The sequence below is a fragment of the Cucumis sativus genome, chromosome 6, assembly GCF_000004075.3.
Source record: "Cucumis sativus cultivar 9930 chromosome 6, Cucumber_9930_V3, whole genome shotgun sequence".
In the NCBI taxonomy this organism is placed as follows: Eukaryota; Viridiplantae; Streptophyta; class Magnoliopsida; order Cucurbitales; family Cucurbitaceae; genus Cucumis; species Cucumis sativus.
In genome coordinates, this window is record NC_026660.2 from 813,212 (window position 1) to 948,653 (window position 135,442).

General features: G+C 33.7%; 22 protein-coding genes and 1 non-coding gene across 33 annotated transcripts in view; 7 read left to right on the forward strand and 16 right to left on the reverse strand.

The window, feature by feature from the left end:
* Positions 1-3,796: 3,796 nt before the first annotated feature.
* On the reverse strand, positions 3,797-8,813 carry LOC101213904 (serine/threonine protein phosphatase 2A 57 kDa regulatory subunit B' theta isoform). 2 transcript variants are annotated; one of them, XM_004138416.3, is made up of 4 exons: positions 8,464-8,813; positions 8,203-8,338; positions 6,408-7,731; positions 3,797-4,578 (listed from the first exon to the last, which is right to left on the reverse strand). In XM_004138416.3, exons 3-4 carry the CDS (start codon positions 7,620-7,622, stop codon positions 4,219-4,221), a joined length of 1,575 nt encoding a protein of 524 aa, XP_004138464.2. In that variant the 5' UTR covers positions 7,623-7,731; positions 8,203-8,338; positions 8,464-8,813; the 3' UTR covers positions 3,797-4,218. The 2 variants fall into 2 exon arrangements, with proteins under 2 accessions (XP_004138464.2, XP_031743464.1); XM_031887604.1 differs by having other exon boundaries at positions 8,503-8,811.
* A 5,164-nt stretch (positions 8,814-13,977) lies between these two features.
* On the forward strand, positions 13,978-16,963 carry LOC101217187 (peptidyl-prolyl cis-trans isomerase FKBP20-1). 3 transcript variants are annotated; one of them, XM_004138431.3, is made up of 7 exons: positions 13,984-14,132; positions 14,724-14,802; positions 15,288-15,417; positions 15,865-15,998; positions 16,077-16,156; positions 16,458-16,550; positions 16,634-16,963. In XM_004138431.3, the coding sequence occupies exons 3-7, from the start codon at positions 15,309-15,311 to the stop codon at positions 16,779-16,781; spliced, it is 564 nt and encodes a 187-aa protein (XP_004138479.1). In that variant the 5' UTR covers positions 13,984-14,132; positions 14,724-14,802; positions 15,288-15,308; the 3' UTR covers positions 16,782-16,963. The 3 variants fall into 3 exon arrangements, with proteins under 3 accessions (XP_004138480.1, XP_004138479.1, XP_011656386.1); XM_011658084.2 differs by lacking the exon at positions 13,984-14,132 and adding an exon at positions 14,215-14,291; XM_004138432.3 differs by lacking the exon at positions 14,724-14,802 and having other exon boundaries at positions 13,978-14,132.
* LOC101216306 (E3 ubiquitin-protein ligase SDIR1) lies at positions 16,949-20,886 on the reverse strand. Of its 3 annotated transcripts, none has more exons than XM_011658083.2 (9): positions 20,605-20,886; positions 19,480-19,562; positions 19,310-19,364; positions 19,164-19,216; positions 18,832-19,060; positions 18,183-18,297; positions 17,977-18,022; positions 17,616-17,741; positions 16,949-17,391 (listed from the first exon to the last, which is right to left on the reverse strand). In XM_011658083.2, the coding sequence occupies exons 2-9, from the start codon at positions 19,558-19,560 to the stop codon at positions 17,269-17,271; spliced, it is 828 nt and encodes a 275-aa protein (XP_011656385.1). In that variant the 5' UTR covers positions 19,561-19,562; positions 20,605-20,886; the 3' UTR covers positions 16,949-17,268. The 3 variants fall into 3 exon arrangements, with proteins under 3 accessions (XP_011656385.1, XP_004138475.1, XP_031743514.1); XM_004138427.3 differs by having other exon boundaries at positions 19,480-19,606; positions 20,605-20,880; XM_031887654.1 differs by having other exon boundaries at positions 19,480-19,647; positions 20,605-20,739.
* A 1,283-nt stretch (positions 20,887-22,169) lies between these two features.
* Positions 22,170-24,129, reverse strand: LOC105435736 (aspartic proteinase PCS1). The gene has a single exon (XM_011658086.2). It carries the CDS (start codon positions 23,803-23,805, stop codon positions 22,525-22,527), a length of 1,281 nt encoding a protein of 426 aa, XP_011656388.1. The 5' UTR covers positions 23,806-24,129; the 3' UTR covers positions 22,170-22,524.
* An 8,651-nt stretch (positions 24,130-32,780) lies between these two features.
* LOC101215430 (glycosyltransferase family 92 protein RCOM_0530710) lies at positions 32,781-35,074 on the reverse strand. 2 transcript variants are annotated; one of them, XM_004138423.3, is made up of 2 exons: positions 34,690-35,074; positions 32,781-34,576 (listed from the first exon to the last, which is right to left on the reverse strand). In XM_004138423.3, exons 1-2 carry the CDS (start codon positions 34,802-34,804, stop codon positions 33,021-33,023), a joined length of 1,671 nt encoding a protein of 556 aa, XP_004138471.1. In that variant the 5' UTR covers positions 34,805-35,074; the 3' UTR covers positions 32,781-33,020. The 2 variants fall into 2 exon arrangements, with proteins under 2 accessions (XP_004138471.1, XP_011656389.1); XM_011658087.2 differs by having other exon boundaries at positions 32,781-34,591; positions 34,690-35,072.
* Positions 35,075-35,463: 389 nt separating this feature from the next.
* LOC105435979 (thaumatin-like protein) lies at positions 35,464-36,822 on the reverse strand. Its single transcript, XM_031887906.1, has 2 exons — positions 36,588-36,822; positions 35,464-36,498 (listed from the first exon to the last, which is right to left on the reverse strand). The coding sequence occupies exons 1-2, from the start codon at positions 36,643-36,645 to the stop codon at positions 35,816-35,818; spliced, it is 741 nt and encodes a 246-aa protein (XP_031743766.1). The 5' UTR covers positions 36,646-36,822; the 3' UTR covers positions 35,464-35,815.
* An 838-nt stretch (positions 36,823-37,660) lies between these two features.
* LOC101220029 lies at positions 37,661-41,226 on the forward strand. Of its 2 annotated transcripts, none has more exons than XM_004138444.3 (5): positions 37,661-37,816; positions 38,038-39,857; positions 40,261-40,465; positions 40,557-40,753; positions 40,833-41,226. In XM_004138444.3, exons 2-5 carry the CDS (start codon positions 38,063-38,065, stop codon positions 40,892-40,894), a joined length of 2,259 nt encoding a protein of 752 aa, XP_004138492.2. In that variant the 5' UTR covers positions 37,661-37,816; positions 38,038-38,062; the 3' UTR covers positions 40,895-41,226. The 2 variants fall into 2 exon arrangements, with proteins under 2 accessions (XP_004138492.2, XP_031743126.1); XM_031887266.1 differs by having other exon boundaries at positions 37,667-37,816; positions 37,945-39,857.
* A 496-nt stretch (positions 41,227-41,722) lies between these two features.
* LOC101213426 (ribulose bisphosphate carboxylase/oxygenase activase, chloroplastic) lies at positions 41,723-44,181 on the reverse strand. 2 transcript variants are annotated; one of them, XM_004138414.3, is made up of 7 exons: positions 44,002-44,181; positions 43,488-43,816; positions 43,270-43,375; positions 43,075-43,160; positions 42,523-42,995; positions 42,165-42,446; positions 41,723-42,069 (listed from the first exon to the last, which is right to left on the reverse strand). In XM_004138414.3, the coding sequence occupies exons 1-7, from the start codon at positions 44,032-44,034 to the stop codon at positions 41,954-41,956; spliced, it is 1,425 nt and encodes a 474-aa protein (XP_004138462.1). In that variant the 5' UTR covers positions 44,035-44,181; the 3' UTR covers positions 41,723-41,953. The 2 variants fall into 2 exon arrangements, with proteins under 2 accessions (XP_004138462.1, XP_031743127.1); XM_031887267.1 differs by having other exon boundaries at positions 43,488-43,831; positions 44,002-44,139.
* A 1,305-nt stretch (positions 44,182-45,486) lies between these two features.
* On the reverse strand, positions 45,487-46,831 carry LOC105435980 (AT-hook motif nuclear-localized protein 15). The gene has a single exon (XM_011660079.2). The coding sequence runs from the start codon at positions 46,452-46,454 to the stop codon at positions 45,714-45,716; it is 741 nt and encodes a 246-aa protein (XP_011658381.1). The 5' UTR covers positions 46,455-46,831; the 3' UTR covers positions 45,487-45,713.
* Positions 46,832-48,245: 1,414 nt separating this feature from the next.
* On the forward strand, positions 48,246-50,559 carry LOC101217576 (thylakoid lumenal 15 kDa protein 1, chloroplastic). Its single transcript, XM_004138433.3, has 8 exons — positions 48,246-48,438; positions 48,519-48,635; positions 48,710-48,805; positions 48,904-48,976; positions 49,075-49,136; positions 49,500-49,581; positions 50,136-50,196; positions 50,284-50,559. The coding sequence occupies exons 1-8, from the start codon at positions 48,256-48,258 to the stop codon at positions 50,333-50,335; spliced, it is 726 nt and encodes a 241-aa protein (XP_004138481.2). The 5' UTR covers positions 48,246-48,255; the 3' UTR covers positions 50,336-50,559.
* Positions 50,560-50,752: 193 nt separating this feature from the next.
* On the reverse strand, positions 50,753-54,062 carry LOC105435737. Its single transcript, XM_011658089.2, has 3 exons — positions 52,886-54,062; positions 51,272-51,817; positions 50,753-51,175 (listed from the first exon to the last, which is right to left on the reverse strand). Exons 1-3 carry the CDS (start codon positions 53,723-53,725, stop codon positions 51,071-51,073), a joined length of 1,491 nt encoding a protein of 496 aa, XP_011656391.1. The 5' UTR covers positions 53,726-54,062; the 3' UTR covers positions 50,753-51,070.
* Positions 54,063-64,563: 10,501 nt separating this feature from the next.
* Positions 64,564-66,393, forward strand: LOC101220425 (probable protein phosphatase 2C 24). The gene is made up of 3 exons (XM_011660080.2): positions 64,564-65,192; positions 65,302-65,682; positions 65,783-66,393. Exons 1-3 carry the CDS (start codon positions 64,836-64,838, stop codon positions 66,251-66,253), a joined length of 1,209 nt encoding a protein of 402 aa, XP_011658382.1. The 5' UTR covers positions 64,564-64,835; the 3' UTR covers positions 66,254-66,393.
* A 1,368-nt stretch (positions 66,394-67,761) lies between these two features.
* On the reverse strand, positions 67,762-71,895 carry LOC101211741 (probable methyltransferase PMT11). The gene is made up of 9 exons (XM_004138407.3): positions 71,075-71,895; positions 70,804-70,953; positions 70,443-70,713; positions 69,825-69,935; positions 69,359-69,518; positions 68,975-69,232; positions 68,764-68,886; positions 68,574-68,651; positions 67,762-68,478 (listed from the first exon to the last, which is right to left on the reverse strand). The coding sequence occupies exons 1-9, from the start codon at positions 71,753-71,755 to the stop codon at positions 68,271-68,273; spliced, it is 2,040 nt and encodes a 679-aa protein (XP_004138455.2). The 5' UTR covers positions 71,756-71,895; the 3' UTR covers positions 67,762-68,270.
* Positions 71,896-77,121: 5,226 nt separating this feature from the next.
* Positions 77,122-80,780, forward strand: LOC101220186 (wall-associated receptor kinase-like 20). The gene is made up of 4 exons (XM_011658090.2): positions 77,122-78,101; positions 78,182-78,235; positions 78,640-79,095; positions 79,930-80,780. The coding sequence occupies exons 1-4, from the start codon at positions 77,327-77,329 to the stop codon at positions 80,523-80,525; spliced, it is 1,881 nt and encodes a 626-aa protein (XP_011656392.2). The 5' UTR covers positions 77,122-77,326; the 3' UTR covers positions 80,526-80,780.
* Positions 80,781-88,438: 7,658 nt separating this feature from the next.
* LOC101211496 (mannose-1-phosphate guanylyltransferase 1) lies at positions 88,439-92,075 on the forward strand. Its single transcript, XM_004138406.3, has 5 exons — positions 88,439-88,647; positions 90,174-90,307; positions 90,607-90,669; positions 90,752-90,991; positions 91,111-92,075. The coding sequence occupies exons 2-5, from the start codon at positions 90,197-90,199 to the stop codon at positions 91,780-91,782; spliced, it is 1,086 nt and encodes a 361-aa protein (XP_004138454.1). The 5' UTR covers positions 88,439-88,647; positions 90,174-90,196; the 3' UTR covers positions 91,783-92,075.
* A 267-nt stretch (positions 92,076-92,342) lies between these two features.
* LOC101211077 (CASP-like protein 5B1) lies at positions 92,343-96,060 on the reverse strand. 2 transcript variants are annotated; one of them, XM_031887101.1, is made up of 4 exons: positions 95,296-96,060; positions 94,936-95,089; positions 93,510-93,642; positions 92,343-92,755 (listed from the first exon to the last, which is right to left on the reverse strand). In XM_031887101.1, the coding sequence occupies exons 2-4, from the start codon at positions 95,055-95,057 to the stop codon at positions 92,555-92,557; spliced, it is 456 nt and encodes a 151-aa protein (XP_031742961.1). In that variant the 5' UTR covers positions 95,058-95,089; positions 95,296-96,060; the 3' UTR covers positions 92,343-92,554. The 2 variants fall into 2 exon arrangements, with proteins under 2 accessions (XP_031742961.1, XP_011656393.1); XM_011658091.2 differs by having other exon boundaries at positions 94,936-95,159; positions 95,296-96,058.
* Positions 96,061-97,436: 1,376 nt separating this feature from the next.
* On the forward strand, positions 97,437-99,174 carry LOC101210829 (uncharacterized protein At2g39795, mitochondrial). The gene is made up of 3 exons (XM_004138403.3): positions 97,437-97,759; positions 98,242-98,591; positions 98,771-99,174. The coding sequence occupies exons 1-3, from the start codon at positions 97,508-97,510 to the stop codon at positions 98,928-98,930; spliced, it is 762 nt and encodes a 253-aa protein (XP_004138451.1). The 5' UTR covers positions 97,437-97,507; the 3' UTR covers positions 98,931-99,174.
* A 356-nt stretch (positions 99,175-99,530) lies between these two features.
* LOC101210588 (delta-1-pyrroline-5-carboxylate synthase) lies at positions 99,531-105,699 on the reverse strand. Its single transcript, XM_004138402.3, has 20 exons — positions 105,535-105,699; positions 105,119-105,190; positions 104,861-104,964; positions 104,659-104,761; positions 104,332-104,493; positions 103,852-104,129; positions 103,354-103,504; positions 103,124-103,288; positions 102,877-102,954; positions 102,567-102,656; positions 102,378-102,464; positions 102,216-102,302; positions 101,669-101,765; positions 101,455-101,558; positions 101,233-101,308; positions 100,715-100,865; positions 100,499-100,567; positions 100,266-100,332; positions 100,105-100,175; positions 99,531-99,973 (listed from the first exon to the last, which is right to left on the reverse strand). Exons 1-20 carry the CDS (start codon positions 105,592-105,594, stop codon positions 99,892-99,894), a joined length of 2,154 nt encoding a protein of 717 aa, XP_004138450.1. The 5' UTR covers positions 105,595-105,699; the 3' UTR covers positions 99,531-99,891.
* A 7,967-nt stretch (positions 105,700-113,666) lies between these two features.
* Positions 113,667-117,899, reverse strand: LOC101210343 (protein YIPF1 homolog). Its single transcript, XM_004138401.3, has 6 exons — positions 117,621-117,899; positions 116,717-116,762; positions 116,475-116,558; positions 115,216-115,378; positions 114,724-114,997; positions 113,667-114,376 (listed from the first exon to the last, which is right to left on the reverse strand). Exons 1-6 carry the CDS (start codon positions 117,672-117,674, stop codon positions 114,185-114,187), a joined length of 813 nt encoding a protein of 270 aa, XP_004138449.1. The 5' UTR covers positions 117,675-117,899; the 3' UTR covers positions 113,667-114,184.
* A 200-nt stretch (positions 117,900-118,099) lies between these two features.
* On the reverse strand, positions 118,100-118,173 carry TRNAV-CAC. The gene has a single exon. It is a non-coding gene; the product is annotated as a tRNA-Val (tRNA).
* A 1,205-nt stretch (positions 118,174-119,378) lies between these two features.
* Positions 119,379-125,001, reverse strand: LOC101210091 (protein NEDD1). Its single transcript, XM_004138400.3, has 10 exons — positions 124,517-125,001; positions 124,141-124,253; positions 123,674-123,934; positions 123,468-123,572; positions 122,862-122,927; positions 122,499-122,720; positions 121,609-122,160; positions 120,346-120,969; positions 119,988-120,164; positions 119,379-119,892 (listed from the first exon to the last, which is right to left on the reverse strand). The coding sequence occupies exons 1-10, from the start codon at positions 124,680-124,682 to the stop codon at positions 119,779-119,781; spliced, it is 2,400 nt and encodes a 799-aa protein (XP_004138448.1). The 5' UTR covers positions 124,683-125,001; the 3' UTR covers positions 119,379-119,778.
* Positions 125,002-126,187: 1,186 nt separating this feature from the next.
* On the reverse strand, positions 126,188-129,765 carry LOC101209848 (GRF1-interacting factor 3). The gene is made up of 5 exons (XM_004138399.3): positions 129,401-129,765; positions 128,775-128,882; positions 128,057-128,133; positions 127,085-127,169; positions 126,188-127,005 (listed from the first exon to the last, which is right to left on the reverse strand). The coding sequence occupies exons 2-5, from the start codon at positions 128,850-128,852 to the stop codon at positions 126,592-126,594; spliced, it is 654 nt and encodes a 217-aa protein (XP_004138447.1). The 5' UTR covers positions 128,853-128,882; positions 129,401-129,765; the 3' UTR covers positions 126,188-126,591.
* Positions 129,766-132,255: 2,490 nt separating this feature from the next.
* The window catches only part of LOC101209602 (serine/threonine-protein phosphatase PP1 isozyme 4), a 3,690-nt gene continuing 503 nt past the window's right edge, over positions 132,256-135,442 (reverse strand). Inside the window, exons 2-4 of one of the 2 annotated variants that reach the window (XM_011658093.2) lie at positions 134,224-134,783; positions 133,922-134,116; positions 132,256-132,910 (exon numbers count right to left, since the gene is read on the reverse strand). In XM_011658093.2, coding sequence (XP_011656395.1) covers positions 133,958-134,116; positions 134,224-134,783 — 719 coding nt within the window. In that variant the 3' untranslated portion in view covers positions 132,256-132,910; positions 133,922-133,957. The remainder of the gene's footprint in view (positions 132,911-133,921; positions 134,117-134,223; positions 134,784-135,442) is intronic. The other variant, XM_004138398.3, reaches the window with a different exon arrangement.

Sequence of the window (135,442 nt, forward strand, 5' to 3'; positions counted from 1 at the left end):
CTTAGGATTAGAAAAGTGTGTACATTCAATGTTTTGAGCTTAAGGTTTATCTAAGCATCAACTTTCATGATGTATTGGTATTGAGTTTGCTTGTGTTCTTTGTTGAGGTTCCCTACTAACCAATGTTGTTGTACTTGAGAGGTTTGAGAGGTTGTTCTTTTTTTCTATAGTATCTAGGGAGAGTCTAAATATAGTGAATGTCAGAAGATCTTTCTTTTAGGAGAGCCTAAGTGTATTGTATTGAAAAATCTTATACAAAGCTTGAAGAAGGATACCGTGGAAGTGAGGGGAACTCAAACTTAGGGGAACCTAACTTGAAACGTTGAAGAGCAAATTATACAGAAGTTACTGTATACTAAGTCGTCAAATAAATATTTTCATTCCACTTGGCACATTGCCTCCTAGTTGACCTAGCTGTGCATTGCTTTATAAATTAAAATTTTTATCTTTAGGTCAATAATCTATCATTTAGCCTTTGTGCTTCATAGTGTTCTTTACTATTTTTAGTCTATTTCCATGTCATGGAGACCAATCTCTATCGATGGTGAAGAGTTATCTCGATGTTTAGTCGCTAAGGCAAATACTTTTTAGCTTAGGTTAAGGGAAAAAAAAATTGAACCATATTGTATTAAGGCGTGAGGATTTGCAATTCTAACATTTCATATTATGAATGGTTGAGAGCTTGAGATTGATAGATGTGTATTTGAATCTTTATGTCTTGACTCTTGGATTATGCTTGAATTGATCACCATTCTCTAGTTTGGGTTAAGGAAGAAGATCATTTTATTAAGTTCTAAGGATTTATAATTATGATATTGATCACCTTATAGAATGTTTGATCACCCAAACACGATCATTTGAAATTTTTAGGGATCATAACCTCATCCAATAAATCCATAAACATTTAATTCCTACACATTTGATTCCAAACTTGAACATCAAACGTCCATATATCTATCAATTGAGCATTTTTAATCCCATGAGTTTACCTCTTCGATTTCTTTTTTTCTCATTTATTAATTTTCTCCTCTTATTTTTACATTCATTATTTAAATTTTAATCATTTTTCATGTTTCTTCTATAGTTTTTACATTTAATCTTACTCTATTTTTTCTTAACATATTGTTTTCTTATACTTTCTATTATTTAATCATCTTTCAATTTTTGTCCTTTTATTTATATTTTATCATTATTACAATATTGTTCATCTTGTTTCTTTATTCTATGAATGGAAATTAAATTATGTTGTCTAAAATTATTTTAAAATATCAACTTAAAATAATAAATTGACTAACAACTAATTTTTTAAAAAAATTAACTATAGAGTAAATTAATTGTAGATTTAATTTGGTTGAATTTAATCCTTAATTATTGCATAAAATTATTAAAAGTAATCACACAATTTAAACAAAAATATCATTTATGTATGTCAAATATAATAATACTATTCTAAAAAAGTTGATAACATTTTTTTACAACTAAACACAAATACAGTTATCTTTTAACCTTCCAGCATCTCATTTTCAGACGTTGTTTAATCAATTGATTCCTAAAATGTAATTAAATTCCTATACCTTGGATTATGTTTGCATTTATCATCCAAACATATTTTTGTTGTTTTTCTAGTAGTACATCGATTCATAATAGACAACATTTGCTTATGCGTTAATCCTTGATAACACAAATCAATCAAGACATGCTTACGTATAAATTGATTTGTTATTTACAATATTGGATGATGGGTTAGTTCAAGAATAAAATCAATTAGACTACTTAAGCACTACTTGGTGACTAATTGTCTTAACTTTCTCCTTAATCGTAATGGAGTATGAGATCTATGTTTAAAAACTGTGGTTCTGCCCAATTCATTTAGCACTTAGTCTAACTTAACGTCCTAATTAATGACTAAGTACTGATTTTGATAGTTGTGCTTTTAGTGCATGTCCCAATAAACAACTGAACAAGTGGGTGGATGGATATAAATGTATAAGTTAGACATTTCTCATTCATACAACAACTCACTTTTATTTTTCATGTTATTTACATCAATCTTGCAAAGCAAACACACAACCCCCTTCCTAATTAATTACCTTAACTTTGATAATTAATTAGAGTAAAACACGATATTTCATGTAGATCCCATTCAACCCTACTAATACTATAGATTTGGTTACATTTGGAGACAATTATAAATTTATTTGGTGGTTGAAAAGGATTCGGCATTTACTCCTTCTTCATTATTATTATTAATGACATAAACACCCAACCTACTAACACTATACAATGTTAATTATAAATTTATTTGACCCTTATTTACTCAATTTTAGATATTAAGATTCTTGCTAATCTAACTTAGTAGTTACGAACGTTACCAACTTAATTTAGTCATTACAAATAATCTTATTTCTCTTGAAATGACTCACTAAGTCCAAGAGTAGACACTTGGCTATACTTTTACCCATAACAACATATATCACATAACTCAGAGTTGGTTTTTTAGCATTATTACTTGGGAGTTTGAAATTTAGTACACAAGCATTTTAAACAAATGGATGTCATTTTAAAATAGTTAAATAAGATATATAAGATGACTTTGCAAAAACAAGTTGGTTTGAATGTTTTTTTTTTTTTTTTTTGAGTGTTTAAAGAGTGTTTAGGATGTTGATTTCGTTATTATAGCGAATTATTATTATAGTAGGTAGGTTATAATAATTTGTGTTTATGGTGTAAATCTAAGTAGGAAATAATAAACACAATGATGAGAAAAAATGGAGAATTAATAGAAAATAGTAAACATTGTAATAAAAGAAAAGAGATTTGAATTAATAATATCATGGACAAGCATAGGTTAGAACAGTTCATAAACAACAAAAATAATTTAATTGGAACCTCAAGTAAATAATATCATAGACAGCTTGTAGTTGGGGCCGATCACGATTTAAGTGAATCTCTTGTAACTTTCATTAGTATATGAAGAATTATCAAAATACCTTGTGCTACTCCATGGTTGTTGCACAACCAATTCTAACAACTATTGCTGATGACTAGCTTCATTGGCAAAGCATTTTTTATGACAATGTGACCATGGACGAGTTCCTCCCGCAACCTACTCCAATGAAAATCATCGTCAACTACCAATTTGTGAGTCTGTGACCATCAACTTTGTCAACCATTTCTAACATACCTCCCGTTAATCAAAGTGACATATAGTTACAAATGTTTAATTGTTGTCTTAAATTTGACATAAGCACAAAACAAACTTGTACGACTAAAGAATTCAAATCCCCTTATCATAGTGTTGTTAACTAAACTATATTTATAAAAACAAATAAAAATATAAAAGGTTCAAAATTTTAAAATAAATAGATAAACCCAATAATTCCAGCTAGGTTAGATGGTGCAAACAGTAAACTATAATTATGTTCCAAATACATTTGTAACATTTATAATAACTTGAACATTTTGATGTACAAAACCCAGATGGCCTAAAAGAAGGAAAAGGAAAAAGGAACTGAATCATGGGTTATCACCTCCCCTAATCATCATCAAGAATCTCACAACCAGATCTGACATAGGTGTCTTTTAAGCAAAGGGATAAAAAAAGCTTTCTTCTGTGTTTTTGCAAACATAGTCCAAACTCCAAACTCCAAACTAAAACATAAAGGAGGCAGATGATAAATATATTATATTTATAATATATATACCTCCCACTTGAATATCCTTTAGATTCTAAGAGTATATATCCTTTGCTCAAACAAATTGAAAGCCAAAGATACCAGAAAGAGACACAAAAACAAAAAAAGAAAGAAAGAAAGAAACTTCAATTACAGAAGCAGGAAACTACAAGGGACCATCATCCAGATACTGATGAGCACAATTATGAAAAAATTGAACTTCGTTCTTGCTTTTCACCCATTCAACAACAAAACAGGAATTTCCCAAGGATACCCGGCTCGGCAAACCCGAATCCTTCTCTCCCAATCACATATACACAGAAAATGCATGCAAAATAGAAAATTTGAGCTTTTATCATGAAATGCATTGCAGCAGCAATGTCAACTTTCTTGACTGCACCTCAATCCAATTTTGTCCAAAATGAGACCACGAATTTAATTGCTGCTGCTGTTGCTTTTGATCATATGGTGAGGTGATTTATGCCCACATACCCAATTTGGAATATCAAATCTGCTCAACACCCATTTGAAGATCTCTTGTTAGCTAGCCAGATGGTGCTCGTAAGGCTACTTTGGGAGTGACAAGGACTGCTTCATTACTCGCAGCTTTCAGGGCAGCTATCTCTTCTAAACGTTTCCACTTTGCCTCACGCTTTGATTTCATATCCTTCTCTTGTGTCTCCTCTTCTTGAAATTTGAGCAAACACTCCTCAAACAGCTCAGGGTCAGCGTCAGAGAAGATCTTTCGGACATTTTGTGTCAAGTTTTGTACGGCCTGGTTCCAGTGATTTCTTGAATTTCTCTCCAGCGCAGGAAATATAATCGGCAAAATGACTTTGCGGTTCTGCTTGATTAGGTTCTCAATGTGATTATTGTTCCACAAAAACAGAGTTCTTTCAGCTACCTGAAAACAAACAACATAAACATGGTGCAGTTTAAGACAAGGAATCTAGAATATTGATCTCTTTCTACTTGGAATCAAAATAATCCTCGGACTATTTTTTGACAATCAGCTCCAATAATAGCTATCTTTAAATGGTATTGGTGAATCCACAAGAATAATCTCACTAATCTAACAAGGAGGAATCTCTAGATTCACAGGATATCAAAATATTTGCCAGCAACATTCGCTGTTTCAGAAAGTGCACCTAGGCAACCACAAGGTGAAGCAAGCTTTGTGCACACTGAGAACCTTTCTACCTAAGTTTTAGCCATTTAGAAGGAAGCAAAAAAACCAAGGGAGAAAAGTTAGAAAACTCAACTGTTATGTATATATAATAACTCTGTTACTAAAACTAAAGCCTTAAACACAGCCTTCATTTCTTTTGGTCCTTTAGCCATAATACTTCTTCCATTTTTATCCATAACTTTCAAATTTTTTAGCCCCTACATTTGAGTAAAAAATTATTTTAAGCACTTTTTTGTTTACCAAAATGATATGTAGATGTCCAAGTAAACATTTCAAACTATACGTACTAAGCCTTATGTGGAATAAGGCTTACTTTATGATCTCAATTCTCATGCTTCATAATATAAAATTTTTATGATTTTCAGTCTACATCATCTTATTTAAAGCTCACATTTTTCCCATTCACACCTTGCAGCTACGCTCGAGCTATTGTTCCCTAGAGTACCTTGTGCTTTAGAAGAGATTACCAGGATGAAGAAAATAAACAAGAGTGCAGCTGTGAGCTGGGAGGTACCCCATCGTTTTCATTAGTTGATCAAGTATGAAATAAATATTCAAGTCATATATAAATTCAAAACTTGGATCCTGAAGTTCTAAAATATGATCTTACAGGTCAACTAGCAAACCAAAAAACCTATCCATATCACAATTTAGTTAATTTCTGTAAAGCCACAACAAACATTCTGTTTCTAAAATAATTTCAATTTGAAAATTAGGATAACAATTAAGTAATAATTTGGCCAAGCATATGGAAACATTGTTCTAATCAGCCCAAAAGAAAAGTGCATATTGCACTGTAGAAAGTTCTCTCAACTTTTTATATCCATTCATTTATGTATAATAAACACAAATCGATTTTCTGATTTCTTTTAAGAATTTTCAGAACATTGGGCATAAACAAATCTGAAACATTATTTAACGGGCACACTCAAAGGAAGTCTAATGCTGACTTTAATTTCCAGCAAAACCATGCCATTCTAGGGAAAAATAAATAAATCATCAGAATTCAAGGAAAAAGGCACTATTGAAGTAGACCTTAAACAGCCTGTCATGGATTTAGTCCAAGAACATATGGAATGATTTAGTGCATTAATTTGTACTTTGAAAAACAGTTTTAATTACCATTATAGCACACTGATTAAAAAAAACTGCTATAGAATATGCATGAATTTATATAAAGACCTTTTGACTCAAAAGCATAAATCCATCACAGGACAGGAGACCATACAATAACTGAAACAGCATAAAGTTTTTTCGACCTTATCAACTTTAATAGTCAAGACCATTGATCTTACACTCAGATCCCAGATATTGATTAAAAACAAAAAAGCATGCAAGTAAAATCGTTTGTGGACTAACTACCAAATTTTATATGTGCAAAAAATTGATAGAACAAAATAATAAGCATCAAATTTTGACTATTTAATACCTATTCTACTACTTCCTAGGGTAGAAACATGTTTGGAATTAAAAACCATCATAAGGCTAAAAAGGAGTGGAAGCTAGGAAACCGAGCAAAAACAAAAAGGATCCACATGGTCTACCTGAAAATGTGAACTGCTCAAGCAACGTCCAATCTGACGAAACAAGGGTACCATGCAACGCTGAAACTCAGCAGGTTGAGTTGCTTCCAACACTTCTTCAAGTTCACCTAAGAACATCACCTCCTTAGAACTATTTGTAATTGGCCAATATTTCAGTAAGCCCCTTATGATTGTATCAGCAAGCTTGCAATCTTTCTCCACAAATTGTGTTATACAGTAAGATAACTGCTGATGATACATGGGAATGCATTTAGGTTTGTGGAGAGGAATAAGTGCTCGAACCAGAAAAAGCTTATGCTCTTCTTTTAGAGGAAGAGCAAATCCATTGATTATACTTCCCAGAATCTCTAAAAGCTCTGCAATCCCATTATGCTTCTCAGTTTCAAAAACAAATCGATAGAAAATGTTGTTAATTGATTTCCTGATGAATGGTCTATGCACCATAAATTTCCCATAGATGCGGTGCAGAACTGTTTTCAAGTAATCCCTCTCTCTGGGGTCCTCAGAATCAAAAAGATCTAACAGCCTAAGAACAAATGAGTGATCAATGTACCTCTTTGCCAACTTTGCATCTGTTTCAGGTGATGCCACAAACCTGAGCAGGAACTCATAGACAACTTGTAAATGTGGCCATGCAGGGTCCATTGAGGGTTCCTCTTCTTCAAGATCAAAGGCTTCTAAAGCTTTGTTATCTCGTGATGGAATGGTAGGTGTTCTAAATAAATTTGAGGACACCATCTTTACAATTTCTTGTATGACATTTTCTGACAGCTTTCCATTGGCAGATGCAACATAATCAACAAGTTCTATTAGTGTTTGTCGTTTGATATCTTTTTCCTTTAGATTCTTTGATGGGTCGGTGAAATCAAACACCACACAACACATGTTCAGCTTTTTAATGAACAAACTCTGCTTCTCAGAATTTGGAACATCTTTGAAACCTGGCAGTGCCTCATAAGAAACTTGCGAGTTACCATTTGACTTTGAATTGAGGCCTTGAGATGGCTTACTTCCATGATTTAGTCCAACACTCAAAGTAGAATTGGGGCCAGAAAAAGACCCAGTTCCAGTGTTAGCGTGATGGTTAGCTGCTAAATCATTACTCCTCAAACTTGTAGAGGCATTCGAAGAAGAGATGGTCGTGCCTGCTCCTTCACGATGCTCAGTTGACTTGGAAGGTTTTCGTGGAAGCCTATTAAGTATTTGTTTAATCATGACTTCAATGGAAAAACAAAAGATTTTCCTTGTTCACTTCAAAACACTCACTAATTCTCACGTTGCTTCAAACCAGATACAGCTTCTTTTACATGGAACAATGAACAACCTACGACAAAACAAGAAACTCCCAAATGTAGTCAACCAAATTCCATCTTCAAAAAGATAGAAAGAGAGAATAGCCATAAGATTTAACATCATTTCAATAATAATAACAGTGACGCTCAGCCCTACAGGAAATGGTGCAATAAAATGAGGAAAACCTCCTAATTGAGAAACAAAATCTATTCAACACTTCAGTTATAAAATCTTTAAAATTTCATTTCCTTATTGTCATTGACTTCAGAAAGGAAAAGAAGTAAACAAAAAATGCCTACTCTACCATCGATAATATAACAGCAAATTTTCTCCTCTGGAGTTATACCAACAGGCCCAGATGACCAGATGCATAGGAAAATCAAATCAAATCAAAGAAAAATATTCAAAGATCGTTTTAAGCAGAATCACAAGACCAAACGCCATAAACATTGACTTCCATCTCTTGAACCACATAAAGAAGAGAAGGGCAGTAGGTAATCACCTCGCTCTCTTTGTCTCTCTCCTCCTCCTCTATTCTCCTTCACTTTATTAAGGTGGAGAAGATAAGCAAGTGGATCAAGATAGAACAAGATCTGGGCATGATCTATTGACCCACATAAATCTGCAGCAAAAGCAACCTGCAAAATTCCCAAAAAGCAAAGGGATGAGAAAAGTAAGGCACATTCAAAATAGATTCAAAATAAAAAACTGGAAGATGGGGTTGGGGAGAAAAACGGAAAAAGTGGGGTGCTAGGGAACTTACATATGAGGAAGTAAGATTAAAGAAGAAATTGTGAATTACATATTTAAAGAAGACATGGATGTGGATTTAGGCTGTGAAAGGGAAAACCCAGCTGCGCCTGTAATTAGAAGAAAGAAACAGAGAGACGAAGAAGGATAAAGAAGATGAGAAAACGAAGGAGATTGGAACCCAACCCAGTCAGTAGCAAAAAGGTTAGGTTAGAGAGAACAGCAATCCATGGCTGCTCTTCTGATCGTTGTTCCAATGCTTTGTTTAGCAAAAGAACAGTTTTTTGATAATGCCCTTTTCCATTTTCTTCCTTACTTTCCCTTCCTACTATCTTTGGAATTTCAACCTCAATCTTTTTTTTCTTTTCTTTTCTTTCTTTTTTTTTTTCTTTTTTTCTTTTTTTTTTTCTTTGTCAAATTTAGTTAATGTATTTATTTAATGACATATTTCATTTGGGTTTAATTAAACCTTTGGAAGAATTTCTTTGTTGAGTTTGAGATTATTACCTTAGCAAAACATATTGGCAGATAGTTGCTTTGCTTCCCTCTATTTTTGACTAATATCTCTATTCCTCATCAAAGTTTCGTAGAGATGGGGCAAAATGGACACCAAATACAAACATTGATGACATAAATTAAGCTCTCCAAATTTAATAAATTAGCCTTACCTTAATAGGTTTATTTGAAAATGTATTAATATTAAACAATATATGATTAACCTACTCATTTATAATTAGAAGAATGATAGTTTTTCCAACTTTGATGGATATCTTTATCACAAAATTTGCTTAAAGAAAATTTATTTAACTTCCATGTGTGAGTATTGTTAGGGAAAGAATATTGATGTAGTGTTTGTCATAAAAACCCGATGTAAGCTAGAATTAAAACAAGCTTTTGAGAAAGAAAATTTTCGTATAAAGGGATCAACATCAATCCTATGATTCCTCCTAACTTGTTCTAATTGAGGTTGGTTCAGGTTTCCTCGTGTGAAATAAGGTTGTTGTTCCCGATGGAAAGGATTGGCCTCGACCTTGCCTTCGAGGCGGAGGTGAGCCTGTCAACCCAACCGTCATTCCTCTTCACTTGTCTCCTTTTCTCTTAGCTGGTTCACTCCAATCTTTTAATCTTGGCTTGATTGTTGGATTTCATGTTTACTCCTTGGGTTTGGTACCCTTTTAAGGCCAGTAACTATTGATCCAAATTAACCCATAAACATAGTTATTTAATTAAAAAAAAACAATATAGTTCAATTCCTTTTATTTATGTGTTGAATAAGTTTATTTTTGAAAAAAAATTAATTTAAATTTTGAATTGTTGTTGCAAATCGGCTGGAATGCGTTGAGAAGCCTTAATGCATAGACTGACTGCTTAGACAACACGAGTGCTTCTTTCCCTGGTGAAATTTATATTTCGCCTTGTCTGGACACTTGATATCTCTCCTTGTGAATAACGCATAAGGATCAACTTACAAGAACTTGTCACGTACTAACCAATTCGCTAATGATTAGCTCGTCTTGTCAACACACCTATGACAAAATAGAAAGTAGTTAAGAAAAAAGGTTGAGTTGCGGATCTTCATTTCTTTAAAACGTTCTGCTGCTCTGCTCCTTTACGCAAACATATTTATAATTCTCGTCGTCCCTAGGATAAAACAATCAGGTTCTTCAATCAATTTTGCACTAGAAACTAATTGGAATCTCCACACTCAGCTAGACATTGTTTGCTCGAAAATCTCACAGATAAAGTTTTAAAGAAAGCTTTTCTTATTCTTCTCACATACACAAAATGAATAATGAAATGTGTTTTATAGGATGAGAACTAAGAGGGACGTTGGGAATTAATTGAAAAAATTAATTATGGAAACGTTGGTAATGAAGAAAATTAAAAATTGAGACGTTAGAGATTAAATGTACAATAGAATTCAAACTTTTGATTCTTGTATTAAAGATACAAATATAGTGTGTCATTATTACATCATATCATCGAACCATCTCACCTAGGATGGTGGCATGTACGTGAAGATTAAAACAAATCTTGTAGTCATCTCACCTAGGATGGCATATTGCTTGTTGAGATTAGTGAATCTAATCGCCTAACCATCTGACATCTAAGATGGCATCATGCAACTTATTTGCTTATCTTCACTCCTCTTCAAAATCACATTTAGATGAATATTTTGTAATAAGGACATCTTCAAAAAAAAATTCATCAACAATCTCCTACTTGAAAAAAATTTACTATCATGAACATTAGAAGTTGTATCGATTTTAGACCATGGACTAAACATTATATCGATTTAAATCATGACTTTCATAATTTTATCAATTAAAACTCTCATATAGACTTGGTATAAAAAATATATATATATTGTGTGAAACATATGATAGTTTCAAATCAAACTTCTAAGAAACAATTTTGATGTCTTATTAAGATTACATTTACGTAGGTGGACTTATTCAAATGGTAGATTAATAAAACTCAGAAGCAATAAGGACAATTCTAAGTAAATTAATAATTGATCAAAGGTTATATTGATTCACACAAAAAGTTTAGAAGCATAATTAATTTAGTTATTAGTCTTACATTATATAATCGTAAAAGAACATAATAGAGTATATAAATTAATACATTTTCCAAAGTTACAAATTTAAATTGATACAATTGTTAGTTCATGGTTTAAATTGACAACTCCAACCTTTTAATGATGTAAATCGACATTATTCCATTCTTATTTCTTTCGACTGTTGAATTCAAGAAGGGAAGCACGTGGGAGATTAAGAACTTGATTTGAATGGACTAAGAAAGGAAGTATTTTTCTCAAAAAAAAAAAAAGACATTTTTATGGAAACAAAACCTATTTAAAATAAAAATATCATGTGTTTGGTTACATGTTCTGAGAAGTGTTTACATTACTCTAAAGAATGACTACTAAACACTAGCTATGAATTAAAATTTTAAAAACACTTGTATTGGTTGAAGTTGGCCACAAGTTGTGGTTGCTAGAGTTGGTGGTTGGAGATGGCTGCAACCATAATTGCAAGTGGTGGTTGTCATGGTAGGTTGGCAATGGTGATCACTAGAGGTGTTAAGTGTAGGGTGGTGGTAACTAGTTGTAACCAATGGTAACCATTGTGAAATGGAAGAGAAGACCGGTAAGAATAGGGAGGAATTAACTATTAGACAATCAAACATTATTTTTCTAAAAATTGTTATCAAGTGTTATCTTTGGCTTCTAGACTTAGGTTGCAATGGTAATATCAAAAATGATAAAATAATAATCGAAGGAGAAAAGGGAACGAGTAAGCAATGTAAAATGAAGAAAAATGGTTTGGGTCCCACATAATCGTAATTACGGATATTACATATCTTGGAATCAATCATAACTGAGTACGATAAAAATGGTAGTCTCACTTTTGATTCTCATTACAAATTTAGATAAACAACTCCAAACATAATTCGTTGAGAGCCACATTTGTTTGATTACGATTGCTATGTATAAGATACACTCTTAGTTTAATAAACTTACTTGAAGTGTTATTCAATTCTATTCACCCAAACATTTTTGTTTCTTGTCAATACAATAACACGAGTAGCACATAATTCATATCTCTGACTCGTTAGCCAATGACATACGTCTTAATCAATTAAGTGATACTCAAATTGATCATAAACTTATATTGAACGAACTAATTTAAGAATAATGTGACACACTTACAAATTATGATTTATATGATCAATTTAAAAAATACCATAACCTAAAAAGTCAGTGTTTGCATTTAATCATACTATTTAGTCACATGGGCATCCAATTAGATATGGTTAAAATATTTGACTCAAAATTATCAAAGATATGTTCGGACAGTAGTAGTTGAATGTTAAAGTTGATAATTACATAATCACTATATCAGTTAAACTGTGTTGTGTTGTGTTTTGTTATATCTGGTCGAGTTGATTTATAGTCACATGTTAACTACTTTATTGTTTTTTTTATTTTTGAAATAATAATAATAATAATTGGATAAGGAGAAACAAAAACCCTAAAAAGAAAAAGAGGGTTGAAATAGTGAATTGTATGATGTTGGCAAAGTGTAATGATTCTCCATAACCCTCATTGATGGAAATTTAGATTTACAAATCTCTTCCTCTTTTAAACCCATAAATATTCACTCCCACTTTTCAACCCTCTAATTATATAATCTATTTTCTCTTCAAGTTTGACACTCTAATTAATGCCAAAAATCAAGCAAAATCAAACGGCTTACCATTTTATCAACATGTCTAGGGCATTTTTTTTAATGGTTAATAAAACTATTTTTGTTTGTATTTAAAATTATTCACATCGTCACATGTCCGAATTGATGTAGAGCCACCAATGTTTTTTAAAAAAAGTTAATTATAAAATAAATTTTAAAAAATAGCCACCAATCTTTTTTATGGTGTGATTGAGGGTTGAGTTCGTACACCATAACATCGATTTAAACAATGATTACCAACTTTTACATCTTTGAGTTGAATTCATTGTTTAAATAAAATTCATTGAAAAAATAATTTTTTTTAAAACATCTTATTTAATCACTCATCAATCCAATCTTCCTCGACGAATTCATAAAATAAATAGAAAGTATTCTGTTACTTAGAAAATTTATGAAATCATTATAATATTTGAATAAAGGATTTTTTTAAAAGAAAATATTGATTAAACAGTGTACCCTAACATACTTCTAAATTCTATAGTAGGATTTACTTCGAAAAATTGTATGATAAGATGTCATGAAATCGTAAATTTAATTATCAATGTTTGAAAACATAAAAGTTACACAAGCAAAAAAAATTCTATTAAAAGAGTTTTTCTAATTAGAATTTAAATAAAAAATATATACGAAAAAAACATAATCAAATATGCAATATAACAAATTAAAAAGATAAAATTCTTTTTTAAAAATTTTTTGGAGATGGAATTAGAATTCCAAACAATTGACCTTCTCACTCTAACAATGAAAATGGTAAAGTATGATAAATTTTTAAATTTCGAATTTTTTATTGAAAAAAACAATAAGAAAAAATCATGTTACATCTTACAATTACAACATATTGAAAAAAAAAAAAAAGGAAGCATGCATACATATGCTTATGTAGATAAAACATAAATTTGAGATGACATGGGTTAGATGGAATAATAATAAAAATAAAAATGTATTGTTAATTAAAATAAAATGAAATATGATTTAAAGTAAATAAGGAAGAGAACAAAAAAAGAAAATTATAAGTATAAAGTTGTCAATAATAATAATAAATACAATGAAGTAAGAATTATTGTTATTGCTTAGAAATTGAAAATAAGTAAAGTAAGTACCAATAAAACTTTTGTTTATCTCTATGTGAAAAAATGGCTGAAGGTTGAGATCGAACCTTTTTCTTTTGTGGAGACTTAGGCTTTATTATATATATATATATATATATTTAATTTGTTTGAAAGTACTTAAACTGCGTCGTATTAAAGCAAAAGGTTACACGTACGTCCACACGTGCGGTGTGACATTGGGGTTAAACCATAGGCATCGCAATTCTTCCAAACGAGCGCTGAATCCCGCCGCTTATGGCCAACAGCAGCCGCTACGATCCGACCCGCACCCGATATTTCGTCTCACAATCGCCCCGATTTTTCCCCATTTCCCCTTCTGGGTTCGTGCTTTTCAATCTTTTTCTCCGCTCAGAACTCCATCTTTTCAATCTACATTTCTGGGTGGTTGCAAGTTTTTTTTTTTTTTTTTTTTTTTTGTATTATATAAAGTAGTAAGATTATCGAAATGAATGGAGTGGAGTATAGAGCTTTGAAGTTTGGTAAAGGGAAAATTCTCTCAATTTATTTCTTCAACTTGTTTCTTTTCTTGCTCTTGCATCGTTCTTTGTACTACTATCTTGCTTTTGCTTCTGTTATTTGATGCAGCTTCTTTTGCATTTATTTTTATCAAATTACTGTTTCTTTCCCTTCTTTTGATGTTAGGGTTCGATTTTATGAATTATGCTCTCGTTTATATATATCAAATTTCCCTCCTTTTGTTTTTCTGATGTACACCTTCTGGTTCTGGCACATTGGTTTTCTTTTTCTTTTTTCGTTCTTTTGTTTTTCGTTTTTTTTTTCAAAGAACAAGAATTAATTAGGAAAAGTATTTGATTTCTTTCCCTTCTTTCTTGATTTAAGGATCGTTTATGTAGACTCATTTGGTTTTCTTTCTGTTGGAGACTGATCTTTTTTCACAATTTCAACCGTAGGTAAGACAAAGAAGAAACTCATAGGTGGAAGTAATTCTTGGATCTCAATTTTCAAAAGTAAAGAACCAAAAACTCTAAGGTACGTTTAAGAACCATTTTGTTTTTGGTTTTGTTCTTTTGAAAATTATGTTCGTTTCCATACAGTTTTTTGGTATATGTTTCCCACCTTCCTTGGACACACATTTGAATTTTAAGCAAAATTTCAATTACAAAGTCTTTAAGTTTTCAAATTTTACTTATTATTTGTCTTTAAAATTTGACTGGGTTTTTTATTACATGATTTTAAAAGTAGGTAATAAATCAAGAAAACTAGAGGCAGAGAAGTAATGATGATAAGCTTTGGTTATCAAATAAAGCTTAAGGTTTTGGGTGTCCGTTTTGAGGTTAATATTTAAACAGTTTAGAGTATCAAACACCGAACTTTGTATGTGTATGGTTTGGACTGCTTTCCTTGATTGTGTTTGATCTGATAAACTTGAAATGGTTCAAAACAAATGGAGTCTTGCATTCTTGCTTGAAACGTTGCCTAGTTCTGATAAATTTATGTTTATTTATTTGATCCAGTATATTCACACCTGGTGAGCAATGAGCGAAACGATAGACTTAACAGGGAATGGAGGTGTTCTGAAGACGATTGTAAAGCATGCCAAAGCCAACGCTGATGCTCCAACCGATGACCTTCCTCTTGTTGATGGTACTGTTTCATTGACATAACATTTACCAACTGATGAGACTGATAGTGTATATCAATAAAATTCAAGAGGAAGACTTGAAGAAGTTACCTTTGAGCTTTGGTCACATAGTGTATTTCTACATGTCTTGCAAGTAGTCAATGGATAGATAGAAGCTTCCCTTTTTGTCATTTAATTTGAGGTTCTTCCTGCGGGGATACAAGTTATAATTACCTGATTGTTTAGTTATGCTTTCGTTCACACTACTACTTTTTGGTTGATTTGTGATTGACATATTCATGAGTTCAGATATAGAACTGGTTACCCCTGCCTCTCAGTCTTTCTATCAATCTCCATTCATTCCGTCCTGTCCTCTTCACACTTGTTCTGATCCCTTTTTATAAATTCTTAAAACTTCTTGTTCCTCCAAAAAGTTTTAATGAACTTTTGTCAAATGTTGAATCGAGCAGTTCATTATGAAGGAACTCTAGCAGAATCTGGCGAAGTGTTTGATTCAACTCGTGAGGATAATACTGTCTTCTCTTTTGAGCTTGGAAAAGGATCCGTGATCCAAGCATGGGAAATTGCCGTCAAGACAATGAAGGTAAAAAGAAACTTGCTTTCCAAAGTGTTTTGGGCTGTTTTGTTTTCTTATGACTACTGTTCTGTATCGTTCCAACAGGTTGGAGAGGTCGCAAAAATCACCTGCAAGCCAGAATATGCTTACGGAGTTGCTGGTTCTCCACCGGACATCCCACCAGAGTAACGTCCTTAACCCTTTGTTATAAACGAGACATGGGAGTTGGTAGTGGCTTTATGATAATGTCTTGAATTCATTTCAAGTATACTAATGGTTACTGTATTTAAAATAGTATTCTGCTTTGGCTTGGACTGGACCTTATTTCTCTTGGAAATTTTCCTCATGAAGTATTTTGGACATTGCAATAGCTATGGATTCCTCCTTTATTCATTCCTTTATTCAAATGGCTTTTTGTAGTTTGTATATGTGCTTCTCAATTTTTAGGTGATAAATTCATAACCCACTGTCTCACTCTCATTGCAGTGCAACTCTTATCTTTGAGGTGGAATTAGTGGCCTGCAAGCCCCGTAAAGGTTCAAGTTTAGGCAGTGTTTCTGAGGAAAGAGCTAGGCTCGAGTAAGTAATCCAATTCTTCAGCTATCCACTCTCTTAAAAAATTGTCCATAACAATTTATTTTTTTACAATATCATTGAATCAGAGAATTGAAAAGGCAAAGGGAGGCTACTGCTGCATTAAAAGAAGAGGAGAAGAAAAAGAGAGATGAAGCCAAAGCAGCAGCAGCTGCTCGGATTCAAGCCAAGTTAGAGTCCAAAAAGGGTGGAAAGGGGAAGGGTAAAGCAAAATAATGTCATGCTACAATGTTAAAAAACAAAATAAATGAGATGAAACTTTAGAGCCATGGGTTTGTAATAGTCATACAGTGAAATTGAGTCACGTTGCTTAGTGTTTTCATTGTATGCCGAATATTAACTAAGCAAAAAATTTCTCCGATTAGCTCAGAATAAAAAGACCCTTTTTTACTGTCAAATGATCTTCTTTTTAGTGTTTAGTTATTGAGATAACAAATACTTTAGTAAGGGTTGGAATAATACATTGAAGACAGTGAAAGAACAAAAATCTTCTCACTCACAATGGTCAGAGACTCTATATCACAAATGATCAACTTAAGAATACAATTAAATGGCTCGTCATAAGTTCATAGAGATACAAAACGACAACTCCAATTCCTGTAATGCCTACCCTAACCCTAATTACACCATGTCTGTCCATATCCTTTGCTTTTAATAAAGGCTCGATGCGAGCGTTGTTTGATAACTTGCTTTGCATCCACAACTAAACCATATAAGCATCGGTTTCGCCTTGTTCCTGTTCTGACCATCCGGATACTGCTCTGAATTTACAGACTGGGCATGTTCCCTGCTGTCGCAACCACGGATCTATGCAGTTGGCATGGAACTACAAGATTGAATTCAAATTAAAAGAACTCTTGGAATACCAACAGGAAGAAGATGTATCAAAATTTGAAGGTAAAGGGACCTCAACTCCAAAGAAGACAAACAAAGCGAAACAACCACTAAACGTAATAATAGCAAGAAACAAAATTCCTGAATTTTCAAAATGAAATAATAGTAACCATTTGTTTGGAAGGAAAGGAGACTGGCATAGAGATGGAGATTAACCTGATGTAAACATGGCAAACTACGTATGAGTTCACCAACATTTACTTGCTCCAAGCAAACACTGCATGTGAGTTCATCCTCAGAGGTTTTGGTACTGCCAACTGCATTAACTGAATCTTGTCTCTTCTGCAATCAAAATTAAAAAACAGTACGAACTCAAAAATTGATAACTGATGAGAAGAGTGTGTGGTATACAAATAATAAGGCTAAAAAACAGGAAAGTTTTGGCCTTCTGTCTCCTTTCAGAACTATATTTCCTTCTAAAACGAGCAATTATTGTATTTGTAATTTTGTACACGCCATTTAAGGCAAAAAAGGAATCAAACATGTAACGAAAAAAAATGTGAACCTATTTAGGTACCTCAATAGATTCTGAAGATGAAGCCTGCTGATTCACAGAGGAGTCGCTGCAGATAATTTAATGAAAAATGAAAACTCAATTTTAGTTTTGGTAATAAGCTGGAGTACACATATTTCATCGTTGAAAAGTCTCAGCAAAGACTATGTATTCTTAAATTAAAACAACAGAAGTCATTCTGGAATGTAGACGAATATTACATTGATTACCTTTGAGGACCAGAAACCTTGTATTTATGAACGGGAAGAGCATTTATTTGTTCCTCACTCATAGAAGGTGTTGTCGGAGCATTGTCAGAATCCAAAGCTCTCAAGGTTTCATAATCTGAAGACAAATGATATGTTTAACATAGCATAATCAACCATATATGTAGATATAAAATTTAAAACATATAATGACAGGGTTTAAAAAAAGTTAGAAATCAGAAAAAGATACCCAACAAATTTGAAGTTTCATGAAGGTACTGTCCATCCCAACCATACTATCAGAAGCAAGTTCAGGACACTTTCTTTTCAACACTTGACGACTACTTCAGCAAGTTTAAAGTTCCATAAAAATCACTACTTCTATCCTATTTGACTTCATGCATTTACCGCTAGCTTATCATGTCAGAACAATGCCAAAGAAGTCTTATCAACAAAAAAAAAAATTGCCCGAATAAGTGAATTTCTTGCTTTTTCAGAAACCCACATCAAAATGATTAATTTCAGAATCTTGTCAAAGAAATCCAATTGATAAAGTTTCCCCCCACATATGCACACACACGAGAGTTTGTGCCACTGAGAATGTAAAAGAACGGTGGCCATATTTGACAAAATTTGAAGCTACGAACTTGCACTTATTAAATTTGAACCATACCTAGATCGTCAAATTCCCGATCTAGCAGAGCAAGTTGAAGCCTTAGCCCTTGTAAACGCCCTCTAGTTGCAAGTGCTATTGATGGTGGCATATGTAACCTTAATTCAGTGTGACCAAGAAGACCACTGGCTGCCATAGCTCTAGCTTGGGCTTGAGCCTGAAGTTGTTGACAAGTTGCGTACATCCTTAATGTTGTAGCCATCAAAAAGACACCAAGCACAAGCCAGAGCTAAATATGCACGTTCAAAGCAAGAAAATGTAAAGATTCATGTCAAGGGTGAGAGAGTAAAATCAAAATACTACTTATTCACAATGTGGAATATGAAATGTACCAGAAAGTTAGGTGACATCTGGTGAGAGTTTAATATCATGAATAGCAAAAGGACTGCAACAAAAGTCGAGGATTTAAAAAAAATGCAATAGATCAATATTATTACATGAAACAGATATCAGAGTCTGTACATAGATGAAATAGTACCTGTGACAAGAAAGGCAAGCGAGTTTGAGTTAACAGGACGTGCTGCATGAACCCGCTGATTGTGAGCAAAAAAAAAATGAATAAAAAAATTAGAATCATAACTAGTGCAATATCTAGAAATTTCCAAGCATTGGTATTAACAGGTCAATAATACAAAATATTGAGCATACCATTGCACGCCTTTCAGGTATAAATCCAGATAGACCATTTTCAATGTCTGGAACTCTCGTTCCACGGAAGACAAAACTCATGTCTGCAATAGTTGCAACAGCTAGTTGATTTCAGGGTAATGTGAATCTACAGGATGAAAGTCTTATGAATTTATAGCCATCAATAATCTGCATAACTCTTAGAGAAAGAGGCTCCATTATCTTAATAGTCAAACAACCCACATATCCTTACTACAATAACACATCATTCATCATTCTCAGCCCCGATGGATTATTCAACGAACAAGTAACATAAGAAGTGAAGTCTAAAGAATAAAAAACTCATGATAGCCTAAACTATAACGTTCCTTTAACCATATAAATGTGTAGATGTAATGTACATGGCTACACAATGACCACCTATACAACACAAATATAATCATAAAGAATTTCAAAGAGTTTGAAGTTCTTTTAAGTATTGACATGTTCATATATGGTACATCCATCACATGTGTAATTCAACAAGAAGAGCATGGAATTCCCAATTAATCATTCCTTAGTTATCAAATTCAATGCCTAAGCCTCACTCATGAGCTGATCATCTGCGTCATATAGATTAGATAACTCAAAGTCATTGATTCCTTAAGACAACATAAAAAAATATATATATCTAAACCTGAAAACCCTCAAAGAAAGGAAGAGCATTGTCTGAAAAGTGAAAATATATCCAGAAGTACACAAGACATTTCCCCATCATTTGGGCATCCAAAGGAACCAAAGGACTGTAAGATGAATGCACTCAAACTCCAAGTGCATACAGACACCCAATATTTAAAAGATTGAGGTCTTCACTAAAATGCAAATTGTCAACTTCGAAATCAGAACTACTGGGTACCAGATCAGCTTCGAAATCAAATGTAGCAAAAACATCAATCGATAAACAGATTCAGACAAAACAACAATTCTACAGCCGTATAACTATAAGGTTCGATGACAGTTAAACAAGTGAAATCCAAAGGATAAAACAATCAGACACAATTAAAGAACCCCAGAAACGAATTACGAAGAAACAGAAGGTATAAGAGAACAGGGATCAGCAAATAATCTAACAAGAATGATCATTGTTAAGGGAAATCCGAGACTTACAGAACAAAATCGAGTAAATGGGGTTAATTGTGTAGGTCCAAAAGCGACAAGGTTTGCTTCGAATCGAAAAGTTTCGACGATGGGGTCTGTTAAAATTGTGTGAAGAAGGAAAAGAAAAATGAAAAAGAAAAGGTGGGCTTCGGTGTGGCGACGGAGAAGATGAGGGAGCGAGTCGAGTGAAGGGAGGTGACTCGGACGCGTTGAGTTGCTCTAAGACCCGTCTTGGGCTTGGCTTCCAACTACGGCAGACTTTGGTAAAAGGACTTGAATCATTAAAACGACGTAGTATTGTCTCGGTTTGGTCAAATTCTAACGCCTCCCTCTTCTTTTTGCTATTCTCTACACATTTCCCAAACGTTACCCAACCATCCATTCCTATTTCCTCATATCATTTATACCTAACTTACTATCATTTTCTCAATCTAATTATTCATCTTTATAAACTTTCATTATTAAAAAATATATATATGCCTTATAACTCCACAAATTTAACATTTTTGTATATGTTGAATAGATAAATTGAAGAAATAAAGATGATGTTAATTACCATTAAGTTGAACTTATTTTGCTACAAGTGGTTAATTATTAGTTAGCAAGTTGTGTCTATTGTTGCCACCGTATGATTAGACTAATGATATGGAAAAGAGATTGTGATTTGGTTGGAAGGCATATTATAAGTGGTGTGCTTTGAATGTATTGTTTGTTGATTCTCACTCACAACTTGTTGACATTTATAGGAAGAAAAAAAGAAGTTATTAAGTGGGGGGAGTAAATAGAAATTATGAAGTTGATTGGAAGACATAAATCCTTGCGTCGTGGCTTCGTGTTTGTTGGGGATGAACCCAATAAAGTACAAAAGAATTCCCTCAACTATGGGGTCCCATGAGAGAGACTCAACACAACGATAATAAAATCATCAATTTTTATAAAATTTATTGGAAAACATACAAACACATATATGTTTAATTCACACCCATTTAATTAATTCCCATCTTTCTAGATTTCATTTCATTTGAATTTAATAAATAAAAAAAAGTTTGTGAATAAAGAAAGATTTAATAAAAAGAAAAACATTTTTTTTTTTTTGAAGGATTGAGTAATGAGAAATAAGTATTTAAAAATGGATATATAATTAGTGATCCAAACTTGAAGGCTTATTAAAATGACACGTGTGAAATTGATTGGTTGAGAAGTTGCATGTTTTGCTTTAAAAGCAAACCACACGTGTGTGTGCTGCCTCCTCGTGATTTTCATCTCACGTGATCACCATACTAGTTCTACCCTTCACTACACCCACCAACTTTTTCCCTCTTCACCTCAATTAAATATTTGATTCTAAATGCCAAACCAACTATGACGAATTTAGTAATTCTAAATATTTGATTAATAAAAAGAAACGTAAGACTCAGATTCAAATAGAGTTGAAAAGGATGAAATTAAAAAGGTTAGAGTGACATAAAGTTATGTATAAATTGACTTAGATTTAAACTCATTATTTGCCTCAAAATTTAACTCCACCTCTCCTTCCTTCCCATGGCGACAAAATGAATAAACAATAACAAAGATGAGCTGGCAAAATTAGCAACTTTATCTTTACAAAAAAAGTCAGAACATAACTTGTCTTTTCTTTTAATATTAATAAAAAATAGCCACTAAATTATATATATATATATATATATTATTCTATACAATTCAAAATTGTACTAACTCACTGACCCAACACCAAACCCAATAAAAAATATATATATTAAAAAATATTTATAAGAAAAGAAAAAAAGTCTGACATGTCCACAATGTTGTTCAGAGAATCTCACAGAGCAATAAAAAAGGCCTTTCCCTGTCCGATCAATGGGCCACCCCCTCCCTTAAGGTGGGCCATGGATTGGACAGTCTTTTTGTTTTCTTAATTGGGCCTAATTTTCAAAGGCCCACTCCTAATCTTTGACTTGCTAAGTCACACCTCGTCTCTACAAATCCAACCCTTGATTTTACCAAGTCAAATTCCATCCACACGTTTTGTTGATGATGATGACCTATCACAAAAGCTTCTATTCCTAACAAATCCGAATTCCCAAATGTTAAGCAATAAACCCATTCGTTTCCTTTCATCATTTCCGGTACTCTGTACAGCAAAACCTCTCCACCCACCACCATCTCCGCCCCACGGAACATCAAACTCACTGATGGCAACGTTGGTAGTTTCCCTCCCGCTGCTACACTATAGCACAAGTCCATCGCTCCTTGGAAAACAAAGTTTGGATCACCCAGTGGAGCCAAAACCCCTTTTGTTTGCTCTAGAAACTCGTTTCTTAAAGCTGTGTACACTGGTCCCAGAAGAAACGTGAACTGGGTCCCTGAATCTACCATCGTTTGCCCGGCGCCGGTGTGATCCGGTGCGAATATTGATTTCGGGAGTGGCAGGATTTTGTTTCCTACCCTGATTCCGTCGAGTTGGACTGTGTAGGCGACTCGGTCGAAATACGGTAATGGGGTTGAGATTTGAACTAAAGGTGTGTAGGTTAAATTCCCAAGCCATGAAAGATGTAAGTCGCCGAAGAGAAGAACCCCAGAAGAATCACGACCGGATATGCAATAAGAGAATTTGGGTAAACCCAATTGGGTAACAAACGACAGTGATCCTCTGTTCATGCCCATCAATCCAGTGGTTTTCGCGTCCTCCTCCGAATTGGAACTGAAACCCGAATCCATACACCCGAATAAAGTTCCGGGTAGAGCCGATGATCCGATTCGAAAATTGTCTGATGCGAGATTTCCCTCGAGTGAGGACGCATCGGCGTAAGAGACAATGGCGTGGCAGAGCTTTTTCGGGTCGCAGGTAACCGGGTTGGGTAAATCTCGGGTCCGGGTACGGCAAATGGGGGAAGAACAGGGTATTGGTGAGTAAGAAGAAGAAGAAAGTGGGTTAAAAACAGAGGTCAAATTTGGGGATTTCTTGCAGTGAAGCCATGAGAGTTCACTGCCTGTATCAAGAACCATGGTGACTTGTTGAGGAGGTGAACCAACGGTTAAAGAAACAGTCAAAGTGACATTATGGTGAAAACTAAGCTTGTTGGAAGGCTGAGAAATCAAACCCATCTGAGTGTTGAGAGGCAAAACCATGGAGGTCGGAGTTGCAGAAAAACAGAGACTCTGTTTCAAAGAGAGACAGACGAGGAGGAAGAAGAAGAAAAAGAAGGCCATGATTTAGGAAATGGAATGAAATCTAAAAATCAAAGAGAAAAGCAAAGAAAAAAGGATTTGGAATGGTATGGTATGGGATTTGTTTGTTCATTGGGTTTGGGAATGAAGTAATAAGAGAGGGAAAAACAGTGGGGATTTTGTGCGTCGTTGTTAAATAGTGGGTTTTGAATACGAAAACGTGCAATAAGGAGAAGGCAAAAATATTGTACGATTAATGTAAATTTGGTATTTAAGGTATGTAATTGAGATAATGCAATTATATTTATTTCTTTTACACGAATCACGAGGGATAAAGACTCGTGTGGGTTTCAAGGCTGTTGGATTCGATTTTTGGGTTTCCTAATAATTATGAAAAAGGAATGCTTTGTTTGTTTTATTATTTTCTTTCCTTTTTTAAAAAAAAATTAATTTAATTTTTATTTTGGAAACCTTTTACCAAAATTAACAAATATTTACAAAACTCACTGTTTATAAATATTTTATAGACATAAATATAAATAAAGAAAATAAATTGGTGCTCATCATAATTGACTCAACTAAGGAAGAAATATATGAATTTAGAGATTAGATATTTTAATTGAATTCACACGAAAATAAACAAGTTATTGAGTATGATCTTGACATCTAATATGTAGTTAAAGATAAGATTATGACTTAAATGACATTAAATAACTAATTAATACAATTATTTAAATCTTTTAAATTTGTAATCTTATATAGATAACAATAAAATCAAATAAATAATTAAAATGAATTTAGTTTTATGATAATTTGACATGGTCTTCCCACCTTCCTAATAGAAATACAAAGTTTGATATAAAAATTATAATAAAGTATGATTAGAAAGAAGAGAAAAAAAAAATTAGAAGTACAATTAGAGTAGAAGTAAAGAAAGAAAAGCAAAGAAAAAGAGAAGGTACATCATGAAGAGTAGGGCAACCAAATGTGGCAAAAAAAAAACTTTATTCCAACCATTATTTCCAGCATGGATGATAGAGAACATAAATGTTAAATTTAAGAGTGAAGACATTTTATCATAAAAATCAAAATAACTTTATAAAATTACAAATTAATGTATAATATACATCAATTAATTTTTTTAAATCATTAATTTTTTATTGATATATTAAATAGACGTCATCCTAAAATTTATGGATATAATATTAAATTTACGTTAACATGTCACAATTTTTGTCAATATTTTTATGCTGGAGTTGATATCAATATAAGAGACGAGTCGATATTTTAATTATATGATAGGAAAATCTTATAAACATCCAAGAAAATAAACAAAAGAATTTGAGTGATGTAAAAGTGTAGACATGTTAATTTGTTCAAAAAATCATAAAATGTTTATTTGCTAATTTTTTGTTTTTAAATTTTTTCTAGCAAAAAATGTCATTGAATTTCGCCTTTAATTAAAATTAAGCACAGCACTCTTATATTCATTGCTATTAAATTAAACTAATCATTACATTTAGATATTATTTAAACTCAATTAACTCAACGAATTTCAATTAATGCCATCATAACGAATATTTTATTTTATACTATTTTAACCATTTCTTCGACATTATTGTTATTAATTATTTTATAAAACTTAAATAATTTATTTTATTTCTATTCTTAAAAAAGACCTTTAGAATACAATATAAAATATTTTAAATAGTTTTATTTTTTCCTGTCCACGTTGATTTTTAATTAATATAACATTAAAGTGTAAAATGCCATGGGATGAAGTGATTTTATATAAAAAAAAATTGGTAAAGTCAAACTTTTACAAATTTTAACTAATTTTGTTTTTGCTACTTTGGCCAATTTTTTCAACTATTTTTGGTAAATTACTTTTTTTTTTCTTTTCATAATTCCTTCTCTTTTCTTTATAAATTCATTTATCTTATCATAACTTCAAACTGAAATAGAATATGGGAGAGAGGAAACAATAAAAAAAAAAAAAAAGTAGGAGAAACAATACCTATGAGAGGTGGAAGAACTGATGGAGCATAAGCAAGAGAGAAAGGGAGTGCCAACTGCCAAGGTCTCCTATGGTTGAGTAATTTGAAAGAAGGTTTTAGGTTGAGGAATAGAGGAATTAGGAAAATAAAATTTGTAATTTACAAAACAATAATAATAATAGTTGGGAAATTTGATAAAAAAGTAATAAAAATTAGTTAAGGTTGGGTAGAAAATTGTTTGAATAATTTTTTGAAAAGACAAAAAAAAATTGAAGAAGATTTCATAAATGGTAAAATCTGGTTTGAATTGTGTAAGGAGATGCACCAAAAAAATTCAAAAGAATTGATAGGTTGAATTCCTTTAATATTGAATGAAAATATAGATGGTGGATATCAGAAAATAAGTAAAAAGATGGTATTTTTTAAAATGTTGTGTATGGTTTGGGTGGGGAGTTGAGGTTGATGAGTGATTGGCGGATGCAGCCTACACACATATACCTCTCCTCTTAATTATATCTTGTCTTTTCTAAACCAATTTTACATCATTTTCAACTTCTTCTATTTTCCTTTTCCTTTTTTACAAAAGAAAATTAATAAAAGAGTTTCTAATTTCCCCTCCAAATTGGGATCCAACTGTTCATTTATTTTAATTTCCAAATTGGTGTTTTTCGATGACCAAACTTGTCCTTTACTATTTCAACTTACAGCTGGGTCTCTCTCATTTTTTTCTTTTTTTTTTCTCTATTTATTATCATAAATATATTACCCCCCATCAATTAATTAAGAAAAATATATTTTCATATCTCACTTTCAACTATTTTTATCTTTTCTCTCGATGTTTCACAAACACTTAGTCTACTACTAGTTAGACATTGATTTTCTTTTATTAATGATTTGTCATAAATGTACTCTAAATTTAATATTTAACCCCATTATATTTAAATCCTTATTACCTTTTTAATAATAATAATAAAAGAAAAAAGAAATTGACACCATCCCTATCTTAAACTTAAAAATGGTGATTAATTAAGTTGAAAAGTAAATGGGGATTCTTTAGTGTTCCCAAATAAGAGCTGCATTTGAATTTTGGAGGTGAGGAATAAGATAGAAAGGCTACTAACTCCCCCATCAATTCACTCAAATCCCATTACAACTTTTTTTTAACTCTGCCCCCCTTTCCTCTTTTCTTTTACTTTATTTCAACTCATCCTTCCACATCTTTCCTATTCCAAAATGAATTCAAGTATTTACAAAATATACAAAAATAAATTGATAATCATAAATATACTATTTAGTTTAGTAATAATGAGGGAGGGAGCTGGAGATGGAGATGGAGAAAGGATAATGATGTTTTATCTCCAAACTACATTGAAATTGATGTATTAAGTAATCAATTGAGACTTGAGATGTTGTTAAAATATCACAATTTAATTAAATTAAGGAAAGAGTTTGGTCAAATTTGATTTTGTCATTTTTAACGATAAATTCAAAGCATCTACAACATGATTGATTTTGATATATACTCATTTATATATATATATATATATATATATATATATATATATATATATATATATATATATATGTCAAAAATTAAAGAGGAAAATTGAGGAAGTATCCTCCAACCAAAATTCAAGAACAACAACAATTTTCAAAACCATAATTATTAAACCTAAATTACTTAATATAAAAGAATTTGTAAGCAATAATATCAATCCATATAAAAAGTGAATTGATATCTTCATTTGATATCCAAATAAATTTGTACATCTCAACTAATTAGAAAAGAGAAGAAAAATGTGAAAGTGGAATGAATGGAAAAGAAAGAAAAGTGGTGTGTTTGAGTTTTGTTTTTGGTGGTGCCTTCCGATTACAACATTACCAAATAAGTTCGTATGCCGCCTGACAAAGTTGAAACTCTTTTTTGAATTAAAAGTGTTGTTCTCACCTTCTAATTTATTTTATTATTCTTCTTCTTCTTTTTTCAATTTCAAAGCTATTGTCGGTTTAATGTATTTTTCTTTTTCTTTTCCTTTTTGTCTTGTATAAAATAATATGTATCTCTATAACCTTTTTTTTTTATATATAATTTACTCATCTAATTATTATTATTATATTATTTTCAAAACTTTATGTCTGTGTATGTATAATCAAACATTGGACAGCCTATAAATGTAACTTCTTCTTTAAATTTAAATATTACAAAAATTCTACACCTTTTTAGTATCACCTTTTTTACTTAGTTGGAACTTTCCTAAAAAAGAAGCCAAAAAGAAAATTATTTAGGTGCTGCTTAAATTAAACATAGGTGTGAATTGTGATCTACGCTATGATATGAGAAAAATTAATTTAGAAGTTCAAAGAAGTTTGATATCGACTTAAAAGATAGTTGTGGTCTATATTATGAATTAAAAAATTAGTTCTATTAGTACGAGAGTCTTTTGCATTGCATCAATACATTTATCTTAAGTTTATAATTGTTAATTAGTGCTTTTAAATTTGGTTAAATATATTTTGTTACTTCTCCAGAAGGTGGTTGTTGTCAAGCTATTTTCATATTTCAGATGCTGTGGATTTTGCATAGTGTTTTCTTTTTTCAGAGGTGTGTCGATTTTTTATATAGACTGTTTTCTTGCTAGGGTTGTTGCATATGTTTTGAATTGCTCTTCATTGTTAACTAGCTATTCAAAACATTCATCTATCATGTATGTAACTATGGATAGTTTTGTTGAATACTACATTGAAAATTATCATATTTTGCTGCTTTAGGGGGAGCCCTAAAGCCTAGGAGGGAGTTCTCATTAACTTAGAAAAATCTAATTAAGTTTCACATGTGAAAGAAAGTTCACAAGTGAAGAAGGAGGATAACTTCAAGTGAGAGGGAGTCCACTCACACATTTAAGGGGAGCTTAAGCGATCTACTAGTACTCTAATAGCAACATACTTAAGGGAGCCTAATTAGAACTAAAGAGAGAAGGTCGATATCACATCTAGGGAGAGTCGAGTTTTATGATTGTCACTGTAATTTCAAGAATATACAAATAAATACAACGATGTAATTGCTTGACTCTATCATATTAGTGAATTATCTTTTTTTGACACTTTGTCGTAGATATAGAAGGTGTTATATTCACTATTCAATTGAGTTATCCAACTAATGTGTGTTTCCTAAATTGTTTCCCTCTCTATTGTTTTTTACCACTATCATTCTACTTGATAGGACGTGTTGTGTCTATGAATACATATGGAATAAGAAAGAAAAATATAGTTTTGTAAAATTAAACACAAAAAGGGTCATTGTTGGATATATTAACAACAAAAGAATTTGTGTACACACATTAGTATACAATAGGACAACATGAATATTTCCTTTCCACACCTACTTTTCTCTTACAGCTCTTTTAATACTAATAAACATATGTGTCTTCATACCAATTAATTAATTTTGTCCCCTTTTCTTTTCTACACTTCATTAGAACACATCATATATTCAAATCCAAATAATTTCCCCAAATAATTACACTTTAGGAGGATAGAAAAAAAAATGACTGGTTGCATATATAACACTAGTTTAATTTTGAAAATAAAGTTTATAAGCTATCTTAGTTTTCCTCCAAGTTTCTTAATTTGTTATCTATTTTTTACCAAATCATGTCAGGTTTTGGGAAAAAAAAAAAAGTAGCTTTTAGAAACTTGAAAACTATAATTAACATATAGATTGTCACAAGATACACAACGTTAGAACAAAACATATAACAATGAATATAGAAACAAACATTAAATATTATAATAGAAAGTGACAGTAAGGGTCTAATAGCCAAGTTGGGTGCAATAAAGTTAGACAACTACAACTTTATACTTATTTGCTAGTAGAGAAGACATCTACATGAAAAAAAACAAACAATAGAACAATCTTATGAATATAACTTAGTCTCCCTCTAATTAAGTTTCCCTTTTTTACTTCAGATGATTGCTCCACTCTAAGATAGTCTAGAAGAAAACTCTTGACTAGCAAATACAGAAGCTTTCTTAAACAATTCAAACAAAATTGAGTAGAAACAACCAATTCAAACAAAAAAGATCGATTGTACCGAGTGACGTAAAAAAAACCTTTGTTTATACTAATAACACGTAAGTATAATCAAATCAACTTTTTTAAAAAGTGACTAACTCTAATAAAAACAAACCTTTATATTCTCATAGCTCTTAGAAAAGTAGCATCAAACATCCTAAACCTATACAGAGCCAAAGACATATAGCCAATATTATTTGATCAAAACACTAACACCTTGTTCTTGTTTTTGTTTTTGTTTTTAGAATTTGACTAAAATTTTATCTCTTTCGTAACTTTAAGAAAGAAATGCGTAAGAGAACGTAAAGTAAAATAACAAACAAAATTGATAGAGAATTGAATTAAGAATTTGAAAGCGTGTGTTGAAGTAGATATGGATGGGTAGTTGAAGTTTGATAATTTGATAAATGATCTGTGTTTGTTATTTTATGGGTTATATCCATGTACCCCAAATAATGGTATATATTTTGGATGAGATATATAGGGTCGGTTCAAAATTAGGCCAACACAGTGAGCTTAAAGTTAAAGGCACAATGAAGAAGATAAGCAGAAGGGGGGTTGGGGTTTTTGCTTTAAAAAGTGGCAATTTTTTTTCATAAAGTTGGAAAACAAAGCAAGGACAAGCACTTTGGTTGAGCTTTCACCATCAAAGTCCCTTCATACATATTGTTGCATCCCCATGCAAAAATCTTTCATTCAATCTCTCTCTCTCTTTTATTTTATTTCTTCATATATATATATATATATATTCTATCTTCTTTTTAAATCATTTACACTTAGATAAATCATTTGGGTTTTTATTTTTGGTTTCTCCAACTCTATATTTTTTCTCACAATTTATTTGTCTTTAAATATAATATTATTATCAATGTAGCCTAGAAGCATTCTATAATCATAAAAGTAAAGTAGCTCATTTTTAAAAACAGATACATACCTTCAAGTTTAAACTATTTTTTTAAAAAATTATTATGTTTAAAATTAAGAAAACAAACAAACATGAAGGAGAGAAGAATAATTAAAATTTGTAAAATATATAATAGTTTATAGAGAAGTGAAGAATAGTGACAAAAAAGAAATGAGGGAGTGAGGAATAGCTATAGAGAAGAAACAAGAAAATAAGTAGAATAGTCTTAATCTTAATCCTAATGTTATAATAATTCTTGGATCAAATATAGAGTGAGCTAAAATAGCTCACTTCACTCTTTCATAATATGAAGGTCAAACAATGTCTAAATTTTCAAAAACCAAGTCAAAATTTAAAAACTGAAAAAAGAAAAGAAAAACGAAAAAAATTTAGTATTGGAATAAGAATCCAAGTGTTTCTAAAAATGATAGTAGGAATTTGAGAAGAAAGTAAACATAAAAATGAAAACAAAATTGTTACAAAGTAAACATAAAGTAATTCTATGTACAGAGATAAAATGACAAATGATAATCAAAATATGCATAGTTGAATATATACAAAATTTGTATCGTATCATTTATGTTAACATTAGATGTTCATACTCTAGAACGTTACAAAGAAAATTCTAAAAAAAATGAATATGATTGGTGTATGGTGATCAACGTGATCATAAATATCTTTTATATTATACAAAACAAACACGTAACTAAAAAGGAAAAAAGAAAATGAAGTTGAGCAATTGAGAAATGATGATTCCCCAATCATTGTTTTTGTTTTCCTTTTCACATATTTATATATATGGTGGAGTTGTTAAATTGGATAACCCTTTCCCTACCCTACATAACTATTTTCATATTAACTTTTCCATTATATATACTACTTAGGTGTTTCTTTACATTAATGTCTTTTCAATGAAACATAAAGTCATACTAGTTTGGTTTCACCAATTTGGTTCTTTAATTGATTATAAATTCTTTTAAATTAGTATCTCTTCCCTCGTTTTAATCATCAAATATTTTAAAACTTAATTATTATCGTAGGACAGTGACAAGTACGTACATATATATCAATGGCACACCTCTTAAAAGTATACACTAATTATCATAACGTGTTTACGTCGGTTTACTCAAATTGTAGAATTGAAAACATGTGTTTAACCTAATTTTAAAGATGGTTTTGGATAATCAAATTCACATTTTTTTTAAATCAATATATCTTTTTTATTAATAAGTTAGACGTAGGATTTAAAGGAACCTAATAATTAATTAGCTTAATTATAATTATTTTAAAATAAAGCCATTAAAATTTTTTAATTCAAAGCTGGGTTGTACCTTTTTATGCATTAGTTGCAAAAAAAAAAAAAAAAAAATGTCTACTACATATGCATATTGATTATTGATTATTGATAAATTTAGAAAAAATTTCCTTTATTATTACAACACGTTTTTTTTGGAAGGTTTGATTTGGATCATATTACTAAGGGATCATATTATAAATAGTAGTCTATCACGGATAGAAGACTTAGATCGATAAATTTGGTTATATTTACTATTTTTTTAAAATATTGATTATGTATATAAATGTATAATTATAATTATGGTAGAGATAAGTGTAGAGATAGCAAAATTGTAAAGCTGAAATGGTGAATGAAGGGGGGGAGACTAAGACATGCTACAACCCACGATTTCACTCAATAACGAACTGTGGGCTTTACCATTTCATTGGGCTTCTAACTTCATAACAGTTTTCTTAATCTTTTAGTCCCTAACTCGTGGAAATGATTTCAATTTTGTTCTTTTTCTTCTGTATTATGTTTGTTAATGTTTTGAGTGTACATGTTATATTTGCAACTGTTCCAATTTTATTATTAGCAATTAACGTAATTTTCACCTATTGATCGAATGTGTATGCTTTAAGTTAGTTGACATGAGTTACTATTTGTTCCACATTTTTAACTCTTTAAGATCATACATGACTCTTTTAGAGTACGGCATATTTGAATTTTACTAATGCGTAGTCAGTCAATCAATTTGTGATATCAAAATAAATCAAAAGTGATTCTTTAACACAAATGTTATTGAGTTACAAGTTAGAAAAGTATATGCAAGGTATGGTAGAACAAATTGCACAATCTGTTGTATAAAAACTCATCAACTTCGTTATTAGTTAAAGTAAACTATACCGCTACTGAAAGAATTTGTCATCTATGGATTATCATCCCCTAAGAAAAAATACATTGTATCATATCAAACAGAGAGACAAAGAAGAGATGAAAAGAAAATCACTATCCTTTGTGCTTACCCTTTTTCTTCCTAGACCTCCTCCTTCCTCGTCTATGCTCTTCTTGCCATGGCAAAAGATGGGTTCTTCGGTTAGTCAAATTCTGCAGCACCACATCTCGTAGCCCAGTGTCGTTGACCTCGCAGAAACGGCTCGACCAGTCCTCTGGCTCCACTGCCTTAGTCCCTAACCCGGGTGCTCTGTCCTTTGACCCCGCATTCTGGTCCTCCTGCCAATCCGCAACGTATGTGGCTACTCGCCTGTAAAACTTCTCCTTAAACACTTCCCAAACTTGGTACTTGTAATGGTTTATAACCATCTCAGACCTCTCCAAATTCATATAATGAAACCCATCTCTCAAGTGGAAATGATGCACCACATTGATCAATGTGGAGTTCAAAACCTCCGGGTTCACGATACTCTTGTGCCTCTCGGCCGTTGCTTTCCTGCAAGTATAACCGACCGTCACTCCCTGCGGTGGCATCTGTGTTAGCCCGGATGGGCCGAAGCTGTGGCAGGACACACGTATCTCCCCAACAGAGACGTTTTTGGCTTGGTTTCTAAGCACATCGAGTAGAGACAAGCCAGATGGTAGGTAGAAGAACTCATCGACATCAATGAATCCAACCCACTTGCAAGAATCCCGAGCTCGTAATGCACAATGTGCAAAACCGGCTTCTTGTGTCTTAATCCAGGGCCAAATATGTCGAGAAATGTTGTGTTTGACACTGAATATTGATGCAATTACGTCTTCTATGTCATCGTCGCTGTTGTTGTCGTAGACAAACCAACGGCGAACACCGATATGGGCATGGTAAATGACCCATTCCTTAAGAAATTGCGCTTGGTTTCGAAGCATTGTGCATATGCACATCTCGTGAGGCTTCCGGTCAGGTGTTCTGAGTCCTGGCGAGAGCAACGGTCGGGCTATAGAATTCAAAGTTCCTCCGCCTTTGACTCTGATAGAAACTTTAACTGAATCATGAGTTCTATTGGGATTGCTGAGTACACTCCGAGGCGTTGTACAACGCGCAATTTCTTGAGCAATCGACATGACATTAGATCTTAGCACATACTTAATCTTCCGAAAATCCCAGCCATAGACACACTCAAATTTGGATGCGTTTGAGACCCGTTCAGGGCGGAGACCAAGGCCTTTGACAAAGACGACGGTGGAATTGTCTCGGTCGACTAATGCTTCATACACAAGCAAATCCCACCGGTGCGAGTGCCCACCTTGGAGCTGAGCGTTAGATCTCACTCTAATGGAAACAGTAAATCCAGGAGGTGGGAGTGGGCACCGAACCATTTGCTTGCGTAGATGTTCCTCACCATCCACGTCGATTGGAGGGCGCCAGCTGTGGGGTACCGAGGAGTTAGCAGGGAAATAAAGACAGTTGATGTCCTCTTTGGCAAAGGGTCGAACAGTTTGAGGGTGGTTGAGAAAAACAAGAGCTTGATCGGGAAGGGTCACCGTTTCTTGAAGGGAAGAGCGAAAATGAAGAGAGGAATCATCGGAAAGAGCTTTATTCAGAGGAGTTGGGAGCGTGTGAACCAACTCTGGATGAAACGTATCTGTTTAGAGATGTTATTTATGTATACATGGAATAAAATGACAGAAAATCCAAAAAAATGGGGAAATGGAAAATGAAGAGAGAAAAAGAAAAACATACCAGGAGAGAAGAAGCGAGAAGATGTGAAAAGAAGATAAGAGAGAAGGAGGAGGAAGAAGGTGCACCAGAAGAGGGCGCTCCAAGAAACGACATTGCGTTTCCTACGATCTCTCATGACGGGGCAGGGGACATAAAGGGGGAAAGGTGAAAGGGTACATTCATGCGAGTGGGGGAAAAGGCAGTTGTTCAGATATTGGGTTATGCATTGGGAATGGACAAAAGAGAAAGTGGGAAAGAGAGAGAGAAAGAAGAAGAAAGAGTTTTTGTTTTGTGTCCGTTAATAGTTTGATGGGACAGAGAAAGGGCTGCCGCTTTTCTTGGCTTCTAACCAACCCAATCTTCTTCCACAAAACTTCGAAAAATAGTAAACAAATTTCCTGGTTGTCATCCTGAGAGTACTGTTAGGGACTGTGATTTTGGGGGGAGACAAATCCATAAACTTGTTTTTTTTTTTAATCAAACTTCCAAATTTGTTGAATCCCCAAGTTTAAGGGGAAGAATGACAATAATGGAAGGGCCCAACCAAATGAATTTGATGCACAAAACACAACATAACCAACAAGTGCTTTACACTATTTTCGCACCAATTTTTCTAAAGTTTATTGTAACATACATCTCTTTTTTTTTTTTTTTTTATTAATAATTATATAGCTATTTCTTTTATAAAAAAACAAATTATAAATAGTATCAAATTGTCTATCTTTAGTATATTTTGCTATTTTTGCCTCTTTTTTTTTTTTAAGTATTTTATTTTTGTTATTATATTTATAACTGTTTTTTTAATTACGTACAAATTTGAATCCAAAATCCTCCTACTTTTTTTAGAATAGGTGTATTTGAGTTAAATTTGTGATGTCATGCCAAATTTTAACATTATTCTCTTTCAAAATTTTCTCTCTTCTACTTTTATATAAAATGTAATTCCATCCAGTAATTTAATGACTTTAAACCTAAAACTACATTTGAAGAAAAAAAAATTAATTATTAAAAAAAAGAAGAATTAAATTCAAATAATCTCTATTAGTAACCAACTAAAAATTATCACTTCTAAAAGTGTGGAATCAAACATTGAAATAATAGTATAAAAGTCTGTCCTTAGTTTATTTATATATATATATATATATATTCAAATAGAAGTAGGAGGACAAAATGTAATATGATATGAAGGTGCCCTACACATTTTAAGCCCCGTAATTTCATCATACGCATAACTATATGCCATAGGACATATTGCCTTAAACAAATGCCCAAATATCGACGGCTTACACTTCTTCGCCTCCGCATATTCCCCTCTACAGCAATACTTAGCCGATTTCGCTGCCAAGCAACCGCTCTTGCAACCTACGATTTTCCCCTCTCTCTTCACCTCCAACGCCGACGGGCAACACCGGTTCAGATCCGCCGCACATGCCGCCACCCCACACCCAACCCCTCCGCCCATCGGGGCCATCTCCACTGGGACATTGAATCCGTCCACCAGACTCACGTCGTAGTAATGCATTGACGATTTTGAAGTCCCTAGTGTCATTTCCACCACCGTCGCCGGCGGGACCCCACCGGTTCCTCTGCATTGGAGGAGACCGGCGCAGTCGCCGGTCTGGCAGGAGCCCAACCCGGTTTTTTGGTCGAAATGACAGCCCTGTCTTGGCCACACTCTGCCGGACCATCTCTCCGGCATTTCAATTACTGTCTGTTCTCCAGTGCAGAGATGGAATCCGCCGTCTCTGGGAATTGGGTGGCCGGCGTTTCCTAAAATTCCGGGCCAGATGCTGTGTTTGCAGTTGTTGACGATGATCAATTGAACCCCATCTGGAAATCAAAACAATAGAATGTATAAATCATAAGGAAGTGTAGAAATATAATTCCCCTGTTAACAGAATGAAATGAAGAACGCGAACCTGCAAAAGGAAACAAAAACAGAGTGAAAAAGAAGAAGAAGAATGAGGAATTCGACATTTTTTGTGTGGGGGAAAGTGGGAAGAGGGGAGTACTGTGAATGAAGAAAGTTGAAAGTGGGTTCCTGATTTAAAGGTGTCATGATTTTGAATTTGTGGAACTGTAATTGTTGAAACGGTTTATGAAGGAAGAAGGAGAAAGCGGATTTCATGTCAAAGTAAAACTAATAATTTCTGCTACATTTTAATATAATGTTTATGGGAATATATAATATGGCATAAGATTATTATCATCTTATGGCTAACAGCCAATGATGATGATATGATATACATATTAAAGGAGTTGATGTAAATTATTAACAATTGAGACATGGAAGTGAAACATAACATTATATCTATTAAATATTAAACTCGTTATGATTACTATTATTATTATTATTTTGAAATTTTATGATGGAATAATTTGTAAAGTTAGATGTTATTCTTATTTGTAAATCAATAGTAAAGGTAATTTGTTCTAATAAATTTGTCATTCACTTATTTATACTATTGACTAAGGCATATAAACTTGAAAATAATGCACTTAACTAAGTTGATATATTTTATAACGATACACAACCAACACTCATCCACCACTCTATCTCTTCGTTGTTTACCTCTCTCACATGCTACACATACCGTCGTTGATTGTCGGTCAACTAAATTTAAGATTTATTGAAAGTGAAATATAAGTAAAAATAAAATTGGACCATTAAAATTAACCTTTTTTCATTTATAAAAGAAATAAAAAAGAGTGACTTTAACCAAAAACAAATGAGCAATGTTTGATAGTTGAAATGTAAAAAAAAGTTATGAAAAGTGTGAAAACATAATTGGGGGAGGAGGAAAGGGGTGCAGCATCCAATTAAATCACTCACCAGTCATCGGTCATCAGTGGTTGGGCGTCCGGTCTAGTGTCTTCCGGTTGCGTTTTCAACAAATCCGGTTCGGAAAAAAGAGATGCCACCTAATAACCGGATCATCCGGTGGGCCAGAGCTAAATCAAGTAAACTTAACCGGATGTTATTGCCCTAACCGGCCCATCCGGTTGCGATAAGAAAACCACCATTTTCCTTCCCATCAACTCTAACAACTCATAACTTCATAACTCAAACCCTAAAACCCAACTCGGTTTCTTTTCTTTTTCACCAAAGCCGAACCCGCCTTCCTTCTACAAACTTTTCAACTTTCCAGTAAGCTTCTTTCAATCTCTTTGCTCTCCTATACTCTTCAATTTCATTGATTTATTAGCATTCGATTTATAGCATTCATGCTTTCTAATTTTTTGTTTTTATTTTTTATTTTTATGAACAACCTTGAGATTGAACGTCTTCGTTTGAAAAAAATTGCGGTTTCATTTCTTGATTTTCTGGCAACGGAAATTTATTCAACCCGTGTTTTAAATTTCTGGAAGGTGTCTGTCTGTTGAGATTGCAAAAATGAGTTCTGGGTTGCAACCAGTTCCTATAACGCCCCAAAAACATGACCCTGCGTGGAAGCACTGTCAAATGTTTAAGAATGGGGATAGAGTACAGCTTAAATGTCTATACTGCCACAAACTTTTTAAGGGTGGTGGGATTCATAGAATAAAAGAACATCTCGCTGGTCAAAAGGGTAATGCTTCTACTTGTCATAGTGTTCCTCCTGAGGTTCAGAATATAATGCAAGAGAGTTTAGATGGGGTAATGATGAAGAAGAGGAAAAGACAGAAGCTTGATGAAGAGATGACTAATGTGAATACTATGACTGGTGAGGTAGATGGAATTTCTAATCATATGGATATGGATTCTAGTATTCATTTGATTGAAGTTGCTGAGCCACTTGAGACCAATTCAGTTTTGTTACTAACTCATGAGGAAGGAACAAGTAATAAAGTGGGAAGGAAAAAGGGTAGTAAAGGTAAGAGTTCTTCTTGCCTGGAAAGAGAGATGATTGTTATTCCAAATGGTGGTGGTATATTAGATTCTAATAGGGATCGTAACCAAGTGCATATGGCAGTTGGGCGATTTTTGTATGACATTGGAGCATCTCTAGAAGCAGTAAACTCAGCCTATTTCCAACCTATGATAGAATCAATTGCTTTAGCAGGCACTGGGATCATACCACCTTCATACCATGATATTCGGGGTTGGATATTGAAGAACTCAATGGAAGAAGTGAGGAGCGATTTTGACAGATGCAAAGCCACATGGGGAATAACTGGTTGTTCTGTCATGGTTGATCAGTGGTGTACTGAAGCAGGTCGGACCATGCTCAACTTTTTGGTATATTGCCCTAAGGGAACAGTGTTTTTGGAATCTGTGGATGCATCTGGGATTATGGATTCCCCAGATTTGCTTTACGAATTACTCAAAAAGGTGGTTGAACAAGTAGGGGTGAAGCATGTAGTGCAGGTGATTACTAGGTTTGAAGAAAATTTTGCTATTGCTGGTAGAAAGCTTTCGGATACATATCCAACCCTCTATTGGACCCCATGTGCAGCTAGTTGTGTGGATTTGATTCTCGGGGATATTGGAAACATAGAGGGTGTAAATACTGTAATTGAGCAGGCTCGATCAATTACAAGATTTGTCTATAACAATAGTATGGTTTTAAACATGGTCAGGAAATGTACATTTGGAAACGATATTGTAGAACCTTGTCTGACAAGATCTGCCACAAACTTCGCCACATTGAATCGGATGGTTGATCTGAAACGATGTCTGCAGAACATGGTTACTTCTCAAGAATGGATGGACAGTCCATATTCAAAGAGGCCAGGGGGACTGGAAATGTTGGATTTAATCAGCAGTGAATCATTTTGGTCCTCATGCAATTCAATTATTAGTTTGACAAACCCTCTCTTGAGAGTTTTAAGGATAGTAGGTAGTGGGAAGAGACCTGCGATGGGATACGTTTATGCAGCAATGTATAATGCTAAACTAGCAATTAAGACAGAACTTATTAACAGAGATCGTTACATGGTGTACTGGAACATCATAGATCAGAGATGGGAACACCATTGGCGTCATCCTCTTTATGCTGCTGGATTCTACCTGAACCCCAAGTACTTTTATAGCATTGAAGGAGATATGCATGGTGAAATCCTATCAGGGATGTTTGATTGCATTGAAAGACTGGTTTCTGATACAAATGTTCAAGATAAAATAATTAAAGAAATAACCTCGTACAAGAATGCTAGTGGAGATTTTGCAAGGAAGACGGCTATTAGAGCAAGAGGGACACTGCTTCCAGGTGAGGGTCTAATCTACTACTGATTTTTAGCTTCCATTATGCACCTTTGCACTTCATCAACTTGTTTATATGGACTGACTTGCGTTTCTGAAAAGTGCTTCGAACCTAGAACAAGGCAGTGGCAGATACATGGCCCATTGCACATTCTAAGATTGTTAATACAACTTGCATGCTAGGGACTTGTGAAGCATCTATGTTTAGATAATGTGTGTGTGTGTGTTTTAAATTATACTGACCATTAAATTTTCTTCTGCATGACTCTCATGTCCCACTCAAATAAACTTTTAATTTGGAGCATATTTGTTTCTTAGTTATCTTCGACGCATGTCTAGAGCAAGACTTTATCTTCACAAATATATTCTTTTTGGTTTCTTAGTTGAGTGATCTTTTTGGTTTCTTGTAGCTGAGTGGTGGTCAACATGTGGAGAAGGAGGCTGCCCAAATTTAACTCGCTTGGCCACTCGAATTCTGAGTCAGACCTGCTCCTCAGTGGGGTTCAAGCAAAATGATGCCCTTTTTGATAAGTTACATGACACTAGGAATCACATTGAACATCAACGTCTTAGTGACCTTGTATTTGTGCGCTCCAACTTGCAACTTAAACAAATGTAAGTCAAATTAAAAAGTCATTACACCATGAGTCTCATGTTTGAAAGTGGGGGACATTCCTGAAGTTTTTTCCAATTAATTTATTGGCAGGGCCACTAACGTCAACGAACATTATCCAACTGACCCTCTTTCCTTTGATGAGCTCGGTATTGTTGACGACTGGGTTTGGAAAAAGGATTTAAGTGCAGAGGATTGTGGGAATCTGGAATGGACAGTACTTGATAATCCTCCCTTCAGTCCCCCTATGCGTTTACCTCAGAGTGATGGCTATGATGACTTGGTTGCAGGTATTACTCTAGAATAGCTTTGTTGGTTACCTGACCGTGATACCACAATCCCTACTAAAGTTGTCTCTCAAATGTGCAGGGTTTGATGATTTGGAGGTTTTTAAAAGGCAAAGGGAGAGTGAAGATGACAATATTTCATAAGACGAAGCTAGCAATGCCTGCAAGCAAGTCACACAATTTCTATTGGTGGGTGGTCTTACTTGTGTCTATTTACCTTGTAGATGGTATGAATTTTTCAAGCTCTTCAAGAGCAGATTGAGTGTTGTATGCCTCTAGTAGAATAGATCACCAGGTCCGTGTATCTTATAATTAGGCAAATTAGTTTTGTAGATTACAAGGCTTTTAGGTCACTTACGATTTAGATTATTCAAATTAAAGCTGTATATGCTAACGATGGAGGGAGACACCCCTCAATTAAATTTTAACGATATCTTAGTTGAGCTTTTTATGCTGAAAAGTTCTTTGCATCCCTTCGAGATTGCCATCACATGAACTCTATGACTGAAACTATCAAATCAACCATTTATTTTTAAACCTTTTCCCATTGCTTTTAATTGCAAGATCAACGGATTGTTCTTGCCTTCTGTCACATCCTAGGTCTATTCTACGGGTAAAAATGGATACAAAATGTGCTGCTGTGCTTTTGTTCTAATGGAACAGTTTCATCATCTCTATTGTGATACTTTTCTTGGAAATCCCTTGTATTTTAACGGGGCGTTTAAGCCAAGATGTGAAGTTACGAAGTCTAGAAAGTTGTGAACTCTTAAGATTCACATTGATAGAAGTCAGTAAGGTTTAAAATTGATTTTTTTTTTTTTTTTTTTTTTTTTTGTTGTAGTGTGGGGTTCATAACTCCACACTTCCCAACTCCATACCTTCCAACTTCTTGACACCGTGAGGTTTTCGACCTTGAATGATTTTGCATTCATTCCCTGGATGAATGGTATAACCAACAAGATTGAGAAAGGATTTGAATATCACAAAAACTTTGACACTAGTTTGTTATTTACCAACATGAACAAAATATCTCAATATTGTGGCAACAGGTAAAAAACAAAGAAATGAGAACTGAAACCCCACACCAACTTTAAAGCATAGAGTAGAGCAAACCAGTGGATATTTTCATACAAACAGGAGACAGTATTTTCCTAATTAAGTATGAGTGGAAAATGACCATCCACTTCACGACTAAAAAGGAACTTATAATACATAATTGCAGCTTCCATCATCACTCCTGGCTGTTGGGTCGAAGTTATCTGCATTTGGGTCTGTACATCCTTCAGGAATAGGCAAACTCACCTGCTGTGCGGCTTTGCCTGCAACCAAAAACAACAGTTTAGGAGAAGCTGTTTTTGTTTTTTCTTTTATACTTATTAATTAAACACCTATAGAAGACCAAAAGAGAGCTAACCATAGAATGTGCCACTTTTTATGGCATCTTCATTGGCATCTCCAAGAGCAGCCTCGCTCAAGTACTTGTCAGCCAATTGGACTCTCTTCACATTCTCTTGTTCCTGAACAAGCATGTTTCCATACTCAAGGAGCTTCTCTAGGGTCATCTTTGGCTGCTCGAATGTTGGTGGTCCTTCCTTTGAGTTGACAAGTTTCTTAGCGATATTCTCTACTCCGACCGAACAAACCCAGTTCCTCACTTCATCGTCGTATACTCTTGCCCTTAGGGCACCAAAGAAATCTGTATGATCATGGTTTAGTTTAATAGGAGAGAAATGAATCAAAATATTGACTTATAGTTTACACTTGAAGCTTACCAATGGATTGGCCAGGGAAGGTATCTACAAGCTTGACGATGTCTTCTTTAGGAATGTTGTCGCTCCTAAAGATTCCTGAACAGACACCAATTCGATCTTCCCGAGTAGGTGCCCAATAGAATTTTTCCATACGACCATCACGGATGAGAGGAGCATACAACGTCGAGAAGTCATTACCCGTGACAATGATGGGAACACGAGGGTTCTCCTCTTTGTTGTACATACCAGGTAGCTGGACATTGGTTGGGTTATCGGCTATGTTCATGAGGGTAGCATTTACCATCTGGTTGTTGACAGTGTATTGGGTAGTGCCACCGAGACGACCAGCTCCTGCATCGAGATCATTGATGAAGAGGGCACACATTTTCCCCTTCTTGATTATGTCTGCTGCTTCACGGTACCTCTGTCGAATCAGTTTCGCCGGTTCTCCTGCATTACCACTCTCCAATTCTCCTGCACTCATCATAATGGGGCTGAAATAATGAAACGAAATGTTAGCATACAACAGTTGAAGTGGCTAAAACAAAAAGGACGGGGATGGATGAAACGAACTTGATTCCCATCTTGGCAAAGACAAGCTCACATTGGAAGGACTTTCCTTGACCTTTGCCTCCCCAAATACCCAAAATCAGAGGAACCTAATGAAGAATGATTAAATCAATCAAATCAACAAACAAAAGAAATAGCCAAACCCAGCAATGAAACCACCAAACACAAACAGTAAATCAGTTTTCTGTAGAATTGAACCTTGATGTTGGGAAGTTTCATGAAATTCTTAGAGATATGAACAACTAGTTTGTCCATAAAAGCAGGAGCAATGTAAAAACCATCCACATTGTTGTCGAAATTGTACCTATATCATCATCAAAATCAACACCACAAGCATTGAAGATCGTCAGTTCTATTCATTACTAAACCATAGATAAACAAACATAAAAAAGATCTACTCTTTTTCGAACACTTACTGACGAAGTCCAGCACTTAAATATTCATAAGAACTAAGAACAGGATCATGAGTTCCTGCTCCAGAAGGAGCTTGAAAGAGTGTGTCAACCATTCCTTTTCCTCTGGTAATGTCTTGTTGATCATCAGATACATCAAAAGCAAGCCCCTTCCATTTATCCTTGCTAGTTTGTTTCTTTTCATCAATCTCCTCTGCAACAGCAACTACCTTGAAGCTACTTCCTGAGGAGACCTTTGAACTGGGAAATCTGAAGTTTGCTTTCTTCAAGCTGCTGCCTAAGAAAGCAGAGCTTTGAACTGAAGGCCCAGCAATGGCACCATTTAAACTCAGCTGCAATATACCCAACTAAACATAATCACAAATTCTCAACATAATTTAACAAGTGAAGTAAAAAATTTGAAATCTTTCCGATGATCTAATCCATAAAACTCAAGAATTCTAATAAGAAAAAGCAGAGAAGATTGGGGTGGTTTGGGTTGTTGTAAAGTAATGTGATGGTGGGAAAGATTTATTACCGGAATTCTGTTGACGGCTCCGGCGGTGGCCATGGGTTTTGAGAGGAATTTGGAAGTTGTTTCACTAACTGTTTGAAAGAAGAAGTTGATGAAGGAAATGAAAGGGGAAAGAGGATACTTTTGTAGTAAGAAAGAATGAAGTTTGGTGAGTTCAAAGTTCGATGTAGGCAGTGGATAGGCTTTCAAATTGTTAACGACCACACAATTTAGTTTATTGGGGATGATACGTGGCACCTTGGAACTGTGTCGTTTTGATGTTTTTGTTTTTGTTTTTGTGGTTTTTGCTTATTCACTTAAATTATTGTTACCATATTCACCACGATTTTAATTTAATAATAACATTACGGACTTCAACTTAAGAATTGACATTTTAAATTAAGGCCAAGGATGAAGAAGGAATGGTGGGGTTGTATTCTTTGTATTTTATTACAATTCAAATACTCTTCTTTTATATTTTATATTGTTTTTCGAATTTAGTTAAATAGTAATCTACTCTATCGTGGAATATGTTATCAATATTTACTGTGAAATATGTTGACATGCCTATGTTAGTACACGATGTTTAATGTGACTAAGCACTTAAAGATCACATTACTTATGTGATGGTATGTGCATACTACTTTAAGATTTATTATTTGACATGCACATGGAGTGCATACAATATCAACAAAGTAGAGATATCGAAGTTGCAAAGTTTTGGATTAGTTACCTAGCTCGAATTGATCAACGATCTAAATAGTTCTATTTTCTATCATTTGTCAATAGAAAAAGAAAAAGGAAAAGTAAAACTAAAATATGGTAGACATTGAAAAGAAAGTGCAATAATAGAGGAAGTCCAAGAGAGTGGGATTATAATTAGGGTTTAGGCATTATTTGTGGTTGTTGAAAGAAGAGACATATGGCATTCTCCATTGCGGTTTTGTCAAATATATTCACATACTATTTTTGTTTGTATTAGTCCAATAATGAATGTATATATATATTTTTGTTATTTTGCATTTGGGAGCTTCGAGATTTATTATTATTATTAGTAGGGTAGAAGAGATTGGAGATGGGAGATTTGATGAGTATGTGTTTGGTTGGTCCCATTCACTTTTTAAATTCTACTTTTCCTTAGAACTCTCTTCAATATTCCTTCCCTTACTATATGTATTCTATATATTTACCTTATATTTTCAGATAATTCATTAATATTATTCAATCATTTCTAATATCCTAAAAACACGTTTTCAAATATGAGAACTAACAATGCAACAATACATCTTTTACTCTAAATATAATGCTTTCAACTCTTTGTTGCACTCAAATACTTAAGAAAATAAAATTGTATACGACAACTACTCGAATCTCCTCTCCAAAACTTTAAACTAATGAATGAAATGACATCAAAAACAGTAAGTCAAGGAATTAATGCACCCATCTATCCTTCTTTCTTTCAGTTTCAATGTATCATCCACATTTTCACATTCAAACCTCAAACTATAATTATTACAGTAATACAACATATATTTAATATACATATTATTGATCACTATACACAAACGATCCCATATCTTATCAGACAAAACCCATGAATTTCACAACACAAGAAAACATATTTTCTAACCATGATCAACAAATAATGACAATTCATGAGTACAAAATATTCAAAAAACCAACAAAAGGATTTGTTAATATGAAAACCCAATTTTTCATAATATATACCATTTGATTTAATAAGATGGAGGAGGAGGAGGAGCCCAAAACGTTTCTTGTGAAATTTGAGTGTTAGGAATCAAATTATGAACTCCCAAAGAACTTGCTGCTGCTAATGATGATGATTCTCCCATTGAATTCTTGTTTCCATTAATGTTTTCTTCCAATTGCTTATCCTCCTCTGTTTTCTCTTCATTTTCTTCCATCGGCAATTTTTCATACATAGCATTGGTAAATGAAGCTGCAACTACTACCACGGGGCCGGCGGCTATTATGGGGCCAGCGACAAGGCCTCCGACGACACGCCCTTGGTCGCCAGCGAGATAGACGGTCAATGCGGAAGTTCCGTGGGGGGAGGGCGTGGGAAGGAAGGCGCCAGAGAGAGACAAGATCTCGAAGCGTTGGTGGAGGGTGATGACGCCGGGGGGTTGACGGAGAGTGATGTCAGTGACGAGGCCGGTGGCGCTGAGAATGGAAACCCCACGGCGGCGGCGTTGGGTGAAGGTGAAAATGGAGTCGGCAATGTCGGTGGCGGTGGCGATTTCGAAAACGTGGGTTTGAAGGGTGTTGGGAGTGATTTTGGCGATGAGAATCGGTGGCTTCGGCTTGTTTTTGGAGCCTCGTGGCCGGCCTCGTGGCCGCCTCTTGGGTTTAACTCCATCCCCATCTTCATAATTCTTAGTACTATGTTGTTGCTCTGTTTTTTGAAATTCAAGTGGTGTGGTTGGAAGATTCCCAATTCCACCCCAATTCGCCATATCCAGAGAAACGGAGAAGTGGGTTTGGGTTAAAATGGGAGAAGGGAATTGAGAGAATCGATTGAAGAAGATGAATGAAGAGAGTGACAGGTATTGCAGAGAAACATTAAAGAATTTGCAGACATCTCCCACTTCGAAAAGTTGTTTTTGTTTTTGGGTAGGGGGAATGTTGAAGTTGGAAGCTTAATTAATTGAGGGAATAAACATGGATTTGGATATAAACAAAAGGGGGATATAGTTTGCGTTGGGTTTAATGAAAATGAAAGTAAAATAAGAATGAGAGATGTGTGTAAATGTGTTTGATGTCAGTGCAATGTACATCGAGATGGGGAGCCCCAGGGAAGTGAAGGAAGATAGCACGGGAATCTACGCTCTTCCACTTCCTTACTTCACATTATTGTTTAATGTTTGGTTTCCAAACCTTAAATTGCTTCTTTAATCTCTCAAATTTAACACTTCTTCCTATTATTACAGCATTTCAATCTGGTGCCTACGTGAATCTATTCAAGAAAACAACTCTTGAGATTGTGTGTCTAAGGGTGGTAATTTCATGAATTATGAAAATTTTAAAACTGTATTCCTCTTCTTTGGTACTTAGATCTTGTTTTTGGATGATTATTCAGTTTCTATTTTCACTTTACTTATTTTTCAGTGGTCGAGTGAGTTGGATATATGTTTTTCTTTGACATGATCATTTTAGGAGTGATTTTGGACTCAACGATATAATTGACATTTTGAAATAACAAAGTATGCGAGTCAAAAGAAACAATTAAAAATTGGTGGTAGAGACTGACCCTTTCAAGAGGATGACTTGGCCGGTCCAATCCACTGTGCGAAGCCGACCCTTGCCAATCACCTAATATCTCCCAAGGAAGGCCCTCGGTTGGTGTCGAGGCCGACATTCTCCATTAAGTAGATCCCGACCTATTCAACTTAAGAGATAACTTATCTTATCTATGATCAGAAAACTCATATCAAATTACTTATAAATAAATCTCTTATGACTCCATATGAGGTAACTTACACTTTCAACTTCCTCTATTTTATAATTCTCTTATTAGGCATCAACATGTTTTCTTCTTTAAATTACAAATTTAACTATTGGTGTTACGTGAGGGTTATGTTCGCTTTTTCTTGCCCAAAGTTTGACATCAACGCATTTGATGACATGCAATGCTGGTAGTGAGACGTTGACATTTTTCCATTGAAACGTGCATTTCCCCATGCCTTTTCTCAACACATTATTGGTTTATGTGCACTTGTAAACTTTAGGTATTGCCTTGGACAACTCTCACTTCAATTTTATGTTTAAAAGAACTATAAATTTTAGAGAAATAGTTTATAAATAGCCCAAAAGGAAAAGAAAAAAAGAAGAAGCAAGGAATGTGCTTTATATATAGCAACGGTACACTACATTGATATGAATATTGTAACTAAGAGAACAAAATGTAGGAGCACGAAAAAGGTTAATGCAAGTTTATTCGAGTAAAAAAGACTTAAACTTCTCAAATATGAAACTCATAATAGATAAGCTCGATTTTTTTATTTTTTTACTAGTGTCTCAAATATTTTGTTGTGATGAATAAATTGTGGTACTATTCTTTAGTGTTATCTAATGTTTATTAGATTACATCTTCGTTGTTAAAAGAGCATCACATCACCCGACCCGACCCATCAATTAGTGAAAAGTAGTAGTCTTCGGGTAGTACCACGTGGCAGAATGTAGGTGGAGAAAGGAAGGGAAGTAAGATACGAACAGCTGCACTCAAACAAAACTCATAATCCTTTTCCAGATTATCCAATGGGGGTTCGGTCGGTGGTGACATTATCGGTTATCCAATTCGAAAACGAAAACAAACTTTTGAATTTCAGCTTTCCGGAAATGGCTCTGCTCAATGCTTCATTATGTTGTTCCACTCCCAAAATTCCTTCAAGATCTCACCTCCTTCTTCCTCCCTCCATTTCCCTCCATTCTACTTCTCAGGTAACCTCCCCTTCTCCCTTCCCACTCCCATTTTCTTCTCCTTTATCTTCCAATGCTTTCATTTTACCCACTATATGAAGGTATTCAACCAACAACTTCAAGCTACAAGGAATTTCGTTCTTTCCCTTGGACAACCCACTTTCCTCGCTTTCGTTTCTGCCTCTTTGTTCCTCGCCGATCCTGCCCTAGCTTTTAAGGTTCATTTCCTCATTTTCATTCTCATTTCTCTATTGTATTGTACTCTACTGTATGATTGATTTTTGGCTATTAGGGCGGAGGTCCTTACGGAGCTGGGGTCACTAGAGGTCAGGATCTCTCTGGGAAAGATTTCAGTGGGAAGACCTTAATCAAGCAAGATTTCAAAACGGTTTCAACCGAAGTTTCATTATTTCTATTGTTTCTACTTGTACTACAGTAATATGTGGTTGTGACATTGCTTTTATTTTTCTGTTTCTTTTGTATTAGTCTATTTTACGGCAAGCTAATTTTAAAGGTGCCAACTTATTAGGTGCTAGCTTCTTCGATGCTGATTTAACAGGTTTAACTCATTTTAATCAACTGCATACTCTTATAATTCAGGATTTTCTATCCAGTTAATGCTGACTTCTATTATTTCTTCCATTGTCTAATTGTTAGGGGCGGATCTTTCAGATGCTGATCTCAGAGGTGCAGATTTTTCTCTTGCCAATGTTACCAAGGTGGTGATTGTTTGATATGTGTGCAATTAAATGCTTCTTTGTTTAATCTTTAGTTTGCCCCTTTTCAGATTTTCAAATTTGAATGATTGTATTATTATATACATAACAAGTTAGTTAGGACTGGAGGTCAAATTTTGCAATCTCAGTCTTGAATGTTAAAAAATTTGCTCAATTACGATAGGAAACTACTTAGCAAAAAGTATTCATGTGATACAACAACCACGAACTTTGTATGCAGTTTGAGATGCAGAGTAACCTACAGTTTTTATCTGCGGTTTTACATGCAAGCGCTGTGCTTTGATGTTAGAAAACAGTGAAGTTGTAACTTTATACTGAATGGTTGTTTTTTTCTGCTTTGAGCAGGCAAATTTAAGCAATGCCAACCTTGAAGGTGCACTGGCCACGGGAAATACCTCTTTCCGTGGTTCAACAATAAACGGCGCTGGTATGGAAACCCAACATCTATTTTGCTTTTAGTATCTCATCGGGGATCCTCTTTTTTTTTTTATCCGTTTACTCTCTCTCCCCCCACGTTCAATTAATACTTTATATATTTTCCAAAGGTACTCTATACATATTTGAAAGCTTCTATTAGTTCATTATAAGACCTAAAAGTCGAGTTTAGGAGATTTGAAAGGCGAGAATGGCCAAGATTGATCTTAGATACACAAATAGAATCTGATTCTCTTTTTCATAGTATATTTCTTGTAAACCCAACATTTATGTGCTTTTAGTATCTCATTGGGGATTCTCTCATATCCATAATTATTTTAGATGCCATGAGGCATTAACATAGGTTATTATTCCAACCTCTCTATGCTTCAAAAGAAATTTGACTTTTAGGCATTTAGCTGAAACTAATTTTTGTCAGCAATGTTCTTAGACGAAAGAGTAATAGGAAAATGCAATTCAACTAACAATGAATATAATTTTCTGAAAACTAACAATGGGGTGGTTGTACGAAGAAATACTTGTGCATAATTTACCTCATAATGGCAGACTTCACTGACGTGCCATTGAGAGAGGATCAGCGGGAATACCTTTGCAAAGTTGCAGATGGGTAAAAACAAATTCTTGTGTTTATTAGGTTTGACTGTAAATGGTTCATGATAAATAGAACAGGATACTTATTCATTTTTGTCTACAGGGTAAACCCAACTACTGGAAATGCAACCCGAGAGACCTTGCTCTGTGATTGAGACTCAAATTAGATGGCAAGCTATTGAACTACAAGAATCGTACAGATCAACTTAAAAATGTATAAAGTTTTCAATAACAATATCAGTATATCCAATCCAATGAGTTCAATTTTGTCATTCATCTGATCATGTCTTATTATTTGGTTTGTCTTTGTCTGATTCATAAAGCTTAACGTAAGTAACATGTTCAATAACACATTGGATTTCTTTGTTATTGAATTCAACACCCAGATCTTTACAAACATAGCCCTGTTAAAATTAAATTCAGATTTTACGAGGCGTAGGATTTGTTGTACAGAAACCATAACTAGAAACCGCTAGAATCCATAATTTGCCCAGTTGGTAATTATTACTTCAACCCACTAATGGTAGGAGCAAAAGTTGCAAAGCTCCATCACAAACTACAAAGTGCACACATGTTTAAAACGATTGGCTTCCTCCCTCCAATTCTTTATTGTTTATTCCACTGCAGAAAAATTGTGGCTTTTACCAACTTTAATAATGCAGCTGTTTTTGTCTTACACCACTAAGCATGTGTTCATTATAATATGACTATACTATATTAATCTCTATTACAGTTTTACGAACCAGATTAATATTGTTCTCAAAAACTAGTTCTAGTGGAAATGCTGATTTTTCTTTTTTTTTTTTTGTATTTAGAACTGTGATATTTACAAGAGGGCAAATTAGCCATCGTTATTCTAGACCTAAAACAATTCTTCCAAAAATGAGAATCTATGTGGTTATTGTTTCACTCTTTTTGCATTTCCTAAGCCTAACCCAGATATGGTCATTGTCTCCCCACTTGTCCATAATCTCGCAACACTGTCTTTGTGGTGCCTGTTCAATCAATTAAATCGAAAACGTCAATCACATGACAAAATGAGAAAACTGTAAATGAGTAAATGACTGTGAAGAGAGCTAGAGATCAATGACCTTCATCCATAGCTGATTGTCCATCTTCATTGAGGAGACAGTAACTTGTTTCACTGCCATGACCCGAGCGTAATCATTTCTCTCGCATTCTTTCTCTTCCTTCACCACAAACCTTTCGTAAGTGGTTTTGGTACCCCTTGTGTCCACCTCTTGAACTTGCTTCAAAAAATAAACAACCGGTCGCCAGCATGGGTCGGAGCTCACAGGTCGTGTATTGAAATCGAACGGTCCATCACTTGAGCTCCTCCATGTCTTGAACGTCTGAAATGGAATCTGCATATCCGTAGCTGTCACCATGAATGGATATATCTGAACAGTATAGCCCCATGCCACGGAGATAGACCATTCTTTACTCCGATCATAGCAGACAGTTTGCTGAAGGATTCGGCTCGAGTCAACTCGATATGCTTGCATAAGTAAATTTAACGAATCAACCCTGGTTTGGTTTGGAAACAACGGCTCCACATGATCAAGGTGATGAAGTGATACAAGTGGTGCCAATGGATGCGCTGCCAATATCCCATATGGATGACCTCGAATATCAAACTGCACAAATTTAACTTGAAATCAATCATATTCTAAAAAATTAAACATGTGCTACTTGAAGATTTGAGCACATTTGAACCTCTAACTCTCAAAGAAAGTTGTAGAAACCAATTATCATAATGAAATTGAACGGCTATGCATACAACTTTGCACCATGGTATATTTTGATTTTATCGAGTAGTAACAAGATAGTCCAAAAGGCTGAGTGATATAAATTTGACATTAGACTCGGAAAATAAGAAGTTCTACAGTATAACAAAGTGACGGACCAGAGAATAGTACAGCCCTCGAAAGCTTAGTAGCTTACAAAAAATCATAAAGGATGAAGACAGACAAATACAACTTCCAAGGTCCTTCAATCCCAACCTTTCCGCCGGATACAATACAGAGAAAATGGTCTATTCAATACCTTGCCATCCAGAAGGAAGTCAATTCCCAAAAAAAATTAGATTAATTAAACTTGACGTCCACTCATAAATGTGAAGACAAATCTATAATTGTACATACTTTTCTAACTTTAACCATTTCCTCCTTTATTTTCAAATTTTCAGAAAGATACCATTAGAAATATTGCAATCACATACTCAAATTATTTACCAACATAACACAATGAAAAATAATTTACAAATAAATTATAGTAAAATTAAGATTATGCACTTGGGGTCTATTATTGATCAAGTGCGCCATGCAATTATCTAACTATAAGACGTTATTGAAATTAGCTTTTATTTACTAAGAAACGTCCTGATATTTTCTTCTGATATAAATTAAAAGTATGTCCACTTGGTATGAATCCATCTCCCTTTCTAATACAACGATAACAAACATTCAAACTTTCATTGAATTGTATCGTTTAATTAATTCAACACGCAATTATAATATTCAAATGAACTTTCATTCAAATAATATGTGTCCAAAAATTTGTACAGCGCTGACCGAGTTGACCAGTCTGAGGTAGTCTCGTCCGCAACCTAACTACACGTGTCATATTGGTCATAATTTAGGTTCTTTAAACTACTCAAAATTCGCCACGTGGATTATAATTCAAAAGTAAAAAAAAAAAAATACCTGATGAAAGCCACGTTCTGTTGTGAGTGGAACACCGAGCTCCGCAATGCAAGCCCAGACCCTTTGATCAGAGCCGTAGAAGAAACTGTAGCGATGAAGACAACCGTCCATTACTTTGACCAACTGGGCGGCTAGTGGGTAACTGATCGCAAACCCTCCGCCGCCGAACGCCATCCCGTAAGAATGCATCTGATCTTGCTCAACACTCTCCGAGTTCCCACCAATGTAATACATCTGAGTATGATCATATTTCGCTAAAACCGTAACTAAATTCTCCGTGAAAAACACCGTATCATCATCTCCCATCACAAACCACCGCACGTTTTCTAAACCCAATTTATAACTCTCCACAACAATCCTAGCAATTCGAACCGCCGCCGACCTACACGAATAACCCGACCCAAAACACCACTCCGACACCTTATGTGGAACCGGGTTTCCGGTTTCCCCCGGTTTACTATCGAGCCAAGCGAACCCACGGTTCTGATTCCGGTTCCACCAGAGATTGGTGTAGAGACTTCGGTCTTTCCACGTTTGAACCGAGGCGCCGATTCCGAATACGATGTGGGATATGTTGGTGGGGGAGGTGGAGTTCTTGACGGGGTCGTGGACGGCGGTTTGAGTGCGGCTTGGGAGTATGAACCGGTGGGTTTGAGAAGTGAAAGATGAACGGAGGACGAGGGATATGGAGGCGACGAGACAGAGGAGGAGGCCGGCTCTGGCTAAAAGAAGCAAGAGATTGGAGAGTTTTTCTGGGAATGAAAGGGATTGTTTGAAAGAGTGAAAGAGAGATTGATTGGGTTTGGAACCGGTTTGAATCGGTGGATTGTGGGTTTGCATGGTGAAATGTGGAAGTGAGAGGGGAAAAGCAGAAGAACAGGGGAAGAAAGAAGAAAGAAAAAAGAAGAAAGAAGAAAGAAGAAAGAAGAAAAGAAGAAAAGAAGAAGAGAAGAAGAGAAGAAGAGAAGAAGAGAAGAGAAGAGAGAGAGAGTTGGATTGAAGGAGAGAGAAGGGTAAAGTCGTTAGCTTTTTTGTAAATTACTTTAATGGGTTGAAATTTGATCGATAAGAAGAGAGAATGGAGAGTGATTTTTTTGGGCCGGAGATTCTTAAAACTGCCAACAGGGTTTTCCACTACAAAATCAAAACACTCTGTTCTTTTTTGTTTTTTATTTGGGGGTTTAAACGAAGTTGTTTTTAGTTTTTCTTTTTTCTAAATGGATTCTTGGCCACTTTGTTTTTGGTAATCAACTTATTCCCTTTAAACACTTTCCTATTCTTCCATCTCTTTCTTCTCTTTTTTAACACTTATCTTGTCTTTGCTCTCCAGATCAATAGCATGTTCCCACAAGTTACCAATTTTTTTTTAGTACGAAATTGAAATTTATTTGGTGCCTGCATGATTGAATACTCCATATTAGTTGGCAGTCAAATTAATTCCTTTTTCGAGTTGAAAGGTGTTTAGGGGATCCTAATCAAATTGGTTTTTACTATTCGTCAAGCGTTTTAGATTCCATTTGTATCACACAACTCATTTTGTTTCTAATTTTCAGTATGCAATCCATAACTAAAAAAACAAGAAATTTGCAGACTCCTTGAACAGTTACCGTAATTCTATAAGCATCACCAGAAATCTTTCCCTATCTAAACCTAAACTAATTCCTTTCTTTTTTCTTGTTTAAACTTTAATTAAACTGAAAACAATAAAAAGCTAATTATGTAACTTAAATAGGAAAAAGTGGAATTTGTTTAAGTTTAAGAAGAAAGAAAAAGGGACTTTCCGTAAGCATTTTTAGTTGAAATCTTTCAGTAGTTTTTGCTTCTTCTTTTTTACTTAAAATAGTTCAAAATTTTACCAATTTTTTAGACGTAAGTTATATGTTTTTTTGTTTCTGTTACTTTCTTTTTGTTAGCATTCTTATTTTTTAGATTTTTGAAAAATAACATTCAGAACTAACTAAAAAAGTTGTTCTCAATCTAAAGGGAAAAGTATATAAGAGAAGGAAGATTCATCTTTATGAAAAGAAAAGAGAAAAGAGGGAGCATTCTCTTGGTTAAAGGAGCTCAAAATCAACTGTATTGAAATTATTTTTAATTAATTTGGGGGAGAAACTCTTTCCTTTTATGTTTGAAATTTGGATGAAAGGAAATTTCATTTCCTAACTATTTAAAATCGAGAAATGCAATAAGTGACAAAAATTGAGAGGAAGAGAAGAGAAAGAAGACCACATTGGTGAAGGGTTGTCAAACAAGAAAATAATGATAATAAAAACAAAGAAAGGGACAAGAAGAAATGCCCAATTCATCAACCCCTATTTTGAGAGTAACTGCTCATTACTTAACTTTTAATCTTTTATTCCTAAGATTTTGTTCAACTTTTTAACGAAAGGATGAAACAACTTTTGTATTTGACAAGATGGTAAGTTGATGTTTTATCGATAACTTGAAAAATCACTTTATCTTCAATATTTTGGTTGTCACTCTTTAAAAATATAGGAAAGTAATAAAATAAGAAACACAATGTTTTCGACTAAAATATAATTTAAACAAATTATTTACTACTATAATATAACTTAAAAATGTGTATGAAAGGGATATATACCAATATGTTTTGATAATCTTATTCTAATTTCTTTGCAATTAGTTGAAATGATTTGTGTGACAATTAAGCTTTTTATTTACACTACATCTTCAATCTTCAACCTTCCCTTATATTAGTTAACAAAATATTTAACCTCCATAAAAGTTAATAATTTATTGATAATGTAAACACTATAACTAAATATATATTATTAAAAAGAATTAATTCGATCCTTTGGTTATAAAGTGAAGACAAATAATAAATAATATATTTATTAGATAATTTTGTAAAGTAAGAAGAAGAATTAATTAGGGTAGCAGTTATTGTAATAGTTAAAAGTACATATTAAATGCTTAAATTGACCATATTGATTGTGAATGTTGTGTTAGGCAATGGTATTTGAGGGAAGGACACTTTAGGTTTGTTGTGGAAAAAAAAGGGTAAGAACATATCATCCATCAAAACATTATCTTAAACAAGAAAAAAAAATTCCATTCAATCTTTTATCAATGTGTTATATATGTGTTTATTGATATTTTCATGTTTTTATAGATTTGGTATGGAACGTGACATCCTACGAATCTAATAAATAAATAAATAAATATTTAAAGAGACATTTTTGTTATTAGAAGATAATAAAATATCTATTAATTAATTTAAATTTAGGGTTTGTTTTGGAAAGTTTTAAAAATAAAATATTAACAATAATTTTTTTTGTCTTTTACGAACTTTATGAATTTATGTTTTTTTTTTAAAATTCCCTTGTTTTTATAAGTTTTTTCCTCACAAATACTAATTTATATTTTTATAGAAATTTTGTTTCGTAGAATTTTGATTTCAATATCTTTATTGACATCTATATTTTTTAATTTGATTATAGTTTTTTATTTTGAAATATAGTTATATGTTATTTTTTTTTATAAAAATGTTTTTTCTATTTACGATATTAATTGACGTGGACAGTTCTGTCGATGTAATGTCAACAACGTAGTCAAAGTAAAAGACGACAAATTTTAGCTACGAAGTGTGTACACACAAAAAAAAGCTTACGCAAAATCTTTATCTACATTTTTTAAAAAATTTGTTCACGTTTTTTTTATTCGACAAAAATCAAAATTCTTGGAGTGAAGTTATGGATGGTTTAAAGTTATTATTTTTGAATTTATTTTTACTATAATCTTGGATATTAATTAAATTTAAGTCTATGGAAAGGTTTTTAAAAATTTATTTACACAAATATTGCATTACATATATTAAAATGATGTTTTCATTTATTTTTATCTAGAAAATGAAAAGGATGTATTTTACATACAATGACATCATTGTTGTTTGTATTATTTTATTTGAATCAACAAAGTCATATAATTAGGCTGAAGAAAAAGAAAAAAAAAAAAGAAGAAAAAGAAAGACATATAAGACATCTAAGAACATTAATTTAAGGCTCTTACTGTCATTTCATATAGATGGAGTTTAGGATTGATAGTCTAAAAACGAACATGGACATTGAATTAGGTTTAAGAAAAATAAAGAAGTAGGGCCTCTAAGTCTATGGACATTAATTGTAGGAGACTTTTCTTTTTTCATTGTGAAAATAGGACGGACCCAAATAATAAACTTTTGACAATAAGGTTGTTTATAAAGACAACTTTTATATCAATTAAATTAGCATTATGTTCATCATTTAAAAAGTTTACTTTCGTTTCTCTTTGCGTAGGATTTATGTCATGTTTATTCTACAAGACATAATATTTAAAAAGCGAGTTGCATTTCATTGCGTTTGGTGTTGCTTATCGGTGTTCTACACAACCGTACTGAGATATGAAATGCATTTCTAAATTTGTAACAAAGCCTATAACTTGAGTAAGTAGCGGAGAATGCTCAGTTGAATTATAGTTGAAAATTACGTAGGAATATTGTTACTATTATCTTATGGATTATTACAATCATAGAATTATGAAAACGTCATAATTACTAATATCGTAAACTACTAATATCGTTATTAGTTTACGCTAAAAAGGTAACGATGAAGGTAAGATAAATTACCTTTGGAAAATCTTTAAATAAAAGTAATGAAAAAACAATTCAATTTTATTGATTACACTTGATAAAAGCAATATTAGTCTTAATTGATTTATTATTATCTAAAAAAGAACATCAAACACATGAAATTAGGGTTAAGAGAAAAAAAAGAGAAAATAGGAGGTAGAAAAATAATTAGGGGTGTATATTAGTCGGATTAGAAAATAATTATGGACCAACCTAAAGTATTTGACGAGACCGACAAAAAAATGAACTCTATTGATTCAGTATGCAAGAGTCAACCCAACTTAAAAAATTCGAGTTGGGTTGGAGGGTTGGTTTTTTTTTGTTTTTCATCTCTCTATAATTTAGACAATTTTTCATATTATTTTTCAACATACAAGGTGAGCAAATTGTCATTCAAGGTGATATTTTCTAGTAGAAATGAAGATAGAAAGCTTTAGAGATTGAGCTCTTGGGCTAATTCTGGTGTTTGTTCGATCGGAATGAAAGACAGAAAGAGTTAAGAAGCCTAAAACTTGGGTCATCTCGAGGCTGACTTTGGCTGAGATTAGAAACAAAGAAGAGAATTATATAGATATATATATTTTATACTTGCACGATCTGACTAACAAGTTCAACTTTTTTTTTCTCCAATTTTCTAACCTAACCCAATTCAATCCAACACAAACTTTAATGGAGTCGGCTAATTTGAAATGGTGGCGCTATTGATTTTTTTTTACACCCCTAAAAATAATAGCATTAATTAAAGGGACCCTTATTGTCATTTCATAAGTAAAAGTAGGGCCTACTTTGTGTAAGAGCCTTTATGGTTCTTTGTAATGTATACATACCCTACTTCTCCTTGCTCCTTACTTCTTTCCACAATTATGTTCCCAAAAGTACCCCTCTCTTCAGTCTGGGCCACAATGGTCTTTTTCGTAATTTGGTTTTTTCTTCCCTTCTTTGTTTTAATATTCAAGTCAACCAATAAATTACCAAAATTAAAATCAAACACTACAACTCAATCTTATAGATTTATATACAAAATCTACAATTGATGAATACCTAAAATGATGGAAAGTTGAGTGAGATTGACATCCACTATCTTCCTTTTGAAATGGAAAGGTTAGCGTACCGTTTAGGCCTTTCTACCCATACCAAAATAAAGAGACGTGAAAATATGGATTTATGCGTACAAAAGAGTTCAAAAGACAGATAATTTTTGTGGACATGACCGGCTTCCCGTATGCTTCCGTTTGGGCTTTTTATGTACCATATAACATTGCCAATTGTCATGCCATCGTATATGAGGCCCAACCAATCATATAAATTTAGTCCATCAATGGTAATGGCAAGTATGCATTGAGACGCCATTTTTCTTTTTTTGTTTAGTAACTTTGTGGACTATAAATTTGGAAGTGCTTGTGAACTTTACCTTTCCGTTCAACATTTATATAAATCTATCATGTATAGTTTATAGAATTTAAAATTTTATAATAGTTGGTAAATATTTTACAACAACCTAACCTTTTAAACTTTTTTTTCTTTTTGTTGATTAAGGTATTATATATTTAACTACAAAACTGTCTAATACATTAATACCATTTAATAACTATTTTGTTTTTAGTTTTAGCTTCTTGAAATTAGGTCTACAAACCTCATTTACACGTTTAGTTTTGATATTTTAAAAATAGTAAAATAAATTAAAATATTTAAAAGTTATAAAAAACTTTTGGTTTGTGTGATAGAATTTAAAATTTTTGTTATAAGTTATAAAATATTTTGTAAATTTTTCTATTTTTAAAATTTCTATCTCAATTTTTTTTAATCTACTTGTAAAATTATTTTAGAAAGCCAAACCAAAAGTTAAAAAGAAAATTAAATACTTGGCATGTTTCTATTTCACAAATGAGAAGGAAAATATTACAACAATTTCTTAGAAAATATGGTTCAACTTTTAAAAACCTAAAAAATGAAATACGTATATAAATGAAATTTTACAAAAAAAAAAAAGAAATAATAACAAATGGTAAAATATTTATCATTTCCAAAACAAAAAAATGAGACTACACGTGCTTGCTTGTGAGTAATGTTTTTAAAACAATCATGTATTACCGTTTAAATGGATAATCTACAGTCGTTTAGATCATGATACACAATAGTGGAGTTCTTTTGAACGATAGAAAAATTGCCTCGGTTCTAAATGATTGTGTTGACTATGCTAAACAATTTTGTTAACTATGGTAAACGATAATTTAGATTATATCCACATGATTGTGTAATTCTTTTTAAACGATAGAAAAAGAACTCCAATTTTAGACAACTGTGTTGGCTATGATAAATGATTGTTTAGATTATATTAACACGATCCTGTAGTTCTTTTTAAACAATGGAAAAATGACTTTATCTTTAAATGATCGTGTTGACCATGTTAAAATGATATTTAAACGATATTGACATTTTTGAATATGAGGAAGATGATGTAAATTTAAAAATTGTTCTCCGAAATAACGAAAATGAAATATAATATTTAAACATAATCTATAAAAATTAAACTTAAATAAAAGGCAAAAAAAAAAAAGAAAAGAAAAAGAGGTTAGAAGGTGAGACACATAAAAAAGAAAGCTTAGTTAGAAAATGGATGAGTTTGATTCGGCGTGTGAATAGTTGGGAGTTTGGAGGTTTATGGCACGTGTGTTAGCAGAATCAACAACAACAAAGCGGTAAAAGTGGTAATGCCCCAATTATGCCACGTATTACCTTCCTTAGATATATAATATATAATTAAGAGAGTAAGCGAGAGAAATAAGAGGCGGTGGGCTTAGCAGGAGAGCCACCTCAGCATTCATACCTTCTGCCTGTTCGCCTCTCATTCTGCCACCTCGCCTTCCAACTTCCTTCCTCCTTCTTCCTAAACAAAACTTGCTTCTTCTTATTTGTATTTATCATCTATCTATTCATTCCACTTTAATTTCTTTTTATATCCTTTTATTTATCACCTCTCCATTTCTTTTTCATTGTTTTCTTAATCCCACTTATTTAATTCTTGTAATTATCAATTTAATCCCCTTAATTAACATCTTCATCATTCTCCTACTTTCATTTTTATATTAACAATTTACTCTTTTCTAATATTTAACTTATAACTCTTTATTTAATCAATATACTTTATTCATTACAAATCATTCATTAAAACCATATTAATTAATTCTTTGTTCAAAATCAGGTTTCCTCCGCTACTCTTTCAATATTGAAGAATTTGAAATAGCTTCATCTACCATCATCCACCTGTGTACAAATTAATTATACAATCTTAGTACGTAAAAAGACATTAAAAATCCTATTTACTAAACTTAATTTATATCGTATCCATATTTTCATGTTCATTTATATTTCCAGCAATGATGTTGATTCTCACCAAAGTTCTTTTGATTATTCATTTCCATCTCAATCCTAACTTTTTACCTAAATCCCTAAGGTTAGCATGAATGAAATTAGAAGAAATCACATAGAAGGGTATTGGTAGCATTTCACTTTGCCTTCTCATTTCCAAACTTGGATTAACAAGTTTAGCTACTCTCGTTTACGACGACCCATACAAATAATAGCGATGTTAATTGTATACTGAATAAAACCACACAAAACAACGTAGATTATTTTTCGTATATTATTGTATTGTTTAAGAGAATCTCCTCATTTTCATTTGATATTTAAAAATGAAAAATTACGTCGATAAAAAAAACACATTAAAAAATCGTTCATCAAGTTTATTTTTTTAAAATTTTTTTCGTATAGTGTGAATGTGGAAAAATTAAAAAATTATTATAGTATTCTAGAGACTAATAACCCTTTGTTTCATGAAAGGTAGAGATCATTCAAAATTTAATTAGATGTTTAGCATATTTACAAATAATTATATTTATCTTTTATAAGAACATTTTTAATTTTATGTTCTATATATCAGGGACTTAATTTACTTTTTAATTAGATAAGAAATTCAACCCTTAATGTGTCTTATTAAACCCAATATATGATTTAATATCTAATAAATTCACTCAATATAAAAATATTATTTAAATAACAATTTATTTTATAAATATTTACCAAAATATCACAATTTATCTATGATACAAACAATAGTCCTTTCCACCGTTAGATATACTATTCAAAATTCAATTAATCATTTACCAAACACATTTACAAATTTATGGGTTTATTAAATGAAAAATAGATATATACTTTCTCAAAGTTCAAAACCAATTCAAAGCAAGTATGAAATTTCAAAATTATTATTTTTTAATTGAACGAATATTATACAACAATAATAAACAAACTATTTGTCACACGTCACCCCACATATCCATTTGTTTGTCTCATGAGACGCTATTCGACTTGAGCATCCTTGACACGGTTAAATGCCAAAGACTCTCGTCTTAACTTCCTTAACTTCTTTTAATCGTCGAACACTTCAAAAGTACTTTAGGTGATTGAACTTAATGTTGGACAGATAAAACAAACTTTAAAATTTTATTATCAACGAGACATTTGATACAACTATATAAAGAAAAAACACTTAACCAAAATACAATAACACTTTAAACGATTGGCAACTTCTCACCTAGCAAGTCCAAACTTCCTCTCCTCTTGACCTCAACACCAAAGTGATAACATGCAGAAAAGTTGTCAAAACTTCACTTAACTTACGCGAAGACTTTCTTTTGAGAGCGTTTAGACTATAGATTCTATTGCAAACTCTTTTTTTCTCAAAACTTCATCGTAAATTAACTTCTTAATCGCAAAAACTTATAATAACCAGAAAAAAATTTATCACTTAATTATTTTCGCGGATTTATTCAAATGCCAGTTTCTTTAATACTTTTAGCCGAATATTACTTCATATACTCAAATTAAAAATGGGTTTCACAGTTTACACTTCATAGAAAATTATTCCATTTTGTATGAAGTATAAATATTATGTCTGTTTTATTATTTTTTATAATCTTCTTTTTTTTTTTAGTAAAATTCCCCTTTTATTTTACTATTTAGATTTTATTGAATTGTAAATAACATGTAAAACACATACAAACGACATCAAACCTCAATCAAGGTGCATCACCTAAGCAGTTGTACTTGATTATTTAGAGCATTAGATAATAGTTTAAGACATTTCAATGAGATTATATATGGTCTAAGCTTTTAAGTTCAATATTATAGAAGTTGTTTAATGTTACACCCCGCTCCAAGAAACTCTATGCTATGAAGTGGAGACGCAACCGACTAGGCATTCTACGTGAGGTTCTCTGGGAACAACAAACTAAACACCTAGTGAGTGAAATTAAGGACAACACAAAGAAATTCAACACCGAAGCAGACGAATGAAAAACAAAACTTCATTTATAATTTGATGACAAGATACATTATGTACGTTATACAATTTTTATTACAAACCCATTAAACACAACTTAACATAATACTTAGACTTTTTCGGCCTAGCTAACTATATGCTATGCGAGTTGATAGTGGTCACTACCAAATGATACATTTAAAGGGGCACAATAGACGAATAAGACTGCAATAGTTCAATACTATTTGTCCTTTGCTACTTGGAGAGGAAAAATAAGACAAACATTTGAATGGTTAGACACAAATATCTTATGAGTGAGATCTTTTACCAACACCTTTTGATAAATCAAATTTTGCCTTAACGCTACATAGACAATTTGTCAATCGAAAGATATAAACATTTATGTCAGTCAATCATCATATTTTAGAGATTAAGAATGTTTATTGAAAGCGTTTAACATTTTTCATCATCCTGATTTTATCATTCGTAGAATTTTTTTTATTGAAATAATTACTTTTCAAGTTCTTCACCACCATTCGACTCGCGTCGTATGCCTCTCACCTATCGTATAACTATCTTGCATAAACATTTTGCACGTTCAATTAAGTCTTTGTACCCCTTTCCTTAGCTCAAACGTTTACCACACTCTTTTGCCAAGTTGCAGATATGTGTAGTAAACTCAACGCATGCATTTAGCAAGTCCATCAAGTCCATTATGCAATAACACATCTTCCAATTTTAGATTACACAACAAGCAAAAAGCATCTCATACCAAATCACACAACAAGTATGAGGCATCCTATTCAAGATCACACAATAGGAACAATGCATTCTACTCAATATCACACAACATGAATAAAACATATTATCCCAGATCACATAACAAGGATAAAACATTATATCACATAGGGTACAAGGATCATCTTATTTCAACCTTAGGAAATTTCACGCATTCTTCATTATTTTCAACGATAACACTAACAATAATATCACTGAAATGCAACACAAGACTAAAAAAAAAATGCTTTCAAAGCATGTCTTCCACGTAAAAAAAATACTTCTCTTACATTCAAAATAAGACAAGCATTTTAAGAGTTGGAAGGCACGAGGAAAATCATATGGTCCATGGCATGGCTTAAAAAGAATATGTATATATATATATATAAAGAATTTAAATACATTTTAGAAACCGTGTTTATATTCTGGAAACATTTGGTAAGAACCACTCACAATCACAATTAGTTAGCTTCTCCACCTAGCTCCTTACCCAAGAGTTTAGTTGTATTTTCTTGCGATCTTTGTTGGATGCAATTGTGTTTTGGATCTTTAAGAACCTAAAAAATCTTCTAACTTTTCTCTTAAAGAAGCTTAGGGTAAAAACAACTCAAAAATGATCTGAATTCCTCTATTTATATGCTTTTCTAAGTGAAATATTCCAAGTTGGAATGATTACTTCTTGTGTATATATATAAATAGACTTAAAGTTATAGTTTCCAATGTACCAAAATAATAAGCACATAGATTTTCTTGTATCCCATTAAGAGAAAGATCCTATTATCGACCTGAACGATTTTAATCGAAGAAGACAATAACATTTTTATAACCATGTGACAATAGTCATTTTAGAGTTATAATCAATTACTAATGAAATCTAGTATATAACTTATTTTTCACCCTTCAACAGGAATGATCTATTATATAAATTTAAAGTATCTACAAAGGGTAAGAGGTTGTTTGTATTAGCAAGTTCAATGTACCCTCAAAATAAGTGCCTCTTCTACGTTAATAATTATTGGGTCAAATTCTAATTTTCGTTTCAAACCCCCAATATCAATATGATATGAGCTTAATGAATTGGTATTTAACTGAACGCGTGATAGTTCAATAGATTACAAAAGTGGTGTTTAATTAAACCCCCAACTTCAAAACTGGCTGATCTTTGGTTTAATTCTCCAGATGATTCCTACCCCTCTCCTCCGCCAGAATCTCGACCCCGACGGAGAATGGACTTTCTTCACCTCAAAGGCGCCTCCACCGCTGCCGCTGCCGCTGCCGATAGTACAACCAGTGCTTCGTCGTCGTCGTCGTCTGGTGGACGCAAACGCCGCAGTATGCATTCGGTTTCAAGGAGGTGTGAAAATGAAGAGCATGAAAACAGGGGACAGAGGAAAGATGATGATGATGATGAAGATAACGTTGTTGTTGATGATGATGTTAAATATGGAGTTACTTCTGTTTGTGGAAGAAGAAGAGAAATGGAGGATATGGTTTCTGTTCATCTTTATTTTACTAATGAAAAGAATCTACCCCAAATTCCCATTCACTTTTTTGGGGTCTTCGACGGCCATGGCTGCTCTCATGTAAACGGAGCATTCATTTTTCTGGTTTTAATTTGTTGAAGTGAATGATGAAATTGATGATTTTGATTAATTGGGTCTTTGAATTATTTTTAATTGTATATATTTGAAGGTTTCGATGAGCTGTATGAATCGAATGCATGAAATAGTGAAAGAAGAGATTGATGAAAACGAATTAGAAGAAACAGAGGAGTGGAAGAAAATAATGAAGAGAAGCTTTAGGCGTATGGATGAGGAAGTGATGAAGGAGTACTCAAATAATATTAAACAGAGAGATGCTGCCGTTGCCGGCTCCTCCTCCTCCTCCTCCTCCTCCCACAATATTAGTTGCAGATGCGAACTCCAAACTTCTCATCAATATGACACCGTCGGATCAACTGCTCTGATTGTGTTATTGATGCCCCATAAGCTCATCATCGCCAACTGCGGCGATTCCCGCGCCGTCCTTTCCCGGAAAACTACTGGAATCCTCCCTCTTTCCTCCGACCATAAGGTACTCTATTTTAGTGTGTTAAATTGACATTTTCTTAAATATAGAAGAACGGTGAACACAGGTGGAAGCTAAGTTAATTCATTTAAGATAAATTTTGCAGCCGGATCGACCAGATGAATTGTCGAGAATAGAATCTGGAGGTGGGCACGTGATCCATTGGGAAGGGGCGAGGGTGTTGGGAGTTTTAGCAATGTCAAGAGCGATAGGCGACAGTTCTTTAAAACCTTACGTAATATCAGAGCCGGAGGTGGTGGTAATGGATCGAAGAATGGAGGATGAGTTTATCATACTGGCTACTGATGGCTTGTGGGACGTCGTTACAAATGAAACTGCGTGCGACGCAGTTCGAACATGCATGCGAGCACAGCGAGCGTCCTCGTCGTTGTCTTTGTTAGAAGAATCATCTGGTTCTATGGGCGGCGGCTCTGACAAAACATGTTCTGACGCCTCTATCTTGCTGACAAAGTTGGCGATCGCCAAGCATAGTTCAGATAACATTAGCATTGTGGTTATAGATTTGAGAAATACACATCATCATCATCATCACCACCACCACCACCACCACTGCTAAAGCATCGAGACTAGCAACAGATTGAATTGGAATTTTGTTTTTGTTCTTCTTCCTGTTTTGTTTTGTTGGTTGTTTTTCATTATAAATTTCATTTTGGGGTTGTATTTTTAACAAATGTTTTGAAATAAAATAAAATTGAACCCATATGTTTGGATTATGGCCCTCTTAAGTACACAACCCTACCTTGAAAGTTGATACACTTCCCATTATGTCATGTGAAAAAGGAAATATTTAGATATTTGTTTGTGTTACGTTAAGTTATTCAATCAATATTTGTCGTATATCAATTTTTTCTGTTGAAACTTGTAACAACGAGTTTGGCTTAAATTGTACTTAGGTATTATTCTCTCAAAACAAAACATTTTTTTAGAAAAAATTTAAACAGTTGCTTGTAATTAATTTTGATTACCATTAATAATATTCTTTTGTTTCAACTTTTTTCTAAAATATTAATGATGACTATTTGTAAAAGAACGTAAAAGATCAAATTGATGAGTGACAGATTACTTTGTTTTTGGAGAAGGATATATGATGTAAGTTCATTCCATGGTTTAATTTGAGTAGGCGTATCACCATTTCCTTATCTCACCTTCATCTTTTAAGGAATCAAGAGTCTTGTCTTCTCCATTATTCTCTTGATCGTAAATAGTTCAATTTAGCAATGTAATGTGGTATAGTTAATTTTGAAAGAAAAAAAAAATGACGTCCACTTGGATATATCAATCAATTTCTTTGGTATGACAAAATTTTCCTTTAAAGCTTTCGAACAAAAATGTTGTTTCTGTTTTCATATAGTGGGCCTTTGAAGGGAGTGAGTTCTATGAATTAGATCGAGCTTTTCCCACTAGGCCACTAGCTCTGAAGAAAACGCAACAAAGACAGTTGAAAATCCCAAGAACATGTCACCTTTGTATGTCATTAACAAATAGCAATTTCCCAAACATCTTTCTATTTATCAATGTAAGAACCTAGAATTCATTAGAGAGTGAATTCTATTAATAATTATCAACCCTTTTTTTTTCTTTCTTCTTACGCTCTGGCTCACAACAAGACATAATGACAGACACAAGTTGAGAACTTCAAAAGTATCTGCTTCACAATTTCACCAACATTTGTTTGATCTGACCTTTGGAACTTGTGCATTTCAACCGTGTCCCTCTACACTACATAACGTTGACAACGAAACTGTATTAAAAGTAGAGAAGTAGAACAAACACAAATTTACGTAAAAACCCTAATACATACAGCAATATTATCTTTTTACGATAATAAAAGTACAAAGGAAAAAAAATATTTTTTTTGACAACACGAGCCTAGTTAAATAATAAAAAAGTAAATCTTAGCTATCTTTAAACTTTCAACATGATCCAAGCTCCAACCCCACTATTTCTAACCATCTGCGTCCATTCTCCAACTGCAAGCAAAGAGACAGAAACACAACTACAAAGCACAATCTACTTAGTTCATGTTTCCAGGAATCATTTCAAGCCCACCACTGAATTTGTTCATAAAACTGAAATCACAAGAATTGGTATTTATAGTAATGATGATAGCAATAAATGGAATTCACTTTCCAATTCCAAATTAGTTCTACAAGTTCATTCTGTTAATCAAACGCCTCGTATGCATATCTCTCACTGGACTCAACAAATGCACAGTTACACAAAACAGTGAATTGTTTACAATTGGGTGACAAATTAATATCAATACAACAAATTTGGCTCTCATTTTAAAGCCAGTTCTAAGAATTTATAACAGAATAGAATGAGCTATAAATCAACTATTGTGGTTGTTAACTATAATGGATGTATAATAGAGAGTACCCATGTGATTGATTACAAGTTGGAATTGGGACCTAGGGCATCCAGAAGTCTTCCATTTTGAGACAATGATCTCTCAGTAGACATCTTTCTTTTATTGCTTCTTAAGACAGACGGTCACCATATTCTTTGCTTTGCTAATCTGGCCTTAAATGGGGGTTAGTAATTTAGGGGCTAAAACCTTTTCACTTTCTTTTTTATGCTTTTAGGAGGATCTTATCTGCCATCATGATCTTATAACTTGCATGAGGACCTTCTGATGTATCCCGCACGTTCACATGCCAGCCCATGGCCTTCCCAATGTCTTGAAGCTCATCCATGACTGCAACAGAGTCTCGAATGTACACTCGTCCGCCCGGTCTCAGTATTCTATCCATTTCAAGCATTATGGTTGACATATTGCACCTGAAACATATCAGTTTCACAGTTGGTACACAACACAATGATTTTTACATTCACTCCATTGACCTATAACAAAAAGTTCAGTACATTCTGTATACCTTTTCCTTTCAACTGAGAACAAACCAGCTGCATGCAATAAATCGTAGGTTCTTGGATAGGTATCAAATGGTTCGCACCTGACATGTTACAATATTGTTTGTTATGTTATCAATTTATCAACATTTGTTTTATATCATTTTAGTTTAGAACATGTATCTTGCTAATCAATATAAGGAAGGTTTCGTTTACCAATCATGCATAACCCCGATGAGCCCACGATCATAAATAACAGGCAAGGTGTTGGACCCACTAACAGGAACAACATTTAACACCCAACAATCAAGTTTAAGATCGATCAATGCTGCAGCAAATCTGTTAAAGAACAAGATGTTAACCACATATATCGAGGGAGTAATGAAGAAATGGCAGATCAGTGGAGAAGTGGCTGATAAACACATACCCTCCAAATCCAGCTTTCATATCCATTACATTTCTTAGTCTAAACGACTTCCAATGAAATGCACGAACATAGCTGTCTATTATCTCATTCCAGTATTTAGATTCTGCCTTAAAGAGCTCATTTCTGGAAATGTATGCATCGTATTGAATTGTCTGAAGCCTACCAGGTGGCGTATGCAACCTTGCAGGCCAATCAGAGATATTTCCCCCGAAACCATCCTCTGGAAGACGAGAGATACATGGCTTCAGATTTACATTCCTGTGTCCCAAGAAGTAACCAAAGATTAGGAATAAAAATTGCATATCAATAAACTAACTATGCAGGAAAGGAAAACAGAAAAAAATACACAACAATTCTCTAATAACCTTAAAATTGCATTCATACCATACTCTGTCTGGGTCGTCATTTTGATCACAAAGTGGTGGTTTAGTTGCTGCCTCACGATTTAGATAACAACTATTATTTAATGGCTTCCGCCAAATTGCTATATATCCATCTTTTTTCACGAACTCCCAACATAGTCGGGTGGTCAAATTGAGCATCTCTGGCAACCAAATAGAAACAAGAACGCACATAAACCACACATGAAAGTTCAGAGACAATTAAGTTACTTTCATCCAAGCTAACGAAAAGTAGGCACAAAAACGTACTTCTTGCATCAAACAGTTCCTGTTACTTGAAGAGACAGAAAGAACTTGCAAGAGAATGGCGTTATTACTAAAACCGCAAATATAGTGAAGAGTGTAGGGTGAAAATTTTAAAACTGCTAACTAAGAATTGCCAATCCGGACCAAACTTCACAGGATAAAACATATCACCAGCAGGCAATCTTAAGAAAAATAATAGTTACCTTCCCACTGTTCCTCCAAAACTTCTTCATGCTTATAAACTGGTTGTGCTGCCCACGCGAAGTATCCACCAGCCCTGAGCATTCGGTTAACCTCAAGCAGCAAAATGCCATCTACATATGACAAGTTGGAGATTAAAAATCAACACAACACCCATAAGATGAACCTAAAGTAAATTTACTTTAGAGCAAAGTTCCACCTTGCAAATATTTAACTAAACAAGGTCTGGCTCATTGGAAACATGAGTTTCAAGAGACCTGTTTGAAATAACTGAGGACTTCATGAGCGGCAAAGTAAAAGGGTAATCGTGATGTTTATCTTTGATAACAATGATTTACAGCACGGGTAGAAAGAATAAGAAGTGTTTCACTATGGAAAAAGTATTGGGGAGTTTAAGCTATAGTCCTAAGTGGCTAAGTTCCCTGAAAAGAACATTAAATTATAAAATAGTATTCGTTTGCTCATTGGATGCTATCCATAGCCTGCGAGTGTCTAGAAGAGTTCTAGCAAAAAAATTGTCTCTCTTGAATAGTGTACCAAAGCGAATTCCACACTTACCCTTGTCCATATTTACGTGACAATTGGATATTATACTGGATGAGATAGAAGAGAAAAAGTACCATCACGAGTCCAGTTGATTCTGCATCGCGAACAATGTATTAAGTCGAAAGCTTGACTAGGATACAACAAGCGATGAGTTGCAAATGCGGAAACCATTGCAGGAACACCGCGTTCAAGAGCAAACTGAATCTGATTCTCATGGACATCCTTTGGAGCAATCGACATGGTAATGACATTCCGCGACAGCAAATAGGCGCCAAAACTTGCTACACCACACCCAATATCCAAGACAACGCGAGTATGAAGACCAAACGCAATATCAGGGATCATCTAGTCAATATAAAGAGAAACAACATCAGATTCCATGTCATCATGTGCTTAATTTCTATTCTAACCTTTCATAATTACAGTCTCATTTACCTTCGAAATATGATCCAAATATTCATCCGCACCATGTATAAACTGCGTACCACCTCCAGGAAATCTAAACTTATCTTTGTCTCTGGTAATCCAGTTTTGACCCCCTTTATCCTCAACCAGACGAGTATGAGGAACATTGCTAAACCAGACCTAAAACCAATGATAAGCCTAGGTTAGGAAGACACCAAACTGTTTTCAACAACTCCTAATTAGTTGAAGTAGTTTGAAATCGTTCAATTACTGTAATTAATAATCCTAAAGCGAGAAATACCTCGTCTCTGCTTCTTGGCCAAGGGATTGGGGTTTGATACCCATTGGGCGGTGGAATCAAGCAATCGAAAGCTCGACCGGCGTCAGGGCAATGCCTCTCAAACTTTTCCCCTCTTTCCGTTGACTCAAGCTTTGCAATTGCGTCCGCATTATCTAAACAGGGTATATACTCACTCATATTCTGAGGGCAGAGGCCAAACTTCGTAATCCGGAAACTCCGAGTACCGCCGTCGCCATCATCAACCTGAGTGGAATTCCCCCAATTGTCCACATATTCGGGATCGAAATCCCCGACCTCAAATTGATCCGACATTGTTCCATTCTCATCCACAATTCCAAATCGCTGCACGGAATCAGAGGGCGGAGGTGGAGGATTGAACGGGGATGGAGTTGGGTCGAGATTCAATGTGTGATCAGGAATGGTTTGGGTATCATTGTTATCAATCAGATTAGAGATATCGAAATGCTTGTTGTAGTTAGGTGAAAGTGAAACGGAAGAAGAAGAAGAAGAAGAAGAAGTTTGAGTGGTGGCGGTGGTGGAGAAGAAGATAAGCTGCTGGTAACCATCAGACCAATGCTTACCAAAGTAAAAGAAAGTAAGAGCAAGAAAAAGAAAGGAAAGGATCTTGAACAAGGAAGGAAACCGAAATGAATCGCCATTGCTTAAGGAATCAGATCTCATTGTCGTTCAATTGTGGCGAGTTTTCCAGATCTCAGATCTTCCTTCACTGAAGCAATTGGGAATCGGAAAGGGTATCGGAGGAGAATTTTAGGATTGAATTAATATTATTATTATTATCATTTTTAACTTTCTTTCTTTCTTTCCATCGTACGATATGGGGAGTGAAGTTCAACATTGGAACTCACTCTTACTCACCCTGAGTTGCACCGAGTTTTTTGAAACAGTCTTACTGAGAACACGCCACGTGTTAAAAATGGAGGTCGGTGAGCCACGAGATCATAGCGCTGAGGGTTATTTTTTGCTTATTACAAAATGGAGGTTTCCAACTATAGAGAGTGAAGACAGAAACCAGAGGGCTTTGGGAAAAATGCCAAAACATTGTTCCTCAAATATTCACTCACTCATTTCTCTCATTTTACCAATTCTTTTGGGCTAATTATTGCAATCTCAGTGATTGAATACTAAAAAGTAATCATTCATTCTCTAAAAAGAGATGTAATGAAAAAGCTAAGTCCACTCTACACCCTATCAAAATTGCTTATCTATATACTCTTATTAATTACACAAATTTAGTTTATTTATTTATTTATTTATTATTATTATTACACTTCATTTTTTATTTTATTATTTAGTCAATTTTAATAATATTATCTTTTGTTGCTACGTTAGTTAGCCTCATGAAATAAATATTTAATTGTTATCTTATTACCTTTCCTGTTTTTATTTGTAATTTTAGTTAGCCTCAGATATCAATCATAAGACTGTTGATTATGATTAGTATGTGATTGCTATTTGATTGAGATTTTAAACATTAAAAGTTTGATTTTTTGCCGTAAAATTGGACACCCAACTCAATGAAAGAGAAATTGAAACTGAAAAATCTACGATATTGATATGTGATTGTTATATAATTGTCATTTGATTATCTTCTATTTTTGTTCTAATTCTAGTTACTAATTGTCATTTGAGAACTATTATATATATATACACACACAGTGTCTACAATGTTATTGTCAAAACATTACAAATTTACATATTTTTCTGTTATGACCAACATGCGTTCAACGATTACTATTGAATTACCTTCTAATTGTTATCTGGTTACTTTTTATTGTTTTTATTTTCAATTTTAGATAGCTTGATTATTTGATTATCTTATGATTGTCGTTTGATTATCTTCTATTTAGCCAGAGATAGTTATCTGATTACCTCTTGATTGTCATTTGATTACTTTATTTTTTTGTCATAGTAAAATTTTTATATTGTTTGATTTTGTCATGATTAGTATATATTGATAACATTTATTGTTATGTGATTGTTGTTAATTAATATTGTATATTGATTATTATTTGATTGCTAATAATAGTTATAGTATTATATTTCACCGAAATCACGTGATTGCTATGTAAGTGTACGTCATTTTAATTATATATGAAAGATAAGTATATTGTACCATTTAAGCCCATAACAAAATCAACATAAAAACTAAAATAAAATCAGTATAACAAAACATACCTTACCCTAGAACAGTGAAACTCATAATAGCAACACATTAGTCGACATCGTTTCCTCGCGGTTATTGAGCCAATAAATAACCACAACTTCGCCACGGGGAATTCCTCATCCTCACAGCCATCATCACAGTCAATTTGCCTTAATTGCAACCATCCCTAACTAGTTTGGCTTTGCAAATATTTTCCATCTCTACACACACCATTGCTTGTCATGCGAGATGCAGTATGACTTTGAGTATCTTTTGACACGTTAAAGGCCAAAGACACTTAACTTGAGGTCCTTAAACTTTGCTTAATCATCTAGCTTCTTTTCCTTAACTTAAACTACATTCATACTTTAGGCGATAAAACAACTTAACACAAGAGAAGTAACTAAAGCTTGAACTTTTATTGATTAAATCATGAGTTCTACAACCAATTACAACCATAAACCAAAATACAAAGCACTAAAATGCTTGGCAACTCTTTTTGTGTAGCAGATTCTTAATCTTTACCTATTTGGCCTTAATGCCTTGAACCTGAAAATGAAAGCTTAAAAACATATGCCAAAATACTTAGTGAGGTTTTCAAGAAATCATTTTTGCTAAATATCTCTCATAAATATCAATTTTCACATCAAATTACTCAAATATACTTTTTACATAACCACACATCAGCCAAGTCATTCCATTCATCAATGACCTAAATCATTTTCTACACAAAGACTCATCATCTCACATTTAGACTACTAAGACGACCTTTTCATTATTAGCATCTGAGAATATTCTGATCAATTCCTTGTTACTCAAGCCGAGACGCAATACACATCTTTTATATATTGTCCCGCCTAATTTCACCATGCACATCTTTTTACATCGCTTCATTTACCATTTATGTGCACATAACAGTTAGCTCAATAATAGGAAGAAGACTAATAGTTTAAACACCATTTCACAATCATTTGCATCATCTAAAACATGCTTTAAAACATAGCATAAGTTTTTCATATAAATCTCTTTAGAAACATTTGTATTGAAATCATTATTCAATCAATAAAGACTTTAATGAAAACATTTCAAACATATTGAATACTTTTGAAGAAAACACTCACACAACTTAGAAATCCAAAATTCATATGTTTATCCTCTTCTTCTACTCGCGTAGCTATTTTGGCAGCATTTCAACTTTTTAATTTTTCTCTTTAGATTTTCATAGTAACAATACTAAATAATCTGACTTGATCCCCTATTTATACATGTCCTAAAATAGCTTAGTCATCCTTAATCTCTTGTATCACTCCAGCTCCTACTCATAGTGGTGCACGTGGAAGCTTAAGGTTAATTTGACCTAATCATGCTTAACTTAAACCTCCTAAAATGGCTTGATTTCCATGTAGCCCATTAAGTACACTTAAATTTTTTCTAAGAAGTTTCCTTACTTCTTCTCGCCTAGACTTTCTCATCTCGCAAAGAAACTAAATCACACAGTAACACAGTCTTCAAAAGTCTTGTCGCTTAACCTATCTCGCAAACTACCTTAATTATCAACTTCTTACAGAGTAGACCTCTCAAAGTGCCATTTCCTTAAACACTTAGTCAAAATTACTCCTTAACTTAAGTACGAGTCTCACAATTATTTTATTTCTATACGTAGTAGTTAGTTTTTCAAATCATAAATTAACACTATTATTTTCCTCATATATGATTTTCCTTCCCATGGTTATTTCATATTCCTCTTCTAATTACAATATAGACTTAATAGAATAGGTACTACGCACTACAAGAATTCAGGGCTCTGCCGACATCGCGACATGTCGTCAAAAAACCATTGTGCGTCGGCGCAGCCTTCGTCGACGCAGAAAAGCACATCAGCACAAGCGTCGTAAATGACGTATCATAAGAGGCAACGATGGTGCAGGAACGTAATGAGACGATGTCGACATAGAACTTTGGTCGACGCATGATTTGTCGATAAGGTCAACATGTCGGCAATACAAGGGTGTTTGCCAACATCGTCGTATATGCGTGGACAAAACTATTAAGACGAAGAAAGAAAAATGAAGAGTATGAGAAGACTATAGAAGAACTTAGGTGCAAGAATAATTTCCTTCGAATGTGTTTGGTGACCTCAAATCCAAGAGTAGGTACATGAGCAGAATGTGCAAAGAGGGATGTTGAACATAATTATGAGTTGCGTCGAAAGAAATAATATGAGGTAGCTTCAAAGAGAAGCGACCCTCAGTCTAGTGGTTCCAGAAAATTAATTGAAAAAGTAAAATAAAAAAATGACAAGATCGAGAACCGAACAGGTAAACCATAGAAAATTCCCCAGACTAATTATATATATGCCAAAGTTACTATTAGTTATATAAGCAATTTTTGTAATGTTTCATTGTGTACTTATATCTTGATCCTTTTCGAAATCTCTTTGTTTTTGTTATTCGTTAATTTTTGTTGATGTATATTTAATATGTTAAATTATTGTTGTTTCACTAATTTTAAAAGATCAGGAACATTTAGAGAAAACAATCAAGTATCAAAATTATTTAGAAAATCTATCACAATCTATCCAATTCTCTCCTAAATTAATTTAAGTTCTTTTACTATAGTTTGTAGGTTGTTGTTTATTCTTTTTCTTTCTTTTTTTTCTATTCATAACAAATTTTGAAAATTGACTAACTCTTTGTTGAAATCTCATATATATGTAAATATTTTAAAATAAAATGTAAACATATATCACGTATAAAAATGTAAATAATATTATTATGTATACATATAGACATGAGAGGAGAGGAGAGGTCAATTCTGGAAGCCCAAGATATGGGTGAAATATATATACAATGGGCGCCAAATTTAGGGCTTGACTAAGAGCTTAATTTTCCAAACAAACACTTCTCTCAATGTTTCATTACTCTCATTTACACCTTTCAATTTCATAATAATAACAATAGTTTGTGTCAAAGATATGCACAAAATCAATTTCTTGTAGGTGACGTAGTTGTTTTGATTATTGCATGGTCATGGGTATCATAATTCACAAGTCAGCAAGTGCAATACACAGTTCCCATTATATATCATATCCCAATCATTTTGATGATCTGATCAAGAAATAAAAACATAATTAAACAACTCATTTCTAAATAATCAATTTAGGTCAACTAAACACTAATTTTCTAATTAATTCAAACCCAGATTGATTGTTGAAGTGAGATTATTGGTCTGATCATTATTACCCAAACGAATTAATTGAATCTACTAAAGGTCCCCAAAATTGAAGAGATATCAAACTTTTTGTGTGCTAAATACAATATTAAGAAAAATGATGTTTTTAGTCCCAAGTTTTGTTATGAATATATGGTGAAGGATTTTTCTATTCTCCAGGCTTATAAATCTAAAAACTTACATTTTGTTTTTTCAACCTTCCATCTTCTAACCTAACTGTCATTGTTGACAATTATCAAGACTTCAACTACAAAACAGTATCATTGAATTGGATAGAGAAGATATTATATTTATATCATTGTTACCCTAAATTAGTCACCCTCTCAAAATTGATATTTATGTGAAAACAAAAGAGAAAAGGTTTTCTGGACTTTTAGAAATGAAAGTCAGCCTGTAATATGTCAGTATATTATTCAACCATCCATATGTTAGGTTTAACACATTAATAAACAACCAACCATACCTAAAGTAAATACAATAGTTTCTAAAACTTCACAGATTAAAAACCCAAATTTTTAGAACTTCATAGCAATAGTTTCTTAACAATATTTTTTTCACTAAAAAATAGTTCAAAATTAAAACTTCATCCCCTCTTTCTTCCTCTTAAAAATGAAACAAAAATCTCAAAATAATATTGAATTTATAACCATTTAGATGGTTAGATGATATTGGACACAAATTTCTGCCTAAAGAAACAGCTAGATAACCTTTTATTGACGCGCATGTCACCCAATTTACTTTGACCGTTCTTCAAACTTCAAAGAAAATAAATTAATAATATTTCTTCCATTTATTTCAACCCAACTCATTCGAATTATAAAACCCACCACCAACAATTCAGCTTCCAATCAAAATCAATGGCATCCATTTCAAAACAGCTACTCCTCATCGTGGCGGCGCTACTCGCCACCGCAGAAATGGCTACCTCCATTACCCGATGTCCGGACTGCGGCGGGGCTGCCGTCCCCTATCCTCTAAGTACAAACCCCACTTGTGGTGACCAATTGTACAAGATCCGGTGCGACGCAGGCTCACTGAAATTCGACACGCTAAACAACTCGTACCCGATCATCTCAATCAACCCGTTGACCCAACGCCTGGTGATCCGTCCCTCAAATTTCATCCCCAACACGTGCGTGACAGCGGATATCGCCCACGAAGGAATTAAACTGAACAGTACTTTACCGTTCAACGTGACGAGCGGGAACACGATCCTCTACTTCAACTGTACAGATTTGCTGCTGCGCTCGCCGTTGAACTGCTCGTCGACGAGTCTGTGCCATTCGTACATCAAGGGATCGAGAGGAGAAGCGACGGCGTGCGAGATGGCGCCGTTGTGCTGCACGTTTCGGGCGGGTGGATCGTCGAATTCGTACATGATTAGGGTGAGGGAATCAGGGTGTAGAGCGTACACGAGCTTTGTGAATTTGGACCCGAGTTTGGGAGTGGGTCAATGGCCGGAACCGGGTTTAGAGTTGCAGTGGCTTCTGCCAAGGGAACCGGTTTGTAATACGGAGGCTGATTGTGACGGGAACGCGGTTTGTGGTGGTGATCCTAACGGAACGGGGTTGAGGCGCTGTGTTTGTAATTCAGGGTTTGTGTGGGACGCTGTTGCTGGAATCTGTTCTCAAAGTGAGTATTTTCTATAGGATTCACCTTTAGTCAAACAATGAGATGGATTGATAATCGTGGTTGATTTGTTTTTATTGCAGACACGTGTCATGATCCTGATGGGTGTAATCATCACCGAACTGCACTGATTGCAGGTAATAATTTCACCCTTTGTGTTTTTCGTCTTAATTCAACAAATTAGGACAAACTTGTAGAATTAGGGGTACACATTAGGAAATCAATTGGAGGAACATATAATTTCAAATTAGGTTCCTTATAAGTAACGATAATATTAATGGTGTATTTAATGGAAAATCAAAAGTTGACATTTTATATTTAGGTAGTTTATGAACTCATTAAGTAAAAGTATCTCTAATTATTCAACATATAAATTATTGGATTAAAGTGTATATTTTTCTTCCACATGTGTCTATAGGTATGATTTTAAAATTAACTACATAATATTAATGGAGATGATTGAAAACTACATTGAAAAGGTTTTGTTAATTTTGATGTTGACTAACCCAAACAATGGTAATTAATTGATGTGTAACCATAGGCGTTGTATCCGGTGTGGGTGCGGCGGTGGTGGTCTCAATAATAGCCATGCTATTGTACAATCGGCATAGAAGAGCAAAAGAAGCTCAAGATCGTTTAACAAAGGAGCGTGAAGCAATTTTAAATTCGGGCAGTGGAGGAGGAAGAGCGGCAAAAATCTTCACCGGGAAAGAGATCAAGAGGGCCACCCACAACTTCTCCGCAGACCGCCTTCTGGGTGTGGGTGGCTACGGGGAAGTCTACAAAGGCGTTCTTGAGGATGGTACGGCCGTGGCCGTGAAGTGCGCAAAGCTCGGAAACGCAAAGGGGACGGACCAAGTCCTGAATGAGGTCAGAATCCTCTGCCAAGTTAATCACCGGAGTCTTGTTCGGCTTCTTGGTTGCTGCGTCGAATTAGAACAGCCAATTTTGGTGTACGAGTATATCCCCAACGGCACTCTTCTCGACTATTTACAAGGTATATTACATACTACTATATACACAATTTTAAATTTTAATACTAGCTTTATAAAAAAAATTAATTAGGGTTAATTTTAGATATCATGTACAACCTTCTACTTAACTATGGTAAAAAATTGATTAATTGGTAAAGAATACATTTTTCTAAAACTAAATGATCATTTTCTTGGACAATAAAATTGCAAGTGTACGTCATGCTCCTCTAGGTTTCAATTATGTGTTCAACAATACTTCATAAAATATTTATCTATTAGATCAAAATTAAGGTTACAAAATATTTTTGGTTTCTATATTTTGTTTAAAAGTGAAAGTTAAAGTCTAAATTAGGAATGATTTGGTTTATGTAATTTTAAATTTGTAACAATTTAGTACATAACTAATAATTTAGTTTTATGTAATTTTAAATTTGTAACAATTTAGTACCTAACTAATAATTTAGTTTTAGTAGCTTACCGTTTCTAATAATTTTAGAATTTAATAAATTTTAAGGACTAAAGTGTTATTTACAAAAAAAAAAAATACATATGTTATTTATTAAAATTTATATACTAAATTGTTGCTAACTAAATACAAAGACTAAATAATTGTTGCCAACAAGTTCTAAACAAACAAACTAACTTTTCATAATTCAATCGGTTCTAAACTATATATATATATATCCGAATATTTTAAATTAAAATGTAAAAAATAACAAAATAAACAAAATATTTACTAGAAAAATCATTCATATTTGTTTTCAAAAAATCTAATTTCAAATCTCATATATACTAATAATAAAGTTGTAATTTAACCCAAAATTTCACACAAAAATTGCTATCCTATATGTATATAGGTAAGAATGACACAAAGCCATTATCATGGGAGGAACGGCTCCGAATAGCGGAAGGCACAGCGGAGGGATTAGCATATCTTCATTTCTCAGCACTTCCACCCATCTACCACCGAGACGTGAAATCCAGCAACATCCTATTAGACCATAAGCTAATCCCCAAAGTTTCCGATTTCGGCCTCTCCCGATTGGCTGAAACAGATCTAAGCCATATCTCAACTTGCGCTCAAGGAACTCTGGGCTATCTAGACCCTGAGTACTATCGAAACTACCAATTGACGGACAAAAGCGATGTGTATAGCTTTGGAGTAGTTTTACTTGAATTGTTGACGTCGGAGAAGGCCATTGACTTCAGTCGGGATGCTGACGACGTGAATTTGGCGGTTTACGTGCAGCGATTGGTGGAGGAAGAGAGATTGGTGGATGGGATCGATCCGTGGTTGAAGAAAGGAGCGAGTGATGTGGAGGTTGATACAATGAAGGCCTTGGGGTTTCTTGCAGTTGGGTGTTTGGAACAGAGAAGGCAGAATCGGCCTTCTATGAAAGAAGTGGTGGAGGAGATTCAATACATCATTAGTATTGCCATTGCTAAGCCTTGAGAATATATATATATATACACACACTAGCTTTTGTTAATTATGTGTATCACTTAGTTTGGGATCTTTAACTTATGATGCAATTATGTTCTTTTTAGTTGGAAAAAAAGGGGTTTGTATCACTCATTTTTCCAATTCACATTTTATCACTTTGATAAATTATTTTTCCCCCTTTCTAAGTGTCTTTTCTTTTGTAGGTTGAGTGTAGTTCGAGTGGACTAATGAGTATAAAATTGTTCCTCAAAATTTTAGAGTTCATCGAGTTCTCTAGTTAAAGTATATTGTATTCATATAGGTATAAGTACCTATGAATACATATTTAAAATATAAGGATGGTATATTTGATGAAATTCACTCGAACAGTTTAGACTTTAAATGTTAATAACAAATTTATAAACAAAGATAAATGAACTCATCAATGAGATCTACAGTCTAATAAGTGAGTTATATTATAGTTTTAGATTATTATTACTAAGTTAATAATAGTTTATGTTTAAGGCGTAGATTATTTTAGTTTGAGTTATAATAGTATGTGTTTTTGTGGTGTAGATTATTTTAATATGAGAATGAAATAGTAAATCTTAAAGCAAATAATAGAAAAAGTGAAAAAAAATTATGAATGTCAAGCACTACAAAATGGAACAAACAACTAACAAATACTATAGCAAATTTGGAAATATTGATTAGATGTTAGTTTTGAAGAAACGTAACCTGTTTAGACAAAAGTTTTCTTCTCTTTAAAAAAAGATTATAGACGATGAATAATAGGCCAAAATTTTGTTGTAATGAATAAAATGACTATACACTATTAATTTTTAGTTCAATATGTTAGAGATGACTCCCAATATGACAAAGCAAACGAGTCAGCAACACTTTCCAATTTGAAGCTGAATCTTCAAGGTATCAATAAATTACAATGAATTTTCTGAGTAATACATTCTGTTAATAGTTTGTTTTTACCCAACTCTCTTGGTTGCTGCCATATGTACATTGAACACAAAATGGGTGCAATATTTAATTTCATTCTTTATATTTTATTATTCGAATGTGGTTTTTCATATATAAAGCAAGACTATTGGATGTCACTAATTATAGAGAAAACCAAGGGAAAAGCTTATCCCAAGACTTCCTTCTTTATGAAACCTTAACTTGGTTTAAGAGCCCCATGGCAAATGTCTCACCTAATGTTACCGTTTCGACCTCCTCTGCAACACCCACTATCACTGTTCTAACCTCCTCTGCGATAAGCTTCTCTAACCCACCTCTAAATCAAGTTCTAAATCGGCTAACCATCGTTAAGCTTCCGAAACAATTACCTCTTGTGGAAAACCCTCGCCCTCCCTATCTCCAAGGGTATAAGCTTGAAGGGAACCTAACTGGATAAACACTTTGTCCTTTGAACTTTCTATCATCCTCTACACAAGGAGGATGCACCATCGTGACTGAAGAAGGTGACCACACAACCCCAGATGCGTCATTGTCTAGCTCGGTAGCTACCATCACAGTCAATCCTTCGTTCGAGCAATGGGTCACAAGTGACCTCTTACTACTTGGTTGGCTTTACAACTCGATGACACCCTATGTGGCTATCCAACTCATGGGGTTTCACAAATGTCAAAGATCTATGGGAAGCAACACAAAATTTCTTTAGTGTCCAATCCAGAGCAAAAGAAGATTTTCTTTGTCAAATGTTTCAAACAGCACGAAAAGGTAACTCTAAAATGGAGGATTACTTACGTATTACGAAAGCTCATGCTGATAATCTTGGTCAAGCTAGTAGTCTTAAAGAAATCAACTCCTGGTAGTGTTGATGAAACTCTTTAGCAACCAAGCGAGCCTTGTACCGTTGAATTGAGACGTCGGGATTTCACCTTAGTTGGAATACCCATTTGTTTCCAATAAAAGGAGATGGACGTATCGAGTGCCAAGTTTGAGCTTTGAGTTAGCATACTCATCATCCATTATATTGCCCGTTTTCACTTAGAGTAGCTACAACGTCTTTGATTTTGGTAGGTTTAGTGAGAGTTCAGTCGATGGTGGAGGAAGAGAACAAGGCTTTGGGTTTACAAAAGCACCATAACTTTGTTCTCGATCTTGAACTAAAGGACTTGAAAAATCTTTGTTAAATCATCTATTGTAACAAATGAGAGTAGAATGACCGTACTTACCACATACTTGACATGTTGATTTGTTGCCTCATCCTCGACCACGTCCTCTGCCATTATTCGAATTTCCTCGTTCATTGAATTTGTTTCTGTTGTTGGCATAAAAATATTGGCCATTATGGGATCTATGTTTATTTGAACTAGTCTGATGTGCTACTTTGACGACGACATTCTAGACTATATTGCTAGTATTTCTTTGGAGCATTCCAACCGTTTCTCGAATATGAAGAGATCATATTGCATATCCAACCACGAAATTTCAGGTTTTACTTGAATCACAGCAATAAGAGAATTGTATATACCTCATCTAATCCCAATAATACGTGTGAAATAAGAGCACGTCGAAGGAGAGGACTACATGCTTGACCAAGATTACTAGCATTAGTTTTCATATAGTTCGTAAATAATCCTCCATTTTAGAGTTACCTTTTATTGCTGTCTAAAAGGTAAGGTTTGTTAAAGAAAGCCTTCCTCAAGTCTCGATTGTACTCCAAATAGATCTTGTGTTGCTTCTCACATATCCTTAGAATTAGTGAAACACATATGTTGAATGGCCACTTCGAGTGTCATGGAGTTATAGAGTCAACTGAGCAGTAGCAAATAAGTTGTAACTCACTGTTCAAACTGAGGATTCATGGCCACACAGTAGCAGACAAACTCGACGAAGCTCCCTGAGTTATTTCATCGACGTCTTCAATAGTAGATTCACTTGGTTGAGCGTTCAATGAAACAAACTTGGGTGACAAGGGGTTTCGCCGGAGAGATGACCGTCGAGTTTATACCCATTGAGGATGGGGAGGGCCAAAGCTTTCCATAGTAAGAGTGTGTTTGGGGTGGAGATTTTAGGGGAATTAGGAAAAGGATTATGGCCCAAACAAGATTTGGACCCAAAGTTTCCATTTTTTAAGATCAGGTTAAATAACCCTACAAAATATCCTACTTCATCTTTTCATAATCCTACAAATTTTCCTAATTCATCTTTTCATAATCCTACAAAATTTCCTATTTCATTTTATCATAATATTACACTCATAACTCTTCTCCCCAAACACACGTTGTAATAACACCACAATTATAATTCTTCCCACAAACGCATATTATCATAATACTACAACAATAATCTTTTCCTCAAACACATATTATCATACACTATCATTCATATTCCTTCCTCCAAATACATATTACCATAACATTACCAATAATAACCATAACCCCAACCACATTTTCTCATAACACTAGAATTATCATAATTCTTTTTTCCCATAACTCATTTCCTCCAAAACGCACTCTAAATAGTTATTCCAATCATGTGCTTAATGAATTTTAATTGGTCCACAACTTGATTTAATGGAGGGTTGGTAAAGCTAGTCATAAGGGAGACTATGACAGGCATAGGGACGACCTTGGCCATTTACTTTGATATCAAAATAGGGTTTCAAATCGTTGAAATTTTAGGATAAATCTTTCTCAGATTTTCTCTATCTCATTTATGAAGGCCATGGCCCATTTTATACCTACTAAATCCCACAAATTTGAGATAATAAAGAACTAAAAAATATAATAATTAAATAAAGACAGATGGTGAGATTTGATTGGTACACAAAATATTCTTGAAAATAACCAACTTTTTAACCCTAATTAGAAAGCATCATGAGGATTGTTGCGTCACTGCCAATGTAGCACAAGTTGGCTGACTTGTCTGCTTTATCATTGTTATAGTCTTCGATCTCTAACAGAGAAGATATAACAATAATGAAAAATGAGACATAATTATATGATTATATATATAACATTGTAAAAAAGAATTTCATGATTATATATATAGATAGATAGATTAGGTTATTTAATATGGTAGGTTTGAATTGTACATTAACAATGAGACATGGGAAATAGAGAAGGAGAGAGAAAAATGAGTTTAGCAATAAGTGTAGGGCATGTTGTATAAGATAATTGCTGTTGATATGAAAACGAAAATAAAAAAATAAAGTAAGATCCAAATCCATATGGGGATCAATTGGTTGATTCGAAGAAAACACGCAATGTTCTCAACATCTTTACTAAATTATGAAGAAATATGTAAAGGAAACAAGTTGCAATTATTTTTGGGTCCATCTCTGCGCCTTTGCCTTCTAATCTACTCCCCCCTTCTTCCTTTCACATATTCATACGCTAATCCTTTCTTTTTATTCAATCAAAATTATCAAAATTAACCACTTCTTTTTAAATATATCAAAATTTTATTTTCTTTTACATCACAAAATCCTAATATTTACATCCAAATTCATTTAGATAATAATATTTTATTATATTTATAAATATTTTTCAATAGTTTAAAAGAAAAACACAATCAGTTTAGTTTCTCAAATTTGCCTCATGCTTCGAAAACATTTGTTAAAGGTTAGACTCCAACAAACTAATAATATGAAATAACTAAAGTGGGCATTTACAAACATAACCTAAAAACTATATATTTAGGAAACTTTTATCAAACCATGGAACTACGTTTCCTTCCAAATTATAAAAACTAAATTGATATAGTTTTACCTAAATTATAACAACCAAAAATTTACAACACAACCAAGCAACATCCACTGGATTATAAATTTAACAATTACAACTTTAATTATTTTTTCATTTAAATTTAAAAATTAAAATATTTGAGCTTTTACTTTTATTTCTAGAACTCTTGCAAAAATAGCAAAAAAATTTATAATAATAGAACACATGTCACTATGTTTTCTAAATTACAAAAGTAGCAAATTTAAAAGCTGATAACCCTCTAATAGTCTTCCAGTACCAGTTTGATATAACTAATTTTATCATATTTTCAATATGCAAAAAATAAGTACCATTGACTGCTTTTTTCTAATTGTTTTTCTCATCAAATTTTAAAAAGTGTTAATTAATAATTGAATGAACTTCAAATTTGACATGTTTAGAAGGTTTCATTTTTATTCAATCTCTCAATATCTTACATATATTTATTAGAGACAAAAAGATTAAAGATAACAATCATCATGTTTGACTCAAATTATAATACTCAATTAATATCTTAATAAAAATTTAAATAATCAAAAGCTAAGATTTGCACATATATTTAGTTCATAAACTTTCCAATCATAAATTTGGTACCACTAAAAAACTTTAAAATTTTCTAAATAAAAAAAATGAAAAGTTTAATTAGTAATTATTAATTGAAAACAATAATGTAGTTTAAAAGACAAGTTTAATGTTTAATTTAAAATTAAGAAAGATTATTATATGAGCTGAGGAGACCTCCGCGCGTTAGACGAATTGTTTGGCGTTGAAACCATAATGAATGACTTCGTCAATTTTCGCCATATGATAAAAATATACGAAAGCAATAAAAGACTAAAGTTGGTAAGGTAATGGGTTGGGCGTCCTTCCGTCAACAATTTAATTTTCAAAAGAGTCAATAAATTGGGGTGTTAGGTTTCTGCTAATATTCCATATTCAATTGTAATAAAATATAATTGTTGATCACACTACAAAATCTATAACACATATCAAATGTAATTATTTGTTTGCTACGGTGAATGCCATCCATAATCTTAGCTTAAGTGATAATTGGTTGAGAAATAGTGAATAAGAAAACGATAGGGAATTGAGATGAGAAAACGAAAGAATAGGAAAAACTTTAACCCATAATATGTTAGGAGGAAATTGGAATAACAAAACTATCACTCTCTCCATCTCTCTTTCCATTCTAACTTATAAGAGCACGTAAACAATCTCAATTGTGTAAAATGTTTAAGTAAACGTGTTAAAAAACTATCCTATAATTTTTACGATTGAGACTTGTTACAATTCATATATTAATGGAAACTCTTTATAAATACATCAATTTTCATTACAACGGATTAGGTCACGTTGACTAATTCATAATGAAAGTTGATGTAATTGTAATGAATATTAATTAATAAACCAATATAATGACCACAATTGGATTGTTTTTTTTTTTTTTTTATCAAGTTTACCTAAAATTATAAATGTTGCCACATTTACCATTACCATTACACCTACGTATAGGGTTAAACTATAAAGTAGCAACAAAAGTATAATTTTTTCTTTGAAACAATAAAGATAAACGGATGTTACAATAACGATTATGATATGACACAATTAGACCAGACACATTTCTCTCATCAATCAATTTGCATTTTTTATTTACGAATTTGGGAGTGAATCCGTGTGTGCAGTACAAATGTATACAACTAAAAAATATCAAATATAATCAAATAAATCTTATTTTTTAAATTAATTTTAATTTACTATACACTTTGCTTGAAAAAATGGTTTTACATGCTACCATTAATATTAAATTGGTTGAAATTTTCATAAAAAGAGCTAAAATGAACATAAATCAATTGATACAGTATTTGTATTATCAATTAAAGACTAGATTCCTTTCACCTCACGCTTTAATCCACTACTTTAAAAATAATTTACTCATAAATAAATAGATTAAAACTATATAGTTTTTTTTAGGTTGAGAGAGAGAGAAAAAGCATTAATATGGTCAAATTTAGAAATGAAGTTAGTAACATTACTATAAACTAATTTTAATTTAATGTGGTATCGTCCCTAAAAGAAGTTGACATTAAGGGAAAAAAAAAGGTACAAAAGGGGAAATTTTAATAATAACAATAATAATGCGCATTTGGGGGCTACATCTACTGCCAAGTGCCAAACCTTACCTAATTCCTTTTTTACTTCATCAAAACAATTCATCCTTTATTTTCTATTTTTTGCTTCTTATTTTATCAAAGAATCATCTCAAAGTCAAACTATGATTCATATATATGTATATATAATGAAGTTTGAATAAATTTGTATCTTATGATATACACAGAATATACAATAGTTTGGTCATTCACAGCACAGTTCCCAAATGTGGAATTGGCTTTTTTAAGAATTGGACAATGTTGGGTTGCTTGCCCATGCAGTAATTCAATCTCTCTCGCCTTTAACCAAAAGTTGAACAGAACATGCATTCATTAATACACTAATTAAATATTCCTTCTTTTTCTTTCATTTTAGTTAAATTCTTTATCAATTTAGTTCTCATTTGGTTTTGAAGTTTAAATACACGTTGGAGTGAAAATGATTTTAAAATTACTTTAGCCATTTACAAATTTAATAAACACTTTCACAAAATTAGAAAAGTTAGAGCATAAAAAAGTGTATGAATTCAATAAGTATTCTTTTTTAAAATAAAAAAAAAAGTTAGTGTATATTTGAATTATTTAAAAAAGTTTTGAATGGGTAAAAAAAAAACATGGATCTCACATTTTAAAAAAGAGACTTCTAATGTAACAATGAATTTTTTAATTATAGATTATTAAAGACGAAAACGATAGTATATTAAAAGGAGAGGGGGAAATAGAAAGCATATTCCCTTTGATAAGCGAAAGTATAATAATCTAAAATCCGCAACCGACACTTTCATTTTTATCCTTCTAATTTTAACACACTGACTGTGATTCTACGAGCATGACAGCCAATCACATGTGGCCACGTATATAGGTTTGTTTCAAGGCTTTTTTACGGCATCGTCCATGCGATGAGCTGGCCGTACTTGAAAACAAGGGACGGGGGGAAAGGGGGAAAGGGGGGAAGGGGGAGGCCCTTAGCGGACGTGACCCACTTCCTTCAACCACTAAAAAGTAGAAAGAAACGTGATCCAGCCAATCAAAAAATTTGTTTAATTAAATTAATTGAAATCCGGAAGGGGCCATGGTTTGTCTTTCTTCAATTCGCATATTTATGGAGGCCGATAAGGCTGTATTTTTCCCTCGGCAGGCGTCCTGTGATCAGAACCCGACGGAAACCAGTCCTTAAGCTCTAACCGCGGGAATAACTCTTACCCAGAGCTCTCGCGGTCCTAATTCCACTTCTTTTACGTTTCACCCCGGGTTCTGATCCCCCCGCAGCTTTAGGTAATTACTTCTCTTCTTCCATTCTTCCTCCTCCTTTTCTCTAGATCCCTGCTTTCCTTGCTTCTTCCATCACTTCTTACACCGGAAACCCATTTTTATAGTGTTTATTTCAAGGTTGAATGTGACAATGTGGTTGCGGTTTCATTGGGATTTGCAATTCATAGCTACTTATTCTTTGTTTGACTCTTCTGATTTGATTTCTTTGTGCTCGAATCTTGTCGATTCGATCTTCTTCATTGACGTATTTTTGGTTCCAATGAGTGCTTTCATTATTAAGGTGTCAGATCTGATCGTGTTTTGGCTTTTTTTATATTATATGTTTGCCTTTCTGATTGTTTGTGTTGCTTATAGTTTGGAATTTTTATGAGATGAACAATGAATCATTTGGATAAGGTTTTGATCGTTTTCATGCATTCAGATCTGTACTTCATTCTAAATGCATTAAGATGGGTGCTTCAGGGCTTAACTTGTCTCTTTTATGATTGGCCTGTTAACTTCATCCTTGCAAGCCACCTGAGGAAATGATGACTAGAGTAATGGGATGTGCAACGTTTTTGCTCTAGTTTCGAACAGTAGATGTGTCAATGATGTTAAAAGGATTTTGTTGGATTATCCTATGAAATTATACTCTGCAGCATTCCAAAATGAATTGATAGGCATTTTCTTTCAATGCATCTATCGATCTGAATTTTGACGTTTATTGCATTTCAATCCTTTTGGTGGAGAAGGAAATTCTCTGAGATTGTTTTATTTGCAGAAGTGATTTTTCTGTTATTGATCTTAAAACAAAATCCTGAAGTTCAATGTTAATGTGTTTGCTGAGATTGATTAATGTGTTATTTTAATAAATGAAGGACACCCTCATTTTTCCAAAAGAAAATCAGGTGGTGGGTAGGAAGCTTTCAAAAAACAACTAGCCAAACCCGTTTGACCAAGCTTTTGTTCTGAAAACATTATATATTGAAAATAGCTTAAAAAAATCTACTGCTTTTTGTGAAATAATTTTGGTTTCGTATTCCTGAGTAAGGTTGGACAAGGTGGCACATTTGGAATTGGACTAATTAAATCTTCAACAATGTAAAAAAACCAACCATCCTTATGTGGAGACGGTTAAAATATTTGCAGTGTTTATTATGTTATATTGTTCTTCTTAGTTCTCATTGACAGCCAAATATTTTGTAGTTATTCTGGTAATCACATGGATCACTTGTCTGCCTTTGGTATTTTGTGGCTCTTTCCAACTTTTGTTGGTCAGAATAGATCTTCCTAAGTGCTTAGGTGTCTCTTATCTGTCTCTCTCTAAAGCTCCGTCTGTTGATGTACTGAATGCTATGTGTCATACTAAAATATATCTACATATTGAAGCACTTGCATTGGTTCGAAGATTTATATACATTTGTCGTTGCTTCGATATATGCACATGCATGCTTACAAGGGATAGTAGATTTTTTTTCTTTTTGTTTCGTTCTTAACATTGGATATTCTTGTCTTCTTTAACGAGTCAAAGCTATTTTCATTGTCTACAGAAAGCAGAAATTAGCACATCACAATGAAGGCACTTATTCTTGTTGGAGGATTTGGAACTCGTTTGAGGCCACTGACCCTTAGTGTCCCCAAGCCACTTGTTGACTTTGCGAATAAACCCATGATCTTGCACCAGGTTTATTTATTTTTTCTTTTTATTCTCCCCTTCCCCCCTTGACTCTTTTATTCAATAAGTTTTTAGTTACCATATGATATTTAAAATTTTACAGTTTATTTCAAAGAAATATTGATATCAAATTAGTGATTTTCTAATTCTAATTGTATTATAAATTAGAGATGGACAATGCAAATTCTTTTTCTGGCAAACTTCAAATGAATGTAAATTAGAAAATGTCCCAAAGTTAACTGCTTATAAGGATACTATTTTGTTTAATCGCACTGTTCTGAAAAGCCATTTTCTCCCTCACTGTTCAGATAGAAGCTCTCAAGGCTATTGGAGTGGAAGAAGTGGTTCTGGCAATCAATTATCAGCCAGAAGTATGGAAATAGAACTCTGTTTCATTCACCTACTTTATTTGAGGTTTGCAGTGATTAACGCAATAAATCTATATTTCTGTAGGTAATGTTGAATTTCTTGAAAGAATTTGAGAAAAAGCTTGGGATCAAGATCACATGCTCTCAGGAGACAGAACCACTTGGAACAGCTGGCCCTCTGGCCCTTGCAAGGGGCAAACTGATAGATGCTTCAGGCGAGCCATTCTTTGTCCTCAATAGTGACGTTATCAGTGAGTACCCACTTAAACAAATGATTGAATTCCACAAGAGCCATGGGGGAGAGGCTTCAATCATGGTAACCAAGGTAAAACACTTTAGTTGGGATATATTTTTCTTCTTAGGCCCTTGGTCAAGGTTCTTTTTATTATCTGACAGTTTCTTCCTTCAAGTCAGTAGTTGATTGATTATATTTTCTTCTTCAAGGTGGATGAGCCTTCCAAATACGGTGTGGTGGTCATGGATGAATCTACAGGGAAAGTTGAGAAATTTGTCGAGAAACCAAAACTATTTGTGGGCAACAAAATCAATGCGGGAATTTACCTATTAAACCCCTCTGTTCTAGATCGAATCGAACTGAGACCAACATCCATTGAGAAAGAGGTGTTCCCTAGCATTGCAGCAGAGCAAAAGCTTTATGCAATGGTACTGCCAGGGTTTTGGATGGATATTGGACAGCCAAAAGATTACATCACAGGACTAAGACTATATCTAAACTCCTTGAGAAAGAACTCTTCATCCGTGTTAGCTGTAGGATCTCACATTGTAGGGAATGTTCTGGTGGACGAGACAGCCAAGATTGGTGAAGGATGTCTGATCGGTCCTGATGTTGCCATCGGTCCTGGTTGTGTTGTTGAGTCAGGAGTCCGGCTATCTCGATGCACCGTAATGCGCGGAGTGCGCATCAAGAAGCATGCTTGCATATCAAGCAGTATCATAGGCTGGCACTCCACTGTCGGGCAATGGGCACGTGTAGAGAACATGACAATACTAGGTGAAGACGTTCATGTTGGTGATGAAATTTACAGTAATGGTGGAGTTGTCCTGCCGCACAAAGAAATAAAATCTAGCATTTTGAAGCCTGAAATAGTAATGTAAAGGTGTGTATTTTGCTTATTAGTTGAATCCCTTTTTGAGAGCAGCAGTGTCTTACTTAACGTTGTCAGTTATTGAATTTTACTAGTTCCTTTTCTTTTTTCCTCCTCTTCATGGACGCAGCATAATGTCAGTGTCTGCTAGTTCAAGTTCTATGTTGAAGGGTCAATCTCCTTTATCTAAGGACGTTTCTTGTCATGGTGTCATACATTGTAATATTTTTGTGTATATAGGGAAATAATTATCCATTAATTGTCAGTTTCTTTTCCCAAAGAAAGGTTGTTTTCTTTGCTTCAGCTTCTTGATTTCATCGTTAGTCATCAGTTCCTTGCAGTAGGAGGTACTCATTTGTTATTGTATATTGTATATTGCAATATCTATTAGATTATAATAACAAAGCAATGTCAACTCTCAAAAGTTCATTTCATTGAAGTAGGATGTTCAAATCTCTCTACCTCCATTTATGTTGCATTCAAATGTTTTGTTATTTTGCCAAATGCGAAACATTAATGTTTTCTTCGCAAGATGGTGCGATCAAGCATTAAATTGATGGAAGAATGAAGAACATAAAATATGGTATACTTCAATAGAAATATGCAAACCTAATATCATTTAAAAATGGACAAAAGGGCACGAGTCTGATGAAAATATATCATTAATTTACAAAAGAGAGGGTAAGAGGAGACCTACTATATCAAAAAAAGGAAGAGATTTCAAGACTCATTTACGTTTAAGGAGAAAGCCTCAGAGAAAATGGGGGGCGTGTTATGCTCTATTATACTGTACCCAATAGCCAAAATGTTACTAACGATGATAAACCAAGTAGGAACCAGGAAATAAAAGCAAATGCCACAGATATTTCGATCTTGCTACAAGAAATATAAGGAGGTGATCTGCAGTAGTCCAAGTCCCTTGAATACAGAATGGCCACCCCAGCAGAGGACGATGCAGCTGCAAGTGAAAGCGTTGATACGACCTGCATTTCATTTCAAGTAGATGAATTACTAGTGGATTCATAAGGTAAAATTGTAAGATATTCACTTACTGGTATTTGATATTCAATTACCAAAACAGAGCCAAAAGGCTTTACCCCCCCCCCCCCCCCCCAACTGATTAAAAAGAGTTCGTTCCCTCGACTACTCTTGACTACTTTTCTATTTCTATAGACAAAGGGCATTCCCTTTTTGCCCTTACGTGAACACTTCAGCAATATCGGAGGCCTAACATAAAACTGCTGCTAAACTATGCTTCACCACAGTACAACAAATGCTTAATCAAGGCAAATGGCAAGTACTTTACAAAATTAGAAATATAAAATACGATTAGCACTCACTACTTTAAGTACATTCTATTTTGATATTCTGTAAGGGACCTAATTAGAGATACATGAGGTTATAGTAAAATATTAGTGTAGTTATTAGAAGCGGCATGTTAGTAATTAGCTAGTAAGTTTGTTGGGACTTTTTTGTTATAAATAGAGGGAATGAGTTGAGAGAAAGAGTTGCAGAATTTTGTTAGATTTCCTTGTGAGAAAATTTGGGAGAGTCTAGCCCTCTCGAAAACCTAAGAGTTTACCACGTTACTTGTTCTTCTGATGTTATAATATATTGTCCATATATTTTCATATAATTCTATCTTTCAATGTTCTTGTTTGTTCTTAGATTGTTTCTGTTAGAAGGTGTCCTAACATATTCGTGTATTTCGTAAGTTCAAGAACAGAGGTGGCTCACCCAATCTCCAATGGCAAATAGACACAATAGAACTGAATTCCGCAGGCTTTTCTTCATACGCAAAGCATGCAAATCAAGGCATGCTAGTCCAAAGCTCCAAAGAATTTGAAGCCCCATCGAAGCGATTAAATAACTGATTGAAATAAATAGACCCAAAATTAGACAAGAACTCACTTCGCAGTAGAACTACATATAAGAGTGGTTAAAGCTAACACATAAAACCTAAGAGTCATGACACTTTATTTGGCTAGCGTGTCCACATCTGACACATGTTAGACACTCTGGCACTTGTTGAACACATGTCAGCTACTTGTTAGTGTAACAAATGTGTTACACATGCATAAAACACTTATTGATTAGACTATGCATACATGACAATAATAATAAAATTTGAGTGTGAACATCAAACTAAGTTGTTTAAGCATGTAAATGCATCAACCCATTAACTTGTAGAAGAATCATATACATTTTTTTAAAAAAATTAATAAAAACAACTATGTTATGGAGGAAAAATGAAAGAATACAAGGGCATACATAAAACAAGCCCACCAAAACACTAACTAAAGGAAGGGATTCCAATTAAGTAAAATGAAACGGTGGGTCATTCGTTGTGTCGTGTCATATCCATGTCTTGTATTTATATTTGTGCTTCTTAGCATAAAACCATGAAAACCTAAGGTAAAAATCAGAGGAGATAGTTTAATTAACATCTAAAGCGGAGAGTTCAAAATCATATATGCAGATTTCAACCCTAGAAAAGTTCTCAAGTATTCCATGTTGCAAACTACCACACATCCCTGAACATAAATGAAATGTTGGTTCACATGAAAAAGAAGGGTTTGGGGGGAATCCACTATGGAGTACAGGATGCAAACAACTATTTTTGAAATTTCAGCAAAAAACAGAGACCGCCGGTATCTGCATTATTCTTCCCAAATCACAGAACCAGGGTGCCCAAACATTATGACAAAACAAAAAGGCAACTTAAATGCAAACAACTAGTAGCCTGTATAAAAATGAAGGCTAGAATGGACTCTAAGACTAAGATCAAAGACATTAACGATCGATCTAGTTTTCAGGAATGTAATGGCACCAAACTAAAATCTCCTAAGGTCATAGAGAATGAAGCAGTTAAACTAACATAATGCAAGATACTTTGTTATTAACAAACAACTAACAAGTAATAGTAAGAACAACAAAAGGGTCGAAGTTCAAAATCATTTGAAAAAGACGTTATTAAATACAATATTCTTATACCCAACAATCAATAATCCAATATTTTCGTTTTTTTCCGCTATTGAATTGAATTTCTATTTTCAGAAACACCCACAATACAAGGGGTCCAATCAAGAACAAGCATCTGGTCCACATTTCTCAATCAAACAAAAGGAAGGGTACAGATGGGAAAAGGGTTAAGCATCATTACCAGAATGCAGTGGAGTTGAAGAAGCCAGGAGCAGTGACCATAAACCCAATAGACACAGCAGCAAAGAGCCATTGCGCACATCTGAGCACCAGCCCGCTCATTCTTCCAGGACTCCCAAACATCTCAGCCTGCTCTCCTTCTAAACCTGAAGCTTCTAAACAAGGGAAGATAAAGAAAGATGGGTTCAATGGCTTAGCACTCGGCAGTTTGGCTAAGAGTTGAATCTGAAAAGTGAAACCCAGAAATGGGTTTGTTAGAAAGAATTAGAAAAGAAGAAAATTGGAAATTGGGAGGAGATCTTGGACTCCCAATGAGGAATGTTCTTTTCCATTGACTCTTTTTCTTTTTCGGTTAACGAACCTTAACAACGTGGCGCAACTGTATTGGTGGTGATATTAGGTCCGGTGAACCGATGTGTAGGTTTATCTCCACTCACAATCACGGGCTGTTTGAGCAAAATTTCATCTTTCTTAGTTTCTATAGGGTTTTCGACAAAAGCGGTCCTAATGGAAAGCGAAAGAAACTTTCGGTCGATTCTTTTGTTTACGAAGCAGTAGCGTATCGGTGCTTTTTCTTCCATTAATTTGTTCTTCTCCATCCGAAATTACTTCTATGCCCTCCCTCATCTCTGTTTACAGCAGAATCGATCAGTCCTGAAAGCTGCAGCGATGGCCACGAAACGTACCTATCTGTGCGCTTATATCTCCGAACCTTCGGTTGTGATCAGCCATCGGAAATGGAGAAGGGGAAGAAAATTGTAGCCGATCAGCTAAAACTGCTATAACCTAAAACTATTTTTCCATGTATTGAAGGCATTGCCTTGGCTGTGAGTTTCGTATTTTTTGCAGAGATGCGATTGGAAACTGGAATGCGAGATTGCGAGAGAAGAAGAAGAAGAAGAAGAAGAAGAAACTATTTTTCCATGTACTGAAGGAGAAGCTAAGAAGGGCGTGCAGCTGTTGCAAGATTTGAAGGAAGATTAAGAAGAAAGGTTTTTGCGAAACGAGTAAAACGTGAAACGTTTACAATAAACTTTGTTCCAAAGTTGGGAAATTAAACTTTTTAATATTGGAGTTTGAAAATTAACATTTAAGAGGAAGAGTAAGAAAGAATGGTTTATGTCAACTCACGAAAACAAATTATATATATGTGTGTATGTATCAAATATCAATGGTTTAAATGGTTTGTTCAACTAATTAGATTGGAATCTTTAGATATCAAACTCTAATTAGATATTTGAATCTTCATCCATATAAATTCAGCTCAAGAAGGAAAAACAAAAGCTTGCACCACTCAAACTTAGGACAAATTATATCTTTAATCTTTCAAGTGTGAGACAAGTATCTCTTTTAGTATCGAAGTTTCAAAAATATACATTTTTGTTTTTAAAATTTGAAAAATAAGTTTTAAGAAGAAATTGAATCCTTAGTATAAGCTAATTAATGTCTTCACATTCATTTTGGTTAGAAACATAAATTCATAAAGAGAGAATTACTATGGATAATAAAAAATGAATTCATTTGCAAAATATAGTAAATTTTTAAGGAACTATTTCATAGTCATGAATTTTATATTTTTATAGGTTCATTGTAAATAACGTGTAATATTTTTATCTATTTTGTAACTATTGAGTTCGTTTTACTATATTAAAAAATATCGTTTTAAATATATATTTATATATAAATTATATTCTAATACATTGATTCTCACAACCTTATATAGTCTTAATTTGATTTATATTCAAAATTGCCTATATAATAATTTATTTACACGCATTATATCTTATATTAATTGTATCTAATACAATAAATATATTTTACTAAATTAATTAAGGGAAAAATTACTATAAACTTATAGTTGCACTTTACAAAGTTGTGTCTATGAATGTAACACTTCGTATCAGCAACCATTCGGGACATATTTGTAATTATAACTAGGTCAAAAATACCACCAATTCACTATTATTCCCACCTGTGTAAATAATAATAATAATAAAAAAAGAGCTCTCATAAGTAGAGGTTCATAACTCACACAATGTTAAGATTAAGTCACATATGATTATCGTATGAAATATTAATATTTTTAATTAATAACTTTACAAAGGGAGATCGATTATTTTTGTGGTTCAATCTAATACAAACTCTAAGGTTTGTAAAGAACGAGGTAGAGGGACATTCTAGATCCCTAACCTGGTTGAAAGAAATTAATTTCCATTCTCGCTTCTATCCTTGCAAATTGAAGGTGGGGCCAATGACGAGAATTCAAAAAAAAAACCATATTTCCCACTTTAATTGAACACATTAATAAAAAAATTTATGAAACTTACACTTACTTTGACTTGTTGTTCTCATAAATTTTCTTAAAACGTTAAATTATAATTTGGGCAAAAGAAGAGAAAAGTTAAAAGAAAAGAAGAGGATTGGGAATTGGCGATGGGGAGAAATTGTTGGGTGGGTGAATGTACAATTTTAGCCCTCATATGTTTATTTATATTTGGTCATCGTCTAAAAACCCTTTCTTAAACCCTAAAACACAAACCCCGATTCTTCCTCCCTCGCTTCACAAACCAAAAATGGCTCTTACATCCATTCTCAGGAAATCCGCCTCCTCTCTCTGCCCCTTAGCCGGTCGTCTCGTTCGGGGCCAACGACTTTACGCTACTTCTATCTTCAATTCCTTCAACACCCACCGCCCGCTTTTCCCTCCCTCTGTCACTTCTTTTCGAGTTTTTTCGTCTTCGAAGCGCTCAAGTTCCGATGACTCTCTCCTTCGAGTCATTGACTCCGAGATCCAATGCGCCACCGAAACTGACGATCACGATCGGGTGAGTTTTACTTCTTTCTTTTTTCTTTTTTTTCTTCATTCTTTGTAAAGCTTGAAAAGTGTTTCCTGTTTGGTTTACTAGGATCAGTCATAATTATAACGAAAGAAATGGGGATCCAAGAAGAGGATCTTTCTAAATCACTAAACTAGCTTTCAATTAAAGAAAGTCAAACCGCCAGTACTGGGTTTTTTTCAGCATGTTACATGTTCAATGTCTGTACATTACTTGTTTGAGCTCTGCTGCATTGGTGGTGGAACTTACATGATTTTTAAAGGAAGTTCAGAGCAGACTACCTTGGTTCTATTAGCATGTAGAGTTTTCCATTCTTGAGCTAGCAATTGATTGATTCCTCTTTAGGTGTGTGATTGCAAAATGAGTCTGATAGGTCTGACTTGCTTCAACATGAGAACCTTTTAATTGCTCTTGATATTATATATATGGATAAATCTCTTGTTTCATTAAATGGCTGTTATGATCAACAGGTTGAAGAGGTGCCCGAAGGATTCCCATTTGAGATTCAAGATCACCCCGGCTTGCAAACTGTAACTTTGAAAAGAACATATCAGGATGAAGTTATTGTTGTTGAAGTTCACATGCCTGATCTAGTTTCTGGTCAGGATGCTAATGACAACGACGAGGACGACGACGCAGATGATGATAATAAGGCAAATCAGTCTTGTATTCCTTTGGTTGTTAGTGTTTCTAAGAAGACTGGACCTTCCCTAGAGTTTAGTTGCAGCGCTTACCCTGATGAGATTTCCATAGACAGCTTGATTGTTAAAAATCCAGAGCATTCTGACGATCAAATTGCCTATGAAGGCCCTGACTTCCAGTAAGTATCTTGCACATTAAGTAGATGGTTCTTGTAATTTCAAGTTTTTTTCCAAGTTGTTTAATCTTTAATTGGTATATGATAATCAAACAATAGGATGGGATGTGCGAAGATAAGTGTAACTATTTTTCTAGGATGACGGCGGTTATGTAATATCTTTTGTGCCATTTTCTTTGCAGTGATTTGGATGAGAATCTTCAGAAGGCCTTCCACAAGTATTTGGAGATTAGAGGTATTAAACCGAGCACAACGAACTTCTTGCATGAGTACATGATCAACAAAGACAGCAGAGAGTATTTGACGTGGCTGACCAAACTCAAGAGCTTTGTTGAAGCATAAGAAGAATAGACTTCTATATAGCCAATGAATCAGTCTTCCCCTTTTGTTTTAGAGTGTTGCAACTTTAATTTCTTTTTTCTTTTGGGCCAGAATGAACGTTTGTGTCATGAACCTATCTGGAGATTATTTTTCTGTTACAATTAAAGAGCTTTACTTGTTAGAGTAAAAGAATATGCGTCATTTGCGAGGATTTTGTATCTCAAGAATTCATTTATCTTATTACTATTTCATGTTTTTTAAGTAATAATATTGTAATTTTCAAATAAAAAACTACCAACTTCTAACTTCTAACATCTAATCTATTCCTTGCGTAATATCTGTATCTAAAACTCACAAAATCGTTGATTAGATGTTGATCAACGATTTACCCTATGATCTATGATATCTTAAACCACTTGACCTTATCCTATGGGGAGTTTGTTTTTGTTTAATAAATCTTAAAATCAATCCTTACAAGTTCATTATTTTGGTTAAAAAAAAAATATGAATTTTTAAGATTATTTTCACATTATATTTTATCAAAGTGTGTTAAGAGTAGAGTTAGGTTCAAACATAAAAATTCAATTCAATTTTTCCACTCATGTAAAAAAAAGAAATTAATTAACTAATAAAGAGATTGGTTGAGAGATTTATTGAAAGCACACAAACAAAATGAGTCTCAAACTACATGAATACCTAATCTATTCAAATGGTAGGTATCCATATGCCCATACTTTGAGATTGAAGACCTACAAGACTACAACTAAACTCTGGATTTCCAGCCCTTGAAGAAAGAGTTCCTAAGCTACCAAGCCAATAATATAGAAAGAAAAAAAAAAAAAGCCGCTTCTGAACTCTAATTAAATCTTGTTTTTTCAAGTATCAATCACACTGAAACTCGAAAGGGAGAAAAGAAAATAACATTTATTTTATACATAACTAGCCACGACGAATTCTTGGGCTGCTGGAACAGTGATGAGTTTTAAGACTCAATCTTGATGTCCCTGTGTGTGTAAACCACCCCTTTATCTCCATCCACCACTTGCCCACTTCCCCTAAGAATCCTGCCATTTATCAACCCAAATTTTAGTAAAATGCTGATATCATACTTGCATGTATATTGGCATGTCACATGACATTACATGATGTGTGTAGAATATTAGAAATGTACGCTGAAAGACTGATGTGTTCGTACCATCTGGTTGTTAATAATCCTTCAACTCCTACTGGACCTCGTGCATGGATCCGACTTGTGCTAATCCCAACCTGTTGTAAACAATGGATGTGTAAAAAAGCAAGCAACAAAGTTAACTGTATTGATTGATATTATATGACAATTATAGGACCATTTCGTACCTCAGCACCCAGACCGAATCGAGCCCCATCACTAAATCGTGTGCTTGCATTATGGAAGACAGCAGCACTGCCATTAGAACATATCAAACGGAGAAAATAAGCTACCCAGAGAAGGCACCATTATGTAATACAACAATCTGTTTCATTCGCACAACTAATAATAAAGAAAGTTCATAAAAGAACGGAGGAGGAAGCTGGAACGTTGCCAAATAAAGTTGGTAGTGTCTCTTTACCTGTCAACTTGACGTAAGAAAACTTCAGCAACTTCATGATCTTCCGTAACAATACAATCAGTGTGTGCACTGCCAGTTTACAAAGAAACCCTTTTGTGAGCAACAGATGAAGTATTATTGATCAGTAGATAAAATGCATGCTTCCCTTCAAACATATATAAGAATGCAGATAATTAGCAATTTGAAATGCTCTTTCATCAAGAAATGTTTGCATACCTTCCATGCTGATGTATATGATCGATGGCATCAAAAACATCATCCACAATTTCAAGAGTGCAAGCCAGTGAGTTGTATTCATGATGAAATGTTCGTGCCTCGGGGATATTTAACAGAGAGCTCGCCCTTGGTCCACCATTCAAAGTAACACCTGCCAAAGAGAAATTTAACGGCTTTTAATTTATACGTGTTAAATATTCCTAGAGTAACGAGTAAATATGATCTGTAGGTGTTAAACTTATGCCATCTATTTTCATCATTATTCATTAATACTCGTTTTAGCCCTATGTTCTTCAAAAGGAGAGGTGTTGTTTAGGATTGTGCTCTAATAACTTTAACAACTCCCTCTCTTATAAAAAGAATAAAAATAAAATCTTGGACAACTGCCTTCTTGTGATGGAGTTGGTGACCAAAAGCATAAGAAGTATGCACAGAAGAAGTTGCAGCAAGGCTAGACAACTATCTCCATTCATTGTGGTAATACATGCATTCTGAGGAAGAAGAAGGGGAAGTTAGACCTTCGATGCGGAGATTTACAACAAGCTCATTCAGCCCACCCGTCTGGACCAAGTCTTTGTGAACAAGAAGCGTTTCCTGCATTAAAGGAATAAGAGAATCATAACAGAATCCAATCCAAAACAGGAGTAAAATGAAAAAAATGCTTCAATTCGGGGCCAGATAATCATCCAATGAAGTGGAAAAGGAACAAACTAAAGTTAATTGATGAATGAATGATATACCATTGCATTACAGGCTGCTGGATAGTCTATTTTAGCATCCAGTACAATTCTCTTTGACATTTCTAAATCAGCAGACTTGTCAACATACACATGGCAGATTCCGTCTGCATCAAAGAGCACATATTTTTACATCTGTTATGGTTTGTTTCATGAAAACCAGAAATAATATGTGAGGCAAATACGTTGAAATAGAATTGGAGTCAATCCACATTACCAGCATGACCAAGAACAGGAATTTTGGTGGAATTCTTAATTTGAGAGACCAGTTTGTTGCTGCCTCTTGGGATCACCAAATCAATAACGTCATCCAGCTACAATCATGGACAATTAATCACTTCAACGGAAGCATATTATTTAGTTATCTTTGTGTTCCTACTGAACTGAAGCATCTTATTTACTTATCTTTGTGTTTCTATAGAAATGAAGTATTCTCACATAATCTACATTAATAACGGGAAAGAAACAGTTCTGGCAATTATATCATCTTCACTTTGAGAATTCCTACTTAACAAAATTAGTATTTTTATATTAACTTCTATTCATCAAATGAACTTTTCATATTATTTTTTCTATGATAATATAGAGAAGAAGAAAAAGATCAACCCATATTAAATGATGTGATAATTGAAGAAAAAGAGATTTATGAAATTAAAAACTAAGAAGTCAAAGAAGTCAACCCATATTAAATGACCCATTGACCACTAGTCCAACTCATGGTAACAAAAACTAAGAATTCAAAAAAGATTTTGAACTTAATGCACCTTTAGTAGATCAGGTATTTCCTCCCTTGAAGTTACAAGTCCAATTAGGGTTCCACCAATACTTTCTGGAATGGCTTCTGTGATAACCTAAACATAGCACAAAGGAACGTGAACGAATGTGTAAAATGTCTTTGTAGTTTGACCATGAACGAAATAGGATACCTTATGCAATATTGCATTTGATCGCCTTGCTTCCTTTCCCCCTTTTAAGAGAAGACCATTTCCACTCCGGATTGCTAATGATGCTATCTGAATAAATCCCAAATCCAAGGGTTAATATCAAACGCAAGTTTCAACATTGTAAACACCAAATGTTAACACTTTGATTCTCCCTGAACAATTTATACTAACCTGTACCAATGCATCTGGACGAGACTCAAACACGATCAACAGAACACCCAGAGGAGATGATGTTTTCTCAAGAACTAGTCCATCTGAAACCTGAGTGCAACAACCACAGTCTCAAGTTGAGGAAAAATTGAATGGGGGGAAGAAATCCAGGCATCCTTAGTTATTGAAAGGCATTTAATTATAAATTAGTCAAAAGAATATTGTCCAATACTTTGAATCACAATGCCTTCAAAAACAGGTTCAATTCAGTCCACACGAAAAAAGTTATATCATTGCATTGTGTATTAACAAGAAGTCAAGAAGTTATTACCTCAGTCCTCTTCAATACATGACCAATTGGATCTTCCATGTTTGCAAGTGTACGGATGGAGTTGGCAAGGCTGGATATCTGTTCATATACACTTAGTATCGATATTCACCAAGAAAAGACAGGCATTGAGACTTTATAAGGCAGCATCTAATGCTATATATTTGTGTAAATGTGAAATCAGTCTATTGAATTAGTAACAAAGTGAAAATCAGTCAATCAGGAGAATTTAAAAGATCTCAAATCTTGCCTTTCCAGGTTTCATTGCCAATCTTGATACTAGGGCCTTTTCATATCCACTCTGTTGAGCTTCAGCAACATCAGCTTCATTTTCAGTACTGATCAGTTTTTCATTTGCTTCAAGGGCATCAGCTATATCCAGCAAAATTTTTCTCCTCTCTTGAGAAGAGATTGCCTATGGAATGTAAACTGCGTATAAAAAATCATGCTAACGTTCCATACAAAGAAATGGGCAATTACCTGCAGCCTTCTCGAACTTTCCCTTGCTGCAACAGCCATATCACGAGCACCAACATCCTTTTGTGGAGTCCACAAATGAGCATCTTGATGGAAAAGGGTACCGATACGATCTCCTTTGAGGACCTTAAGGATATTCCCAGGAGCGTAGCCACTGCAAATGAACATGGAAAGAACCATTTAGATTGAAGTAACATTCATATTATATAAAAGAAAATGAAATTTGAATGGAAAATCCATTCATCCTAGGCTACATTCAGTTTCAAAGAAGCATGGTTTAGTAAACTAGGAACATCTTATCCCTTTTCGCAAAAGCATGTGATATAACATGGGGTTGTCTACCACCTCCTGAAATAACCTACCGGTGTCCTGAATCATGGGGTTGATTAAATCTTCAGTTTCCTATTTTAGTGGTATAGTGCATGATATTCATGGAACAATTATTAATAGATATAAAGAAAGGGGGAGGAGATTCCTGAAACACTCAGAAACAAAACATACCTAGTGATAACAACAGGAATGCCAGCGTATGCAGCACCAGTAGCAGCTTTAACTTTAGCAGTCATACCACCTCTTCCCACCCTAGACTTGTCGCCAAAGGTAATTTCGCCTTGATGGCGTTCCTTAACATATGTATGGATTAACTTTGAGTGAGGATCACTTGGTGGCCCACTATATAGACCATCTACATCGCTTAACAAAACAAGGAGATCAGCTTTTAGCTCCAAAGCTAAAAGTGCTGCCAAACTGTCGTTGTCCCAAAATATACCAGAAGAATCCTGAGAATAGTTGTAAAAAACAAACAGTTGAGATAAGTAAAGATGTCAAAAAGAAAGAAATTAATTAATTATGTTTGAAGACCCCTAAGAAAAATAAGAAAGAAGGTTTTGAATTATTGGTCACAATCACAAAGAAATATTTATTCAAAACTACGGATCCCAAAGCAGATCAGACGAACGATAGAAAGAGCAAGTATCAAACCTCATAGGGAGCTTTCCTGGTACTGACTGCATCATTCTCATTGAAGATTGGAACAACCTTAAGAGTGAGTAATGATTTCACCGTATCACTAAGTTGTCTTCTAAAATCTTTATCCCTAAAATCATTATCAGTAACCAGAAGCTGAGCAGATGTAACATCCAGCTGCCAAGAAATTAAAAAGAACATGTCAAACAAAAAATCCATTTATTGACTAGTTTTAAATTAGCTATCTGACCAGAGCCAAACAAATAAGTTAATGAACTAGAAGATATTCTTGAGTTAAAAAATTTGAATGAAAAAAAGAACTACACTAAGAGTGGTCATCACCTGACTAAACAATGTGTCATAGAGAGCCATAAGACTGTTTTGGCCAACAGCTGCGCATGCCTTCCCATCAAGATCAACTTGTGGTTTTTGAAGGTCGGCAAAACTACATTATTCATAATACAATCTTAGAAAATAAAAGTAAATCAAATTTCATTGTCATCTTAATCAATTTAGTTGCAACTTATCTGAAAAAAAGAAATACCTGCTATTAACAAGCTTCCTATACCGGAGCCTTTGACGACCAATACCAACAGCACCAGATGAAACCAAAATAACCTCATATTCTTGAGAGTTCAATTCCTTGATCTGCATTTCCAATTAAAATCTTATTATTGAAATGAAAGAGAATAAATAAATAAAAGCCACCGAAACCCGAACCCGAAGCTGATAATGAAAGGGAAAAAATGTCAAATCACTACAAACTTGTAGAAAACTCGAGTTATGAATAAATTGTAAATACCTGCTCACACAATGCTCCTAATCTGCCTAAGGCTAATCTTCCATCACTGCGCGTGACCACAGCCGTCCCAACCTTCAATGAAAAAACCACTAAATATCAATAAAAGGAAAATCAAGGTTTAATGATCCAGAATTGAAGTGTAAACTGCATGTGAGGAGAATTTGTAGAGAAAAGCTATAGAATGATGAAATATGCAAAGAAATGGAGTATAAATAAAAATCGAATAAAAAAATGCATGAAAAGAGAGGAATCAGAAGGAAAAACTGAAGCATCATATTTCTCCATCCAATCGCAAAGGGAAGTACAAAATGAGGTGCAGGCAGAACAAGTTCATCCAAATACAAACAGAGGAGCATTAGCAGGTAAAAGAAAGAAGAGCGAGAAAAATGAAAAATGGTTATGAATTGAAGGTAAACCTTGATAACGAGACGCTTGACATCCCGAAGGAAAGTTCGGGAGCGATCCATGGAATCCATGAAGAAGAGAGAGTGGTGAGTCAACTTGGAGAGAAGCACAAAACAAAAACTGAGCAGAGTTAGCGAGGGTTTTGTTGAAATACTAATATTTAAAAGAGAGAGTGGGAGGCAGTTTTATATATAGGCGAAATGAGAACGAGGGTTTTTACTTTCCATTTCTTAAAATTGAATATAAAAAAATAATTTTAATTTTCATGTGGTGACCAATGTAAATCGATGCTCATAATACTATTCTTCATTGGCTGCATGTTTTTTCCTCACCGGATGAGGATTAACTGGGGCCCGCCGCATCTACACGTGTCAGCATCTCCTTTTTTAAATAATAATATTATTATTTTTAAAAAAAACAATTTATAAGTAATAAATTAGTTACCGAAAAAATAATTATTTCATTTCTTTTATTTATTAGATTATAACTTTAACGCTACTCAGATTAAGTTTATGAATATATATATTTATATAATATTTTAATTTCAGTTCTCATAAATGTAATGTTAAAATAATTTTATTAACCACAAAATCTATTAACATCTGATTTAAAAAGTAGATTCTCTCATAATCAAATATCTGAAACTAACAAATTTTAAAACTTATATTACTTTCTACATCTTCATAAATTATATATATATATATATATATTAATGATTTTATGCATTTCTTATTTTTAATGAGTGTTTAGATATTAATTTAACTTTTTCTTAATTATATGTCATTACCTTAATTTTGTGCATTATTTGGACAAGTTGTTTAAAATTGTTTATGTTTTTCTTTTAATTTATATCTTGTTTACTAAATTAGTTTCTATAATACGGTAAGAAAGACAACAATAAACTATCTTTATATAAAAAGAAAAAAAATGGAGAAAAAGAGATGGACAGTGAACTCAAAATTACTTATTAAAATTTAAATTTTGATTAAGTTTAAGTGTGGTGGTGCTTGTAAGTTAGCCTAATTGATCGAATTCGATTTTTTTATCAAACCAACATTGAATTATGGTCGAAAATGTTTAAATTGACTCTGAGCATGAAAGAGTACAAAGTGACTTTGGTTTAATTTAAAAATGTTGGTTTTGCTTTTTTTTTTGAACCAACCTACTCAAACCTCCCCTTATATCCAATGCACTTACTCCAATCGGTTGGTTCATTTTGGTTTATCATATTCAGTCGGACAAATATATATATATAAAGTTTAATAATTTACCTTAAAAAGACTTGTTAAATATATCTACATCTATGTATAATAAATTTGATCAATGACTCATTTAACAAATAAATTTGAAATCACTATAAATGTTTAATTGTTCAAACATGTCTTTAATATTTAAAACTAAATTACAATATGATTTTAAACTTTTAAAAATATATTTAATATATACTATGGATTGATTTTTTTAACAATAATAAAGGGGCAGTTTAACTCTTCCAAAATTAGGGTTAGCAATAACATATCTTAAATGATGGTTTGAAATAGGAATTCAAAGTCAAAAACTGGCATTTAAAACCCATCCATTTAAAACTCAAAATAAATTGCATAAATGGCGGCAACGGCATTCCATATTATGACAGTGATATTGAAGGGCTTCCTTTAAATCTAACCTCTCTTTACAGGGTAAACATTCATCTACACACGTAAACAATTTAGTAAATATTTAAATGACTTCGACCATGAAAGAGTATAAATTTAGAGGGTAAATATTAGTCGTTTAAGTCTTTTAGATTTTTAAATAATGTTATCCGTTTTTTCAAACCAACGCCGATCGAACCTCCCTTTATTCTAACTGACCATCTTTAGTTTGGTTGATTTTAGTTGATCAACTCGATGTTTTGGTCTTCCATTTTTGGTTGATCGACATTCCATCTTTAGTTCCAACCAACCATTGTAGTTTCAAAGATGCTCGCCTATTTTTTTATTTTGTAAGCAAGTTCAAAAGTAATTTCAAAATAATTTTGACACTCCCTACAATCAATTTTATTTTTAAATTGTAATGTTTGATAGTTATAAAAAAAAAAATTGTTGTTTCAAGTCATTTTAGTATTTTTATTTTTTTTTAAAAAAACTATAGTTTGATTTTAAAAAATATGAACTGCCTATTTCACTTTATTTTATTCTAAAATTTTTCCTTTAAAATATTTTGCCTCTAATTCTCTCCCTCCCTCTTTTTCTTTACATCTTTATATTGTCTTTTCTCTTGTTTTCTTTTTTTTTTCTCTCGGTTGAAGTGATCATCTAGAATATCATGTTTGTTTTAAGTTATTGTAAGATTGTAATTATCCAAACTTTTCAAATCTAAGCCAACGTCATTACTTTAAAATAAACAACATTTTCACACGTTTAAAACAAGGTGAAAATCTACTTGCTTTATTAAAGAAAAGTAAAACAAACATTCGAGAATCAAAAGTTTGACAAACAGTAAAACTGCTAAATAGAACATAATTTAGACCCTATCTAATTTTAAAGAAAATATGACATAAAATGTTTGTCAATTTCCAAAAAAACAATGTAGCAGTCCAATTACAAAAAAAAAAAAAAAAAAAAATGTTAATAGAGGAAGCAAAACATGGTATGGTAGGTCACTTATTGCTTGTCAGGTTACCCTTTATGCATTTTAGCTACCATCAATGTATAATCAGACAATCCATGAGCGTGCTTAAATTTTAATTTTGAAGGTCTAGTTTACTCATTAGTAAAAAATTCTTTGGTTGACAGTCGATTTTTCCAAATGAATCAATCCTAAATATAAAAGGGGAAAAAATGTAATAACCTTAATAAAATTATCAATGGTCATCATCCTTAATTTTTCAATTGAGCTTACCCAAATTTAAACTTGAGGTTGAAACCAACTCAACCGGGGATGGAAATATCCATAATTGCTACAAAAAATCTCCAACTAGCTTCAATGATGAAAACCCCTAATTAATTCAATGCACTTTATTTTTAGAACCCTTAATTTAACTTTAATGGATATTTAAACAAAACCAAATCAAAACCCAACAATCACCCTAAAAAATCACCAAAAATCGATGCGACACCAAGCAGTGACTGATAAAGGCGCGCGACATGGCCATTCAACTGGACGTAGAAACCAGTTGCTCGACTTCTCGGCTGTGTTGCGCAACTCAAATGAAAAAAAAAAAATACTAACTAGTCCCCCACTTGAAAATTTTTAAAATATTTGCATCGAGTAGTATTTATTTGTGTAATATTGTTCTTAAACAAAGGTGTTTTACAACTTGAACCTTTACGTAGTGACAATGATTTAGAATATTGTGAAGTAACCCTTGTTTTTTAACTTTACTTCTAACAACATTGCACACACAATGTTATTTGAGTGAAGTTCTAAATGGTCATGCTTTAAGGCTCTTGTACTTATATACCAATTTAGTGGATGCTCAAGAGAATTTGCATAAATTTTCATAGGAAGCAACCCTCACTTCCACATCTACAAAGGTGAATATATCAAGAGTACTTTTGTAACTATGTACTTCACTTGTCATCAAATATAAAATTCATTAAGAACTAAGTTCAGCCTTTTTATTTGCTTCAGGATGTCGTGCTAATCATTGTATCATAAGAATGGAACTCTTAGATATTCTTGCATGATTCTCTTCATATCAATTATAATAAGTTATTACCCATTGAACTTGTTTCTTAGGATCTTCAGTCTTTCAAGTTAGATTTACCTCACAAGTGACTCAATTGTCTATAAGCTTGAGTTGAATCACATTCTTTTTTAGGTTTTGAAAACATTCTCTCTAGCTAACTTTTTTGTCAAAGAATCGACCATGTTATCATCAATTCGTATATGATTCATTATTATTGCACCAGTAGTGAGAAACTCTCTAATGATATTGTGCTTCTTTTGTTGTTGTAATAACGGTTTTGAACTTCTGCAATAGCTACAATACTATCACAATGAATTAGTATGGCCAGTACCAGTATTTCCCATACAAGAATCTCTGATAACAAGCGTTGAAGCTTTCTTCACTAGCAATTGCTAGTGTTATCATTTTTTATTCCATTCTAGACTAGGCTAAAACAATACGTTTCTTGTATTTTCAAGCAACAACCTCTCCTGTTATATTGAAGATATAGTCACTTGTAGCCTTTGAGTCATCCGAGAGGGAGTTTCGATCAACATCGTTGTAACCTTCTAGAACAACGATTTTTTTTATTAAAGAAAATTTATAATGTAATCATAGTTTCTTGGTTTTCTTAAAGTATCTCATGACTCTTTCAACAACATTCCAGTTTATCTAAACTAGGTCTGCTAGTAAACCTACAATGTAATCCTACAACATAAACTATATATGCCTAGTGCAATCAGTAGCATATCTCAAACTGTATATGATACTCACATATTATGATTGGTTAACATTGTCTCAAGTGTCCTTGAATAGCTTAATACTAGGATTGTAGGATGTACAAGTTGGTTTGCTATCAAAGTAATTATATTTCTTTAAAATCTTCTCTATGTAATGTGATTGATCTAAAAAAATTTCCTTTTTAGATCTAGTGATTTTGATGCCTAATATTACATTAGCCTCTTCTAAGTCTTTCATGTCAAAATTTGCATACATAATTGATTTTACATCATTTATAATGTGCAAATTTGATCCAAAGGTTAACATGTCATCTACATATGAGTATATGATAGTAAAAAAGTCATTCTCATATTTACCGTGGATGCATTTATCACTCTCATTTGCTTTGAATTCCTTATGCATGATTAGATTATCAAACTTTCCATGTCATTGCTTAGGAGTTTGTTTTAAGCCATAGAGGAATTTATCTAGCCTTTTACAAACTTTAGACTCTTGACCATGAACTATGAAACCTTTGAGTTGTTCCATATAGATCTCTTCTTTTAAGTCATCATTTAGAAAAGCAGTTTTAACGTCCATTTGATGTACTAAGAGATTGTTCAGAGCAGCTATTTAAATTAACACTCTAATTGAGGTAAGTCTAGTTATTAGAGAGAATGTGTAAAAAAAGTTTATATTTTTTCTCTAGCTAAAGCCTTTCGTTACCGGTATAGCTTTATACTTGTGTACTGATCCATTAGGTTTGAGTTGTTTCTTATAACTCATTTACAACCTATTACTTTGCAACCAAAGGGTAGGTCAACTAGGTGTCAAGTCCTATTGGTTTCAAGAGAATCTATTTCATCATTAATACCTTCTTACCATAAGTTGGCATATACTTAAGATAAGACATCTTTTAGATCTTTAGGATATTCGTTTACATTGTACATTTCGAAGTCTTATCCAAAGTTTTTAGTGGTTCTCATGCTCTTGCTTCTTTTAAGTTCAAGATCTACTTCATTTTCTTGTTTTGGATCCTCACTAAAGGTAAATTACTAGAACTTGAACTCTGCTAGTCTTACTATTAAGACCCCCACTATTTCTATATTTAAAAGAAAATCTATCTCCAAATAAATGAGCATCATTTTATTTTATGATCATCTTATTTTTTAAATCAAAGAACCTATAGTCCTTATTGTTTCGAGGGTATCCTATAAAGACACACTCATATGCTCAACTAGCTAGTTTTCTTCTCTTAGGATCAATAATTCTAACACAGGCTAGAGAACCCCAAATTCTGAGATAAGAGAAGTTTTGCGTTTTATTTTTGAGGACTTCGTAAGGCGAAGTTGTATTATTTGTTTTAGGAATCCTATTAATTAAAGACATAACTAACTGTCTTAATTATTTCACCCCAACAAGATGGTGCTGCTCCTGAATCTAGTAAAATAGCATCTACTAACTCAGTTAGACTTCTATTTTTTCTTTCCACTATTTTCAGGAGAGTAAGATGCAATTTTTTCATGTATTATTCCTTTTGAGTTATAAAGCTCAGTAAAGGCAAAATAATTATATTTTGTTTCTTTATCACTACGAAGTCTCTTAATCTTCTTATTAAACTTATTTTCTACTTCAGTTACAAACACTTTGAACATGTTGAATGCATCACTTTCATTCTTAAGAAAATAAATAAAAGTGAAGTAAGAACAATCATCTTTAAAAGTTATAAAATACCTTTTGTTATTCCTAGTTATCATATCATCAAATTCACATGAATCAAAATGAATCCATTATAGAGGCTCAATTGTTACAAATTCATGTGAAGTCCTAGTTATCTTAGCTTGACTACAACATGCACATTTATCAAATTCATGCAAAGATAATTTAGGAATCATGCTTAACCTACTCATTCTGCTAGTTAATCTTTTATTTACATGACAAAGTCTAGCATGCCAAATATTAAAAGACGTTTCGTGGCTCTGCTCAGTATGCAAACAGTTATGGGATTGCTATGTGGTCCCAGGTTAAAACAGTCTACGTTCTTCGTTTTGAGCTAACCAGAATCAAACGAAAAACCAACACTCTAATGATAGTTGTTCGAGATTCAAAAGGAACAAAATAATAGAAAGATGAAGAATTTTTGGAAAGGGAGAGAATTTTTAAAAAAATGAGAAAACGCTTTGATTCGATTTGATGTTGAAATGAGAAGAAGGTACGACATATATAGTGGAGGTTCAAAAATTACTTAAGAAAAAACGTTTCAAAATTAAATTTAGCAAAAATATAAATCTATTATTATTTTATTCCTCCACACCTCATCAACCACCAATGCTTATTTGGAGATATTGACGAAACCACGTTTGTCTATCTTCTCACCCTCTCAAAAACTTGTATACTCCGTTTAAAGAAGATTGTAAGTTGTTTACTAAAATGCAAATTTGAATAAAATAATAATATTTTTTATTTAAAAAATTTTACATCAACCAAAAGTTTAATAGTAAAATTTGAAAGGAAGGAATTTGGTTGGTTTTGATACATTTGAAAAAAAATACGTATTGAAAATAACTTTTTCTGAAATCAGTAAGGAACCAATGGAGAAATGGCAGAAAGTGAAATATAATTGAACCGATATTTGAAAGGAACACGGTTATTGAGTTATTGGGAAGTGGAGAAGAAAAAAGTATTGATTTTCGATATCGAAATGTGGACACCATTTGGGGAATATATTCAATTTTGAAACGGCGGCAAGAAGCCTCAACCGTAGAGGATTCCACGTTTCTCAGAATAATGCCACAGTCAGCCGTGGTGGAGAGTCACAATCCAAATTCCAAAACCAAAATTAATTATTAAATAAATAAATTATTCTAAGTTTTTTTGTTTGGTTCATAATATATATTCTATTTAACTTGAATTTCTCTGATTTCTGAAAACTTTATTAAAATTCAGTATGTGTTTGATTTTCAAAACTAGTTTCAGATTTTGTTATTTAAAACAGTAAAAACTCTGAAGAACAATATTGGTATGTTTCCGCTAAATATAAATTTTGAATTCTAAATTTAAAAAATGCAAAATTATAATAAATGGAAATAAAAACGCTAAAAATACTCTACATTATAAGTAGGATACTTTATTGTCAACTAATGATAAAATATCAAACATAATTCAAACAATTGAAACCCTTAGTTTTTGAATTCCTCTTCCGTAGAGTAGCAATTTTATAAGTTTGAATTCGATCTTCACCCTAAATCTTATATAAATATCTAAATTGGACTCTCTAATTTAAATTATTCTAAAAAATGATTTGAGAGTCTAATTTCAATCATTATTAGTTTGAAAAAGGCTCAATCTTGTAATTGAAAACTTGAGGATGTTGCAACTAGAGATAGACTTTTTGCCATTGTTGCCAATAAATAAATATGTTTGAATGGGAATGAAAAACCAAAAGGTTCAAAAGCCAAGAGGGCCCCAGTTCCAGGCTGCTGGCTGCTGGTGCTGGGAGTCGTAAGGATCAAGAATAAAAAAATCGGGTCTCTCATCTGTAAAGAATCTCATAATATTTTAGATCCAATTGCACATATTTTATTTTGACCCTGTTTTTGAAAACAGTTTCTAGTGGTTTTTGAATTCGTTTGTCAGATGCTCGTTTACACAAATCTGGCCAATCCAGAGTGGAAATCTTGCACAATGGTTACCCACATCTGCCATCAGAAAATGACCATTAATATAGATTGGCTAAGAAACTCAAAAAAATCAAAATACATACTCCATCCATTCATCCAGCGAAAGCCAACAAAATCCATCATTTCCATTAATTCTTCATGCAATGAAGTAAAAGGTTTAAAAAGGTGGCGTGCCTTTCCAAGTTGTATTCAAATTCAATCACATCACATCAACGATTGAAGTACAGTCTTTTAAGAACTATTTACAATGACATCCGTGTTTGAGTGGAATACTACGATGAAAATTTATGATGAAAAGTGAAATAAACAGGATTTCACTATCCTCAAACAATATTCATGATGAGGGAATGCCATCTGCGAACTCTGCAAACAAAACCGTGGGCTAGTTAGAGATTGTTGTTGTGATAAAATGATCAATTCCAAGCATAAAAACTATCGACTTTGATGTTTTCTTTCTGTTGGTCCTTCGCGATTCATCACACAAGTTACAGGGACCGAGAACTTCCAACACCAACCAAGGGGAAACCAATCTTTAGTTAAGATGGCAACACTCAAGAAACAAAGCTAAGGGATATGGTTCCACAACCGCAAAAGCTGGAGTGAGCTTGCTCAAGGAAAGAACCACACTTTGATGAAGATTGCCAAAGCCATTTGCAAGAAAAATGCAGCAATTATCAGAACCGAAAGATCATTTCCGTCGATATAGGCCCTCAGGTTCAAGGAAACAAAACTTGCTGAGGCAGCACCAGAAAGGAGTATAATGAACCACCGCAGAATTTCAACCGGAATGAGCAACAGAAACTAGAAAAGAAAAAGAGATATATAAATCATGCAGTTATATTGCCCATCAAAATGGAACTTTGCTGACTAAAACTTATGCATGTCCTCTGGAAATGAAAATTGATCACATCTAGTCTTTGGAACAGATTATTCTTATATGCTCATTGCAATATCCACTGAGCTATGAATACCAGAAATTCAAAATATATGAAAGTAAATGAAGTAAAAAAGAAACTTAAGTATCAAAACAAGAAAAAGGCAAAGATTTTTTTTATAAAAAAAGTCAAATTCTGTAAAATCATCTATGGAATTGTATCTAATGGATAAAAGAATAGAACAAAATTGGAGTAGAGATTCCAGAAGCTTACAGATGCCAAAATAAAAATGAACAGAGAGTATCCCCACAAGCACCAAAACCTTATGAGGCTAGAATTTGATCCCAAGTACTGAAGTGAAAAGTAAAATGCCATGGGCACCACGATCGCATAACCGTAAACAGACCCAGCAGCCACATTCATATAGCTGACATCAAAACTCCATGCAGCACCTTGATCACTTCGCTTTTGCATGAGGTAGGTTGCACAGTTTCCAAGTGCCGCAAGTACAAATACCAATGTAGTGGTGATCCACACAAGCCCATATCTAAGTCATAGCAAAATCCAACAAAAGGAGTTTGAAAATCCACTTAGTTTCAAAAACAAGATCAACTTCCATACAAAATTCTCGAATGATCAAGCAGGGAGGCACATAAATTTAAAAGAGAATAAAAGTACCAAAAGGTAGGACTGAAAAGCTCACAGATAATCCCATAACCATCAAAGAGTAAAATCATCAAGGTTAAGAAAGGAAAAAAAACTCACAAATCAGGGTTTGCATCGATCTTGCTAGAAAAATCTCCACCAATGGGATACAACGAACTAATCAATCTATTCATGACGATGTCTGTATCCACATTGAAATATTGACTGTAAGATGATACACTAAACACCCCCTTCCAGTCATTTGATGGTTGCTGATGAGAATCTGCAATTTAAGTAAATAGAGTCAATTGTATGGTTCACCAAAGAAAAAAAAATGAATCTCATACAAAAATGAATGCTTGACAGAGACTGGATCTTCATTCTTCAGGAACCCTATAATGTGGCATCCAATTTCTTGGAATAGGGTTTACGTTCTAATATCCAAAAACCTGCTATGTGCTATCCATCCTGTGTCTGGGGTTTGAAACTAGAAGGGCGGCTTCAAACTTAGATTCAAGAGCCTTGTACCACAATGCTAAATAAATGTAAACACATCTGGTAGTCATGATACACAGACATTTTTCAACCTTGATAGTCAAAAGATACCAAGAAAATACAATCCTTTTTCTATTGAAATCCAAGAGTGTTATTGTCAGTTTTATGCGCACCTTGACTAAGCTCATAGGTTGACCTAGCAATATTTTGGTGCCAAAAAAACTAGTAGGTTATTACATCCTCGGCAGATGGCTATCATGAATTGAACCCATCTCCTTTAAGTCCTTTACTATACACATGGCCCTTATTGACCATTAGGCCAACTCATGATAGTTACAACAAAGAAAATCTCAAACACAAAGGCTATGATTGATTAGTAGAAACAAACACATCTCGATCCCATATAAGTTTCAAGTTTTGCTTTTAGTATGTCCAAAACTAGCTAGTAGAAGAAATGAACTGATTTAATTTTTTAAAGAATGGATCCACATGTACACGGGAAAAATATAATATTGATTTTTTTTACATTCGTGAGTGCCAAGGCTAGCGTACACGCACCTCAAGTAATCTCACACGACAACCTGCCTAATCTTACAACAACTTGGTGTCAAGGAAACTCATAGAAAATTGATGCCAAGGTAGGTTGGTCACCATGGATTGAACACATAACCTCTTAGATAGTTATGGAGACTATGTCTCATTTTCAACCACTAGGCCAACTCATAATGGTTAAGAATGTAATATTGAATTGTTAAAAGATTAGTACAGTAGAAACCCCTAGTTGAGAAAAGCAAAGGAAAATTAGACGAATAATCTCTATTTGTTATTGTCACCAATTAAACTACTATCATAACATGCTATCCTAAAGTACATGACCAGCATACCACTTGGGCTTTCAAGAGTTTGATAACCTCTCCCTCTGTCTCCTCCATTAGTTGGGGGAAATGTCTGCATAATTGCTTCTGGTGCTGCATTATAATTAAAAACCATTCCTTAGAGATGAAATATAAATTTGTTTAGGTGAAATTAAATAGTTAGATAGAATAGTTTTATTGGGTGCAGTTAATAATTGAAAACCAAAATGAAATAAGATTACTAAGAAGAAGATAATGAAACTTGTTCTTACTTTCATGCTCTGTACCACTTTTCTCAATCTCTTCATTGATTACAGCCTATCGATCCACCAAAAAAAAGGACAATATAAATATATGTAGACAAAGAAGCTTGGAAAACGAAGAGAAGGTTAAAGAAGGCCATAAATTTGAAAAATAAAGTAACTAGAACACGGTAACATTTAAGCACACAAGGATTTAAGGTAACCAAGAAATAATTTTAAAAAAAACTTCTGTTATTGTACTAGAATACTATCGTTGGTTTGCTTCTTAAGCATAATAAGCCCTAAGGGTGAGAGATTCAATGCATACGTGCTAAAATACCAGATCCCCTCAATGATTATAATAACATTGAGTCTCCCTTATCATCAAAATGGATTTTGAACCTTCTAAACTCAGGAGGGGGGGGGGGACCGGTTCTTCATATTTCAACTACAAATAAACATGCCAACAGCCAACATATTGCAAAAGGCATCATTCAGAAGACGCAACTGGAATTAGCAAAACATATTTCCCTCTTAAATAGTAGAAATACTGCACTCATATTCAACAATAATCACGAATGCTCGTTTTATAGGTGCCACCAAAGAAAAGAAAAAAAAAAATTTAAATCACCAATAATATCTTGATTGAACTCCACACTAATTAGCAAAGAAAAATCTCGATGGCCTCAAAAAAACAGTACTCCATTTTCCTTTTACTTACGATGAATTCTCAAAAATACCATGACATGCAGGCAAAAAACCACCAAACAAAGCAAAAAAACACATGACGAAAGTGTAATGACGAAACTGCAACAGATCACATTGCGAAGCAGATCAATCATCGCGAAATTCTTAATACAAATAAGAGGTCAACTTAAGAAGTAGATATAAATAAAGGAAGAAGGAGGGAAAAGGGTCTGAGAAAAGTACGTACAGGGACTGAGCCAAGCAAATGGCTAGTAGGAAGATTTGTGTAGGTTTCATCCATGGAGGAAACAATAAAGCACCAAAAGGAGAAAAGGGTGGAACACCAAAAGGAAGAGGAAAAGTGAAATTGTTAACTGAGATCAGAAATTCATCGAAGGTAGGAATGGATGAGGGATTGACTGAGATGGAATGTTTTGGGTTTGAGCCCTAATGTTTGATCATTTTCTTCGAATGGAAGTCACAGAGCTCATGGAGACATGGTCACACGGAGGAGTGACGACGTTGAAGTTGAACGCCAGTGGAGGCCATCATGCGTAACCCACGTGCCTTCTTTACGCCATTAGGCCTGCACGTTTACACACATGCCAAAACAAATGGGCTGGAAATGGGCCACAACATATTAGCTTTTTCGGCCTTTTTAGAGCCCATTATTATTTCATGATCTTGAGAATGAGACAGATTTACCCCTTGGATAAAAAAAGTAGTTGTCTGAGCCCGGGTTCGAACCGGGGACCTCTAGTGTGTGAGACTAGCGTGATAACCAACTACACCACCCAGACCAATTGATGCTTAAAAAGATTATTGAATATATTTATTATGTATTTAAGAAAATCAGTAGAAGCTTAAGAGTAATTGATGATGAAATCAGCATAAGTTCTTTTTCTTAACCCGTTGGAGAAGGCTTTTATAATTTGTTTCAATGGGACTTTTTTTTGATGAATATACTTGCACATCAGCAATGAATTATCTCCAATAAAAAATCAATATTCAACAATCAAAATGTATAACAAACAGAATAATTATCAACTTAGAAAATCCAAACATTTTTCTTTGAATGTAAATGGGGTTGAGGAATTTGAATCCCCATCCTTAATACAAATATTTTTAGTTCAGCTCCTATTGAGTTCAATAACAATGAAAAGGTGGGAGATTTAGGAGACGACATTGTGTTTAGAGTGTAGATTTTTTATTTTGAATTATAATAGTTTCTATTGTTTGAAGTATAAACGATTTTAGTTTAAGAAAAAAATAGTAAACATTATGGTAAAGATTAAAAGAAAATGGATCTACAATAGTAAAAATTGTAACAAATAGTATAACAAATGAAGAATTTGAAATATGTTGAATGTAGCTAGTTAGAGATAATAGCAAGATATGATTATTATAATCCTTGCCCCAAACATCTCTAATGACTAAAATCTTTTAAATGCTATTAAATACAATGTTAGGTGAATTAAGGTGGAATTGATATTCTTTGTTCCTCAAAGCTTATACACTTCAAATTAAGTGCAAAAATAATATGTTCATCTTTTAAGCTTGAACTATCCTGAACATCAAATAATTTATCAAACAGCTCGCTATGGAAAAATTTGCATCGATATAAACGATGCTTAGCATTAGTTACTCTTAAAATGAGAGGTTTAAATCTCTGGTACCCGTGTGCTAAAAGAGATCAAGAAATCTGTGATGATAAGCCCCATAACACAGAAGCTTTAAGTAATTGGGAAATCAAACCAAATAATCCTTAGGAACAAGAGTGATTAGTAAAGATTCTGAAGCAAATATGCTGGAGTTCCATATTTACATCTTGAAAGGGAAGCCCAAATATGGTCAGTAGAGTTGTGAACTTGCAGCTGCTCTCTGCTCGACTTGGTACGATTTTTATGCATTCTGATGACCCATTTCTGCTTACTCAGAGATAATATAGTTGTTTTTTCTTCAGAGAAATATAAATGTAAGTGTTTACCAAGACACCAAAATGATATCAAAAGAAGCCTACAACTCAGCTGGCAAGCACGATGACATATTCATGATACTATACTCAATGAGAATGTTCAGATCTGTTACACTTACACATCCATTAGTAAATTCTCATATTTCAGTGGTGGACTAGATGGAGATGCTAAAAAGGAAACTTGAACTGTACCAAAAAAAGCTCAGGGAAATGCATTTACTATCTCTGCTGCTAAATGAATACACTCGGTGGTTATATAGACTAAGAAATACAATATTCCTTTGATGAACTGACAATCATATTTCTGTACACGTTCAAGAAAAGGCTAAGAAAAAAAGCAAGAAAACCATCCACCTGCGCAGGGAGCAACAAAATGGCCAAGAGCACACTGAAAGAAAGACAAACCCCAATAATAAATGTGTAGAAACTCCTACGATCCAAGCAAATCTCGAAGCTGCTGGTTTTCTTTCCTTAGAGACTTGACCTCTTTTATTAGCTCAGCTTGATTTTCCAAAATGGTACTCGTCACACTTGACATTTCCATCTGTGCAAAGATTTTGGGATATAAATGAGACAAAACTCAAGCAAAGGAAGTGTAATATGACAAAACGCTGTTTGGTGACATCTGAAATAAAGTACCTCCTGCATATGAAACTGTCTCAGAATCTCTAAATGAAGGTTCCTCATGTCGTCATGTATGGATCTCTGAAATGAGTCCAGAGTTTCTTCCAAAGTGCGTTGAAAAAGCTGAAGTGTAAACGAATTGCCTTGCTGGGCATCTGACTGCAATGGCTTTTGTGGTTGCAACAATCCTCCCTGCCACAGATAGTAAGATCAGAGACCAACATTTTCCATTTTAAGTTCACAGCATTCATGCAAGAAACCCCATAAAAATGTGTAATTAAAAAGCAATGAAATGTAGACAACAAAGTTAAAAGTCGGGAGTCATGCACATCATATTAAAGCATGTAATAAGGAAGAGTATTCGTATTTGTACATTCATTGCTGGAGGAATCCCAGATTCCGTGACAGACAATGTATCAAACTTTGCTAAGTTATTCAGAACCTCTTCCCTAGTCTCAGAACCTAATTTCTTTGTTTTTGGTGACCCCGCTGGAAGGCCATCACTGAAAGATGAGGTGGTGCTTAACCTCTCCGCATATGTAGAAAATCTGCGAGGCAAGGTCATAGTTGAGGGCCTAGGTGAATCTGTGTTGCTCAGTCCAATGTTTACTCTGGTACCAAGAGATAAAGATGCGGCAGTAGTAGAAAAGTGTTCAGGAATTGACAATGAAACCTCCTGCGAGGTTGCATCCTTTGTGCGCAAATTTGGGTAGCTGAAATTCAAATTAGTCAAGGAAGTGATGCTGCTTTGGCTAATTGACGAGGACGGATCTTGTAATCCAGAAATCATTGAACTTGACGTCTGACTACTTGAACTTGAAGCCAACATCCCAAAACGTGACGGCAAAGTCATTGGCTGCCTCAGTTGGGCAAATTTTTCAGATAATTTCTCGCCACCCCAAGCTTCCGGAGGAGTAATGGATGAGTCTTCATTCTTAGAATTTACGGTTGGAGCAGGAGTAGAGCCCAACTGTCCTGAAGAAGATCGGATATCATCCTGCAAAAAAATCAAATGTTGAGGATTAAAACCGCCATTTCTCATGCTGTGCAGCTGTGACCCCAAATGAAAGCTCTCGCCAGAATTTATTGGTTCAATCAAAAGAGCCTGAAGTCAAACCTCAAATGTGAAGAATAAACGTATGCTTCTCAATATATGCTAACAAATATCACCATATTCCTTCATACGACTAGTGTGTAACACATGTTTATTGAGCTGAAAAGTGTCAGAGTAGCCGAAGACATGTTGGACAAAGACACGTTCCCATACTAAAGTTGCCTCTTGAGAAACTATTATCAATTAGTTTGAATCTATTATACCATGTAGGTCCGTTGTTAGTTTTGTTGAACATTTGGTTTACCACCATCGAGATGAATGTGTAATCAAGAAATTTATGACATAATTTCCATCACTTGCGTGAGTAATAATATAACGGGGCCTAAGATTGTACCTCAATCATCAGCACTATGAATATCTAGCCTTCCATATCTCGAAACTATAGAGCAATACAGATTGCTGAAAGGTGATCTAGGATTCTGAGTACGACACGCACAATGGGTACTTGTTATAGCACAGTATCTGGTAGATCTTTCTCATTAATTATTGAATATAAAAAATAGTTAAAGAGATTAACAACACCTGTTTTGAAGATGAAGATTTCCAATTAAATATTGGATGATCACTTGCCCCATCCTCAATAGAAGAGAACCTTCTACTCGATGAAGGAAACAACATAGATAGAGGCTTTTTGTCAAATGGATTATCCTTCTTCGATCCATTATGATCATCCCACAGCTTATCTAGTGACGGTGTGATTGGCTGAACATCCACAAGAGGAGAAAAAACCTCCATATCATCCTTGAAGTTGTAACTGGAGCGAGGAGCATGTAATCTGGCTAAGGCTAAGCTTCCCCCAGATCGCAAATGGCTACGAAGTGGTGTTTCCTCTGCAGTTGAGAATGAGCTGGAAGTTTCAGTCAGTGAAGCTTCAAAAGTTGAACCTGAACGGCCAGGATTCCGAGAACCAGATGTTGCAGATAGAGGACCGGTGGACGTGGTCACAGATGGAAGTGGGTCAGGCATGAGAATTGAGTCTTCAATGGCACCCCCCAAAAGAGCAACCTCAGCAGTGCAATTGCTTTCATTTACAATTACAGGCTTTAACCTCTGCCATGATAAACTTGTAACTGCCTGAATTGTACTGCAAATAATTAGTAAAGCTAGCATGCAATTAATACTGAGTACGAATAATAGTGAAAATGAGCGAGAGAAATGAGATTGAGCCAGAGTGGTCGAACTTAATAAGCTCATGAACAAATGAAAAAATTTCAATGGCTATTTGCAATTTCTCTTAACATGATATGTATTGCAGAAAAAAATAGAAAAAAAAAGATGATGAAATTGATGGAGAAAATTGATTCATGAGCCTACAGCATGCAATGTCACTTAACCGTAAAGAAAAAAAGTCCAACAAAGTAGTACCAACTTAGGGATCAGACAAGGATTCTGTAAGACACTGGGGGAAATACCTCTGAACTACTATAAGCACGAAGAACAATGTATGGCTCTGGTTTCCCACGAACATCATAGAAAACCACGCGCCCATTGCTTGTTCCAGCAGCAAGTATCAAACCATCATCTCTGAAAGCCATTGATGAGAAGGGTGCTTCATAAGCAATGAAAGAAGATGGTCTCCTTGATCCTGAGTCGTAAGTGTACAACTTCTTATCCAGCCCAACGCTAGCAAAACTCTGTAATCAGAAAAAATAATTAAGTGATTTTACAAGTATGGACAAACCTCTCACCCTAAGAAGTTGTTTCTTCCACAAATCATAAAATTTAAAATATACTTGAGCAAGATATCACGGATAAATCACAAATAAGAATGAGACCTTATCATTAGATGGTGAGAAGCCAATACCAGCCGTTGGTGCAGAATGTTGTTTCTGCCAAGAAATCTAAACAAGACCAGAAGTATGCAACTCCATTATGGCAACAAAGTTCATGAACTAAAGGTTATTGTGAAACATAAAATCCAAAGAATAGAATGAAATATAACGAGGCATGCTAAATTAAATTAAAGCCATTGATTATGGTTAGAACCTTAAAACAAAATATTATATTTCGTACTAGAAGGCAAATAAAAGGATTTAAGAAGTTACTCGTACTTCCAAGTACTGAATAGAAGATTCTATTTCAAAATTCTGAGAAGACATCCATTAACAAATATCGACCATTCTTACCACACCCAAGAAAAAAAAAATCAAGGCAACGGAAATTTCATTTTTGTCCCCCTGATCCATCTAGGAATTGTTTGGGTAGGTTTTAAAGATCCTCTGGAAAAAAGTCCTTACGAATAGCAAAAGAAACCATAATCAAAACAGAATCTATCCATTTATTGAAGACTTACACGAAATATAATACCTCCAAGTCAATTTTTTATATTTTATGGATAAGTAACAAGTCATGATATTTACAACAAGATAGACGAGCCAAACCTTAGGGTTGCGTCCAGTTGTATCCCATAGGTGTACAGTTCCATCATCACCTGCAGTCACCAAAAGATGTCTGCTAGTACGAGAATAGTCAAGCACCCTCAATACCTGGTCTTAAAAGCCATCAGAAAAGACAATTAATTGGAAAATCAGATCATCTGACTCTATAAATCTTAAAAATTAAACAGCATGCAATAAACTTCGACAACCTGTTCATTGGGGTCTTTAAGTTCAGCAGCCCTAGCACCTGATGCAAGATTGTGAAGTATAAGATCCCCACTAAGACTGATTGAAGCAAGGTGCTCGTCTTTGCAATTGTACATAGCTCCTGTTATAGTATTCGTATGTCCTCTCAACCACTTTATACATCGTTTTCTTTGCAAATCCCATATTCTAACAACATGACCACTCCCTCCAGTACACATGTACCTAGATACCTTGTTGCCGAAACTTATGGAAAATATAGACTCCTGTAGAAAAGTTTAGGCAAGTAGAAAGTAAGCAATCAAACATCACTTGCCATACATCATCGAAAAATAAAATAAATATGTACAGCATTACTTATTCAACCATCAGGATTATGCAAAAAAAACATCCCAACAGTTTCTTAAGCTCCTAATATCAAAATATAAAAGAATAGAAATAAGATATTACTGCAATAAAGCAAGCAACTGACCTCTATGTTATCTCCACTATCAGTACCAGCAATTGGAATGGTTCCCATACTCTGACCATTCTTCCGCCACAAGGAGATCTTCTTATCATCACCAGCACTGGCCACTACCAAATCTGCAAAAACGAAAACCCAGTTGAATGTAGAGAGAAAACAGAACCACCATCATCTTAATAGTAAAATATAAAAACTTACACGTGATGATAACAAAAACAACCGTACATCACTCACATAGGTCCTAAAAAATTTAATTCATACGAAAAACCAAAAACAAAACTTCCATTTTCTATGAAAACGCAAAATGGGTATACAAGAAACGTTAAAAATTAAAACAATTCCTCGATGAATCAAGAAGTAAGAAAGAATTTAAGCAACTCACTGGTATGATTCCACTTCACAGAATTAACTTGGTAACCCGGGGAAGGAGTGTAGCTCAAAGTGCAGGGATCACCCAGATCGTTGGAATGAACAGAAACATCAAAAAGTTTAACAGTATCTCCAGCACTAGCAGCCAGTAATGCCATTGATGGATCCCCAGAATTCATGGCTTATCCCTGCAAAACGAAGCGTTTGAAACAGAATCTAGAGGAGCCACCAACCCCCCCTCCAATTACCGAGAATATAGAAGAAATCGGAAATTACTATTCTCGGAAGAAAGGGGATAGCAAATTTCAAGAACAACGGATTAGCGAAATGGGAAATGGAATTTTCACATTGTGTATTTCATTTTTCACTCGAACTCAACAAACCCTCTTTTCCATTTCTTTTTTTTTTTTAAAGAAAATTATTAATTTTTTTCCCCTTCTTTTCCCTCTTTTTGCCCTTCTGGCGATGGAGAAACCCTACGAGTAGACGCCGGAAAGAGAGAGGGATCGAAATTTAAATAAAAGGATGAGTAATAAATTGGGCGCCATTTTAATACATAAATTAAATTGAGTATATATTTCCAGTTATTTCACAAATCTCTAATTTTTCAATTTCCTTTTAACTTTACCCTTTTCAGATATTATATTATATTATAAGCTGTTTTATTTTTTACCCATTTATTTTATTATACATTAATTTTCTCTTCTAATGTCCCACGTTGTACTAAAAGTAAATTCACTTTTGTTCTCTTATTTTAATTTGTTTTTCCAAGTTACCATGTAATTGATGGTCTAATTAATTCATCATATGTCCAATATCTAAAATACTATTTCCTTATTAATTTCCTCTAATTAATGTAGGAGTTGGCATATGGTTAAAATTGATAATAATTTTCTTAAAAAACGTTCAATCAACTATGTTCAGCAACCTTATATTTAATATTTTATTAGTTTTCTTGGATTTCAATTATTGTAGAATGAAGCATGTTGTCTCATTTATATTAGTCATGTATATAAACTACAGTACAACTAATGCGAGGTTCACATTCTAGGCTTGAACTCATTGGTGTAAAGATTTACTAGTAAGAAAAAAGAAATGCATAATCTGTTGTTGATGTGTTTATATTGCCTAGTGAATAGTGCATAATTAATATTTTGTAAAGTCAATACTTCATTTTGTTATTCACTTTTCCCAACCTGGTTATAATTTCTTTATATTATTGATCTATATACACTACTCTATTTATACAAGAACATAGTCAACTCAACTCATATGAATTTGTACTATTAATCTGAGATTTCAATCATCCACCTAACATATTAATTAAAGGAAAGAGAAAAGGGAAGAGGGAAAATTCCCATTTTATGGATAGAGCCAGGCGTCCACATAATTTGTACTAAGGCTGTTGCTGGGATTCGTGCAAACAGTTGCAATAATACAAATCCGAACATTTATAATCTTTTTTCTTTCATGATTGTAAGATCATTGTGATTGACTCCCAATGTTTGGAGTGTCAGTTCATCATTTCATCAACATCACTCTTCAATCTTCAAAGAGAAGCTGAAATCAAGTACACAGTACAAAAAAAACAACATTTATGAATTCAACCTGTGGATTTAACAACCATTGTGCTTTGGTTTGCTTGTAGACACCTGCCACAAGCACCCACTCCAAACAAACATTGTTGGACAACTTTCCTTTGCATTCAAAAGTTTGAGGTCAGTTATAAAGAGCCAACTGCTAGAAACCATCCAGTAGAATTATATTATAACTAATCCTACTGATCTTTCCCAAGTTGTTTACAAAATGAGATAAAAGTGCAAGTACTGGTCAAGACCAGTCTACCACTAACTCTCTTCAAACTACATCTGCCTAATATTGCCAAGCATGGAGTTTAACTGCATACCAAGACTCTTACAACACATACACAACTTACCTAAATATTCTGCTTATAAACTAAAACAATTGAGAACTTTGGTTTTTCTTTACTCAACCTACTAATATCACCACAGCATGGAAGCTCTATTGTACGAAGCACCTACTATTAACAAGCCACACATGGATGTGGGAACCAGCCATAAGGCTATGTTACTTAGCTTCCTCACCATCACCACCACCGCCCCGACCACCAGCTGCACTTCCCTGACCATCGGTGCCTGCACCCCCCACATCAGCGGAGTCTTGCTTGCCACTTCCACGACCATCAGTTTGCCCTGAACTTCGAGGAGGGCCACCAGCACTAGCACCTCCAAGGGTACTTTCAGTGTGATGTGGGTGGTGCATGCCATTGTTAGCACCACCAATAGGTCTTAGTCCCATTTGCCCTTGCATTGCTTGCTGGTGTTGTTGGTGTAGTTGCTGCTGTGGATCTTGTAATTGATGGGGGTTGCCAAACTGCAATGGAACTTTTGGAGGGAAAAGTCCCGATTGCTGAGCCATTATAGCTGCCTGAGGGTGTTGCATATAATAACCCCCTTGCTGCATAGCAGGATGGGGAGCCATCTGACCATTCCAACATATGTAAGACAGACTATATTTTGTTATGAAATTAGCAGAAACTGAGGCCTAGTTATTAACCAACCTGTGGAGGCATGGCCGGTGCCTGTGGCTGGGCATCAGCAATTGCAGCTAAATACATCAAATTCTTCTGAAGTTGAGCTTGGTACCTATTTAAATAATCAAATTAACTCTCAGCTCTCAGGTACAATACTGTGTACACTACAGGTACATAGGGATGAAATTGTCCTTGAGTAAAATGCATCATATTGTGAAAATTTAAAGCCACGTATTAAAAATAGTTTTAGGAAATGCAACACTTCAGTAGTTCATAAAACCACACAAGCGCATAGAGACAGCAAAGGATGTAGATTATGTAACCCTTGACTCCAGATATTCACAAAAACAATACATTGTATCAATTCCGAAATACATACCCAATTATAAAGAACAGAAGTCCATAATAAGTCCACATCCTTATTTTATTTTATTTTTAAATGGCAACAACACTTTTCATGAAAAGCGACTATTGCTCAAATTACAAAGACATGAGAAATGCTCGAAAATGAAAACACATAATTAGTAGCAAGATTTAAACTGCACCCATAGACACCTCCAGCTCTTAAACACCAAGATACACCATCCTTACTTTTAAATAACATGCATGGTAAATTATTATTATTATTATTATTATTTGGGTAAGAAGCTGAACTTTCATTGAAAAAATGCAAGGGTGCAAGAAGCACAAAAAACATGTCCCCAAAAACAGGAATCCAACACTTACCAAACAAAGGATTTTAGTCCAAAAGAACAAGATAAATGTTATAATTACAAAATTGTCCAGTGACGAACTCCCAAACAGAAGTGTTAAACCTTCTCTCTAGACTTCTTCACATCCTAAAAATCCTACGTTATTAGGAGTAGGATTATAGATTATGAGAAACACAGGAAAAAAGATAATAATCAATGCAACTTTGTGGGCTCCATTGGTGTTGGGATGTAACATTTCAAGAATCAACACCACGCACAACAATGTGTAGAGAGAGGGGTAACTTACTGAGCACATTCAGCTAGTTTCCCCAGATTTTGGTTGTCCAGTATGGCCAATATCAACTTTTTGTTCTCATCAAGATACTGCATGCAGTTGAAACCATTCATTGTTGATAACTTCAACTCAAATGTCTTAACAAGGATCTATTGTGGAGCAGCTAAATCTAAATTCATATTAGTTAATTTTAATAAACACCTACACTTCAAACATCCAGAGACAAAATGAACATAAAAAGAAGTTCAAATCTTATGCAAAAGAGGAAGCAAATGTGATGAAAAGCTCTCCAATCCACAATTGAAACAAAAGGAAAAATCCACAAAATTTTAATAAAACACAGCATTACCCAGCTCCAATATCAAATTTGCACCATCAGTCCAGCACATTAGTCCTCGAAACATGTTTCCAACAGAACACTACCTTATCATTTTCAATTCTTAATCAAAAACTCCAATTCAACATTGTTCTTTTTATGAATCGCATTAATTCCCAAAGGCCTGCTTTATTTGGTTCTTTCCATCAGCAAACATTTGGTCATTAATTTTCATGTTGAAGCTATTAACTTATCAAGCATAAAAGCATGTTTCTTTCAAAATCACATCCAATGTCATAACAAAGTTTCATGAAATCAAACGCACCACCGAAGGGAGCAGTCACTTCAATACCATATGAAAAAAAGAAAAAAGACGTTTGAGTAAGAAGTAAAGAAGAAATAGACAGAGCGTGCCTTTTGTATCTGCTCGGTGGTGATATTGGTGGGGGGAAATGAAGGCATCATGGGCATCATTTGCGGTGGTTGCTGCATCTTTGGCTTTCCTGAATGTGAACCTTAGCCCTACCTCTCAGAAAAGTAATTTCCCAAATCAGAAGAGATTGAGAAGATAAAGGAAGACCCAAAAGCAAGAAGAAAGAGAATCTGCTACATTAAAATAGATTTCTGAGGTTGTACCCCCTGTTTGGAACCCCTGAATCGGTCAAAATCTGTTTCTAGCTCTACCCCATAAGCGTTTTATTTTTTATTTATATCCAGCCAATTCATATGCAATCGTCTCCCTATGATATTTCAAACCCATCGACAGTTCAATCAAACTCGAACCTAATATTAATTTTCTATTTTGTTGATAAGAATGATATGTTTTGTTCATTTTTATTCATTATCTTTTTCTCTAATCTGTAAGATATACATTCTTAGTATTATATTTTCATTTAGGTTAGTAGAACATCTATTGGAAAAGAAATCATCATCATCAACAACAACAACAAAAAATTGTTCGTGATTTTATTTTCCGTGAGTGAAAGAGAATAGACCACCAACATAACCCAGAAAAACAAAACAAAAACAGAAAATAAAACCTTGGGATCTGAAAAACAAGCAGCGGTCGCGCGATCTCACAAACGGCGCGGTTTGGGGGCTGAACCGCAGTGTTCGGGACAAAAATGAACGGAGATAAGTCTGATAGGTGAAAGTCAAGAGAGTATGAGAGGAAGGTGGCGGCTACGACTCCGTGGAAAGGCTGAGACTACGGGAGCTTCAACGACGGCGTGCAGGTTGCGACGGGCGGCGGACGGGGGTGCTGATAACGGGAGGAAAAGAGACGACTGACTGAACGTGAAATAGGGTTTAGAAAGAAAAAAAGAAGAAGAAGAGTTCAATCAGTGCTGCGTACGGAGAACAACAAAATATAAGAAAAGGCCAAAAGGAATATAGAAATTAGAAATTAGAATGCAGGTTTTTGTTCATTTCAAGAAAAGAAAATATATATATTGGTTTGGTACAAACAAAGCCTTCATTTCATTCATTTTTTACTCTCTCACACTTACATTTGATGAAAATAAAATTACCTTACAGAATATGAGATTAATAAATTATCAAAATAATATGGTCAGAGTTAAAATAATTTAAAGGATATGGCATCAAAAAGAAAGATTAATGAAGAAAAATGGCAGAGAAATAAATGAAGAAAAGTGAAGAGAGGATAAGAAGAAGATTAAATAATAAAATTAATAATTGAAAGAATGAAAAGAAAAAAAAAAAAAAAAAAGGAGTTTTTGATTTTGCATATGGAGTTTGTTGTTTCACCAAACTCAAGACGACGACTAGATTTGATTTGCTCTCACTGTTTCAACTATCACTTGGGCCCGACCCAATACCATTTAGGCATTTATTTTATTCTTTTCTTTTTTTTTTCTCAATAACAGTACCATTTTTCGACTAAGCAAATATAAGAGAAGGTAAAGAATGATTCTCTTACAACGTTGATAATAGTTAGACTCAATCATCATATCTATCACATTAACTAGTTAGATGAACCTGTGTATATGTATTTATGTTGCACTACAAGTATACATCTAATGAGTGGAATTGTTATAATCATTGATTTTCTAATCGGTTTGCTAGTAAATGCACCTCTACTCACAGTACATACCTTCGTATTTATTATACATCCTCTACTTCCAAGTTGTTAAAATTTATTTAAAATCTTTATATAATCATTTCTAGGTTGAAGATATGTTCTTACCATGAATCATTATTATAGTTGTTTGTATGAGATTATTCTGTCTTAATAGGTAAGAATATAGTGACATTTAAGTGCATTTTAAGTTGTATTGTTTACTTTTAAGCTCTACTGCTCAAAAGAAGAAAAAACAAGCTAAAAAATTGTTGAGTATAGTTCATAAAGATCAGTATAATCCATAATGCATTCAAGTTTTTTTTTTTAAATAGAAAATATATAGTAATTTTGGTGTTTTCCTTTTCTGTAGCATTAAATATCATTAAAACAAGTAGGTACGTACTTGTTTATTTTATTTTGGATAATTGTTAGTTTGGTACGAGAGGTCAGCTCGAGTGAACGAACTATTAGCAGGTACTTTTTGGTCTAGTGGGTCAATAATAGCTATATCGATACTAAATTAGATGAAATTAGTTAAAGCTAAAGTGGTAGGTGGACACCTAACAATCAATCTATGATGTAGCATTCTGTCAATTTATTTGTAATTAAATGTACTAAGGTTAGATAGTTTCTTTATAATTTGGTTTCAATTTTTTCACAAATATATTAGGAAAGAAAAAATAAACGACATTTCAAAGGCAATGGAAAAACAACTCTATACAAATCAAGATTGTATCTTCTCCTCAAACAAAACACACAAACTTTTGTTACAAAGCCTTCCACTAGTCGTTACTTGTGCTTAAACAAGTTTGAAACATGCTTATTTTGTTATTCCTTATTGTTCGAACAAACTACACAACTTAGACATCAAATACACACCATAAAAAAATAAGGAAACAAACAATGACAAAAACCAATCAAATACAGAAATAAGGACACATTTAATTTAATTTAACTTTAAGATTTTTAGAAAGTGGAATTTAATGAAAATTATTAAAAAAAAATATGAATGTTGAAAATCGTGAATAATCAGACAGAACAACTAAATAAGATAGAGAACAACGAAATAAGAAAGAGAGTTGAGAAAATTGTTAAAATGGTATGAGTTTTCCATTACAAATCAAATATAAAATATTGAATCGAACCTGAATTTTTAATTACATTACAAACTCATTACATTATAGGTCACTACCTAAACAATAAGTGTATAATTTTAAAAAAAATAAAAGGGTTTGAGGATCACTTAAAAAAGTGTGTTTTAAACCATTTAATCAAGGTAGTTTGAATAAGAACTAGAACACACAACTTCAAAACAATAATAAGAAAAGAGCTTTAGTAATGCTACGAAAAGAGCCTATTTGACCTTAAGAAGCCCAAAGCCGCCCCTATTATAGTTTTAATTATCTCAAATCAATGGTTTTATTCATAACAATCACAGAGATTTCATTCTCTCTCTCTTTTTGTTTCCATACAGTAATATAAGGAACAACATCAAATCATTATACACAACATCAACGATCCATGAAAAGTGGACCATATGAATTATAATTGATGAATATATTCCCTATTTATTTTGAGAGCTAGAACCAGCCACTCTTTATCAAAAAGTTCGAATTTTTAATTAAACCCATCGACTTCTTGTTGGGATCTATTCTTAAAATCAATCAATGGATATATCCACGTCTCATCTTCAACATCAAGCTCAGCCTACTGATGGGCAGCAAAACATACAAGAAAGCTTCAATTAAAGAAAGAATGAAAGAATTGCACTTCATCATCAAAGGCCAAGAAGAAAGGCAGAGGCCAATGATTGAATTTGTTACCAACACCAATCTATAATCTATAAACATAAATACCATATCCCTTTCGATGTAGAAACTCAAGTTCTTGTTACCAGAAGACCGAAAAGACGGTCCTGATTCTCAATCATATACATATGGGACCATCTAATTCCAAACAAAAAAAAAAAAAAAAAAAAAAAAAACAGAAAGAGAGATGGGAAAAACTCGGATGAACGATGCTAAATCCAGCAGGAAATTTGGCAAAGTTTGGCAAAATGCTACTGGAGCTTGAGAAAAATGTGAAGAAATCTTGAGGAGATGATTGAACCAATATGTTGAACAAAGTGAGAAGTTGGTCTATGGGTTGCCAAAGCAATTATACACATCAAACGTGCAGCAAATTTAGTACAACGGATGTGAAGAAAAAGTGAAAATTTAGAAGTTTCTGCCTGTCTTTGGTCATCCATTCATCTTCGTGCAGTATTCTTCACTTTCCATTTTGAATACCTCCCCCCTACTCACTTAACCATCAAAATGAAAATGGAAACAAAAAGAAAAGGGAAAGAAAGAAAGAAAAAAAACGTAGCACCATTGTTCTTCACTTCACAGATACAATAACATGTTGAAGCTTTGCAATCTTCTACAACTACTTTTTCCAGAGAAATAGAAATGCCTGCATGAAATGTTTTCTAAATCAAATTCAGATTGCGAAGGACCAGCTAGCACAGCATGAACAATTAATGTTTCTTTACCAAATCCAAAAAATGCAGACCAAAGTCTTGAGAAAACTATAGAATCAGTAAAGCCAGGCCATTCATCTTCAAGGCACAAACAAGTTTCGCCAACCTCTTAAACTTGTAATTCATCATAGAAATGCTCCAGAAAGAAACTAATGTTCTAGAAGAGAGAAACTGATAAGAAAAATACCGAAGGGAAGTAGCATGACAAAAAATTTCGCCACTCCTTGACCCGTAAGAAAGATAAGAAGTAATCTTCTATTATTTAAAGTTTACCATCTCTCTCTCACTCACCCACATAATCTAAAACAACCACCCTTCTATTGGGAGCAATAAAACGAACGACAATGATCAGGGGAATTGACAATTGCGGGCAACACAGCAGGACGCTAGAATTTATTGTTATTTGATTTCAGTATAAATAAAGGTACAGTATGTACGAGAAGGGTGCAAGTAAATATATGAATAAAATGTGTGCCTATATCTTTGACGTTTTGTACATTTTCCCATGGAGTTCACAAATCCTTTAGTGTCAACAACTCAGCAAAACAAATCTTGAAATTTACAAAGGTAAGGCATCCTATCCAAACAATTCCACAGTTAGGACACTAACAAATAAAAAAAAATCAACGCAAGATCTAACTTTTATTAAGACAAATATATATCAGCTCTTCCATATTACTGAAGAAAAAATCATTTCTAATTGCGAGATAAACAGTGCAATCCAAATTAGCAATTCACTTAACTTACAAAACAAAAGCAGTGTATCTTACAATATTTTGTTGGAATTCGCAAGATCATTAAACAGAAACCAGGAATTTTCTTTTACTTCAATTCCATATCAAAATTTATATCAAGCTAAACCAAAAGAAATGGCATAAGAAGACAAAACGTGTGAACCAATTTGGAAAAAACACACAACAGATTAATTTATGAGGAAAAAAGTGAAACATTTCAGCTGACCTTGGTTAAAGACTAATGATAGTTAACCTGCAACCATCACCTATGTGAAGATGACAGAATCTGGAAAGAGCACATCAAGTTTTCATCAACACTCATCATTGCACCAGCATTATCAAATTCACCACAATAGTTGGGGGCTGAGAATATTGTGACAAGTTGCTTGTCAGCAAAAAATTCATAACCATCCTCCACAACCTAGGTAAAAAATCACACCAGAATGAGGAACAGCAGCAATAAGTCACAGGAATAAACTATAACAATCGAAAAGCAAAAGAGGAAGGGGAAGAAGAAGCAGCAACCACCTGATGAGCACGGCATATGAGATCCAGGTCGTGCTTGGCTAAAAACTCTTCCACCTTATCAGGACCAAAGGTGTAAGAGACTCCTCTATCATTCATCCCCCACCCTCGAACATCCCGACAAGGATCTGACCAAAGCAAATCACACAGCAAACCAGTGTCTGGGATAGGGGTTGGCCTGCCTAAGTTTCTTATTAGATCCAAATTTGTAAGATCCGGGGAGAGACCACCATGCATGCACAAAATTTTTTCATCAATAAGAGCAGCCACAGGAAGACAGTTAAAACAATCAGTAAACACCTTCCAGAGTCTCACATTAAACCGTCGCTTACATTCATCATAAAACCCGTATATCCTATTAATTGAGGCGCATTCATGGTTTCCTCTTAAAAGGAAAAAATTCTCAGGGTACTTTATCTTATAGGCAAGCAATAGACATATTGTTTCTAAGCTCTGCTTGCCACGGTCCACATAGTCCCCTAAAAACAGATAATTGGCACTTGGAGGAAAACCTCCATACTCAAAGAGCCTTAGTAAATCACTATACTGTCCATGAATGTCACCTGAATATTGAAACAGTACACAAGATTAGAAGACAACTCCAAAACACTAACTAAGATCATCAATTAATATGAAACTCGTATATATATATATATATATATACACTCAAAGCCCTAGTCCAAAGTCAATTGCCAAACTTATATTGAACTCTTATCAGAAACCCCCTTCTGTTAAATACTTAAATATTCTCTTACAGAGACAAAAAGGGAGGTGGAAATAACATTTTGAATTAAAAGGTAAAACACTGTGATATCAATTGAATTCAGGTTTTAAAAATACTAGATGACCATGCCATTTCAAAACACCACTTCCAGCTAATTGAAAGAACATTACAACGAGAACAAAGAAAATCAGAGTAAATTTATTAAGGAGAACGATAAGATTAATAAAAGCAGGATAATATATATTTTCTTACGGCCTGATAAATCTGTTTAAAGTTAAACCATTCCATAAAGTTCCATCTGAAAATAATAAAAGACCATATTCATGCTCTCTTTCTAAAACCTAGAATGAGAGAATTTTCCATTTCACATTTCTCTACAAACCAAAATCAGCACAAGCTCAGAAATGTAGTTACCCAAATAACAACAACAACAAAACTAAAAACAAATCAGAACATCAAATGCATGAACCAAGACAACGAAGAACAGCGGAAAGCGTA

What these genes read in the sequence shown, in the direction of transcription:
- LOC101213904 (XM_004138416.3), bottom strand. Translation starts at nt 7,622, where the DNA reads ATGATTAAACAAATACTTAATAGGCTTCCACGAAAACCTTCCAAGTCA. An exon ending in TGAGCAGTTCACATTTTCAG is followed by an intron (nt 4,579 to 6,407) that starts GTAGACCATGTG and finishes GTTTGTTTTCAG; the next exon opens with GTAGCTGAAAGAACTCTGTT.
- LOC101217187 (XM_004138432.3), top strand. Translation starts at nt 15,309, where the DNA reads ATGAGCGAAACGATAGACTTAACAGGGAATGGAGGTGTTCTGAAGACG. An exon ending in TGACCTTCCTCTTGTTGATG is followed by an intron (nt 15,418 to 15,864) that starts GTACTGTTTCAT and finishes TGAATCGAGCAG; the next exon opens with TTCATTATGAAGGAACTCTA. An exon ending in GAGGAAAGAGCTAGGCTCGA is followed by an intron (nt 16,551 to 16,633) that starts GTAAGTAATCCA and finishes TCATTGAATCAG; the next exon opens with AGAATTGAAAAGGCAAAGGG.
- LOC101216306 (XM_011658083.2), bottom strand. Translation starts at nt 19,560, where the DNA reads ATGAGTTTTGTCTTCCGTGGAACGAGAGTTCCAGACATTGAAAATGGT. An exon ending in AAGGTTTCTGGTCCTCAAAG is followed by an intron (nt 18,023 to 18,182) that starts GTAATCAATGTA and finishes AATTATCTGCAG; the next exon opens with CGACTCCTCTGTGAATCAGC. An exon ending in GTTTGCCATGTTTACATCAG is followed by an intron (nt 17,392 to 17,615) that starts GTTAATCTCCAT and finishes TCAATCTTGTAG; the next exon opens with TTCCATGCCAACTGCATAGA.
- LOC105435736 (XM_011658086.2), bottom strand. Translation starts at nt 23,805, where the DNA reads ATGGCCTTCTTTTTCTTCTTCTTCCTCCTCGTCTGTCTCTCTTTGAAA.
- LOC101215430 (XM_011658087.2), bottom strand. Translation starts at nt 34,804, where the DNA reads ATGAGAGATCGTAGGAAACGCAATGTCGTTTCTTGGAGCGCCCTCTTC. An exon ending in TTCTCGCTTCTTCTCTCCTG is followed by an intron (nt 34,592 to 34,689) that starts GTATGTTTTTCT and finishes ATCTCTAAACAG; the next exon opens with ATACGTTTCATCCAGAGTTG.
- LOC105435979 (XM_031887906.1), bottom strand. Translation starts at nt 36,645, where the DNA reads ATGTCGAATTCCTCATTCTTCTTCTTCTTTTTCACTCTGTTTTTGTTT. An exon ending in GTTTTTGTTTCCTTTTGCAG is followed by an intron (nt 36,499 to 36,587) that starts GTTCGCGTTCTT and finishes TTTGATTTCCAG; the next exon opens with ATGGGGTTCAATTGATCATC.
- LOC101220029 (XM_004138444.3), top strand. Translation starts at nt 38,063, where the DNA reads ATGAGTTCTGGGTTGCAACCAGTTCCTATAACGCCCCAAAAACATGAC. An exon ending in AAGAGGGACACTGCTTCCAG is followed by an intron (nt 39,858 to 40,260) that starts GTGAGGGTCTAA and finishes GGTTTCTTGTAG; the next exon opens with CTGAGTGGTGGTCAACATGT. An exon ending in AACTTGCAACTTAAACAAAT is followed by an intron (nt 40,466 to 40,556) that starts GTAAGTCAAATT and finishes ATTTATTGGCAG; the next exon opens with GGCCACTAACGTCAACGAAC.
- LOC101213426 (XM_031887267.1), bottom strand. Translation starts at nt 44,034, where the DNA reads ATGGCCACCGCCGGAGCCGTCAACAGAATTCCG. An exon ending in GAGCCGTCAACAGAATTCCG is followed by an intron (nt 43,832 to 44,001) that starts GTAATAAATCTT and finishes GATTATGTTTAG; the next exon opens with TTGGGTATATTGCAGCTGAG. An exon ending in TTAAGTGCTGGACTTCGTCA is followed by an intron (nt 43,376 to 43,487) that starts GTAAGTGTTCGA and finishes ATGATGATATAG; the next exon opens with GTACAATTTCGACAACAATG.
- LOC105435980 (XM_011660079.2), bottom strand. Translation starts at nt 46,454, where the DNA reads ATGGCGAATTGGGGTGGAATTGGGAATCTTCCAACCACACCACTTGAA.
- LOC101217576 (XM_004138433.3), top strand. Translation starts at nt 48,256, where the DNA reads ATGGGGGTTCGGTCGGTGGTGACATTATCGGTTATCCAATTCGAAAAC. An exon ending in TCAAGCAAGATTTCAAAACG is followed by an intron (nt 48,806 to 48,903) that starts GTTTCAACCGAA and finishes CTTTTGTATTAG; the next exon opens with TCTATTTTACGGCAAGCTAA. An exon ending in CTTTGCAAAGTTGCAGATGG is followed by an intron (nt 50,197 to 50,283) that starts GTAAAAACAAAT and finishes TTTTGTCTACAG; the next exon opens with GGTAAACCCAACTACTGGAA.
- LOC105435737 (XM_011658089.2), bottom strand. Translation starts at nt 53,725, where the DNA reads ATGCAAACCCACAATCCACCGATTCAAACCGGTTCCAAACCCAATCAA. An exon ending in CAGAACGTGGCTTTCATCAG is followed by an intron (nt 51,818 to 52,885) that starts GTATTTTTTTTT and finishes AAATTTGTGCAG; the next exon opens with TTTGATATTCGAGGTCATCC. An exon ending in ACAATCAGCTATGGATGAAG is followed by an intron (nt 51,176 to 51,271) that starts GTCATTGATCTC and finishes TTGATTGAACAG; the next exon opens with GCACCACAAAGACAGTGTTG.
- LOC101220425 (XM_011660080.2), top strand. Translation starts at nt 64,836, where the DNA reads ATGGACTTTCTTCACCTCAAAGGCGCCTCCACCGCTGCCGCTGCCGCT. An exon ending in ACGGCCATGGCTGCTCTCAT is followed by an intron (nt 65,193 to 65,301) that starts GTAAACGGAGCA and finishes ATATATTTGAAG; the next exon opens with GTTTCGATGAGCTGTATGAA. An exon ending in CTCTTTCCTCCGACCATAAG is followed by an intron (nt 65,683 to 65,782) that starts GTACTCTATTTT and finishes TAAATTTTGCAG; the next exon opens with CCGGATCGACCAGATGAATT.
- LOC101211741 (XM_004138407.3), bottom strand. Translation starts at nt 71,755, where the DNA reads ATGAGATCTGATTCCTTAAGCAATGGCGATTCATTTCGGTTTCCTTCC. An exon ending in ATTTGGATCATATTTCGAAG is followed by an intron (nt 70,714 to 70,803) that starts GTAAATGAGACT and finishes TATATTGACTAG; the next exon opens with ATGATCCCTGATATTGCGTT. An exon ending in ATCGGGGTTATGCATGATTG is followed by an intron (nt 68,652 to 68,763) that starts GTAAACGAAACC and finishes GTAACATGTCAG; the next exon opens with GTGCGAACCATTTGATACCT.
- LOC101220186 (XM_011658090.2), top strand. Translation starts at nt 77,327, where the DNA reads ATGGCATCCATTTCAAAACAGCTACTCCTCATCGTGGCGGCGCTACTC. An exon ending in TGCTGGAATCTGTTCTCAAA is followed by an intron (nt 78,102 to 78,181) that starts GTGAGTATTTTC and finishes TTTTTATTGCAG; the next exon opens with ACACGTGTCATGATCCTGAT. An exon ending in CCGAACTGCACTGATTGCAG is followed by an intron (nt 78,236 to 78,639) that starts GTAATAATTTCA and finishes GTGTAACCATAG; the next exon opens with GCGTTGTATCCGGTGTGGGT.
- LOC101211496 (XM_004138406.3), top strand. Translation starts at nt 90,197, where the DNA reads ATGAAGGCACTTATTCTTGTTGGAGGATTTGGAACTCGTTTGAGGCCA. An exon ending in AACCCATGATCTTGCACCAG is followed by an intron (nt 90,308 to 90,606) that starts GTTTATTTATTT and finishes CTCACTGTTCAG; the next exon opens with ATAGAAGCTCTCAAGGCTAT. An exon ending in CAATCAATTATCAGCCAGAA is followed by an intron (nt 90,670 to 90,751) that starts GTATGGAAATAG and finishes ATATTTCTGTAG; the next exon opens with GTAATGTTGAATTTCTTGAA.
- LOC101211077 (XM_031887101.1), bottom strand. Translation starts at nt 95,057, where the DNA reads ATGTTTGGGAGTCCTGGAAGAATGAGCGGGCTGGTGCTCAGATGTGCG. An exon ending in TTCAACTCCACTGCATTCTG is followed by an intron (nt 93,643 to 94,935) that starts GTAATGATGCTT and finishes TATTTCAATCAG; the next exon opens with TTATTTAATCGCTTCGATGG. An exon ending in TATTTGCCATTGGAGATTGG is followed by an intron (nt 92,756 to 93,509) that starts GTGAGCCACCTC and finishes AATGAAATGCAG; the next exon opens with GTCGTATCAACGCTTTCACT.
- LOC101210829 (XM_004138403.3), top strand. Translation starts at nt 97,508, where the DNA reads ATGGCTCTTACATCCATTCTCAGGAAATCCGCCTCCTCTCTCTGCCCC. An exon ending in AAACTGACGATCACGATCGG is followed by an intron (nt 97,760 to 98,241) that starts GTGAGTTTTACT and finishes TATGATCAACAG; the next exon opens with GTTGAAGAGGTGCCCGAAGG. An exon ending in TATGAAGGCCCTGACTTCCA is followed by an intron (nt 98,592 to 98,770) that starts GTAAGTATCTTG and finishes TTTTCTTTGCAG; the next exon opens with TGATTTGGATGAGAATCTTC.
- LOC101210588 (XM_004138402.3), bottom strand. Translation starts at nt 105,594, where the DNA reads ATGGATTCCATGGATCGCTCCCGAACTTTCCTTCGGGATGTCAAGCGT. An exon ending in GTCCAGATGCATTGGTACAG is followed by an intron (nt 102,465 to 102,566) that starts GTTAGTATAAAT and finishes GGATTTATTCAG; the next exon opens with ATAGCATCATTAGCAATCCG. An exon ending in TTCTTACGTCAAGTTGACAG is followed by an intron (nt 100,333 to 100,498) that starts GTAAAGAGACAC and finishes TTCTAATGGCAG; the next exon opens with TGCTGCTGTCTTCCATAATG.
- LOC101210343 (XM_004138401.3), bottom strand. Translation starts at nt 117,674, where the DNA reads ATGGATGAAACCTACACAAATCTTCCTACTAGCCATTTGCTTGGCTCA. An exon ending in ATTTGCTTGGCTCAGTCCCT is followed by an intron (nt 116,763 to 117,620) that starts GTACGTACTTTT and finishes GTGGATCGATAG; the next exon opens with GCTGTAATCAATGAAGAGAT. An exon ending in AACTCTTGAAAGCCCAAGTG is followed by an intron (nt 115,379 to 116,474) that starts GTATGCTGGTCA and finishes CTTAAATTGCAG; the next exon opens with ATTCTCATCAGCAACCATCA.
- LOC101210091 (XM_004138400.3), bottom strand. Translation starts at nt 124,682, where the DNA reads ATGAATTCTGGGGATCCATCAATGGCATTACTGGCTGCTAGTGCTGGA. An exon ending in TCTCACCATCTAATGATAAG is followed by an intron (nt 122,721 to 122,861) that starts GTCTCATTCTTA and finishes TTCTGATTACAG; the next exon opens with AGTTTTGCTAGCGTTGGGCT. An exon ending in AATCTTCATCTTCAAAACAG is followed by an intron (nt 120,970 to 121,608) that starts GTGTTGTTAATC and finishes ATTTTTTTGCAG; the next exon opens with GATGATATCCGATCTTCTTC.
- LOC101209848 (XM_004138399.3), bottom strand. Translation starts at nt 128,852, where the DNA reads ATGCAGCAACCACCGCAAATGATGCCCATGATGCCTTCATTTCCCCCC. An exon ending in CCACCGAGCAGATACAAAAG is followed by an intron (nt 128,134 to 128,774) that starts GCACGCTCTGTC and finishes AACTGCATGCAG; the next exon opens with TATCTTGATGAGAACAAAAA. An exon ending in AAACTAGCTGAATGTGCTCA is followed by an intron (nt 127,170 to 128,056) that starts GTAAGTTACCCC and finishes TTATTTAAATAG; the next exon opens with GTACCAAGCTCAACTTCAGA.